This window comes from Anas acuta, unplaced genomic scaffold (genome assembly GCF_963932015.1).
Source record: "Anas acuta unplaced genomic scaffold, bAnaAcu1.1 SCAFFOLD_54, whole genome shotgun sequence".
NCBI lineage: Eukaryota > Metazoa > Chordata > Aves > Anseriformes > Anatidae > Anas > Anas acuta.
The window spans coordinates 8858-147316 of record NW_027076203.1 but is presented as its reverse complement, the minus strand read 5'-3'; the positions used below and the strand labels follow the sequence as shown (position 1 = coordinate 147316).

Here is a 138459-nt window from a genome sequence, read left to right as displayed (position 1 = left end):
CCGATGTCCGCTCCGACGTCCGGTCCGAAGTTCCGGCGGCGCTCCGATGTCCCGCGCCGCTCCGGTGTCTCAGTCTCGGCGCTGTGATGTCCCGGCGCCGCTGGTCCCGACGCCGCTGGTCTCCTGGTCTACCTGCGTTCGGATGTGCCGGCGCCGCTGGTGTCCCGCTGCGCTGCGATGTTTGCCCCGGCGCCGCTGCGATGTCCGTGCTCAGCTGCGATGTCTGCTCCGGTGCTGCGATGTCCTGCTCCGGTGCGATGTCTGTTCAGGTCCTGTTCAGGTCTCCCACTGCGATGTCATGTTCAGGCCCTGTTCAGGTCTCAGCCTGTTCGGGCGCCATTTGTTGCGAAGCACGGACGAAAGCACGACAGACACCAGTAGAGTCAGATCATGCTTCACCATTTTATTGCCCGAATAGCCCAACTTTTATAGTGAATTTTACAGGGGTGGACAGTGTTTCACACAAGATTATTGGTCAAAAGCACCCAGACAAACTGTTAAGAAAATAACACCACCTTTTGATTAGAAGTTAGGAAAACAACCCCCTTTGTGCTTAACGGTCACGTAGGCCTAGTCCTTGAGGCCAGCTGCTGATAACAATATTTTCTGAGTTCCTTAATTGGGTGATGTGGGGGTCATTGCCGTGGGAGCTTCTCACAGTTACTCTGGCAGCTTGGTTTGCTCAGCTACAGCAGGCCCTGAGATTTCTAAGGCCTACCCCTGGTTGCTTAAAGCAAGCTTAGATCGAACAATTATGCCAATTCCCAACACCCCCCTATTTGCATACTGACACTTTTTTTTTTTCTCCTGCCACTGCACTTAACCTGAGCACCAAATCTTTCCAGTACAACCAGGGACTTGAAGCATAAAAGCACGTTTTGAACAGAAGGCAGCACCAGAAGGCTAACACGGGTGAATTGTTTTAATTATTGCTTAACCCTCCAGTTTAGGAGTAATGAAATCAAAGCAAAAGCATTCCTTACTACCTTTCTTGGAAGACAGTGTCACAGTTCTCACCACTGTCCGGACATTTTCCTTTTCTGGAGCAGGAAAAATCATAGAATCAACAGGACAAAGAGAAGATCTTGAAGAACCTTCTGTTCAGAGCAACCGAATCATAAGGAAGTTTACCCAGCATAAAAAACTATCACAAAGAACAAAAAACTTTAAATTATTTGTTACTGTCAAAAATACAGCAAGCAGAGCATGTAAATAAGCGAGGCGACTAATTTGCCTCTGGTTGCCCTTTGAACTCCCATTTAGAATACCAGCTGGCTGAGAATCAGGTTGCTTGATGCCCCCAGCTAAAAATGGAAGTCTGTCCCTCAAGCAGCTCCCCGTCACCATCACCTGCCGTGAACAGGATCAGAAAGTAGGGCATATTAACTCACCACCGTGTCTCTTATTTTTTTCCTTCATCTTCTGCGATTTGATTTCCTCAAGTGTTTTTATTCCAAAATTCAGATTGCCCTCTGAAAACAGGAAACAGTTCATGAGACAGGCTTAGAGGCACTCACGGAGGACCACAGGTCCTCAGGCTTCTTAGCGCTCAGGAACTTTCTGAAGTATTTAGAATAAAGCCTGTCAACACTCCTCACAAGTGAAAGAGCCCTAGAACCAATGGCATTTTGCCACTCCTTTCATCCTTCAGGGTTAAAAATGTAGTTTTAATTTTAATCCATTTACACCATATTAGATCCCTCTATTGTTAGATATGGCTTATCAACAGTGGTTGCAAGGCTGCACGTGCAGCCATTTAAACTCCATGCTGTGGCCCTGGTTTGTTCTCCAAAAGTAAAGAAAAGGAGTTCACCTTTCTGACCCAATGGGCACATGATGGTATTAATGGCAGAAATGAGATCATGGAAATAACGGAGTCCATTCAGCACCCCTACATTTTGTTGTGTTTTTACTCCACACTGCTTTTGACTTCACTGTCAAGTTCTTCTGAGTTATCCTACTAAGGTGCTGGAATACCTTGTTTAGTAGTAGGAGAACTGCCTTTCCGAGTGGAAATCACCCGTAATCCATTTTTGCCTTCCGCAGCTGGTTGCTGGACGGGAGTTTTAGTTTCTTCTCCTTCCTCAGAAAGTTGGTCTGAAGGGGAAGAATCTATTCAGTTATGCATACACCAGATTGTTCATGATTACATAGCTCATGCAGTGACACTTCAGCCCATGGTTCATATAAAAAACTTTGTTGCTGTTTTGTTTTGTTTTTTAAACAGCTACACTGACCTGATGAACTCCTAAGTAGAATACACTAGGACAAAACATCTAGGACTCTAGATTCTCTCTGCAGCTTTAACTACTACACAACACATTGCTCTTCAGACAGAAAAAAGAAATTTCCTTCCTAGTTTCACACAGAACTTTACACAACAGACCAGCTAAAGCCAGGAGTGGTTCTAAGCGTTCCTCCAGCGTTTCAGGTTCTGTCCATTGACTGCCAGACAAAGCCACCAGTGACCTGGCCAGACCGCCTGCCCTATCGCTAGTCAGACCTCAGGTCATCTGTGATTTATACATTCATTTACAGCACAGATTCCTTCAAGAACCAAAGATTTAACACATTCATTTACAGCACAAATTCCTTCCAAGAACCAACACATGCTCACCATCATCATCTTCATCATCATCTGCAGCATTGATTACAACTGGAGGGTGTGTAGGGCTTGGGACATTTTCAGAGTTTTCCACTTTCATCACCCCCTTAGCTGTGGAGAGGGATTTGACTGGACAGAAAGTTTCTTTTGCTGCAGTGACATCTGAGCCACTTTCAAATCATCGTCCGCGGACTCAGGCGGACTTGGCAGTGTAGCTAGAGGAAGAGAAGGATCGTCGGTAATATGGCAGTTTAAAACTTTGACCACAATGCAAAGATATGGTAGGAAAGGCAGATAACCCGCACAGACAACGAAATCAGCATCTCCTTTTGCCCATCCCATCACTGTTTACACCGGGAACAATGACTTCCCTTCGAACAACAACACATCTCCCTACCACCCAGTAAAAGATGAAACAACAGGAAGCAAACTGCAAGGCAAACATCACACAAAGCAAAGAGAAGCTGAGCACGAAAGCAGAAAACAAACACCAGCAGTACACTCGGTTTAACTGACCACCTATGACTGCAGACCTTTTCCTGCACTCACAAATGAACAGTTACCTGATGCCCCCTACAGGATTGGCACCCACTAAGTAATACTCAAAATTAATTCTTCAGCGCTTAAAGAAAAAGGACCTAAACTCACTCTTGCTTGGTGGTAAGAATTGTCCATCGATGTAACGTCCCTTTGCATGATGAAAAGCACAGTTGGCTTTCTGACAGCCTCCCGGCTGGTTCTCCCAGTAGCAAGGAATCTCACTGCGCTTTTTCTGAAGACAGAAAGAAAGAAAAGCTCGTGATAACATGCACCTGAGGCTTGCAAAGAGATGCACAGCTCCAGATCATGACAGCTGTCACAACACAGTGCTGAAACATCATTCCAAAGGTCAGTTTCTCAGTTAAGTGTAGTATTTCTGGGCATATTCACAAAGTTTGCATAAGCTGCAACCACGATGCACATTTAGATTTGTCATCATTCAGTTTGAGAAGACAGGCACTCTCAGACATCAGTTTAGGGTGGGTTAAACTAATACACCTAGGATTATACTAGGATTATTCAGAGGGAAAAAGATCATCCGAAATTGCCTAGGTTAACCCTGTCTAGAACTACTTCTTGGAGACTTAGTTCTTCTGCACCTTTAACTTTCCCCACTTCCTACCCCAGGCAGCTAGAACAGCGTTATCTGAAGGACTGTGGCTCAGAAGAGACCCGATAGTTCATTATCAAGCCTGCTCCCATGAGGATAGAACAGCCTGTTTATTACCCCCCTGCTCCAGCAGGTTTTAGCAGTCTATTTAACAGCTATTCTGCATCTGTTGAGAAAACTGTCAGCATCTAATTAAAATATATATATATATATATATATATATATCTTGCTAAGACATACCTAAGGCATTGATTTTATTTCCCTCTGCTTCCTCCCACCCCCTCTCTTGGTAACAGAAACCAGTATGATTTGGAAGCAAACAAATCTATCCTGCAAAAGCACAATCAGTACACCTACGGCACTGAAAAAGGCTTTTGTTGATTTATTTTGAGAACACATCGTTAGGCACTCACGTCAATTTCCATGTGTCTGAATCGGCAGACATTCCTGAAACAACGACCCTCCTGCCACAGCTTGCAGACCGTCTCATTGCCCAGAGCAGCTTCGCAGTGGCGGTAGGCACATTTGTCTCCCTGGAACCAAAAGGAAACCAACAAGGAAAATATAGTACAGCCTCAAAATTGGCCATGCTGCTGCCTAATGTTGCTACAACTGAATTCAGAATCTATCTGGTTCTCAAGTTAACCAAAGACCAGTGTGCTTCCTCCTCCTAATCTACTCCTCCCTGAAAAAAACGGGGAAAAAAAGCAAAGCAAAGGAAAGCCAGCCATACCTTGGTACAGGTAGAATAGAAATAGAAGTAGCAATCGTCTCCTTGTTTAGACATGCCGACGAGTTCTGCTAACAAGCTCGGGTTCTCTCCACAGGGACTTCCTCTGCTCTTGGAGAGAGCTGTCTTCACCCTTGCTTGGGCTGAAAGTCTTCTACTGGCTTGTGATCAGTGAAATCTTCTTTTTAAAAGTAACCCTAAAGAAAGTAACAAGTGAAAAATAATGAGGAACGAACAGTTTTCCAGCTTTCTTCAGTTAATCAAATCAAGTTATCAGTCTCTCAAAGAGAGCAAAGCCTTTTTCCCAAATTCTGGAAATACACACCAACAAGTGGCATAACCTTTGCTGAAGGAAGATAAATAACACAAAGAAAATCTGTCTAGTTTGTTTTACAGGCTTGTCTTTCTCAGTATGGAACAAACTGACCTCCCTGGTCTAACTTTGCAGTTACCTATTCTGCCTTTGTCCTGGAGAGAAGAGCAAGAAAGGAACAAATCTATTTTTGCACTCCAAAAACGCGTTAGAGGAGGATTATCACACCCACCTAAGGGTACTTCCTTGTTTGTTTATAAAGCACCACGTATTTCTCTTAGACAGTCTCTGTTACGGGCTTGTTTTGTGCCTTCCATTTATAATAAAGATATTAAGATGCTTACCCCTTGTTGTTTTTTTTTTTTTGTTTTTTTTGTTTGTTTGTTTGTTTCTTTTTTTTTTAAAGAACAGTGGAAGTGGAGAGTCAGATGACAAGCAAGAACAAACACCAGAAACTCCTTGTTCGCCCCTGCTTTTTAATCACCCAGCATCACCCCGGCTGCAAAACAGCCTCTGCTGATTTACCTGCTTGTTAAAGCACCCCACAGGCTGCAAGTGCGGTGTGCTAGGTGTCAAGTTCTATTTAACGGTGCACAGGTAACCATTCGTCTTCCCACAGTCGAAGCACAGAACAGCCTCTTGCTAACAGAACTCATCCCTGCTGCTGCAAGAAACCTCATGGCCTGCAGGAAAACCTCAAGCTAAGAGTTCCAAAGCAAAAGCAGAAAACGCATGATTTGTACTCTTTATATTGGAGTGAATTCTAGCTGCTAAACGCTGCCTACATCTGAGGGCACGTTCTGAGGCTGGGGGGAAGGACACTCAACACCCACTGACAGCAGGAGTGCAAAGATGCCAGCCAAGAAGGCAAAGGTTAGAGCTGAACGCTGCCTCAGCTTCCTCCAGCAGCCAGCTGTGAGTCACCTTTCACCACGCTCTCTGAGACTCTGAGCCCTGAATTGGCAACATGACTATTTTTTTCCACTATTAAGCTTTTCATTAGTGCTTTTGGTTTGTTTGTGGGTATTTTTGTTTGCTTTTTTTGTCTTAGCTTCTAATTTTTATGGAGCAGTGACTTTAGCTGGAAAGAAGGGAGAAGCCAAGTATTTCTCAGTGCAGACGGTAACAATTCTGTCTCTGTATTTGTAGAAAGAGACTGTTTGGCAGGTACAGGAGACTTCACTGAGACTGTATTCTAGATAAACAGAAAACCTGACTGAAGAAATCTGTGTCCTTCCAGATTCCTGGGCATTTCAAGTGGTGACTCCTGAACGTTCTTGGGAAGAAGACCAGCAACAGATAAGTGATGAGAACACTGTACAAGTCCCTACGGAGACAGACTACATAGTTATTGTGGATCGCTATGAGCTCAAAGTATGTCTAATTTCAGCTTTTTTTTAATGCTCAAATAGGGCATATTCCTGCGTCATGTAAAATTGCAAATTAAGCCCATTGTTAACCAATGCCAATTAAAACAATTAATTGGAAGGACATACAGATAGTGAAATAATTCAGCCTGTAATGCACTGTGACTGTTTAGTTTCCACACCTCATGGAGATTTCTGTAGGCTACCATTTGCTTCTGGTCATCTGTAGTTTAGGAGACAGATTCTTTGCCTAATTTTTAAGACAAAAGGCCTTGCTGAATTTTAAAATACCACACTGACAACCTGCTAGTACTATTATGGATATCATTTTAATGATTCATAATTCTTATGATGGGTTTGAGGGCTTTTATTTGGGGATTTTTTTTCATGCTTTGATGTATTAAGAACCTGAAAAGGATCCTTATTTCTTGCAGTGATGATTTTAAACCTGAAGTTAGCAGGTCGACGTAAACTAGCTAGCCATGGAGAAGTGACTACTTTTCTGAAATTCCTTGAAAGTGCAGTATTAGAATTTCTTATATTGTGTGTGTGTATATATATATATATCTATACATGAGGGAGGCAGAGTTTGCTGATAAGATGGTAAGCAGCATTATTTCCAGGGGGCAGTAGTATTTCCATTTGGTATGGCTGCTCCCTAAAGCTACATGCTTGCAGGCTCACACAGGTAATGGACAGCTGTGGCAGTGGAAGAAGGTGCTGCCACTCGCTTGTCACTGTTGCTGTGCCAGAGATTATCATCTCTGCATCTTTGGTAATAGAAATGACTGTGTGAGAGAGAGGTGATTGCTACAAGCAGTCGCTTTGCTATTTACCCACCCCTGAATTTAAAGGTAGGATTGAGCAAACTAATCCACCTTTGCTCTGGGCGTTTGAGCAATCTGTTCTGCCAGCAGAGTTGTAGGCATGGCACACGTGGGTAAAGGTAATCACCTAAGGGTGCTTCCTTTTCCAGCTGGCACAAGATCTGCAGCCTTTTTACAGTGCCCCGCACTGCTGCAATGCTTCTCTAATGAAATGCAACAGTGGCTTTGCTGTGGCAGCAGCTGTCCTACAAAGAGGATCGTGTCATTCCCTGCTGCTTTGGGAGCAGTCGACTTGCAATTACAACCATTGATGTGATAGATTGGTTAGTAGTAAAAGATTGTCCGAAATTTCAGCCTTTCCTTTCTCTGAAATATGAAAAATTAACTCATTTTCCCTGCTGAAATCTCATGGGATATTTAATCTGTTCTCTGAAGTGTCACATTTTATTTAATAGCGTAAGAAAAAGTAGGCTCTCACTTGTATTGTTACTGTTCAACCTCCGAAAACATATAGAGTGTATTCAAAGGATCCTGTACTATTCTAAAGTTGTTGTTTTGCTCCATTGTTGTCTTCAGAAACTGTTATGCTTTGTCACTGAGATAACGAAGGGATTTGACATTTATCACCTGGAAAAAGTATATGGCGTCATTAATCAGTGTATTTACAACCATAGAGAAGACTACGACAAAACCGATTTGGTGGAGGTAATTTTTGTTTTGAATTCTAGCACTTTCTGTCACTGTTACGCAGTATTTGTGTGTTCTGGGATATCGTGGTTGTTTAGCATTGCTCTTCACTGCTTAGCTGTCTGTGCACAGACAACAACAGTACGACTTCTCCCTTTCAGTCTGGAAGACGTGTATCCATCTTGCAAAACCATTGTTATATTTGGCATAACTGTTGGCAGTTTCTGCAGGAAAAAGCTTGAACTTGAAGACAATGGGTCCACCCACACAGCCCTTTCAAAGCAGTTAACCTTAGTCTGTCAGTAGTTTTCCTTGGGAACCATTTTGGGAGCGGGAGGACTACGAAGGCAAGGTGCTTTTCTAAGTCTTTCACTCGCTCTCTCCCTCTACAGCCAGTCATGCACGGTGATAGCAGTTGTTCCATCCTTGGAGAGAAATTTAAGTATATAACAAGAGTTTGAGACTTCTCTCTAGTCACACTCTAATCTCTTTTTAACTAATGCGCTTGAGCATCTGTAATTGGGGAGATTTCTGCCTGTGCCAGTTTTACACTGAGTCAAATTCTCTGGTCTCTTCCTGTAAAAGATGATTTCGGAGTTGTCCGAACTCCTCAGAAATCTGTGTGAGGCATCCATGGTCCAAGTCAGGTGTTCCTAGTATACGCTTGGATATTCACTCTTCACATTGAAGATCCTTGAACCCATTTATCTTAGAGTTGCTTGTGCTTGAGAACAGATAAAATTTGTTGTGCCGATCAGTCTGCCTTGGAAAGAGAGTGCCTCTTTTTTTTAGGCACTGGTCATCTCGATCTCTTCTTCCACATCTGATAAAGAGTTAGAACGGACACTCTGTTCTGCCTGTGAGAGGATTATTTAGATTCAGGGAGGCCGCTCCTGAAAAAAAAAATGAGATCTTTTAGCTCGAGAAGGGATTTATTTATGTTATCTCATGGCCTGTGAACTTTTGTAACTTAACATTTAATTTAAGTGTTAAAAGTTAAGTAGCTTTCTTGGTTTTCTATTTCTTCCTTTAGCTTAGGCAAACAAATCTCTCCTATTCAGAGTGCACTGTACAAGTTAGTCAGGAGCGTGCTCTACTGTATGGAGAGAGAGAGAACTTAAGGAGTAATTATTCAAAGTCCAGAAATTAACTTGAGCTTGTTGTGGCTTCTCAGCAACTGTTTCTTCCTTCTAATTGTTGTGAAACCACTGCTGAGAGAGATCCATATAGTTGATATTCTCCTCTCTATTTTGGATGTATAAGGATGCCTCTGAAGCTAGAAGGGGTAATAGGCCGTTGTGATGGTGGTAGCACACTGTTTGCTAAATATTACTAACCATGTATTACAAATTATTTATTTTTATAGTAATAGAAAGTGTTCTTAAGCTTTCATTTGTGCTTACTGCTATTTTAGTAATAGGTAGTAATGGTAATAGAAGGATGGTTGGACTAGATGATCCTGTGGGTCCTTTCCAACCTTGTGTTTCTATGATTCTTTCATGAGGAAGCTGTAGACCGCGATGAGGTCTCCCCTCAGCCTGCTTCTTTCCAGGCCGAACGGGCCCAGTGCCCTCAGCCGCTCCTCATATGTCTTCCCCTCAAGGCCCTTCACCATCTTCGTAGCTCTTCTCTGGACACTCTCCAACAGTTTAATGTTCTTTTTGTACTGTGGTGCCCAGAACTGCACACAGTGCTCGAGGTGAGGCCGCACAGCGCGGAGCAGTGCAGGACAATCACCTCCCTCAACCGATTAGCAGTGCTGTGCTTGATGCACCCCAGGGTATGGTTGGCCCTCCTGGCTGCCAGGGCACACTGCTGGCTCATACTCAACTTGCTGTCAACCACAGCCCCCCTAGATCCGTCTCTGCAGAGCTGCTCTCCAGCATCTCATCGCCCAGTCTGTACATATAACCAGGGTTGCCCCGTCCCCGGTGCAGGACCCGGCACTTGCTCTTGTAAAACTTCATGCGGTTGGTGATCGCCCAGCTCTCCAATCTGTCCAGATCTCTCTGCAAGGCCTTTCCACCCTCAACAGTCAACAACTTCAAGTTTAGTGTCATCAGCAAATTTGCTCAAAACACCTTCTAGTCCTACATCCAAATTGTTTATAAAAGCATTGAAAAGAACTGGCCCTAAAACGGAGCCCTGGGGGACCCCACTGGTGACCAGCCACCAGCCTGATGTAGCCCCATTTACCATAACCCTCTGAGCCCTACCCGTCAGACATTGTTCACCCATCGTATGATGTTTTTTATCTATGCTTGACATTTTTAACGGGATTATGTATATGGTTTGCTTTTCTTGTTCTCTAAAATGACTTTTTGAGAAATCCTTTATATAATGAACATGAAGTTGAGGAATCACAGACAAGACAGGTGACAAGAACTTCTGAGGTGCTCAAAAGAGTACACACCATAAAAATATCCATTTCTGCTTCCTAGCTTTTTTCCTAATCTGTTATAAGTGCATTGTCATCTTTCTCCCGTGACTGCATTCTACAGGGCTGAGTTTTTGGGATGCTAGCTAGCACTCCTGAGCGCATTACTTCAGGTTTCTAGGCCAGTCTAATAAGCGTCTTCCACCACTGAGGCACCAGTATGAATATGAACCAGTCCTTTTTGTTAGAATTGTAGGGGTTGGAAGGGACCTCCAGAGATCATCGGGTCCAACTCCCCTGCCAAAGCAGGTTCCTTAGAGCAGGTTGCCCAGGTAGGCATCCAGATGGGCCTTGAGTATCTCCAGAGAAGGAGACTCCACAACCTCCCTGGGCTGCCTGTCCCAGTGCTCTGTCACCCTCACCGTGAAGAAATTCTTTCACATGTTGGTGCGGAGCTTCCTGGGCTCCATTTTGTGGCCATTGCCCCTTGTCCTGTCCCCACAAACCACTGAAAAGAGGTTGGCCAAATCCCTCTGTCCACCACATCTCAGATATTTATACACATTGAGGAGATCCCCTCTCAGTCTTTTCTCCAGGCTGAACAGCCGCGGGTCTCTCAGCCTTTCCTCACAGGGGAGATGCTCCAGGCCCCATTATCGTCTTTGTTGCCCTCCGCTGGACTCTTTCCAGGAGACCCCTGTCTTTTTTGTACTGGGGAGCCCAGAACTGCTGGACACAGTGCTCCAAGTCTAACTTTTCTCAATTGTTTCAGGATCTATCTATGCTATATAAACCATGGAGCTTTCTAGGCAAACACTGGCAAATCGTGAGCCAGGTGCAACTCAATGCCGACGTTTCCGTCAGTGTGTTAGGGGTGGCAGCTTTTTCCAAGACTGACCTACACCTGGCACCTAATCTGCGTTTCAGTAGATGTACAGAAGGGAACAAAGAGCTGTGTTGTTAGCACTGTATTTAAAAAGCTACCGTGAAGAAGATGCCTGTGTTGAGCGGACAACAGGAAGCTTTCATTGCATCTCCAGGCAAAGGAGAGGAAAAAAACATATCACTGAGGCAAAAATGTGTTTCTTCTTATCCACTTCAAGACGATGTTGAAAACCTGGTATCCTAAATGCATCTTTACCTATGGAACCACAGTCAGCTCATTGCATTGCAACTGGAAAATTTCATACTTAAAAGGGAATGACAGGCAACGAGGAAGCAGGAGCGTTCCTGGCATCAAAACTTTTGCTCTTCAAAGTTTTGGGCAAACTTCTCCCCGTTATTGGTCTGGAGAGAAGAAGACCTTCACAGTTAAATATATATAAAGGTGTAAATCTCGGTTGTACATGAACAGCTGTCACAGCTAAGGGTTCCCAGAAGCCCCATTCTGGTTTTTCTGACTTGGGGAAAAGATCAACTTTTAGCGTCTGAGGTAAAAACATTGCTAAAAGCAGCGGTATTGAAGAGAAGTACGTAGTGGGAGTTAAAGCGAAGCGTAGACTAAGATATCTGGACACGTATTGAAGGAAGAGCTCCTCTTTATTCAACTTGGAGGTGGAAAAAAGGGGGGTTGGGGGTGGGTTTTTTGTTTGTTCGCTGTTTGTTTTTTCTCCAAAGGTTTTGGGGGTGTCCCAGCCAGCCCCGGAGGACATTCCTCCCTCAGCACCGGGCACCTGAGGGGAACTCGGGGCTGGAGAAGAAGCCGAGGTCGGGGAGCCGGGCGCCCTCAGCGCCTTTATGCCCTGAGCCGAGGCGAGCCGAGCCGGGCCGGGCCGGCCACCGCCTGCCGGGCGGAGCTCCGCCCCGCTCCCTGCCGGGGGAGGCTGAGGCACCGCTGCCCGCCGCTGCCCGGCCCTGCCCGGCTCTCAAACCCTCCCGGGGACGGGGGGGGGAGGCTGCGAGGCGCCGGGAGGATGCGAGTGGGCGCCGCGGGCTGCGAGGCGAGGGCCCGGGCGGCCGGCGGAGCTGGGACTCGGCGACGGCTCAGCGCCCGCCCCGCCGGCAGCGGACGACTCCCGGAGACGCAAAACGGCGGCGGCGGAGGAGGAGGCAGGCGGCGGGGCTGAGAGGAGAGGGGGGCGAGGCGGCTGCGGGAGGCGACCCCAAGCGGCCACGGGAGACCCCTGGGGAGAAGGCGAGGCGCTCCCCCGGCCGGCCCTGAGGAGAGGGGCGGCTGCGAGCACCCCTTCCCCGGCTCTGTGAGGGGGGAACGGGGCGCGGTTGGGCTGTGACAGAGCCGGGGGTATGGGGGGCACACGGGCAGGGCGAGCAACTTCGCTTTCCGTGCCTTGAAACGGGACGGAGCCAGCCGAGACCGGGCTCCCCCCCCCCTCTATATATACACACACGCGCTCGGTGTGGCGGTGGGAGGGGAGCGGGGCCATGTCCCCAGCCCTGCCGGGGGTTTTTGCGGTGCCGGGGGCCGCCCTGACGCCCGGCTGTCCCCCAGGTGCTGCGCGGCGCTGGAGATCGGCAGCCGGCGGGGCGAGGCGCCTAATGGAGACGGCGGCGGCGGGGCGCTGAGGGAGCGGAGAGGCTGCGGCTGTCAGCGCTGCCCGGTAGGTGCTGGGGCTCCCCGTCAGGCTTGACGGAGGAGTTTGGCTTCGTTGAAGGGTGAGTCAAGGCTGAGGTGGCGGTCCCAGCCGGGACAGGCGCCCCAGAGAGCGCCTTGGCGCTGTGAAAGTGCACGGCGATCCGTGCAAAGGGGGCTTTGTTGTGGAAGTCCTGAGGTGAACACGAGCAGCCCGCTGGAGGGGGAAAGGAGAGGGGAGTTTGGAAAGCTGCGCTGCTGGTGTTAAGCAGCAGCCTGTGCTGCGTTGGTGTTTGCTCAGAGGGGTTTCACGCACGAGGAGCTGGTGGGTGCTCTGAGGAACCTGGTCCAGCTGTGGAGAACAACCTGTATGAGGCAAACCCCAGGACCCAAATGCCATAGGCTGTAAGTCCAAACCTCCCCGAACAAGCAGACATTAAGTAGAAAACCCATTTGTTACCGTCTTGAAACATTGCCAGCAAGGCAGCCTCTTCCAGTTATGCTGTTAATTGGGTTCCCCGGAGCTAGTTAGAAGGAGGTGCCATTTTTTCTAAACGAGGTGACTGCTAACTTCAGGCTGGCAGTCCTACTAGCTTTCCTCAGCCAAAAAGCCCTTTGCATTTCCGTAAAGCACCTGTGCACTGTACTTGTTTAACAAAGACAAGTTTGAGACATAACACTTGGAGGTAGGGCACGCATTCTCTTTGTGAGGCTTTCCTACTCCTTGAATGCTTCTTGTGGCTCTCCTGGGCTCTCTCTTCTCTTGCCAAGCCCTCGATGACCTGTGCCTGCTTCAGCTGCATCCAGCGCTCCGTTTGCTAGCTGTAATTGTCGTCATTTATCTCTGCTGGTTATTACTGGGAAAACCGATGTTTATCGCTGCGTGTTCATGCGTCCCTGGAGCCTGTTAGAGCTGGCTTTTGAACGGTTCTGCCTTTTGTAAATTTCTCTACGCTGAAGAATTTCTGTCAAGTGATGGACTTTGTGCTGTTGTTAGGATTCCTTTTGTTCCTAATGTACCAAAAAGGCTGTTTCCTTGGGTCTTTTGCTTCCCTTAGCAGTTTGTGGTGTTTCACTTAGGCTTATTACTATCCTTGCGCTGTTTTTCCCCCAGTCACTTACAAAGCCTGAGGGACAGGATTAATTTTTTTTTAATCTAGTTACCATTAATACAAATGATCTTTTTGTTTGGATGTGACTTCTGAATTCATAACAGTCTTACTTCAAAGATCTACGACTGGTTTTGCAGTCTGATGCTTTCTTCAAGTTTGAGTTGAGAATTTCTTCCATCTTTATGGAACTAACTTCTAAAGCAGCAAGTCAGTGTAAACTGTTTTTCCAGTTCTGTTTGCACGTAATAAATATAACGGAGGCATACTCGCTTGTGGCTGAGCTCTGGCCAATCTCTATTTCTATGGTCAGTTTCGCTTTGTGTCTCAAGGCTGAAGTCTAGCTGAGAATTCCCCTGTGCCAGATGCAGTATTTTTGTATATTATGAAATTAGCCTCTCAAAATTAGAGAAATCCTGAGCTTGTTGCAAAATTGACAGAACGAGCTCTTTGGGGTCTGTTTAATAGAAGTCCTACGTGATAAGTTTTGGGGTGATGAGGGGAGGGGACATTCTGACCACATTTGGCGGAGTGCAGGAGGGCCTGGACGCGCTGTTCCCTTCTGTGAACTCACGGTCGGTATTCCCTCTCCGTCCTGTGCCAGAGACGTGAGGTTACTGATCCATAAATGCCCGAGATGGTTTGCCTCGGAGTTGCCGGTGACTTGTAAACAAGTGATGCAATTTTCAGGATAGCACGGTTTCCCCTCCTCCCTTTGTTTCCTCGCTATTTCCCAGTCAGGTACCAGTATCAGTGTTCAAGTCCGGCTGTCGGTTGTATCACCTTTGCCAAGTGTGTGCTCACAGGAATCCAGTTTTGTGGTGTTATTAATTAACTTTCTGACATTGTCACGTCAGGCACTAAAGGTGCTTCCTCCTGCAGTCTACACAAGGGATGTGATGACTCAAGTTTTCAACATCTTTATTGTCATTGGTAGTATTAATTGTGATTTTCATCTTTTATTGCAGTCCATCATGTTAGTTTGGTTTGTTTTCAGTTTGGTTTGTGGTTTCGTTGTTGGTTTTTGGGGTAGCTCAGGGCCTCCTGAAATACTCCAACCACTCTGCTGCATAAATAGTTGTTTCTTTTTCTGTGGAGATGGGAGCCACCAAAAATGCCTCCTTTCCTTATCCTGTAGCAGCCAGATGGCATTTCGTAACGCTGCGCCGTGCCTCCCTTTGGCTGATGGTTCATTTCCAGTTCTCTTGCCTTTCTGAGAGCTGGAAGGAACCACACCAGGACCACTCACCTCTTTTCGTGTACCCTTCAGAGTGCAGTGAGCTGCAAGGTGTTGCATAAAGCAGCATCTCTGCTTCCAGGGGATCCTTTCTACCCAGCTCTGGAAGTCAGCCCAAAGGGAGCACACGGCTGCTGACGTGGGAGAACGTGAAGGGAAAAACAGGCAAGAACTCTGACCGCGTTGCTACTAGCTCTTAGAAGACCTTGGAGATAGATCATGGAGAGCTTAATGATGCAAACATGCTTTGAAAGTTTGACTTCTGCTTGCACCTAACAGGTCCAGAAGAGCTCACTTCCAAAAAAACCAACAGGCTTCCAGTTGTGTTTGGAGCCGTTCCAGAAAGCCACTTGGTGTTGCAGGTTCTCGTTGGGTGTCTTGGCCTTCTTGACCCACAGCTTGAAGCCGCTGCTGGAGCCAGCCTTGGAGCCAGCAGGGAGCTCCTAACTTTGTCATGGTTATGGCAAAGGCTGCAGGTGTTCAGCGCCCTGAATCTGGAGAGCATCTCTCAAGCCACATATAGTTTGTGAGACCAGAAAGAGCTGCCGGCTTATAATGAGTGCTGTGACTTAGGCGCACGGTTTGTAGAGGTTTTAAGGCGTAGTGCATGAGTGCCAGGCTCCTGTTTGGTCACTGGGACAAAACGAGATCTGGGAATGTTGGATGTCCTAAAAAGAGTACAGGGGAGACAACCGGGGAGGAGATGTGGCTCTTCTTGGCCTTGTTTAGCCCCCAGCCCCTCTACACCCCACAAACCTTAGATACAACTGTGGGCTTCTGCAGAACGTCACAATGCCTAGTAAATCTTCAGGATATACTTTAAAAGCAGGAAAATACTGTGTTGGTTTCTTTTTTTTTTGTATACATAGGGCAGCTGCCAGCAGCAGCACCTGCTGGAGTCGAGGGTGCTGAGCAAGGCAGGGTCGTGTCCCGAGCAGCAGTCAAAAGGGGAGCTGAGCGGAGCCCGCCTGAAAACTCGGGGGGTTTCTGCTTCTTAGCAAGCCGAAACACAGCTCCCCGTCCCCAGTACTCCTCGCTGTGAGGATGAGGACTGAGGAAGGCTCACCCTGCCTGCAGCTTCTTCAGTTCTTCGTGCGGGGAACTCTTGGAGGAGCTGGTGCCTCTGGAAAGAAAGCACCTGTTGGTACTGTGGGCATCCGAGCATGATGCTAACCCACGCAACGCTGCCCCTTGCATCTGACAAATGTTTTACAACTTCGACTTCTTTGCAGGTTTTACTTAAATTTGGTGGAGGAGGCTGTGGCTGAGCAGAGAACTAATTTGTTATTTCACTAACTGGAATAATTTACAATGGAAAGAAGCTTTTTTTAGTTAAAAGTTGTGTTTCTGATTACAGCTTCCGGTATTTTACCTCGCAGTCCACAAACACTCTTTTTAAACTTGATTCCTGACAAGTCGCTTTTCTCAATTCTCGCATTCTTGGACTCCACCAGGGGAAAAGGAAGGCCCTGCTAATATTGCTTGGCTGTTTCCTTCTGGAGGAAGGAGGGGAGAGTTGAAAAAAGAGGAATGAAGTAAAATGAATTTACTCTTTGCACACGTGCTGAAAGAATAGGCAGGTGTTCTTGGGAATATCTCATTTAAATCTCTGTGTATGTGTTTCGAGAGGATGCGTCCTCACTTAGAGGAGCCAACATCCCATTGCTGGACCTAATCCTGATGGGGCTGGCATCTGAGGGTTACGCGGGCTGCTCCCGGCAGGGCTCTTCCCACGCAGGGAGGCCGAGGGAGCCGGTCGAGCACTGCTCCGCTGCCTGGAAAGATTCAGTCATTTCCACCCAAAGCGAGGAAATAAAAAGCTCGGTCAGCCATTTCATCTGGAGATACCCCGCCCTCCTCCAACAAATACGAAACAGGGAGAATGTAGGCTTGGGCCCTCACATATCCCAGCAGTTTGCACCCATTCGGGCGATGCGATTGGGGTCGGGGCAGGCAAAATAGAAGTTACCTTTATTTTTTTTTTTAATTTCGGCAGAGGAAGTTATAAGGTTGATGTTGCCCCTTTGATATTTGATTTAACCCACTGACTGCCCAGGAAGGAAGGAGTCTGTTTAGTTTACCTTTGTCCTAGATTCAGTTTTAATATCTCATGTTTAAATGGGGGGGGGGATCTTTATTCTTAATGATTCATGCCGCCTCAAAGCACAGTGGTTTCTACTTGTGTGCTGCCTTTCCCACTGGGGGATGCAAACACAAGAACAATCATTTCAGACTCCTCCTCCAGTTTCCAAGAGAACCTTAGCTGCTCAGGGATAGCTCTGAATTTTAAAAGCATTTTTTTCTTCCAAATTATGTATTGATTGCACATAAAATAGCAGCACCGTAATATGCAATTTCAAACAAATGCACGGGGGTGCTTGGTTGCTTTTAATGCTCCTCCTTTATTTTTATTTTATTTTTTTTCCTCCAGCAGAAAACAAAAAGTGGATTCTGTTCCCATAAGCCGCTCTTGCAAAATCCGCACAAACATTTATTAGTCTAGACACAAAATATTCTCAGCCTGACGATGGCAAAAAGAAATAAAAATAATAATAAAAAAAAAAAAGAAAAGGCAAGCTAATATTGTACTTGGCTGTGAAAAGGGAAGGGGGCCCAGGCTAGTGAAGCTGTAACATTTTGCTGGGGCTGCCTACAACAACAGATGCATCTCGTTCCCCTGGGCTTCCAGTCCTGCCTATTCTCTTCTGCTGAACTTGGCCGCTCGCAAACATTCCCTGTGAGTACCACACCCCGGGCTTCTCTGGGACGCTTTTGATTTGATTTAATGATGGCTCCAGGCATGCTCCTCTTCACCAAGCCTGCTCTTCTGCCCCAGTAATCATGTAGCGAATTCATTGATTGGAAAACGTGCAAAATAGGTGGGATCTGGGGTGACTGGTAGAAATCAAAAGGGTTTGAAATAGGCGATGTGACCGCAGCTTAAACCTGCAGGAAGGGAGCATCGACCCGAATGGTTTATCTGAATCTTCAGCTGCAACTTCTGTAAATACCAGCTCCTTCTCCTCATTTGCTACCATGGCAGTTTGCAGACTTTTGCTGAGTTAAAAGGACAAATCATAGTTGTGCGCGTTTGTTTGATCAGGCCTTTACCTCAGTGCTCACGTTCTCAGACTGCTGGGGTTTTATATTTTTGTCATTTTCTTAGAAAATGGCAAATGATGCGTATCCCGGCTTCCAGATGATTAGTTCCTGTTGCTCCCAATTTGTGTCAGGCTGCGTTTGGTTGGAAATGAAAATGTAATTGTAAATTCCCCTAAACAGCACAACATGTCTGTGATATTAATTAAAGCACTGTAAATACGTAGAATATCTGAGAATGCATTCCTTCAAGCATGGCCATGTTTTTTTAAATCTACAGAGGAGGCAAAATACGGTATTTAGGCTTAGTAGATGAAATGTATTGCTTCTGTGGTGGCAGATCCGTGTCTTGAGATTTTAAACCTGGTGGATCTCGTGCTCGAACCTTCAAAGGAGATGTTACATAGACAATAAAACGTCCTGCTTTTCGGGGAGGACTCTCCTTAGGTCACTCAGAAAACGCCTTCAGTCTTCACTCACTGCAGCATTCACAAAGTGAATGCCTTCCTGTAAGGTTAGTCACCGATGGCCACTCATTCCATGCTTTCACTAAGAAAAACCTTCGCAGCTTTGAATCTGAATTTCCTGTCCCGCGTTTAGGTGAGCCCGGAGCGGCGTCAGGCATTGCTGGGCTCCTCGTCTGGCGGCGCTGGTGAAGTGAAAGATGCCAAATGTGAATTTGACAGTGAACTCGGGGGCTTGTGCTGGCCCGGTGGCTCTCTAAGCCCCCGTGTCTGAGCAGCGGGAGCATCCGAGCAGCACAGGACGGAGCTCAGCAAGAGGCTGGGGTCAGGGCACTGCTGCAAATACAAATGCTTTGCTGGCTGCAGAAGTTAACCAGGTACACAGCGCTGTTTTACTACATGGTGGAGACATACGGAGAGTGTTTCTGCCCTCCTTTTTAGCTGAAACATCCCCAAATTCTAAGGGGAAAAGGAATAGAAGGGACTTGAGGAGTAATGTTCTAGTGAAACCCAGCCTTCCTAAAGAAGCCTGCCTGAATAATTCCTGTGAATAACAGACTCTGTTCAGCTATTTCCTAACATAGAAAGGGTGCTGACTGCTTCTTCAGAGTAACATAAGTTAGTGATGCTACTGAAATAGTTGTGGTTCAGACGTAGATCTGATTTCTCCTAAGCACGCTGAATTCACAGCTGTTGATCCTCCAGAGGAGGCTTTGCAATTGAACACCTGGAGAATAGGTAAATTTCCCGCTGTTGTTCTCCTCTCCTCTCCTCTTGTTTTGTTTACTATTGTTTTGTTTTTCCTAGTAGCATAGGCTTAAGACTCTGAAGAAACAGGCTGCTTTTTTTCATTTCCAACACTGGCTGTTCCTCCTGAGCCCCGCCTTCTATTTTTGCAGTCACAGGATATGTGAATGTAAATTTGTGGGAGAGAGGTAGAAAACTCTGTTTCAACTGGTGTTTTTTCAGCTATGTGGGGAGACCAAATAGAGTGGTTTTGAATCTTCTGGCTCTTATTCAGAGCGGCATGTGGAGGGAGACAGATGCGTTTGCTTTTTTAGTGCAACGGCTTCAGAAGCAAGAGGGGAAAAAGCACTTTCTCTGGGAGCTGGAGAAGGTGTCCTAATCGCAGGAGAGGTTTCTAAATGGCATATCTTTGCGAGTGTTCCTGTAGTCCGGAGGTTTTTGTTTGTTTGTTTGCCTTTGGAAGGTTTTACTCTTAATCTTCACGTCCTTCAGCAGAAGTGAGAAATGTGATTTTATTTTGTGCAGTGTCGCGGACCCTCCGAAATCTACTGGGAAGGATGAATACCTCACACAGTACCAATGTGATGACAGTGGAGACAAGGAGAAACCAAGAAGATCAAAAGAAAACGTTTTGTCCGGCAAAGAGTCTTCTGAGCCTGGTGAGAAATTGCGGCAAACTTCCTCTCTCAAGTGTGACACTGAATGTAGCTCTAAAAACCTTTCCTCCTCAGCTGTTACAGAGAGATGCCAAGATACACAGGACGAGACTAAAAAAAAAAAGCAGGTCCTTCCAGCAAGAGAAGGATCAACTTGAATACAAAAAATACAAATTTGAGCTCCTGATTGGCTTCATGCTGAACTCTGTGCTGTTCTTGTCCTACTCTTGGTCTCTCCATAGATACTATGGTTTAAATCCAAATACAATCATGCGATGAGGAAGATCTCACTGCAACAAATTCAACATCTAACATCAAAGTTTACATTTTCCGTGATTTTCTTCCTGAGCAGAAATGTGCAGTACTCCTTTTCTATTAATGTAGAGATTATTTAAAACAGTCTTGAAGTGCTTGATGACTTACCAGTCTGCAGATTTATTATCAAATCCAAAAACCCCGACTTGGTAGACTATTTTTTTCCCAGTTTTGAATGAGCACTAGGAAAGAAGGCCTGAAATAAAGAGGTGAAAGGCAAATAGTTTTCATTTGGTGTGATGATTAAGTGTCAAACAAGAGGAAGAGTTGCAAGATCCCTTCTTAAATTCAGTCCAGCCAAGTAGGAAAAGTAAATGTGGACAGCTGTATCTTGGCAAAGAAGATAGTAGGGAACAAGGAGGTTTAGCAGTCAAGATGGAAGGTGATGCCATGAGGCTTACAGGCTAGGAATGTTTTAATGAAACCCAGCCTTCCTAAAGAAGCCTGCCTGAATAATTCCTGTGAATAACAGACTCTGTTCAGCTATTTCCTAACATAGAAAGGGTGCTGACTGCTTCTTCAGAGTAACATAAGTTAGTGATGCTACTGAAATAGTTGTGGTTCAGACGTAGATCTGATTTCTCCTAAGCACGCTGAATTCACAGCTGTTGATCCTCCAGAGGAGGCTTTGCAATTGAACACCTGGAGAATAGGTAAATTTCCCACAGCTGTTCTCCTCTCCTCTCCTCTTGTTTTGTTTACTATTGTTTTGTTTTCCTAGTAGCATAGGCTTAAGACTCTGAAGAAACAGGCTGCTTTTTTTCATTTCCAACACTGGCTGTTCCTCCTGAGCCCCGCCTTCTATTTTTGCAGTCATAGGATATGTGAATGTAAATTCTAGGGAGAGAGGTAGAAAACTCTGTTTCAACTGGTGTTTTTTCGGCTATGTGGGGAGAACAAATAGGGTGGTTTTGAATCTTCTGGCTCTTATTCAGAGCGGCACGTGGAGGGAGACAGATGCGTTTGCTTTTTTAGTGCAATGGCTTCAGAAGCAAGAGGGGAAAAAGCACTTTCTCTGGGAGCTGGAGAAGGTGTCCTAATCGCAGGAGAGGTTTCTAAATGGCATATCTTTGCGAGTGTTCCTGTAGTCCGGAGGTTTTTGTTTGTTTGTTTGCCTTTGGAAGGTTTTGCTCTTAATCTTCACGTCCTTCAGCAGAAGTAAGAAATGTGATTTTATTCTGTGCAGTGTCACGGACCCTCCGAAATCTACTGGGAAGGATGAATACCTCGCACAGTACCAATGTGATGATGGTGGAGACAAGGAGAAACCAAGAAGATCAAAAGAACGTGACCTCATTTCAAAAGAAAACGTTTTGTCCGGCAACGAGTCTTCTGAGCCTGGTGAGAAATTGCGGCAAACTTCCTCTCTCAAGTGTGACACTGAATGTAGCTCTAAAAACCTTTCCTCCTCAGCTATTGCAGAGAGATGCCAAGGTACAAAGGACGAAACGAAAAACACTGAGAAAGAGCATTACCAAAGCAAGAGGGAACATGCTCCTAGTGAAGAGAAGGAGAGTCAAAAAGCAGGTTTATTATTATTATTATTATTATTATTATTATTATTATTATTATTATTATTATGCCATTAGTCCTGTGAACCCAGCCGCTTTCCTTACTAACAGAGTTTCTATCCTCCTTTTGGTGACATCACAGAGGCTCTTCCTGTCTCACAGCCTCGTTGGGGAGTGAGGAGAGGGCGTGTGTATGGGGGAGCAGTTCCCTAACATGCAGCCCCCTTCTTGCTGCAGGGCCCAATGAGGTGGCTGGGCCGCAGGGGCTGTGTTAAGGAGTGGCCCTGCACCCCTCTGACTTGAGCACGGGTCACAGAGGGACACCTCCGTATCACAATGGCAGCTCCCCTTATGCCACAGCGTGCCAGGCCCTTTCTGTCATCGCCTTAGTGAGCTCGGGCGTTGAAGGAGGCTCTTGCATCCAGTTTTCTCTGGAGGACACGAGAAGTCTCTCCTGTAGCTCAGAGTCTCAGAGGACAAAGGGAGGCGTAGGACGGTGCAGGAGCTATTTGGTGAAGCACAGAGGGCATCAAAAAGGGAGGAAACATCACAGATCTTTCACTCTCTAGCCTGACGTGCTGACCCAAAGCAGGATCATGACAAACTTGGAAGCGCCAATCACCAACACTGAGCGCTGCAGTGAGGTTGAGGGCTGCACCAAGGTCACGTTTCCCACACTCAAGAAGCTTTCTGTCAATGGTAAGGCATTTGGGACCTCTTATGAGTGTAGCTATAGACTGATACGAACTCTACAAATTGTGGAAAGCGAGGTTCTTGTCTGCGGGGGAGGCCCCAAGGGTGCTGTGTGTGTGGTGTCGTGCCCTGCCCGTGGTGGCAGTCCTGTGGCCGGGTTCCGCTTGCTGATGGGTCACACGTGGAGATCTGTCTCTGAAGGGAAAGATGCGTGCACGGTTGGAAGAAGGCTGAGGTTCCTGCAGTTCCTGATGGGCTCCCAAGAAACTGCCAGAAATACACGTGTCAGGAGGAGATCTGCTGACTTGTCAGCATTTCAGCAAGGCCTCTCATGAAGGGGCTGAGCCCCTCCCTGCCTGTGGCTTCTTCCTGCTGCAGCCTCCTGTGCCTCATGGCTCTCAGAAAAGGCTTAGGGCTAAGAGAGGCCCTCCCATTTCAGATGCCTACAGGCTGCATTCCCTTGTCCAAAACGCTTTTAAGAGCTCCTGCAGCTGCAGACCTTTCCTGGGACGTGGCAGAGCTGTTAGACTGGTATCAGTCAAAAATTCATCCAGAGTCACAGATGGATTCATCCTGGGAGCTGTGTTAGATCACACCTGCATCTGCAAATGCCTTGTAAAGAAATGTGCTGATGGGCCATGGACTTGCTGACTTTGAGCTTGACATGTCCTTCCCTTGCTTTCCAGACGTCATCACAATTTGGGGTGGTGTGTCCAAGCAGGTTCGGCAATTGCTCATGATGACGAAGGTGGGACTGCACCCTACCCCTCCCCTCACCCCACGGCTTCAGGAAGTCCTGGCAGCCCTGTGCCAGCAAGTGCCATTGCTCTTCCCAGAGCCGCACTGGCACATACAGATGTGCCCCAAGCGTGCTAAAGACCAGCTTCTCTGTAAATTGAAATAATTGTAATAATTGAAACCAACCCAACAGAAAATCAAGTATTTATATTTATATCAAAGATACAAAACGGTAGGAAAATGTGTTCAGAACTTGCTGGGGCTTCGCTGTTCTTCGCTCTCAGAGTGGAGAGAGCAAACAGACAGCTGGGGATGCTTCCAGGGTTAACCCCAATTGCTGGAAGGGACCTAGCTGAAGGATGGGCTAGACCTCCTCCACCTGCTTTACTTCACCGCGCATTTTCTTGAGGGGCAAAGGAAGGAGAGAAAATGCCCCGAGTATGTGGGTCTTCTCATGAGCTTTCCCAGCTCCCCCAGCTTACCCCATGCCGCGTTGGGAGTGGGCAGGGCACAGGGCACCCCGTTGCAAGATGTCACAAGTCCTCACTCTGTTTTCCAACTTAAACATGCTTCCCCTTCTTTTCTTTACCAGCCTCGGGCCGTCACTGTAACAGGACTGGGGACATTCCATATTAAAAAATGGCTATCTTTTGAAAATGGCCAGGTGTTCACATTTCGGAGACCTGTGTTTTCACTGTCCAAGACTCTTGGACAGATTCGTAACCTGAAACACCGTTGTGTACGTGTTCCTGGTAAGAATACCAATTAAAGTCTTGTTTTCCCATGTGTACATATATTAAGGGGTTATGCCGATTGCTGTTTAGAAGTGCTGATAGGCAACTCAGATGCCGTCAGAAGGCCCTGAGAGAGAGAAGAGATGGCTGGCATAGAAACCCATCAATGGCCAGATTTGCTGTAATTTCTGTCAACTGCTGCCATTGCTTTGGCTACTGTGTGCCATGGATGAGACCTGCGCAGCACTAAGAGCTTGGTGCTTCATTTGGGGTGGGTCTTCTCTTTCCAATGACTCCCAGCTTCTCCTGGATAATAGGAACTTCTGTCAGGCAGCCCTGGGGTAAAGGGCATTGGTACCAAAAGCAGAGACATTTGTTCCTGAGTTTTGAAGGCCACAGGGACTATCCAGAACTCTCTGGAAGAGTTCTTGTGCTTGCCTGTCTCAGTGCGAGGCAGGTCTCCCCAGACCAGGCGTGCACTGAGCCTGGGCTCTTTGCATGGGAACCAGCCGCATTCCTTTTGCCTCCTCCTCCTGTGTTCCGCAGACGGCTGAGGTCACTGGGTCCTGTCTCTGGGCTGAGGAGTCACAGCTGTGCACTTGGTACATTGATGGAGTGATTTCAGTTTCTCTTGAGGGGGGGCATACATCAGCTGCTTTAAGGAGTCGTACAAGGCTTAGACTACAGCAGTTACAGCAGCATGTTTTAGCTGGAAGCTCCTGGCACTTTGTTTGAATCTGTTCAACTGCAGTGCAAGTTGCATTGTTCCTCATTTTTTCCAGATGATATGAAGATAGTGGTGCTGAGCTATGAGAATATGCGCCTGAACGTCCCGTACAGCAAGGAAATAGTGCAGAGCTGTTTGGAGGAGACCTTGCAATACTTCTACCGCATCCTCACAAATAGGGAGGACACGGACTTCACCTTAAAGGATTTTGGCACTCTTGCTATCCGAGGGCAAAGAGTGAAAATGACGTTTTCTGAAGGGTTTTTACACAGTCTCAACAAGTCCACATACGTGGTAGAGAAGCTGATTGCTGTAAGTTTATTGTTTCTGCAGTCCTACTTAGAGAGGGTTTGAAGCCCCATCAAAGGGTGGGGGCACTGAGCCCTGCTGGCAGCTGTGAGCTGCCAGGACGCTGGAGCTAGGCACAGTCCATCGCAGTGAGAGCTTTCTGTTTTCTTTCTTTTATTTGCTGTATGACTGCTGGCAATGCGTGCAGTCGTATCGTTGCTGGGCAAAGGATAGCACTGGAAGGGCCTCGCCATAAATAGGAAAGAAGCCAAAGCAACGGCTAGGCTGATGATGTTCCCCCCGTTGCGGGCGTGAGGCTGAGGCACAAGGACACCAGGCCCTTTTGGATGCAGGCAGGCTGTTGGTGTAGTTCTCCTGTCCCAGCAGAAAAGCTCTGGTCTCCGTGTTCCTCCACACTGCCAACGCAATCCTCTGACTCCTGTGGAAAAACTCTGGGGATAACACCAGCTCTGACCCATTTGCGCTGCATTCAGGAATAGCTAAAGCAAGCGACCCCACTGAAAGCAGCAGCTGGAAGCCGAGGCTCATGACGGGCCTTCCCTTGTGTTTGCTCCATTGACTTGTTCACAGGCTGAGGCTGTTAACTACGGTCCTTGTGAAAAGGTTGGCAGCGTTCCTCACCCTAGCAGATCATGTGCTGTGCAGTGTGTTTTAACTGGCTGAGGCACTTGTCCAGAAGTTTGCTGAGAGGCAGTGAATTCCTGGAGCTACAGAAAGGCCTCTGTGAATGTTGAGCTCTTTTCCTTGGACTCATGTCAGATGTTTCTGTCCCTGCTGCAGAAAAAGTTGGTCAGACTGGACGAAGAAACTGCCCTCTTCCCAAGCCATTTTGGCCGTGCCCACCTGTTCCCTCAGTAAGTATATTTGTTCCTGCAGCCCTGCTCTGCGCGCACTCACACGTGCTCAGCTCATGATTGGTAGTGCTCTTTCAAACTACTGTTTTGCAGTTAATTTTGTCCTTGCTTTTGCTTAGCTTGGGCTTACGCATCACCCTCAGTTACTGACCGTGTTCTGCATTTTACCATTACTCCAGTCAGGGGCAACTGGTTTGCTCTGCAGACGCATTGAAGCAACTCACCTAATGTTTCATCTGCTTCTTCTCTTTTATGTGGTTAAAACTGCCAAAATATCTAAAAGAAGTAAGATCCTAATGTTTCTGTTGTTTTGAATGCAACATGGACAGGATCTCTTAGCAGGTGGAACACGGACCAGATCTATGCTTGTCCCCTGCCTGTGATGTTTCCATGTCTTTGGTGAAACTCGTGTCAATCAAAGGAACTCTGAAATGCTTTCTTGTGTCAGGACGACACAGGAGCACTGAGGCAAAGTAAAAACCCAAACCTCTGTCTAGCGAGGGGCTGCTGAGCTGTTCTGAGGCCAGCACTGCTCAGTTTGAATGCTTTAGGGCATGTGTTGGACTCTCCACGGATACCTTGACATTAATCTGGCAAAGGAGCCCTTTTCACAGAACGGTGCCTTCTTCCTACTTCCAGGTTTGAGATTAAGGCGGTACCTCGGCTTGCTAGGGAGCGTCTTGCAGAGGAAGAGATACTTACTGCACAAGGTAACGTTAATGACTGATTGCTGGTGGAGGTTTGTGCCTTTCCCTGTTGTCCTCGCTGGGGGGTGCTTGGGACTCAGGTTACAGGGAGATGCCTGGGATAGCAGAGGCACGCTGTATGCCTCTGTTTACCCTCCTGGTAAGTCTCAAGGGACACATTTTGAACAAGATAGTGCTGAAGTATGTTTTTCCCCTGCATTACGTGCCAAAGGGTGCCTCTCTTCCATTTTATGGGTTTGTTTGTGCAGGAGGGAGTCAGTGTTCGGCAAGTCCGCTAGCACTGTGAATAACAAACTCCGTCTTGAGTTGTGGGAGACTGAGGGGCTGGGCATACCGCTTTGAATCACCATGTTGTCATTTGATGAGAAAAATTGTGTCGAGAAGAATGCACAAAGGTTGCCAAGCTGTGCCAAAACTTTGGTTCTCCTCTAAAGCTGGGAACTCCTCATTCTTAATTCCTCATGAATATCACAGATATAACGTGCTTGAGTTGAATGCACCAGGATAGAAAGCCTGTGTAGAAAAACCATTTATGCCGCTCCAAGAAATCGTTGCCCCAAAAGAGATTGTTAGGCACCAAAATGTGTGTCCCCGCAAAACCCCCGCTGTTCAGAGGGGATGGACTTGCTGCTGCAGCAGAAAGATCACAGCAAAAGGAGTAATGCAGCACTGTGGGTATCAAAGGTCAGATGGGATCTGGAGTCAGGAAGGGCTTGCAGTCTTCTAGAAAACAGGTCTCAGAAGGAATCACAGGGATACCTCAGCTAGCTTATAACATTGCAGAGCAGATCTGTGCCTGATGTGCTGAGAGGTTTTCTCCTTTTGTGTTTACAGCGTCTCTTCTTCATACATTAAAACTTGCGCAAAGGAGACTTTCTCCAAGCACATTGGCCACAGCTGAAGCGAAGGAAGAAGCAGAGGAGGAAACAAAGGCAAAAGAGTCTCCTGGCAGGTGAGATGTAAAGGATTTGTTAGAGTGGCCTTATGCTCTTGTGCTTGTGTGGCATGCTTTATAGGATCCTACCTCTCAGAAGGTCTCAGTCCGGTGGGCTGCTGCAAGTGCGATCAGCTCTGAAGTCAGAGCTGGTTGCTCAGATTGCTCTGAAGTCAGGTGCTGGTTGCACCTAACTTGATGTCGTCTGCACACTTATTGAGGGTGCACTCAATCCCCTCATCCAGATCATCGATAAAGATATCGAAGAGAACCGGCCCTGGTACTGAATGACAGAATCATTGAGGTTGGAAGAGACCCCCAAGATCACCGAGTCCATCCTTTGACCTAACACTAACAAGTCTGCCACTAAACTATATCACTAAGCTCTACATCTAAACATCTTTTGAAGACCTCCAGGGATGGTGACTCAACCACTTCCCTGGGCAGCCCACCCCAGTGCCTAACAACCCTTTCAGTAGAGATGTTTGTCCTAATATCCAATAAAACCACCCCTGGCGTAACTTTAGCCCATTCCCCCTCGTCCCATCACTGGGCACGTGGGAGTACCCACTCTGTACCCCTGCCTTGCACTGCAGGGATGGAGGAAAACACCACCTGTACTCCCGCTCCATCTACTAACCGCCCCGGTCCCCTGAAAACCCTTTTGATAGCCTCCAGGCTTCTCTCAGCAATTTCATCACTGCCAGCCTGGACTATCAATAGAGGACAGTAATCAGAGGGGCGAGCCAGGTTGGGAAGGTTTCTGGCAGCATCCCTGGCCTGGGCCCCAGGGAGGCAGCAGACTTCCCTATGGGCAGGGTCTGGCCGACATATAGGGGCCCTCTGATCCCATGAGAAGGGAGTTGTCTACAATGATTACCCTTCTTTCTGTCTTGGTGGAGGCAGTCTTAAGGTGTGGAGTCAACTTCCTCGCCCTAGGCAACCTCCTGGGTGGACTTTCAGACACATCCTCTCCCACCAGTCTCTCAAGCTCCAAGGCCTCAAACCTCTTGTGTAAGTGCGCCTGTGTGCACCTTCCAGTGTTGAGATCTTCTTGGTGATTAAATGCTGATCATTATCCCAGCAGCTGCGAGTCATGTGCATGGTTCTTTAGATTTCCACGACCCTGGTCTCTCCGTTTGGAGAGAGGGTGGAGAAGAGAAACCCTTCCTGCACTCAGATCCACTTCCTGACTCCTGCTGGTGTGTATTTTCAGACTGTTCCCTGTATGTCCAGACACAGAAGGAAGGCAGCACAAAGAAACTCCCCGCAAGAGGCTTAAATTGCCATTGCTTACTTCTGAAGATCATAGACACACAGGACAGGTATGTAATATGGTCCGAGATAATTTTTGTGTCTCAAGAAATATATTAATGTAATTCTAGACTGTGTTTTTTGGAAGTGTTTTTCTCCGGCTAGTCCACGAAGTACTCTGGGATATTTTTTCTATCTTCATGGTCTCTCTTTAGGAGGTAAAATATCCTGAGTATTTCGACCTTCGAGCCTATGTGTCGCAGTCAATTGGAGAACCACTCCTGTACACCTTATATGCGGTGCTGGTGCATCATGGTATCAACTGTCGCTCAGGATACTACGTATGCTACATAAAGGTAGAAGTCAACGGCATTTCTAACAGGGTAAAGGTTGTGCTGGCAAACCAATTAAAGCATTACTAGTAGCTACTGTTTCTAGGGAAAAAGATTTCCTGAAATAATCCAAAACTTGAATCCGGCAGCCCCGTGTGACAGGACCTGTGGCCCCAGGGAGCTGCCCACCGCCTCGTCAGCCAGCCTGGCAGCAATCCTGCCAGCACAGAATAGCTCAGTGGCTTTCCGTGCGTTTCAGGGTAAAGTGACGATTAATTTCTATTTCCTGGCCTGGGTGCTGCTTTCTTCTTTAAGGAAGCTTCAAGGTTAAAGGTTAAACTCAGTTATGTCAGGGTTCAACTCCGTTTCGTGAAGGGGCTCTTGTACGAAAGCTTAAGCTGGGATTGACTCTCTGCTAAGCGGAGGCCAAACGTGTACCTACTGAGAAGCAGGTCCTAAGTGATAACGTTTTCTAAAGAGACTGCTAAACACATCTGAACAGTGCTGCTGCAGAACTCTGAATGGGGGGATAGCAACTGTCTTACTGGTCTGGAATCTTGAGTTTACTTTTCAGTGGACAAGAGGTGTGTCTCTCAAGGCAAACAAAGAGAGGAGTAACACAGTAACACCCGATACTCATGTCAACATAAATTTATGCTCAGAGTGTAGGTGTAGGAACAGCATCGGTATGTATATGGAACATCGGGAGAGGAAGCTCTGTTGGTATTTACAGTTTTTCTACTACCTTGTCAGAGAGACGTTATCTCCACATTAGAAATGGATGTATTTTGAAAAAGTGGTGGTGGATCGGATTTCTTCTTTCTAGCGTTAATATTTGCTCTTGAATCGTACTTAATACCTGGTAACGCCTCAATCAGTTGTCAAAAATAAACTTAAAAATGTGTAAGGCTTATCTCATTGGTCAGTATAAAGATCAAGGTCCTTTCTCTTTTTTTTTTTTTTTTTTTTTTTTTTTCCCCAGTACTGTTTTTCTGTTCTCCTTCTCACTGCAGTCTTGATTTTGTTTCTTGTCCCTTAAGTATGTTTTCAATGTGTTGCTGAAACATTTTCCCTTTCAATCCGAAAAAAGGAGCTGTCACTGGTGAAGATGGGAGCATATCTGAAAATCCCTGAGCCCAGGAGCTGTCACCTTAGTCTTCCAATCGGACAAGGACATCTTCATTTCTCATGTAAATGCATTTTTCAGGTTTGCGTATTGTTTTTTCAGGAATGGAAAGTGTGTATAGAATGGATTTAAAATCAATCTTAAATGTAAAATGTCGAGGGAAAAAAGTTCTAATTACAACCTCTGCACACAATTTGCCAGCTGTGGGACTAGGAGTTTTCTTATTTACTGTGTTTTGTTTAACGTGTCTGAAGTCTAATGGATAGCAATCAAGGCGTGCTAGAAATCTGAAAGCACTTTATGTTCTCTCAGGCATTTTGGTATAACAAACTAGCTTATGTTTTAAACCCTCCATTAGGTTAGTGGTTTCCCTAAAGGTAACAAGTCCCCGTGTGCTACAGTAAGACAGTAACAAAACATGAAGTATAGAAGTTCATCCTGTCATTATTCAGCTTCTGCCTATGGACACACAATTACGCTTATTTAAAGCGGTATCACCTTGAAACCTAATCAGCATTTTAAAAAGGACTTTGTAGCAGTTATTGGCTTTTGTCCTGGAGGGCTGAGGTTTGTTTTGTTTTGTTTTACATTCAGCATTTCCGTTTCTAGCTTACATTCCCCTGTTGTTTTGCATGAGGAAAACATGCAACTTTACAAAGTAGAACGGAAAGAGCTGCTTTTTAGTCTAACTTTTCAGTTTTTCGTAGGAGTTTTAAATGTGGTAGGTGCAAAACACCAGACAGGTACAGAACTGTCAAGAGCATGTCCAGGTCTGTTAGGGTTTAGCAGTTCAGGTGTTTTCTGATGTTCTGTTCCAAGCCAAATTAGCTTCTTGACGCCCAGATGGCTGAGAAGTTTGGCACATTGAAAGCTGAGAGCTCAGCAGAGGACAGCAAAAGACCAGTAAATTTTTCAGTGCTTGGTAAACTCATGTAAAGCTTAAAGCTCAACAGGTCGCCTCTGTGCCTTTTCTGAAAAAGCATTTAAAACAACAGCAAAGCTCATCCCCCCCCTACTCCGGGCCAAGCCTTGTTTTTTTATTGATCACACTGTCGCTTCCTGTTTTGGCTGCCAGACAAAAGTTCCCATCAGTGACAAGGAACTGGAGGATGTGGTCATCTTCTTGACTTCTTCAAAGCGGAGGAATTATATAAGCAGTGAAGATCTGATTGAATGTCAAAAGCAGTGGCAGGAAATGAGGAAAGGACAGCCCAAAGAGACCAGCGAAGGTGAGAGGAGAACCCTGGGCTGGGAATCTCTATCCTTGCAGATGCCCTAAAAGTACACAGGTGGCATTAGGGAATGCCAAAGTAGATCCAGAATATGGCTCCTTGCGACTATTGTCCTGCAACGCGGTTGCTGAAAAGAGACCTCTGGGGAGAAGCTAAAGAATCCAGGGGAAGTGCAATACTCAGCCCATCTGTGGGAGACAGCTTATCCGATCTTTTAGGTTTGACTCAGAATCTGAACCCCGAGGTTTAAGCTCCTGTACTGGATTTTATTGGTTAGCGTTGATCATCTGGCTGATCAGAAGCAGACCCTTTCTCCAGCTGTTGAGGGCAGCTGGACAATGCAGATTCAAAGGTGCTACTCTTTAAAACCTAGCCCAAACCTGAAGGCTTGCCATGGAACCTGTCTCATTTTTATCTGAAGGTAATGGCAACATTCTTCTCACATCTTGGAGAGAAGAGGCATTTTGCTGCTCTGTTGTTGTACTAATTGTTTTGTAGCCTGAACATGTATTGAGAGCATGAAACAGAATGGGGCAAAGCGGAGATGGGAGTCGTCTGTAATATGTGTGTCTGGATTGAAAGCGAAAGGATGCTTCCATTCAAAGATCGTCGTCTGTTGGGTGCTCCAGACTGCACAAAATGCCAAAGCTTTTTGCCTTATAAACACTGATCAGCCTTGTTTTTTTTTTATTTCTGCTGCTGTCTAACAGGGTTTCTCTGAGCTTTTCATGTGTTTGCTTTCTAAACTGCCGTAGATGCACAGCCTCGGGTCCGGAGAAACGCTTGCAAAGCTGCCACTTCTCCACCTTCTGCTGGGGACAAAGCTGTGGGGATGAAGCCTTGCTCTCCCACGGAGCCCAAAGAAAAGCTAATACTCTTGGAAGTGCCCCCAGTCAACACTGAGCCAGGCCGGCGACATTTAGACTGGGATGAAATGGAAGAGATTGGAAAGCGCTCAAGAGAGAGCAGACGGCTGGAGAAGGTAGTGTGGCGGGAAAAAAGGCGCCCCTCTACGTGCTCGCGAATGTGGGGTGGGCAGCAAAGGAGAAGGTTGGAGATTGTTCTGGATATTACCTTCTCAGTAGTCCCTTGACCACATCGTGCCTCACAGCTGAGATGCTACAAGCTGTCTCAAACAACTGGTTTGGCTTCTGAACACTCTGGTGATGTAAACACTCTTTTCTGGGTAACTGAAGTGTCAAGAAATGGAAGTTGAAGCAACGTTCAGGTGTGGGGATGGAGTCATCTGAGCTCTAGTGAACCTGACACAATCAGAAAAGAGATGGTGGCTGGGAGACTTTTTTCAGCTGGGGCACCTATGTCCAGTATGCTGCTCTTGTGCTTGGTGCTCTAGGGAGCATCTGCCTGTGGGCCTGGCACTGGAAGGGAATGGCACTCCCAGATAAGCGCTTGGTCCCATCGCAGGGTGCTGAGTCCTATCTACACGCACTTCTGAGATGGATCCCTGCCTGTAGTTTCTCCAAAGGGAATGCAGCAACTCCAGGGCCTCACTGAAAGCTAACTGGGACCATTGCTTTACTTGCAGATCAAAGACAGCCCGATAGAATGGAAAGAAAAGTGTCGGCTGGTGAGATCTGGGGATGCACCCGTCGATGAACACTGCCTGCCATCAACTATAGAGGGTGACATGGGAGCACTGGTTGACCGCTATCGCAGAAATGCCGTTGTGAACTATCTGAATTGCTCCAAGCAGTGCAAGGAGCGTAACATCTGTCTCACCGACAAAGCGCTGCAAAGAGGTAAAGCAAAGAGCAAGGAATGTACTAATGTGAACGTACTAAGCCCGACATGCTCCTGCCTCTTCCCAAGACCCAGAAGCACGATGCACGTTCAGGGTGGGGCACTGCTGATGGAGAATGTTTGCAGCCCTTGGAGGGCCACGGCAGATGCTGCTGGTTAGGATCAGCAATACCATCAGCAGGGCCAGAGCAGGGCTGAGATAGCAAAGAGTGCTACAGAGCAGCCAGGGCCACGTCCCCCTGGACTGGTAGCCAGGATCAGACACGAGTGCAGTTAATGAGGCAAGTTCATGGTGATGGGGCAGGTGCAAGGTCAGGCAAAGGTCATGGTCAGACCATGGTCAGGTTCAGCAGGTCCATGGCCAGGCACAGCTGAGTCAGAGCTGTGTCAGCTGGACACTGCTACAGCTGCAACGTGAGCGAAGGGCTGAGCTGAAATGGGGCTCCTGAGCCCAGGGCAGGGCGTGTGGGAAGAGGCCCCATGTGAAGTTGGCCAGGGCCATCATGTCCTCTCAGCACTTGCTGGGCCATCACGTCTTCCTCCTTTCCAGAGCGGGGCCATCTTTTCTGTCCCCTCCCGGTCAGTATCACTGACCAAACCCAGAGGTGACCTGGATCGGCAGGGGGACAGGCTTGGGGCAACAGGAGAACAGAGTTTTCTTGGCTATTCAGCATTGGCTGTCCATACACCATTGCTTTTCTCTGTGCGCTTTGTCAACAGGCCTGCTGCACCCAGGAGACGAGATCATCAAAGAAGGAGAAGACGTGAGGAAGATCAGGCAGCCTGGAGGATTAGGTTAGTGGTTTCCCTAAAGGTAGCAAGTCCCTGTGTGCTACAGTAAGACAGTAACAAAACATGAAGTATAGAAGTTCGTCCTGTCGTTATTCAGCTTCTGCCTATGGACACACAATTACGCTTATTTAAAGCGGTATCACCTTGAAACCTAATCAGCATTTTAAAAAGGACTTTGTAGCAGTTATTGGCTTTTGTCCTGGAGGGCTGAGGTTTGTTTTGTTTTGTTTTACATTCAGCATTTCCGTTTCTAGCTTACATTCCCCTGTTGTTTTGCATGAGGAAAACATGCAACTTTACAAAGTAGAACGGAAAGAGCTGCTTTTTAGTCTAACTTTTCAGTTTTTCGTAGGAGTTTTAAATGTGGTAGGTGCAAAACACCAGAAGTACTGCTGCCAAAGTTATATTCAAACTCATCAAACTCATATTTCTTGGAGAAACAGAGAAGCCCAGGGAGAAATAAATTTGCAAACATGCTCTTCATGCTCTCCTTCCAAGATTTCTCTGAGATATAGCCCATCGTCTGTGGGTTTTGAGGTATGTGGTTCCCAGGAGTGAAAAGGAGGGCAAACGTCTCTCCTCTTGATCTCAACATGCCAGGGCTTTAGTGTACTGCCACTTATGGCCCTGCTTTTTCACCTGGAAAAAGCAACCACATGATGTAGACTGAGGAGCCCTGCTATTCTTGCACTTGTTTTTTGTTCCGTTTTGTTTTGTTTTGTTTTTCCCTACTAGTATAGGCTAAGAAGATAGAGAAATGTGCTGATGAAACAATTTTTAGTAAAAAAAGACAGCTTGGTACATCTCCTTACAAAAAATAAATAAATAAATAAATACAACTTGAACTCGAAAATCACGTGTCAAGTCAGATAAGTGAAGAAACATTACCCCTTTAAAGAGCACAAAAAAGTCAAAAGAAATTGGAAAGTAACAGGCTGGCAACTGAAAGCCATGTATTGTCTGTGAAGCATCGGATAGGTTGTGAACCTGGATTACCCAGACAATGGGGAAACAGGAGGCTCCCGGTCGTCGGGAAATAAAGGATATAAACTGTACGATGTGACTAGTAGGTGCGCTCCTGCTTGTGGGACGCCCGCCATTGCAACCGCGAATAAAAATGCTACTTCACTGACGGAGATCCTCGCCTGAGCCTATGTTACTGCCTACAGAGTGTTTCTCGCAGTGTGACACTGGAGTTCTGAAAACCTGTCACCGATTTTACAGAAAAGCGATTTTCCGGGGGGGAGGGGAGGCGGAAGCCCTGCCCGCCTCGATCCCCGGCTCCGCTGCACAACGCGCCTCCCCCGAGCCGATCGCCTCGGCGAGTGGCCGCGAAATGGCGGCGGCGCCCGACGTAAACGGCCCGCCGCTGCCGCTGCCGGCTCCCCCCACAGCTCGGCAGCCTCCCTCGCGAGGGCTGCCGGCGCCTGCCGGCTCCCTCGGCTGCCTCGGGTGGCCTCGGGTGGCTCGGTGCCGGGAAACAAGCCCTGCCCGCCTCGATCCCCGGCTCAGCTGCACAACGCGCCTCCCCCGAGCCGATCGCCTCGGCGAGTGGCCGCGAAATGGCGGCGACGCCCGACGTAAACGGCCCGCCGCTGCCGCTGCCGGCTCCCCCCACAGCTCGGCAGCCTCCCTCGCGAGGGCTGCCGGCGCCTGCGGCTGCCTCGGGTGGCCTCGGTGCCCTGCCCGCCTCGATCCCCCGCTCCGCTGCACAACGTGTCCGCCCCAGAGCCGACCGTCTCGGCGAGTCACTCCGGTCATGCTTAGCTATTACACATAAATGCCAAGGTACAAAGTGTTGTAAGTTGCCCCCTTAATAAATTTTCAGAGAGCATTGCATTAATAATAGAAAGGAGTTTATTGAGTAAGCAACAGCAAGCAAAACAGCGCTGGGCGGCCGGGAGTCTCGGCTCCGCCAACGGCGCGCACCTCACCCCCGCCAGGGTCCCTTTTTATATTTTGGTAATTCCGGGATTACGCAGCACATCCTGGTATATTCTGCGACTGCGCGCACTGTTGCTAGGGGGTCGTCTCTGTCCCTCTGGTGGTCGTGAAGATGAAGGCCGTGGTCTTCCTCGGCGTTGTGGTTCAACTTTTTTTTTTATTATTTGGTCATGTTGGCCCAGCGTGAGACAGGAAGGCAAGATGTTGATACACCACTTTAGCAACTTATCAGGAGGTGGTTACATGAGCTTTGCAGCAGTGTCTTTGAACAAAAGAGGCAACTGAGATGCAGAAGGAGAGAAGGGGAGGGGGGTTCTTTTTTTTGTTACATTAAGCAAAAGAACTTTCAGTGTCTAGCCAAGTATTATACAGCTCCTTACTTCAGCAGGGAGCTCTCACAAGTCCTGCTCCTCAAACAGAACTCCTTGTTTTTATAAATACAAAAGACAATGAACAAACATTTATTGTGTATTACACAAAGGACATAGCTGAAAACTACCTACCTGTTAATGACTTAATGACTCGTCTATTTCAAAGCTGGATAAAGTTGTGGAAAAGCCAGTCCTCTAAACAAATGAAGAACTTGGTGATAGAAAACTGGGAAGAGGACACCATGCACATGAAAAACAAACAAACAAACAAAAAAACATTATAAAGAAAGATACATGACACTAAAAAACCTGACAAAGAGCATTACCGAAGAAAGAGAGGACATTGTGATGCAGAAGAGAAGAAGACTCAAAACAGGAGCAAAAGATGGTCCTTCCAGCAAGAGGAGGTGTTCTCAGAGAAGTTGTTGAGCAAAGCTCACAAGCAGGAGCACTGGGAGCGAAGCAGGTACAGATCTTTCCCTGGTGAAAGAAACAGCCCTGAGAATGGCAGAAGAGCAGTCAAATATTCCAAGTACAGATCTGGCAGCGGAGGAAGATCAGAACAGGTAGCAATAGATGTTACCGATCCAAAGGGGAAAGAAGTTGGAGCAGAGAAAGATACTATCGAGATGAAGCACGGAGATGGGAAAGATGTAGCTATTACAATGATTACTATTCACCTCATGCGACAGGAGACAGTAGAGAGAGAAAATTCTCTCACGGCGATGCAGCCTTTGACAAATGGACTGCAACTTACTACGGCAGGTCACATAAGCATTATCATTACAAAGTGGATGGCCTCACGGTTCCCTCTTGAGAGATGAAGATGGACGTCGCTTTAACACACCCGAGCAGACTTGCATCGTTGCTCGGTACCTCAGCAACATTCCAGAAGACATTCTCGTGAAAGACATGCGCTTCCACCTGTGTCAGCTCATTTGGAGAACTGTCGCCAGAAAAATGAAACAGAAGAAACAGAAAAAGACAATATACCCGTGCAGAAGGTAGTGAAAGTGAAATAGAAAGGAAAGACAGAAAGATAGAAAAGGAGCTTTTAGGTGGTGAAAAAAAGGCAAAAATATCACAAGTTCTAGAAGAAAAAGAAGTCCAAGGATAAACATGGAGAGAAGGATTCCAAGTAAGCAAGGATTCCAGCATACTCCGCATTTTTTATCCTAATTCTTTTCTGGGTGCTTCTCATGTCTTCTTTTTTTTTTTTTTTTTTTTTTTTTTTTCTGGTAGTTTCTAAGTTATTTAGATAGCATCAGCTGGCTGGGGATCATGTTGTTAGGTTGATCAGTGAAGATAGGAAAGCTATTGCTGAATTGTGTCAGAGCACTAGCTTTGGACTACATAGTTCGAATCACATCCGTACACCATTCTGGATTAGGTTAAAAGTTTTTTTCTGCTTGCACGTATTCCAGAGCTAGCCATTGTTAATGATCTGTGTACAAACCAGGACCTATGGTCCTTCAATCTGAGGGCTTAAGTTTGCTGCATTTAAAGTTGCGTGTGCACAAAGCACCACAAAATAGCTGACATGCTGCAAATCATCACCTGTGGTAAAATAAATAAAGTTTCATATAGGCAACAAGTGCCACATCTTTTTTTTTCTTTTAAACTTGCATGTTTCTTTCAGACTTCAGGATTTGTGTTTCTGTGCGCTCCACTTTGACAATGCCAATCGCAAGCGTAAGCAAAGGAAGAAAAAGGAGAAGAAAAAGAAGAAAAAGGAGAAACACCAGGAAAGTGAAAGGCTCCTTGGAACACTTAGATCTTTGTTTCCAGAAGATAACGCGGGAGAAGAAGGAAGAATCCCATCCTCCAGATGGCTCTTCATGTGAGCAATGCAGAAGCAAGGGCAGTAAACAACCTTACAAGGAAAGAAAGCCTTACAGTGCAGGCGGAAGCAAGAAATACAGCTCCATCGCATCCAACGACTATACTAAAGGTAAGTGGCAGCAGCGTGTTTGAGGAATTCCTTTTCTATTAATGTAGAGACTATTTCAAACAGTATTGAAGTGCTTGGTGACTTACCAGTGTGCAGATTTATTATCAAATCCAAAAACCCCGACTTGGTAGACTATTTTTTTCCCAATTTTGAATGAGCACTAGGAAAGAAGGGCTGAAATAAAGGGTGAAAGGCAAATAGTTTTCATTTGGTGTGATGATTAAGTGTCAAACAAGAGGAAGAGTTGCAAGATCCCTTCTTAAATTCAGTCCAGCCAAGTAGGAAAAGTAAATGTGGACAGCTGTATCTTGGCAAAGAAGATAGTAGGGAACAAGGAGGTTTAGCAGTCAAGATGAAAGGTGATGCCATGAGGCTTACAGGCTAGGAATGTTCTAGTGAAACCCAGCCTTCCTAAAGAAGCCTGCCTGAATAATTCCTGTGAATAACAGACTCTGTTCAGCTATTTCCTAACATAGAAAGGGTGCTGACTGCTTCTTCAGAGTAACATAAGTTAGTGATGCTACTGAAATAGTTGTGGTTCAGACGTAGATCTGATTTCTCCTAAGCACGCTGAATTCACAGCTGTTGATCCTCCAGAGGAGGCTTTGCAATTGAACACCTGGAGAATAGGTAAATTTCCCGCTGTTGTTCTCCTCTCCTCTTGGTTTTTTGTTTTTTTTTTTTTTGTTTTGTTTTGTTTTTTCCTAGTAGCATAGGCTTAAGACTCTGAAGAAACGGGCTGCTTTTTTTCATTTACAACACTGTCTGTTCCTCCTGAGCCCCGCCTTCTATTTTTGCAGTCACAGGATATGTGAATGTAAATTTGTGGGAGAGAGGTAGAAAACTCTGTTTCAACTGGTGTTTTTTCGGCTATGTGGGGAGACCAAATAGGGTGGTTTTGAATCTTCTGGCTCTTATTCAGAGCAGCAGCATGTGGAGGGAGACAGATGCGTTTGCTTTTTTAGTGCAATGGCTTCAGAAGCAAGAGGGGAGAAAGCACTTTCTCTGGGAGCTGGAGAAGGTGTCCTAATCGCAGGAGAGGTTTCTAAATGGCATATCTTTGCGAGTGTTCCTGTAGTCCGGAGGTTTTTGTTTGTTTGTTTGCCTTTGGAAGGTTTTACTCTTAATCTTCACGTCCTTCAGCAGAAGTAAGAAATGTGATTTTATTCTGTGCAGTGTCGCGGATCCTCCGAAATCTACTGGGAAGGATGAATACCTCGCACAGTACCAATGTGATGATGGTGGAGACAAGGAGAAACCAAGAAGATCAAAAGAACGTGACCTCATTTCAAAAGAAAACGTTTTGTCCGGCAAAGAGTCTTCTGAGCCTGGTGAGAAATTGCGGCAAACTTCCTCTCTCAAGTGTGACACTGAATGTAGCTCTAAAAACCTTTCCTCCTCAGCTATTGCAGAGAGATGCCAAGGTACAAAGGACGAAACGAAAAACACTGAGAAAGAGCATTACCAAAGCAAGAGGGAACATGCTCCTAGTGAAGAGAAGGAGAGTCAAAAAGCAGGTTTATTATTATTATTATTATTATTATTATTATTATTATTATTATTATTATTATTATTATTATTATTATGCCATTAGTCCTGTGAACCCAGCCGCTTTCCTTACTAACAGAGTTTCTGTCCTCCTTTTGGTGACATCGCAGAGGCTCTTCCTGTCTCACAGCCTCGTTGGGGAGTGAGGAGAGGGCGTGTGTATGGGGGAGCAGTTCCCTAACATGCAGCCCCCTTCTTGCTGCAGGGCCCAATGAGGTGGCTGGGCCGCAGGGGCTGTGTTAAGGAGTGGCCCTGCACCCCTCTGACTTGAGCACGGGTCACAGAGGGACACCTCCGCATCACAATGGCAGCTCCCCTTATGCCACAGCGTGCCAGGCCCTTTCTGTCATCGCCTTAGTGAGCTCGGGCGTTGAAGGAGGCTCTTGCATCCAGTTTTCTCTGGAGGACACGAGAAGTCTCTCCTGTAGCTCAGAGTCTCAGAGGACAAAGGGAGGCGTAGGACGGTGCAGGAGCTATTTGGTGAAGCACAGAGGGCATCAAAAAGGGAGGAAACATCACAGATCTTTCACTCTCTAGCCTGACGTGCTGACCCAAAGCAGGATCATGACAAACTTGGAAGCGCTAATCACCAACATTGAGCGCTGCAGTGAGGTTGAGGGCTGCACCAAGGTCACGTTTCCCACACTCAAGAAGCTTTCTGTCAACGGTAAGGCATTTGGGACCTCTTATGAGTGTAGCTATAGACTGATACGAACTCTACAAATTGTGGAAAGCGAGGTTCTTGTCTGCGGGGGAGGCCCCAAGGGTGCTGTGTGTGTGGCGTCGTGCCCTGCCCGTGGTGGCAGTCCTGTGGCCGGGTTCCGCTTGCTGATGGGTCACACGTGGAGATCTGTCTCTGAAGGGAAAGATGCGTGCACGGTTGGAAGAAGGCTGAGGTTCCTGCAGTTCCTGATGGGCTCCCAAGAAACTGCCAGAAATACACGTGTCAGGAGGAGATCTGCTGACTTGTCAGCATTTCAGCAAGGCCTCTCATGAAGGGGCTGAGCCCCTCCCTGCCTGTGGCTTCTTCCTGCTGCAGCCTCCTGTGCCTCATGGCTCTCAGAAAAGGCTTAGGGCTAAGAGAGGCCCTCCCATTTCAGATGCCTACAGGCTGCATTCCCTTGTCCAAAACGCTTTTAAGAGCTCCTGCAGCTGCAGACCTTTCCTGGGACGTGGCAGAGCTGTTAGACTGGTATCAGTCAAAAATTCATCCAGAGTCACAGATGGATTCATCCTGGGAGCTGTGTTAGATCACACCTGCATCTGCAAATGCCTTGTAAAGAAATGTGCTGATGGGCCATGGACTTGCTGACTTTGAGCTTGACATGTCCTTCCCTTGCTTTCCAGATGTCATCACAATTTGGGGTGGTGTGTCCAAGCAGGTTCGGCAATTGCTCATGATGACGAAGGTGGGACTGCACCCTACCCCTCCCCTCACCCCACGGCTTCAGGAAGTCCTGGCAGCCCTGTGCCAGCAAGTGCCATTGCTCTTCCCAGAGCCGCACTGGCACATACAGATGTGCCCCAAGCGTGCTAAAGACCAGCTTCTCTGTAAATTGAAATAATTGTAATAATTGAAACCAACCCAACAGAAAATCAAGTATTTATATTTATATCAAAGATACAAAACGGTAGGAAAATGTGTTCAGAACTTGCTGGGGCTTCGCTGTTCTTCGCTCTCAGAGTGGAGAGAGCAAACAGACAGCTGGGGATGCTTCCAGGGTTAACCCCAATTGCTGGAAGGGACCTAGCTGAAGGATGGGCTAGACCTCCTCCACCTGCTTTACTTCACCGCGCATTTTCTTGAGGGGCAAAGGAAGGAGAGAAAATGCCCCGAGTATGTGGGTCTTCTCATGAGCTTTCCCAGCTCCCCCAGCTTACCCCATGCCGCGTTGGGAGTGGGCAGGGCACAGGGCACCCCGTTGCAAGATGTCACAAGTCCTCACTCTGTTTTCCAACTTAAACATGCTTCCCCTTCTTTTCTTTACCAGCCTCGGGCCGTCACTGTAACAGGACTGGGGACATTCCATATTAAAAAATGGCTATCTTTTGAAAATGGCCAGGTGTTCACATTTCGGAGACCTGTGTTTTCACTGTCCAAGACTCTTGGACAGATTCGTAACCTGAAACACCGTTGTGTACGTGTTCCTGGTAAGAATACCAATTAAAGTCTTGTTTTCCCATGTGTACATATATTAAGGGGTTATGCCGATTGCTGTTTAGAAGTGCTGATAGGCAACTCAGATGCCGTCAGAAGGCCCTGAGAGAGAGAAGAGATGGCTGGCATAGAAACCCATCAATGGCCAGATTTGCTGTAATTTCTGTCAACTGCTGCCATTGCTTTGGCTACTGTGTGCCATGGATGAGACCTGCGCAGCACTAAGAGCTTGGTGCTTCATTTGGGGTGGGTCTTCTCTTTCCAATGACTCCCAGCTTCTCCTGGATAATAGGAACTTCTGTCAGGCAGCCCTGGGGTAAAGGGCATTGGTACCAAAAGCAGAGACATTTGTTCCTGAGTTTTGAAGGCCACAGGGACTATCCAGAACTGTCTGGAAGAGTTCTTGTGCTTGCCTGTCTCAGTGCGAGGCAGGTCTCCCCAGACCAGGCGTGCACTGAGCCTGGGCTCTTTGCATGGGAACCAGCCGCATTCCTTTTGCCTCCTCCTCCTGTGTTCCGCAGACGGCTGAGGTCACTGGGTCCTGTCTCTGGGCTGAGGAGTCACAGCTGTGCACTTGGTACATTGATGGAGTGATTTCAGTTTCTCTTGAGGGGGGGCATACATCAGCTGCTTTAAGGAGTCGTACAAGGCTTAGACTACAGCAGTTACAGCAGCATGTTTTAGCTGGAAGCTCCTGGCACTTTGTTTGAATCTGTTCAACTGCAGTGCAAGTTGCATTGTTCCTCATTTTTTCCAGATGATATGAAGATAGTGGTGCTGAGCTATGAGAATATGCGCCTGAACGTCCCGTACAGCAAGGAAATAGTGCAGAGCTGTTTGGAGGAGACCTTGCAATACTTCTACCGCATCCTCACAAATAGGGAGGACACGGACTTCACCTTAAAGGATTTTGGCACTCTTGCTATCCGAGGGCAAAGAGTGAAAATGACGTTTTCTGAAGGGTTTTTACACAGTCTCAACAAGTCCACATACGTGGTAGAGAAGCTGATTGCTGTAAGTTTATTGTTTCTGCAGTCCTACTTAGAGAGGGTTTGAAGCCCCATCAAAGGGTGGGGGCACTGAGCCCTGCTGGCAGCTGTGAGCTGCCAGGACGCTGGAGCTAGGCACAGTCCATCGCAGTGAGAGCTTTCTGTTTTCTTTCTTTTATTTGCTGTATGACTGCTGGCAATGCGTGCAGTCGTATCGTTGCTGGGCAAAGGATAGCACTGGAAGGGCCTCGCCATAAATAGGAAAGAAGCCAAAGCAACGGCTAGGCTGATGATGTTCCCCCCGTTGCGGGCGTGAGGCTGAGGCACAAGGACACCAGGCCCTTTTGGATGCAGGCAGGCTGTTGGTGTAGTTCTCCTGTCCCAGCAGAAAAGCTCTGGTCTCCGTGTTCCTCCACACTGCCAACGCAATCCTCTGACTCCTGTGGAAAAACTCTGGGGATAACACCAGCTCTGACCCATTTGCGCTGCATTCAGGAATAGCTAAAGCAAGCGACCCCACTGAAAGCAGCAGCTGGAAGCCGAGGCTCATGACGGGCCTTCCCTTGTGTTTGCTCCATTGACTTGTTCACAGGCTGAGGCTGTTAACTACGGTCCTTGTGAAAAGGTTGGCAGCGTTCCTCACCCTAGCAGATCATGTGCTGTGCAGTGTGTTTTAACTGGCTGAGGCACTTGTCCAGAAGTTTGCTGAGAGGCAGTGAATTCCTGGAGCTACAGAAAGGCCTCTGTGAATGTTGAGCTCTTTTCCTTGGACTCATGTCAGATGTTTCTGTCCCTGCTGCAGAAAAAGTTGGTCAGACTGGACGAAGAAACTGCCCTCTTCCCAAGCCATTTTGGCCGTGCCCACCTGTTCCCTCAGTAAGTATATTTGTTCCTGCAGCCCTGCTCTGCGCGCACTCACACGTGCTCAGCTCATGATTGGTAGTGCTCTTTCAAACTACTGTTTTGCAGTTAATTTTGTCCTTGCTTTTGCTTAGCTTGGGCTTACGCATCACCCTCAGTTACTGACCGTGTTCTGCATTTTACCATTACTCCAGTCAGGGGCAACTGGTTTGCTCTGCAGACGCATTGAAGCAACTCACCTAATGTTTCATCTGCTTCTTCTCTTTTATGTGGTTAAAACTGCCAAAATATCTAAAAGAAGTAAGATCCTAATGTTTCTGTTGTTTTGAATGCAACATGGACAGGATCTCTTAGCAGGTGGAACACGGACCAGATCTATGCTTGTCCCCTGCCTGTGATGTTTCCATGTCTTTGGTGAAACTCGTGTCAATCAAAGGAACTCTGAAATGCTTTCTTGTGTCAGGACGACACAGGAGCACTGAGGCAAAGTAAAAACCCAAACCTCTGTCTAGCGAGGGGCTGCTGAGCTGTTCTGAGGCCAGCACTGCTCAGTTTGAATGCTTTAGGGCATGTGTTGGACTCTCCACGGATACCTTGACATTAATCTGGCAAAGGAGCCCTTTTCACAGAACGGTGCCTTCTTCCTACTTCCAGGTTTGAGATTAAGGCGGTACCTCGGCTTGCTAGGGAGCGTCTTGCAGAGGAAGAGATACTTACTGCACAAGGTAACGTTAATGACTGATTGCTGGTGGAGGTTTGTGCCTTTCCCTGTTGTCCTCGCTGGGGGGTGCTTGGGACTCAGGTTACAGGGAGATGCCTGGGATAGCAGAGGCACGCTGTATGCCTCTGTTTACCCTCCTGGTAAGTCTCAAGGGACACATTTTGAACAAGATAGTGCTGAAGTATGTTTTTCCCCTGCATTACGTGCCAAAGGGTGCCTCTCTTCCATTTTATGGGTTTGTTTGTGCAGGAGGGAGTCAGTGTTCGGCAAGTCCGCTAGCACTGTGAATAACAAACTCCGTCTTGAGTTGTGGGAGACTGAGGGGCTGGGCATACCGCTTTGAATCACCATGTTGTCATTTGATGAGAAAAATTGTGTCGAGAAGAATGCACAAAGGTTGCCAAGCTGTGCCAAAACTTTGGTTCTCCTCTAAGGCTGGGAACTCCTCATTCTTAATTCCTCATGAATATCACAGATATAACGTGCTTGAGTTGAATGCACCAGGATAGAAAGCCTGTGTAGAAAAACCATTTATGCCGCTCCAAGAAATCGTTGCCCCAAAAGAGATTGTTAGGCACCAAAATGTGTGTCCCCGCAAAACCCCCGCTGTTCAGAGGGGATGGACTTGCTGCTGCAGCAGAAAGATCACAGCAAAAGGAGTAATGCAGCACTGTGGGTATCAAAGGTCAGATGGGATCTGGAGTCAGAAAGGGCTTGCAGTCTTCTAGAAAACAGGTCTCAGAAGGAATCACAGGGATACCTCAGCTAGCTTATAACATTGCAGAGCAGATCTGTGCCTGATGTGCTGAGAGGTTTTCTCCTTTTGTGTTTACAGCGTCTCTTCTTCATACATTAAAACTTGCGCAAAGGAGACTTTCTCCAAGCACATTGGCCACAGCTGAAGCGAAGGAAGAAGCAGAGGAGGAAACAAAGGCAAAAGAGTCTCCTGGCAGGTGAGATGTAAAGGATTTGTTAGAGTGGCCTTATGCTCTTGTGCTTGTGTGGCATGCTTTATAGGATCCTACCTCTCAGAAGGTCTCAGTCCGGTGGGCTGCTGCAAGTGCGATCAGCTCTGAAGTCAGAGCTGGTTGCTCAGATTGCTCTGAAGTCAGGTGCTGGTTGCACCTAACTTGATGTCGTCTGCACACTTATTGAGGGTGCACTCAATCCCCTCATCCAGATCATCGATAAAGATATCGAAGAGAACCGGCCCTGGTACTGAATGACAGAATCATTGAGGTTGGAAGAGACCCCCAAGATCACCGAGTCCATCCTTTGACCTAACACTAACAAGTCTGCCACTAAACTATATCACTAAGCTCTACATCTAAACATCTTTTGAAGACCTCCAGGGATGGTGACTCAACCACTTCCCTGGGCAGCCCACCCCAGTGCCTAACAACCCTTTCAGTAGAGATGTTTGTCCTAATATCCAATAAAACCACCCCTGGCGTAACTTTAGCCCATTCCCCCTCGTCCCATCACTGGGCACGTGGGAGTACCCACTCTGTACCCCTGCCTTGCACTGCAGGGATGGAGGAAAACACCACCTGTACTCCCGCTCCATCTACTAACCGCCCCGGTCCCCTGAAAACCCTTTTGATAGCCTCCAGGCTTCTCTCAGCAATTTCATCACTGCCAGCCTGGACTATCAATAGAGGACAGTAATCAGAGGGGCGAGCCAGGTTGGGAAGGTTTCTGGCAGCATCCCTGGCCTGGGCCCCAGGGAGGCAGCAGACTTCCCTATGGGCAGGGTCTGGCCGACATATAGGGGCCCTCTGATCCCATGAGAAGGGAGTTGTCTACAATGATTACCCTTCTTTCTGTCTTGGTGGAGGCAGTCTTAAGGTGTGGAGTCAACTTCCTCGCCCTAGGCAACCTCCTGGGTGGACTTTCAGACACATCCTCTCCCACCAGTCTCTCAAGCTCCAAGGCCTCAAACCTCTTGTGTAAGTGCGCCTGTGTGCACCTTCCAGTGTTGAGATCTTCTTGGTGATTAAATGCTGATCATTATCCCAGCAGCTGCGAGTCATGTGCATGGTTCTTTAGATTTCCACGACCCTGGTCTCTCCGTTTGGAGAGAGGGTGGAGAAGAGAAACCCTTCCTGCACTCAGATCCACTTCCTGACTCCTGCTGGTGTGTATTTTCAGACTGTTCCCTGTATGTCCAGACACAGAAGGAAGGCAGCACAAAGAAACTCCCCGCAAGAGGCTTAAATTGCCATTGCTTACTTCTGAAGATCATAGACACACAGGACAGGTATGTAATATGGTCCGAGATAATTTTTGTGTCTCAAGAAATATATTAATGTAATTCTAGACTGTGTTTTTTGGAAGTGTTTTTCTCCGGCTAGTCCACGAAGTACTCTGGGATATTTTTTCTATCTTCATGGTCTCTCTTTAGGAGGTAAAATATCCTGAGTATTTCGACCTTCGAGCCTATGTGTCGCAGTCAATTGGAGAACCACTCCTGTACACCTTATATGCGGTGCTGGTGCATCATGGTATCAACTGTCGCTCAGGATACTACGTATGCTACATAAAGGTAGAAGTCAACGGCATTTCTAACAGGGTAAAGGTTGTGCTGGCAAACCAATTAAAGCATTACTAGTAGCTACTGTTTCTAGGGAAAAAGATTTCCTGAAATAATCCAAAACTTGAATCCGGCAGCCCCGTGTGACAGGACCTGTGGCCCCAGGGAGCTGCCCACCGCCTCGTCAGCCAGTCTGGCAGCAATCCTGCCAGCACAGAATAGCTCAGTGGCTTTCCGTGCGTTTCAGGGTAAAGTGACGATTAATTTCTATTTCCTGGCCTGGGTGCTGCTTTCTTCTTTAAGGAAGCTTCAAGGTTAAAGGTTAAACTCAGTTATGTCAGGGTTCAACTCCGTTTCGTGAAGGGGCTCTTGTACGAAAGCTTAAGCTGGGATTGACTCTCTGCTAAGCGGAGGCCAAACGTGTACCTACTGAGAAGCAGGTCCTAAGTGATAACGTTTTCTAAAGAGACTGCTAAACACATCTGAACAGTGCTGCTGCAGAACTCTGAATGGGGGGATAGCAACTGTCTTACTGGTCTGGAATCTTGAGTTTACTTTTCAGTGGACAAGAGGTGTGTCTCTCAAGGCAAACAAAGAGAGGAGTAACACAGTAACACCCGATACTCATGTCAACATAAATTTATGCTCAGAGTGTAGGTGTAGGAACAGCATCGGTATGTATATGGAACATCGGGAGAGGAAGCTCTGTTGGTATTTACAGTTTTTCTACTACCTTGTCAGAGAGACGTTATCTCCACATTAGAAATGGATGTATTTTGAAAAAGTGGTGGTGGATCGGATTTCTTCTTTCTAGCGTTAATATTTGCTCTTGAATCGTACTTAATACCTGGTAACGCCTCAATCAGTTGTCAAAAATAAACTTAAAAATGTGTAAGGCTTATCTCATTGGTCAGTATAAAGATCAAGGTCCTTTCTCTTTTTTTTTTTTTTTTTTTTTTTTTTCCCCAGTACTGTTTTTCTGTTCTCCTTCTCACTGCAGTCTTGATTTTGTTTCTTGTCCCTTAAGTATGTTTTCAATGTGTTGCTGAAACATTTTCCCTTTCAATCCGAAAAAAGGAGCTGTCACTGGTGAAGATGGGAGCATATCTGAAAATCCCTGAGCCCAGGAGCTGTCACCTTAGTCTTCCAATCGGACAAGGACATCTTCATTTCTCATGTAAATGCATTTTTCAGGTTTGCGTATTGTTTTTTCAGGAATGGAAAGTGTGTATAGAATGGATTTAAAATCAATCTTAAATGTAAAATGTCGAGGGAAAAAAGTTCTAATTACAACCTCTGCACACAATTTGCCAGCTGTGGGACTAGGAGTTTTCTTATTTACTGTGTTTTGTTTAACGTGTCTGAAGTCTAATGGATAGCAATCAAGGCGTGCTAGAAATCTGAAAGCACTTTATGTTCTCTCAGGCATTTTGGTATAACAAACTAGCTTATGTTTTAAACCCTCCATTAGGTTAGTGGTTTCCCTAAAGGTAACAAGTCCCCGTGTGCTACAGTAAGACAGTAACAAAACATGAAGTATAGAAGTTCGTCCTGTCGTTATTCAGCTTCTGCCTATGGACACACAATTACGCTTATTTAAAGCGGTATCACCTTGAAACCTAATCAGCATTTTAAAAAGGACTTTGTAGCAGTTATTGGCTTTTGTCCTGGAGGGCTGAGGTTTGTTTTGTTTTGTTTTACATTCAGCATTTCCGTTTCTAGCTTACATTCCCCTGTTGTTTTGCATGAGGAAAACATGCAACTTTACAAAGTAGAACGGAAAGAGCTGCTTTTTAGTCTAACTTTTCAGTTTTTCGTAGGAGTTTTAAATGTGGTAGGTGCAAAACACCAGAAGTACTGCTGCCAAAGTTATATTCAAACTCATATTTCTTGGAGAAACAGAAGAAGCCCAGGGAGAAATAAATTTGCAAACATGCTCTTCATGCTCTCCTTTCCCAAGATTTCTCTGAGATATAGCCCATCGTCTGTGGGTTTTGAGGTATGTGGTTCCCAGGAGTGAAAAGGAGGGCCAAACGTCTCTCCTCTTGGATCTCAACATGCCAGGGCTTTAGTGTACTGCCACTTATGGCCCTGCTTTTTCACCTGGAAAAAGCAACCACATGATGTAGACTGAGGAGCCCTGCTATTCTTGCACTTGTTTTTTGTTCCGTTTTGTTTTGTTTTGTTTTTCCCTACTAGTATAGGCTTAAGAAGATAGAGAAATGTGCTGATGAAACAATTTTTAGTAAAAAAAGACAGCTTGGTACATCTCCTTACAAAAAATAAATAAATAAATAAATACAAACTTGAACTCGAAAATCACGGTGTCAAGTCAGATAAGTGAAGAAACATTACCCCTTTAAAGAGCACAAAAAGTCAAAAGAAATTGGAAAAGTAACAGGCTGGCAACTGAAAGCCATGTATTGTCTGTGAAGCATCGGATAGGTTGTGAACCTGGATTACCCAGACAATGGGGAAACAGGAGGCTCCCGGTCGTCGGGAAATAAAGGATATAAACTGTACGATGTGACTAGTAGGTGCGCTCCTGCTTGTGGGACGCCCGCCATTGCAACCGCGAATAAAAATGCTACTTCACTGACGGAGATCCTCGCCTGAGCCTATGTTACTGCCTACAGAGTGTTTCTCGCAGTGTGACACTGGAGTTCTGAAAACCTGTCACCGATTTTACAGAAAAAGCGATTTTCCGGGGGGGAGGGGAGGCGGAAGCCCTGCCCGCCTCGATCCCCGGCTCCGCTGCACAACGCGCCTCCCCCGAGCCGATCGCCTCGGCGAGTGGCCGCGAAATGGCGGCGGCGCCCGACGTAAACGGCCCGCCGCTGCCGCTGCCGGCTCCCCCCACAGCTCGGCAGCCTCCCTCGCGAGGGCTGCCGGCGCCTGCCGGCTCCCTCGGCTGCCTCGGGTGGCCTCGGGTGGCCTCGGTGCCGGGAAACAAGCCCTGCCCGCCTCGATCCCCGGCTCAGCTGCACAACGCGCCTCCCCCGAGCCGATCGCCTCGGCGAGTGGCCGCGAAATGGCGGCGACGCCCGACGTAAACGGCCCGCCGCTGCCGCTGCCGGCTCCCCCCACAGCTCGGCAGCCTCCCTCGCGAGGGCTGCCGGCGCCTGCCGGCTGCCTCGGGTGGCCTCGGTGCCCTGCCCGCCTCGATCCCCCGCTCCGCTGCACAACGTGTCCGCCCCAGAGCCGACCGTCTCGGCGAGTCACTCCGGTCATGCTTAGCTATTACACATAAATGCCAAGGTACAAAGTGTTGTAAGTTGCCCCCTTAATAAATTTTCAGAGAGCATTGCATTAATAATAGAAAGGAGTTTATTGAGTAAGCAACAGCAAGCAAAACAGCGCTGGGCGGCCGGGGAGTCTCGGCTCCGCCAACGGCGCGCACCTCACCCCCGCCAGGGTCCCTTTTTATATTTTGGTAATTCCGGGATTACGCAGCACATCCTGGTATATTCTGCGACTGCGCGCACTGTTGCTAGGGGGTCGTCTCTGTCCCTCTGGTGGTCGTGAAGATGAAGGCCGTGGTCTTCCTCGGCGTTGTGGTTCAACTTTTTTTTTTTATTATTTGGTCATGTTGGCCCAGCGTGAGACAGGAAGGCAAGATGTTGATACACCACTTTAGCAACTTATCAGGAGGTGGTTACATGAGCTTTGCAGCAGTGTCTTTGAACAAAAGAGGCAACTGAGATGCAGAAGGAGAGAAGGGGAGGGGGTTCTTTTTTTTGTTACATTAAGCAAAAGAACTTTCAGTGTCTAGCCAAGTATTATACAGCTCCTTACTTCAGCAGGGAGCTCTCACAAGTCCTGCTCCTCAAACAGAACTCCTTGTTTTTATAATACAAAAGACAATGAACAAACATTTATTGTGTATTACACAAAGGACATAGCTGAAAACTACCTACCTGTTAATGACTTAATGACTCGTCTATTTCAAAGCTGGATAAAGTTGTGGAAAGCCAGTCCTCTAAACCAAATGAAGAACTTGGTGATAGAAAACTGGGAAGAGGACACCATGCACATGAAAAACAAACAAACAAACAAAAAAACATTATAAAGAAAGATACATGACACTAAAAAACCTGACAAAGAGCATTACCGAAGAAAGAGAGGACATTGTGATGCAGAAGAGAAGAAGACTCAAAACAGGAGCAAAAAGATGGTCCTTCCAGCAAGAGGAGGTGTTCTCAGAGAAGTTGTTGAGCAAAAGCTCACAAGCAGGAGCACTGGGAGCGAAGCAGGTACAGATCTTTCCCTGGTGAAAGAAACAGCCCTGAGAATGGCAGAAGAGCAGTCAAATATTCCAAGTACAGATCTGGCAGCGGAGGAAGATCAGAACAAGGTAGCAATAGATGTTACCGATCCAAAGGGGAAAGAAGTTGGAGCAGAGAAAGATACTATCGAGATGAAGCACGGAGATGGGAAAGATGTAGCTATTACAATGATTACTATTCACCTCATGCGACAGGAGACAGTAGAGAGAGAAAATTCTCTCACGGCGATGCAGCCTTTGACAAATGGACTGCAACTTACTACGGCAGGTCACATAAGCATTATCATTACAAAAGTGGATGGCCTCACGGTTCCCTCTTGAGAGATGAAGATGGACGTCGCTTTAACACACCCCGAGCAGACTTGCATCGTTGCTCGGTACCTCAGCAACATTCCAGAAGACATTCTCGTGAAAGACATGCGCTTCCACCTGTGTCAGCTCATTTGGAGAACTGTCGCCAGAAAAATGAAACAGAAGGAAACAGAAAAAGACAATATACCCGTGCAGAAGGTAGTGAAAGTGAAATAGAAAGGAAAGACAGAAAGATAGAAAAGGAGCTTTTAGGTGGTGAAAAAAAGGCAAAAATATCACAAGTTCTAGAAGAAAAAGAAGTCCAAGGATAAACATGGAGAGAAGGATTCCAAGTAAGCAAGGATTCCAGCATACTCCGCATTTTTTATCCTAATTCTTTTCTGGGTGCTTCTCATGTCTTCCTTTTTTTTTTTTTTTTTTTTTTTTTTTTCTGGTAGTTTCTAAGTTATTTAGATAGCATCAGCTGGCTGGGGATCATGTTGTTAGGTTGATCAGTGAAGATAGGAAAGCTATTGCTGAATTGTGTCAGAGCACTAGCTTTGGACTACATAGTTCGAATCACATCCGTACACCATTCTGGATTAGGTTAAAAGTTTTTTTCTGCTTGCACGTATTCCAGAGCTAGCCATTGTTAATGATCTGTGTACAAACCAGGACCTATGGTCCTTCAATCTGAGGGCTTAAGTTTGCTGCATTTAAAGTTGCGTGTGCACAAAGCACCACAAAATAGCTGACATGCTGCAAATCATCACCTGTGGTAAAATAAATAAAGTTTCATATAGGCAACAAGTGCCACATCTTTTTTTCTCTTTTAAACTTGCATGTTTCTTTCAGACTTCAGGATTTGTGTTTCTGTGCGCTCCACTTTGACAATGCCAATCGCAAGCGTAAGCAAAGGAAGAAAAAGGAGAAGAAAAAGAAGAAAAAGGAGAAACACCAGGAAAGTGAAAGGCTCCTTGGAACACTTAGATCTTTGTTTCCAGAAGATAACGCGGGAGAAGAAGGAAGAATCCCATCCTCCAGATGGCTCTTCATGTGAGCAATGCAGAAGCAAGGGCAGTAAACAACCTTACAAGGAAAGAAAGCCTTACAGTGCAGGCGGAAGCAAGAAATACAGCTCCATCGCATCCAACGACTATACTAAAGGTAAGTGGCAGCAGCGTGTTTGAGGAATTCCTTTTCTATTAATGTAGAGACTATTTCAAACAGTATTGAAGTGCTTGGTGACTTACCAGTGTGCAGATTTATTATCAAATCCAAAAACCCCGACTTGGTAGACTATTTTTTTCCCAATTTTGAATGAGCACTAGGAAAGAAGGGCTGAAATAAAGGGTGAAAGGCAAATAGTTTTCATTTGGTGTGATGATTAAGTGTCAAACAAGAGGAAGAGTTGCAAGATCCCTTCTTAAATTCAGTCCAGCCAAGTAGGAAAAGTAAATGTGGACAGCTGTATCTTGGCAAAGAAGATAGTAGGGAACAAGGAGGTTTAGCAGTCAAGATGAAAGGTGATGCCATGAGGCTTACAGGCTAGGAATGTTCTAGTGAAACCCAGCCTTCCTAAAGAAGCCTGCCTGAATAATTCCTGTGAATAACAGACTCTGTTCAGCTATTTCCTAACATAGAAAGGGTGCTGACTGCTTCTTCAGAGTAACATAAGTTAGTGATGCTACTGAAATAGTTGTGGTTCAGACGTAGATCTGATTTCTCCTAAGCACGCTGAATTCACAGCTGTTGATCCTCCAGAGGAGGCTTTGCAATTGAACACCTGGAGAATAGGTAAATTTCCCGCTGTTGTTCTCCTCTCCTCTTGGTTTTTTGTTTTTTTTTTTTTTGTTTTGTTTTGTTTTTTCCTAGTAGCATAGGCTTAAGACTCTGAAGAAACGGGCTGCTTTTTTTCATTTACAACACTGTCTGTTCCTCCTGAGCCCCGCCTTCTATTTTTGCAGTCACAGGATATGTGAATGTAAATTTGTGGGAGAGAGGTAGAAAACTCTGTTTCAACTGGTGTTTTTTCGGCTATGTGGGGAGACCAAATAGGGTGGTTTTGAATCTTCTGGCTCTTATTCAGAGCAGCAGCATGTGGAGGGAGACAGATGCGTTTGCTTTTTTAGTGCAATGGCTTCAGAAGCAAGAGGGGAGAAAGCACTTTCTCTGGGAGCTGGAGAAGGTGTCCTAATCGCAGGAGAGGTTTCTAAATGGCATATCTTTGCGAGTGTTCCTGTAGTCCGGAGGTTTTTGTTTGTTTGTTTGCCTTTGGAAGGTTTTACTCTTAATCTTCACGTCCTTCAGCAGAAGTAAGAAATGTGATTTTATTCTGTGCAGTGTCGCGGATCCTCCGAAATCTACTGGGAAGGATGAATACCTCGCACAGTACCAATGTGATGATGGTGGAGACAAGGAGAAACCAAGAAGATCAAAAGAACGTGACCTCATTTCAAAAGAAAACGTTTTGTCCGGCAAAGAGTCTTCTGAGCCTGGTGAGAAATTGCGGCAAACTTCCTCTCTCAAGTGTGACACTGAATGTAGCTCTAAAAACCTTTCCTCCTCAGCTATTGCAGAGAGATGCCAAGGTACAAAGGACGAAACGAAAAACACTGAGAAAGAGCATTACCAAAGCAAGAGGGAACATGCTCCTAGTGAAGAGAAGGAGAGTCAAAAAGCAGGTTTATTATTATTATTATTATTATTATTATTATTATTATTATTATTATTATTATTATTATTATTATTATGCCATTAGTCCTGTGAACCCAGCCGCTTTCCTTACTAACAGAGTTTCTGTCCTCCTTTTGGTGACATCGCAGAGGCTCTTCCTGTCTCACAGCCTCGTTGGGGAGTGAGGAGAGGGCGTGTGTATGGGGGAGCAGTTCCCTAACATGCAGCCCCCTTCTTGCTGCAGGGCCCAATGAGGTGGCTGGGCCGCAGGGGCTGTGTTAAGGAGTGGCCCTGCACCCCTCTGACTTGAGCACGGGTCACAGAGGGACACCTCCGCATCACAATGGCAGCTCCCCTTATGCCACAGCGTGCCAGGCCCTTTCTGTCATCGCCTTAGTGAGCTCGGGCGTTGAAGGAGGCTCTTGCATCCAGTTTTCTCTGGAGGACACGAGAAGTCTCTCCTGTAGCTCAGAGTCTCAGAGGACAAAGGGAGGCGTAGGACGGTGCAGGAGCTATTTGGTGAAGCACAGAGGGCATCAAAAAGGGAGGAAACATCACAGATCTTTCACTCTCTAGCCTGACGTGCTGACCCAAAGCAGGATCATGACAAACTTGGAAGCGCTAATCACCAACATTGAGCGCTGCAGTGAGGTTGAGGGCTGCACCAAGGTCACGTTTCCCACACTCAAGAAGCTTTCTGTCAACGGTAAGGCATTTGGGACCTCTTATGAGTGTAGCTATAGACTGATACGAACTCTACAAATTGTGGAAAGCGAGGTTCTTGTCTGCGGGGGAGGCCCCAAGGGTGCTGTGTGTGTGGCGTCGTGCCCTGCCCGTGGTGGCAGTCCTGTGGCCGGGTTCCGCTTGCTGATGGGTCACACGTGGAGATCTGTCTCTGAAGGGAAAGATGCGTGCACGGTTGGAAGAAGGCTGAGGTTCCTGCAGTTCCTGATGGGCTCCCAAGAAACTGCCAGAAATACACGTGTCAGGAGGAGATCTGCTGACTTGTCAGCATTTCAGCAAGGCCTCTCATGAAGGGGCTGAGCCCCTCCCTGCCTGTGGCTTCTTCCTGCTGCAGCCTCCTGTGCCTCATGGCTCTCAGAAAAGGCTTAGGGCTAAGAGAGGCCCTCCCATTTCAGATGCCTACAGGCTGCATTCCCTTGTCCAAAACGCTTTTAAGAGCTCCTGCAGCTGCAGACCTTTCCTGGGACGTGGCAGAGCTGTTAGACTGGTATCAGTCAAAAATTCATCCAGAGTCACAGATGGATTCATCCTGGGAGCTGTGTTAGATCACACCTGCATCTGCAAATGCCTTGTAAAGAAATGTGCTGATGGGCCATGGACTTGCTGACTTTGAGCTTGACATGTCCTTCCCTTGCTTTCCAGATGTCATCACAATTTGGGGTGGTGTGTCCAAGCAGGTTCGGCAATTGCTCATGATGACGAAGGTGGGACTGCACCCTACCCCTCCCCTCACCCCACGGCTTCAGGAAGTCCTGGCAGCCCTGTGCCAGCAAGTGCCATTGCTCTTCCCAGAGCCGCACTGGCACATACAGATGTGCCCCAAGCGTGCTAAAGACCAGCTTCTCTGTAAATTGAAATAATTGTAATAATTGAAACCAACCCAACAGAAAATCAAGTATTTATATTTATATCAAAGATACAAAACGGTAGGAAAATGTGTTCAGAACTTGCTGGGGCTTCGCTGTTCTTCGCTCTCAGAGTGGAGAGAGCAAACAGACAGCTGGGGATGCTTCCAGGGTTAACCCCAATTGCTGGAAGGGACCTAGCTGAAGGATGGGCTAGACCTCCTCCACCTGCTTTACTTCACCGCGCATTTTCTTGAGGGGCAAAGGAAGGAGAGAAAATGCCCCGAGTATGTGGGTCTTCTCATGAGCTTTCCCAGCTCCCCCAGCTTACCCCATGCCGCGTTGGGAGTGGGCAGGGCACAGGGCACCCCGTTGCAAGATGTCACAAGTCCTCACTCTGTTTTCCAACTTAAACATGCTTCCCCTTCTTTTCTTTACCAGCCTCGGGCCGTCACTGTAACAGGACTGGGGACATTCCATATTAAAAAATGGCTATCTTTTGAAAATGGCCAGGTGTTCACATTTCGGAGACCTGTGTTTTCACTGTCCAAGACTCTTGGACAGATTCGTAACCTGAAACACCGTTGTGTACGTGTTCCTGGTAAGAATACCAATTAAAGTCTTGTTTTCCCATGTGTACATATATTAAGGGGTTATGCCGATTGCTGTTTAGAAGTGCTGATAGGCAACTCAGATGCCGTCAGAAGGCCCTGAGAGAGAGAAGAGATGGCTGGCATAGAAACCCATCAATGGCCAGATTTGCTGTAATTTCTGTCAACTGCTGCCATTGCTTTGGCTACTGTGTGCCATGGATGAGACCTGCGCAGCACTAAGAGCTTGGTGCTTCATTTGGGGTGGGTCTTCTCTTTCCAATGACTCCCAGCTTCTCCTGGATAATAGGAACTTCTGTCAGGCAGCCCTGGGGTAAAGGGCATTGGTACCAAAAGCAGAGACATTTGTTCCTGAGTTTTGAAGGCCACAGGGACTATCCAGAACTGTCTGGAAGAGTTCTTGTGCTTGCCTGTCTCAGTGCGAGGCAGGTCTCCCCAGACCAGGCGTGCACTGAGCCTGGGCTCTTTGCATGGGAACCAGCCGCATTCCTTTTGCCTCCTCCTCCTGTGTTCCGCAGACGGCTGAGGTCACTGGGTCCTGTCTCTGGGCTGAGGAGTCACAGCTGTGCACTTGGTACATTGATGGAGTGATTTCAGTTTCTCTTGAGGGGGGGCATACATCAGCTGCTTTAAGGAGTCGTACAAGGCTTAGACTACAGCAGTTACAGCAGCATGTTTTAGCTGGAAGCTCCTGGCACTTTGTTTGAATCTGTTCAACTGCAGTGCAAGTTGCATTGTTCCTCATTTTTTCCAGATGATATGAAGATAGTGGTGCTGAGCTATGAGAATATGCGCCTGAACGTCCCGTACAGCAAGGAAATAGTGCAGAGCTGTTTGGAGGAGACCTTGCAATACTTCTACCGCATCCTCACAAATAGGGAGGACACGGACTTCACCTTAAAGGATTTTGGCACTCTTGCTATCCGAGGGCAAAGAGTGAAAATGACGTTTTCTGAAGGGTTTTTACACAGTCTCAACAAGTCCACATACGTGGTAGAGAAGCTGATTGCTGTAAGTTTATTGTTTCTGCAGTCCTACTTAGAGAGGGTTTGAAGCCCCATCAAAGGGTGGGGGCACTGAGCCCTGCTGGCAGCTGTGAGCTGCCAGGACGCTGGAGCTAGGCACAGTCCATCGCAGTGAGAGCTTTCTGTTTTCTTTCTTTTATTTGCTGTATGACTGCTGGCAATGCGTGCAGTCGTATCGTTGCTGGGCAAAGGATAGCACTGGAAGGGCCTCGCCATAAATAGGAAAGAAGCCAAAGCAACGGCTAGGCTGATGATGTTCCCCCCGTTGCGGGCGTGAGGCTGAGGCACAAGGACACCAGGCCCTTTTGGATGCAGGCAGGCTGTTGGTGTAGTTCTCCTGTCCCAGCAGAAAAGCTCTGGTCTCCGTGTTCCTCCACACTGCCAACGCAATCCTCTGACTCCTGTGGAAAAACTCTGGGGATAACACCAGCTCTGACCCATTTGCGCTGCATTCAGGAATAGCTAAAGCAAGCGACCCCACTGAAAGCAGCAGCTGGAAGCCGAGGCTCATGACGGGCCTTCCCTTGTGTTTGCTCCATTGACTTGTTCACAGGCTGAGGCTGTTAACTACGGTCCTTGTGAAAAGGTTGGCAGCGTTCCTCACCCTAGCAGATCATGTGCTGTGCAGTGTGTTTTAACTGGCTGAGGCACTTGTCCAGAAGTTTGCTGAGAGGCAGTGAATTCCTGGAGCTACAGAAAGGCCTCTGTGAATGTTGAGCTCTTTTCCTTGGACTCATGTCAGATGTTTCTGTCCCTGCTGCAGAAAAAGTTGGTCAGACTGGACGAAGAAACTGCCCTCTTCCCAAGCCATTTTGGCCGTGCCCACCTGTTCCCTCAGTAAGTATATTTGTTCCTGCAGCCCTGCTCTGCGCGCACTCACACGTGCTCAGCTCATGATTGGTAGTGCTCTTTCAAACTACTGTTTTGCAGTTAATTTTGTCCTTGCTTTTGCTTAGCTTGGGCTTACGCATCACCCTCAGTTACTGACCGTGTTCTGCATTTTACCATTACTCCAGTCAGGGGCAACTGGTTTGCTCTGCAGACGCATTGAAGCAACTCACCTAATGTTTCATCTGCTTCTTCTCTTTTATGTGGTTAAAACTGCCAAAATATCTAAAAGAAGTAAGATCCTAATGTTTCTGTTGTTTTGAATGCAACATGGACAGGATCTCTTAGCAGGTGGAACACGGACCAGATCTATGCTTGTCCCCTGCCTGTGATGTTTCCATGTCTTTGGTGAAACTCGTGTCAATCAAAGGAACTCTGAAATGCTTTCTTGTGTCAGGACGACACAGGAGCACTGAGGCAAAGTAAAAACCCAAACCTCTGTCTAGCGAGGGGCTGCTGAGCTGTTCTGAGGCCAGCACTGCTCAGTTTGAATGCTTTAGGGCATGTGTTGGACTCTCCACGGATACCTTGACATTAATCTGGCAAAGGAGCCCTTTTCACAGAACGGTGCCTTCTTCCTACTTCCAGGTTTGAGATTAAGGCGGTACCTCGGCTTGCTAGGGAGCGTCTTGCAGAGGAAGAGATACTTACTGCACAAGGTAACGTTAATGACTGATTGCTGGTGGAGGTTTGTGCCTTTCCCTGTTGTCCTCGCTGGGGGGTGCTTGGGACTCAGGTTACAGGGAGATGCCTGGGATAGCAGAGGCACGCTGTATGCCTCTGTTTACCCTCCTGGTAAGTCTCAAGGGACACATTTTGAACAAGATAGTGCTGAAGTATGTTTTTCCCCTGCATTACGTGCCAAAGGGTGCCTCTCTTCCATTTTATGGGTTTGTTTGTGCAGGAGGGAGTCAGTGTTCGGCAAGTCCGCTAGCACTGTGAATAACAAACTCCGTCTTGAGTTGTGGGAGACTGAGGGGCTGGGCATACCGCTTTGAATCACCATGTTGTCATTTGATGAGAAAAATTGTGTCGAGAAGAATGCACAAAGGTTGCCAAGCTGTGCCAAAACTTTGGTTCTCCTCTAAGGCTGGGAACTCCTCATTCTTAATTCCTCATGAATATCACAGATATAACGTGCTTGAGTTGAATGCACCAGGATAGAAAGCCTGTGTAGAAAAACCATTTATGCCGCTCCAAGAAATCGTTGCCCCAAAAGAGATTGTTAGGCACCAAAATGTGTGTCCCCGCAAAACCCCCGCTGTTCAGAGGGGATGGACTTGCTGCTGCAGCAGAAAGATCACAGCAAAAGGAGTAATGCAGCACTGTGGGTATCAAAGGTCAGATGGGATCTGGAGTCAGGAAGGGCTTGCAGTCTTCTAGAAAACAGGTCTCAGAAGGAATCACAGGGATACCTCAGCTAGCTTATAACATTGCAGAGCAGATCTGTGCCTGATGTGCTGAGAGGTTTTCTCCTTTTGTGTTTACAGCGTCTCTTCTTCATACATTAAAACTTGCGCAAAGGAGACTTTCTCCAAGCACATTGGCCACAGCTGAAGCGAAGGAAGAAGCAGAGGAGGAAACAAAGGCAAAAGAGTCTCCTGGCAGGTGAGATGTAAAGGATTTGTTAGAGTGGCCTTATGCTCTTGTGCTTGTGTGGCATGCTTTATAGGATCCTACCTCTCAGAAGGTCTCAGTCCGGTGGGCTGCTGCAAGTGCGATCAGCTCTGAAGTCAGAGCTGGTTGCTCAGATTGCTCTGAAGTCAGGTGCTGGTTGCACCTAACTTGATGTCGTCTGCACACTTATTGAGGGTGCACTCAATCCCCTCATCCAGATCATCGATAAAGATATCGAAGAGAACCGGCCCTGGTACTGAATGACAGAATCATTGAGGTTGGAAGAGACCCCCAAGATCACCGAGTCCATCCTTTGACCTAACACTAACAAGTCTGCCACTAAACTATATCACTAAGCTCTACATCTAAACATCTTTTGAAGACCTCCAGGGATGGTGACTCAACCACTTCCCTGGGCAGCCCACCCCAGTGCCTAACAACCCTTTCAGTAGAGATGTTTGTCCTAATATCCAATAAAACCACCCCTGGCGTAACTTTAGCCCATTCCCCCTCGTCCCATCACTGGGCACGTGGGAGTACCCACTCTGTACCCCTGCCTTGCACTGCAGGGATGGAGGAAAACACCACCTGTACTCCCGCTCCATCTACTAACCGCCCCGGTCCCCTGAAAACCCTTTTGATAGCCTCCAGGCTTCTCTCAGCAATTTCATCACTGCCAGCCTGGACTATCAATAGAGGACAGTAATCAGAGGGGCGAGCCAGGTTGGGAAGGTTTCTGGCAGCATCCCTGGCCTGGGCCCCAGGGAGGCAGCAGACTTCCCTATGGGCAGGGTCTGGCCGACATATAGGGGCCCTCTGATCCCATGAGAAGGGAGTTGTCTACAATGATTACCCTTCTTTCTGTCTTGGTGGAGGCAGTCTTAAGGTGTGGAGTCAACTTCCTCGCCCTAGGCAACCTCCTGGGTGGACTTTCAGACACATCCTCTCCCACCAGTCTCTCAAGCTCCAAGGCCTCAAACCTCTTGTGTAAGTGCGCCTGTGTGCACCTTCCAGTGTTGAGATCTTCTTGGTGATTAAATGCTGATCATTATCCCAGCAGCTGCGAGTCATGTGCATGGTTCTTTAGATTTCCACGACCCTGGTCTCTCCGTTTGGAGAGAGGGTGGAGAAGAGAAACCCTTCCTGCACTCAGATCCACTTCCTGACTCCTGCTGGTGTGTATTTTCAGACTGTTCCCTGTATGTCCAGACACAGAAGGAAGGCAGCACAAAGAAACTCCCCGCAAGAGGCTTAAATTGCCATTGCTTACTTCTGAAGATCATAGACACACAGGACAGGTATGTAATATGGTCCGAGATAATTTTTGTGTCTCAAGAAATATATTAATGTAATTCTAGACTGTGTTTTTTGGAAGTGTTTTTCTCCGGCTAGTCCACGAAGTACTCTGGGATATTTTTTCTATCTTCATGGTCTCTCTTTAGGAGGTAAAATATCCTGAGTATTTCGACCTTCGAGCCTATGTGTCGCAGTCAATTGGAGAACCACTCCTGTACACCTTATATGCGGTGCTGGTGCATCATGGTATCAACTGTCGCTCAGGATACTACGTATGCTACATAAAGGTAGAAGTCAACGGCATTTCTAACAGGGTAAAGGTTGTGCTGGCAAACCAATTAAAGCATTACTAGTAGCTACTGTTTCTAGGGAAAAAGATTTCCTGAAATAATCCAAAACTTGAATCCGGCAGCCCCGTGTGACAGGACCTGTGGCCCCAGGGAGCTGCCCACCGCCTCGTCAGCCAGCCTGGCAGCAATCCTGCCAGCACAGAATAGCTCAGTGGCTTTCCGTGCGTTTCAGGGTAAAGTGACGATTAATTTCTATTTCCTGGCCTGGGTGCTGCTTTCTTCTTTAAGGAAGCTTCAAGGTTAAAGGTTAAACTCAGTTATGTCAGGGTTCAACTCCGTTTCGTGAAGGGGCTCTTGTACGAAAGCTTAAGCTGGGATTGACTCTCTGCTAAGCGGAGGCCAAACGTGTACCTACTGAGAAGCAGGTCCTAAGTGATAACGTTTTCTAAAGAGACTGCTAAACACATCTGAACAGTGCTGCTGCAGAACTCTGAATGGGGGGATAGCAACTGTCTTACTGGTCTGGAATCTTGAGTTTACTTTTCAGTGGACAAGAGGTGTGTCTCTCAAGGCAAACAAAGAGAGGAGTAACACAGTAACACCCGATACTCATGTCAACATAAATTTATGCTCAGAGTGTAGGTGTAGGAACAGCATCGGTATGTATATGGAACATCGGGAGAGGAAGCTCTGTTGGTATTTACAGTTTTTCTACTACCTTGTCAGAGAGACGTTATCTCCACATTAGAAATGGATGTATTTTGAAAAAGTGGTGGTGGATCGGATTTCTTCTTTCTAGCGTTAATATTTGCTCTTGAATCGTACTTAATACCTGGTAACGCCTCAATCAGTTGTCAAAAATAAACTTAAAAATGTGTAAGGCTTATCTCATTGGTCAGTATAAAGATCAAGGTCCTTTCTCTTTTTTTTTTTTTTTTTTTTTTTTTTTCCCCAGTACTGTTTTTCTGTTCTCCTTCTCACTGCAGTCTTGATTTTGTTTCTTGTCCCTTAAGTATGTTTTCAATGTGTTGCTGAAACATTTTCCCTTTCAATCCGAAAAAAGGAGCTGTCACTGGTGAAGATGGGAGCATATCTGAAAATCCCTGAGCCCAGGAGCTGTCACCTTAGTCTTCCAATCGGACAAGGACATCTTCATTTCTCATGTAAATGCATTTTTCAGGTTTGCGTATTGTTTTTTCAGGAATGGAAAGTGTGTATAGAATGGATTTAAAATCAATCTTAAATGTAAAATGTCGAGGGAAAAAAGTTCTAATTACAACCTCTGCACACAATTTGCCAGCTGTGGGACTAGGAGTTTTCTTATTTACTGTGTTTTGTTTAACGTGTCTGAAGTCTAATGGATAGCAATCAAGGCGTGCTAGAAATCTGAAAGCACTTTATGTTCTCTCAGGCATTTTGGTATAACAAACTAGCTTATGTTTTAAACCCTCCATTAGGTTAGTGGTTTCCCTAAAGGTAACAAGTCCCCGTGTGCTACAGTAAGACAGTAACAAAACATGAAGTATAGAAGTTCGTCCTGTCGTTATTCAGCTTCTGCCTATGGACACACAATTACGCTTATTTAAAGCGGTATCACCTTGAAACCTAATCAGCATTTTAAAAAGGACTTTGTAGCAGTTATTGGCTTTTGTCCTGGAGGGCTGAGGTTTGTTTTGTTTTGTTTTACATTCAGCATTTCCGTTTCTAGCTTACATTCCCCTGTTGTTTTGCATGAGGAAAACATGCAACTTTACAAAGTAGAACGGAAAGAGCTGCTTTTTAGTCTAACTTTTCAGTTTTTCGTAGGAGTTTTAAATGTGGTAGGTGCAAAACACCAGAAGTACTGCTGCCAAAGTTATATTCAAACTCATATTTCTTGGAGAAACAGAAGAAGCCCAGGGAGAAATAAATTTGCAAACATGCTCTTCATGCTCTCCTTTCCCAAGATTTCTCTGAGATATAGCCCATCGTCTGTGGGTTTTGAGGTATGTGGTTCCCAGGAGTGAAAAGGAGGGCCAAACGTCTCTCCTCTTGGATCTCAACATGCCAGGGCTTTAGTGTACTGCCACTTATGGCCCTGCTTTTTCACCTGGAAAAAGCAACCACATGATGTAGACTGAGGAGCCCTGCTATTCTTGCACTTGTTTTTTGTTCCGTTTTGTTTTGTTTTGTTTTTCCCTACTAGTATAGGCTTAAGAAGATAGAGAAATGTGCTGATGAAACAATTTTTAGTAAAAAAAGACAGCTTGGTACATCTCCTTACAAAAAATAAATAAATAAATAAATACAAACTTGAACTCGAAAATCACGGTGTCAAGTCAGATAAGTGAAGAAACATTACCCCTTTAAAGAGCACAAAAAGTCAAAAGAAATTGGAAAAGTAACAGGCTGGCAACTGAAAGCCATGTATTGTCTGTGAAGCATCGGATAGGTTGTGAACCTGGATTACCCAGACAATGGGGAAACAGGAGGCTCCCGGTCGTCGGGAAATAAAGGATATAAACTGTACGATGTGACTAGTAGGTGCGCTCCTGCTTGTGGGACGCCCGCCATTGCAACCGCGAATAAAAATGCTACTTCACTGACGGAGATCCTCGCCTGAGCCTATGTTACTGCCTACAGAGTGTTTCTCGCAGTGTGACACTGGAGTTCTGAAAACCTGTCACCGATTTTACAGAAAAAGCGATTTTCCGGGGGGGAGGGGAGGCGGAAGCCCTGCCCGCCTCGATCCCCGGCTCCGCTGCACAACGCGCCTCCCCCGAGCCGATCGCCTCGGCGAGTGGCCGCGAAATGGCGGCGGCGCCCGACGTAAACGGCCCGCCGCTGCCGCTGCCGGCTCCCCCCACAGCTCGGCAGCCTCCCTCGCGAGGGCTGCCGGCGCCTGCCGGCTCCCTCGGCTGCCTCGGGTGGCCTCGGGTGGCCTCGGTGCCGGGAAACAAGCCCTGCCCGCCTCGATCCCCGGCTCAGCTGCACAACGCGCCTCCCCCGAGCCGATCGCCTCGGCGAGTGGCCGCGAAATGGCGGCGACGCCCGACGTAAACGGCCCGCCGCTGCCGCTGCCGGCTCCCCCCACAGCTCGGCAGCCTCCCTCGCGAGGGCTGCCGGCGCCTGCCGGCTGCCTCGGGTGGCCTCGGTGCCCTGCCCGCCTCGATCCCCCGCTCCGCTGCACAACGTGTCCGCCCCAGAGCCGACCGTCTCGGCGAGTCACTCCGGTCATGCTTAGCTATTACACATAAATGCCAAGGTACAAAGTGTTGTAAGTTGCCCCCTTAATAAATTTTCAGAGAGCATTGCATTAATAATAGAAAGGAGTTTATTGAGTAAGCAACAGCAAGCAAAACAGCGCTGGGCGGCCGGGGAGTCTCGGCTCCGCCAACGGCGCGCACCTCACCCCCGCCAGGGTCCCTTTTTATATTTTGGTAATTCCGGGATTACGCAGCACATCCTGGTATATTCTGCGACTGCGCGCACTGTTGCTAGGGGGTCGTCTCTGTCCCTCTGGTGGTCGTGAAGATGAAGGCCGTGGTCTTCCTCGGCGTTGTGGTTCAACTTTTTTTTTTTATTATTTGGTCATGTTGGCCCAGCGTGAGACAGGAAGGCAAGATGTTGATACACCACTTTAGCAACTTATCAGGAGGTGGTTACATGAGCTTTGCAGCAGTGTCTTTGAACAAAAGAGGCAACTGAGATGCAGAAGGAGAGAAGGGGAGGGGGTTCTTTTTTTTGTTACATTAAGCAAAAGAACTTTCAGTGTCTAGCCAAGTATTATACAGCTCCTTACTTCAGCAGGGAGCTCTCACAAGTCCTGCTCCTCAAACAGAACTCCTTGTTTTTATAATACAAAAGACAATGAACAAACATTTATTGTGTATTACACAAAGGACATAGCTGAAAACTACCTACCTGTTAATGACTTAATGACTCGTCTATTTCAAAGCTGGATAAAGTTGTGGAAAGCCAGTCCTCTAAACCAAATGAAGAACTTGGTGATAGAAAACTGGGAAGAGGACACCATGCACATGAAAAACAAACAAACAAACAAAAAAACATTATAAAGAAAGATACATGACACTAAAAAACCTGACAAAGAGCATTACCGAAGAAAGAGAGGACATTGTGATGCAGAAGAGAAGAAGACTCAAAACAGGAGCAAAAAGATGGTCCTTCCAGCAAGAGGAGGTGTTCTCAGAGAAGTTGTTGAGCAAAAGCTCACAAGCAGGAGCACTGGGAGCGAAGCAGGTACAGATCTTTCCCTGGTGAAAGAAACAGCCCTGAGAATGGCAGAAGAGCAGTCAAATATTCCAAGTACAGATCTGGCAGCGGAGGAAGATCAGAACAAGGTAGCAATAGATGTTACCGATCCAAAGGGGAAAGAAGTTGGAGCAGAGAAAGATACTATCGAGATGAAGCACGGAGATGGGAAAGATGTAGCTATTACAATGATTACTATTCACCTCATGCGACAGGAGACAGTAGAGAGAGAAAATTCTCTCACGGCGATGCAGCCTTTGACAAATGGACTGCAACTTACTACGGCAGGTCACATAAGCATTATCATTACAAAAGTGGATGGCCTCACGGTTCCCTCTTGAGAGATGAAGATGGACGTCGCTTTAACACACCCCGAGCAGACTTGCATCGTTGCTCGGTACCTCAGCAACATTCCAGAAGACATTCTCGTGAAAGACATGCGCTTCCACCTGTGTCAGCTCATTTGGAGAACTGTCGCCAGAAAAATGAAACAGAAGGAAACAGAAAAAGACAATATACCCGTGCAGAAGGTAGTGAAAGTGAAATAGAAAGGAAAGACAGAAAGATAGAAAAGGAGCTTTTAGGTGGTGAAAAAAAGGCAAAAATATCACAAGTTCTAGAAGAAAAAGAAGTCCAAGGATAAACATGGAGAGAAGGATTCCAAGTAAGCAAGGATTCCAGCATACTCCGCATTTTTTATCCTAATTCTTTTCTGGGTGCTTCTCATGTCTTCCTTTTTTTTTTTTTTTTTTTTTTTTTTTTTTTTTCTGGTAGTTTCTAAGTTATTTAGATAGCATCAGCTGGCTGGGGATCATGTTGTTAGGTTGATCAGTGAAGATAGGAAAGCTATTGCTGAATTGTGTCAGAGCACTAGCTTTGGACCACATAGTTCGAATCACATCCGTACACCATTCTGGATTAGGTTAAAAGTTTTTTTCTGCTTGCACGTATTCCAGAGCTAGCCATTGTTAATGATCTGTGTACAAACCAGGACCTATGGTCCTTCAATCTGAGGGCTTAAGTTTGCTGCATTTAAAGTTGCGTGTGCACAAAGCACCACAAAATAGCTGACATGCTGCAAATCATCACCTGTGGTAAAATAAATAAAGTTTCATATAGGCAACAAGTGCCACATCTTTTTTTTTCTTTTAAACTTGCATGTTTCTTTCAGACTTCAGGATTTGTGTTTCTGTGCGCTCCACTTTGACAATGCCAATCGCAAGCGTAAGCAAAGGAAGAAAAAGGAGAAGAAAAAGAAGAAAAAGGAGAAACACCAGGAAAGTGAAAGGCTCCTTGGAACACTTAGATCTTTGTTTCCAGAAGATAACGCGGGAGAAGAAGGAAGAATCCCATCCTCCAGATGGCTCTTCATGTGAGCAATGCAGAAGCAAGGGCAGTAAACAACCTTACAAGGAAAGAAAGCCTTACAGTGCAGGCGGAAGCAAGAAATACAGCTCCATCGCATCCAACGACTATACTAAAGGTAAGTGGCAGCAGCGTGTTTGAGGAATTCCTTTTCTATTAATGTAGAGACTATTTCAAACAGTATTGAAGTGCTTGGTGACTTACCAGTGTGCAGATTTATTATCAAATCCAAAAACCCCGACTTGGTAGACTATTTTTTTCCCAATTTTGAATGAGCACTAGGAAAGAAGGGCTGAAATAAAGGGTGAAAGGCAAATAGTTTTCATTTGGTGTGATGATTAAGTGTCAAACAAGAGGAAGAGTTGCAAGATCCCTTCTTAAATTCAGTCCAGCCAAGTAGGAAAAGTAAATGTGGACAGCTGTATCTTGGCAAAGAAGATAGTAGGGAGCAAGGAGGTTTAGCAGTCAAGATGAAAGGTGATGCCATGAGGCTTACAGGCTAGGAATGTTCTAGTGAAACCCAGCCTTCCTAAAGAAGCCTGCCTGAATAATTCCTGTGAATAACAGACTCTGTTCAGCTATTTCCTAACATAGAAAGGGTGCTGACTGCTTCTTCAGAGTAACATAAGTTAGTGATGCTACTGAAATAGTTGTGGTTCAGACGTAGATCTGATTTCTCCTAAGCACGCTGAATTCACAGCTGTTGATCCTCCAGAGGAGGCTTTGCAATTGAACACCTGGAGAATAGGTAAATTTCCCGCTGTTGTTCTCCTCTCCTCTTGGTTTTTTGTTTTTTTTTTTTTTTTGTTTTGTTTTGTTTTTTCCTAGTAGCATAGGCTTAAGACTCTGAAGAAACGGGCTGCTTTTTTTCATTTCCAACACTGGCTGTTCCTCCTGAGCCCCACCTTTTATTTTGTCAGTCATAGGATATGTGAATGTAAATTTGTAGGAGAGAGGTAGAAAACTCTGTTTCAACTGGTGTTTTTTCGGCTATGTGGGGAGACCAAATAGGGTGGTTTTGAGTCTTCTGGCTCTTATTCAGAGCAGCAGCAAATCATCACCTGTGGTTGTCGTGGGTTTACATGGCAAGGTTTTGGTAGCAGGGGGCCATAGGGGTGGTTTCTGTGAGAAAGATCTAGAAGCTGCCCTATATTTGGGAACGGCCCCATTGTTTTCCAGAGCTGAGCCAATAAGCGATGTTGTTTTGCGCCTCTGTGATAGCCTATTTAAGACAGGGGAAAAAAAACGCTGCGCCACACAGCAGCTGGGAGAGTGAAGGGAGTGAGGAACAGCCTTGCAGGCATCAAGGTCAGTGTAGAAGGAGGGGGAGAGGTGCTCCAGGTGCCAGAGCAGAAGTCCCCTGCGGCCTGTGGTGAGGACCATGGTGAAGCCGGATGTCCCTCTGCAGCCCATGGAGTACCACGGTGGAGCAGGGTTCCACGCTGCAGCCCGTGGAGGAGACCACGGTGGAGCAGGTGGCCCTGCACCGACGGAGGCTGCCGCCTGTGGAAGACCCCTGCCGGAGCAGATTCCGGGCCGGACCTGTAGCCCGTGGAGAGGAGACCACGCAGGAGCAGGTGATCTGGCAGGTGCTGCTGCCTGTGGGGGAGCCAGGTTGGAGCAGTTTGCTCCTGAGGGATGGACCCCATGGTACAGACCCGTATCTGGAGCAGCTCTGGAAGAGCTGCTGCCTGTGGGAAGCCCATGCCGGATCAGTTCGTCAAGGACTGCATCCCGTGGGTGGGACCCCACAGCACAGGGGACGAGAGTGACCGAGAAGGAGCGGCAGAGAAGAAGTGCTGTAGACTGAGCATAACCCCCATTCCCCCATTCCCCTGCGCCGCTCGGGGGGAGGAGGTAGAAGAGGGTGGATGGAGGGGGAAGGTGCTTTTGGTTTCTTTCCTTTGTTTTCACTTCTCTAGCTTGTTAGCAATAAGCAATAAATCTTACTATCTCCCTATGCCAAGTCTGTTTTGCCGGTTACAATAATTACTGTGTGATTTTCTCGTCCTTATCTCAACCTTTGAGCCTTTTTCACATATTTTCTCCCCATTCTTCTTTGAGGAGGGGGAGTGAGAGAGCGGCTGTGGTGGAGCTCGGCTGCCCACTCGAGCGGAACCACGACAGTGTCATCTGCAACCTTACTGAGGGTACGCTCCATCCCCTGCTCTATGTCATCAATAAAGGTATTAAACAAGATAGGCCCCAGTACCGACCCCTGGGAGGCACCACTTGTAATGGGACGCCAGCTGGATTTAATTAACCACAACCCACTGGGCACAGCCCTCCAGCCAGTTCTGTACCCGGAGAGGGAGTGGAGGGGCAGGCACCAATCTGTTCTCTTTAGAGACCAGTGACAGGACCTGAGGGAATGGTGTCAAGCTGAGGCAGGGGAGGTTCAGGCTGGACATCAGGATGAGATCGCAGAATCCTAGAAATTCTGTGATTCTGTGATTCTGTGATATGAGGTTCTTCACCGAGAGGGTGGTTGCACACTGGAACAGGCTCCCCAGGGAAGCAGTCACTGCACCAAGCCTGTTGGAGTTTAAGAAGCGTTTGTACTGTGCTCTTAGTCACGTGGCCTGAATTTTGGGGTAGACCTGTGTAGTGCCAGGAGCTGGACTCGATGATCCTTAGGGGGCCCTTCCAATTTGGGATATTCTATGATTCTGTGGTTCTAAAAACCTGTGACATGAAGAATAATTTAAGGAAAAATGAGGTTGACTCCTTTATTACCTTTTCAATGTAATAATACATTAAAATGTAAATTTTCAATATATATTTTTCTTCCTCCTGTGTTTGCCTTTGACGTATAACCAAGACAACAAGAATGGGGTAAACTGCTCACAAACTTTTTTTTTTAAAGGTTTATACAGTTTTAAGTGTAAGATTAAAAAATGAAAACAACAACAAAACAGGTGGTGGCTCACTTTTTATTATTACATATCCAAACAATACACATGAAAGAAAAAATTCTACACTGATATTGGGACAGATGCTAAAAAGCTACATATGTGTGTTTCAGTTTTCTTAAGAAAAACAGACATAGAGATTGCACAGTTAGGTATTCACCATCACTAGGTGTTGTGTACGAGATGTGACAACACAACAGCAACATATTCTGCTGCATATTTTAGCACAGCTGATACAGAATCTTATTTTCAAAAAAAAATAAACCTTTCCTGCCTTAACTTAAATATCTGTGAAATTCAGAGAAATTTTTCTCTGCTGGTTTGAAGAGGTATCCTTCAAACAGAATATTGCTTTCTGTTTATTTAAATATATTTATCACCAGCAATATATTCATTTTTATTAAAATAAATATATATAATTATCTCCAGGTCAGTAGAAAACAATTTATTCACCTATAAGGCTTTCCTGTAACTAGTTTTTCATATTAAAATGGTATTCTCTGGTATCAGTAACACTGTAATTGTTAGAAGCAAGACTTAGCTTTGCATTAGAAAGTTGCAATGAGCAAATCTTGCTTTGCTTCAGTTTGTGTCGTTTACTTTTAATAGGCAAAAATCTTGTGTTTGTGGAAAGTGTTTCTCCCACATACTTTCTCTAGCGTGTTAATACTGTGAAAGCCCTTTAAGGTGCTATCAGTAAATTATAAAAAAAGATACCTCCTGCACTAAGATAAAGGAGGTTTACAAGTTTTTATAGGACATAAAAATACCTCCTGCACTAAACTGCACTAAGAGGTTTCTGAAGGAGTTGCATCTCATATATAGGTTTGTGAGGAATGTGTTAACAATTCGTGTCAATAAAGAGCAGTCCTGTCTGCCTCCGGGTCCTGCACTGGCAATTTAATTCCTGAACCACAGATGTAGTTTCTCCTAGTGTGTCCCAGTCTCCCCCTCATTCTAGTCAATTTATCAAGTCTTCAGAAAATATTCCTCAAATCTATGAACCTGTTTGCTTTTGTTATTCCAAACTCCTATTTCTAACAGTTACAGCCTTTTTTGTCTTCTTCGTGATTGATTTAGCACTGCTATAGGTGTGACTGTCCCTGTGAATGGCTGATGAGGAATGTTTTAACTACTCGTGAAGTGCCAATAAGAGAGCTATTTGTGTTTGTATGTTTTTTTCTTTGAAGTCTTTGATGTCTGGGGGTTTCAGAACAACTGCTAACAACTAGTGACTGTTATGGCTTCTGAATGGGACACTATGCAAGCCTCTGATATCTGGACAGGTGGCCAGGAGATTAAGGAGAAGAAAAAAAAGAAGCTGAAGACTTGCACGGGACGCTGTGTAAACTTGACATGCTGCCAAGGAGTACAAAGGGGAAGGACAAGAAAAAAAACTTGGAGAGGAAGACTACGAGCCTTCAGCATGAAAGACCCCTAAGACCCCCAGAGGGACCACCGGAGACTGATGCGCATGCTCCAGTTGGAGGGACTGGATCCTGGAAGCTAATTATAATAACCTATTTTTTTTAGAAGTAGTAATGAATATGTATTAGTCTAGGAGCATAAAAATCAGCTACTTGATGTAACTGGTGCGCGTCCTGGTGGAGCAGAGACTCCCGGTGCACCCAGCACTGTTTGCTTACCTCTATTCTTTTAATAAATCCTATTTTTTATTTAATCCTACTTTGGGACTGAGCGAATTTATAACAGGTTTCTTTTAAGACATTTATGTAGTGTCCAGTGGAATAAAGAGCACCACAGGTTACTTCAGAAAAATATATTCTGAATAGCTGACAAAGTACGTTAAAAGTCTATCCAGTTTTCAGTCATTTTCTTTTAAAAAGAGGTATTGGCAGTATCTGAAAGATGTTCATATCTACAGTGTTACATAGGCACTGTCAGCAGTAGCTCCGATAAAAAGAAGATGGAAAATTAAGGTGTTGTGTAATGGAAATGAAAGTCATGTCCTGTGATTTCAGAAGACTGTGTATATTCCATTCCTTCTGCCAAGCCTGCGATTTATCATGCTATATACATACACATATACATGCATATATATATATATATAGGATAATAAATAGAGAGCTACATATATAGAACAAAAATATCAAATAAAAGTACTTAAATATATTTAAGAAAGGTCAAATAAGCAAATTTATTTAAAATATCTTAAAATACCTATATATGAAATTTTATATACCTATTTTTATGAAAAGATACTATTTAATAAATTGTTTACAAATAATAGAACATTACTAAATTGTTTACAAATAACAGAACAGTGTGCAACAAAAGCCTCTGGAGAGTAAAAATTAAGTATGTTGAAGACTCCTTGTAGGACCAGAAGGCTGAGATTTCGTTCTTAATTTCCTAGTAAGAAAAAAAAAGACAAAATAGCAGTAAGCACAAATGAAAGCTTAAGAACACTTTCTATTACTATAAAAATAAATAATTTGTAATACATGGTTAGTAATATTTAGCAAACAGTGTGCTACCACCATCACAACGGCCTATTACCCCTTCTAGCTTCAGAGGCATCCTTATACATCCAAAATAGAGAGGAGGATATCAACTATATGGATCTCTCTCAGCAGTGGTTTCACAACAATTAGAAGGAAGAAACAGTTGCTGAGAAGCCACAACAAGCTCAAGTTAATTTCTGGACTTTGAATAATTACTCCTTAAGTTCTCTCTCTCTCCATACAGTAGAGCACGCTCCTGACTAACTTGTACAGTGCACTCTGAATAGGAGAGATTTGTTTGCCTAAGCTAAAGGAAGAAATAGAAAACCAAGAAAGCTACTTAACTTTTAACACTTAAATTAAATGTTAAGTTACAAAAGTTCACAGGCCATGAGATAACATAAATAAATCCCTTCTCGAGCTAAAAGATCTCATTTTTTTTTTCAGGAGCGGCCTCCCTGAATCTAAATAATCCTCTCACAGGCAGAACAGAGTGTCCGTTCTAACTCTTTATCAGATGTGGAAGAAGAGATCGAGATGACCAGTGCCTAAAAAAAAGAGGCACTCTCTTTTCAAGGCAGACTGATCGGCACAACAAATTTTATCTGTTCTCAAGCACAAGCAACTCTAAGATAAATGGGTTCAAGGATCTTCAATGTGAAGAGTGAATATCCAAGCGTATACTGGGAACACCTGACTTGGACCATGGACGCCTCACACAGATTTCTGAGGAGTTCGGACAACTCTGAAATCATCTTTTACAGGAAGAGACCAGAGAATTTGACTCAGTGTAAAACTGGCACAGGCAGAAATCACCCCAGTTACAGATGCTCAAGCGCATTAGTTAAAAAGAGATTAGAGTGTGACTAGAGAGAAGTCTCAAACTCTTGTTACATACTTAAATTTCTCTCCAAGGATGGAACAACTGCTATCACCGTGCATGACTGGCTGTAGAGGGAGAGAGCGAGTGAAAGACTTAGAAAAGCACCTTGCCTTCGTAGTCCTCCCGCTCCCAAAATGGTTCCCAAGGAAAACTACTGACAGACTAAGGTTAACTGCTTTGAAAGGGCTGTGTGGGTGGACCCATTGTCTTCAAGTTCAAGCTTTTTCCTGCAGAAACTGCCAACAGTTATGCCAAATATAACAATGGTTTTGCAAGATGGATACACGTCTTCCAGACTGAAAGGGAGAAGTCGTACTGTTGTTGTCTGTGCACAGACAGCTAAGCAGTGAAGAGCAATGCTAAACAACCACGATATCCCAGAACACACAAATACTGCGTAACAGTGACAGAAAGTGCTAGAATTCAAAACAAAAATTACCTCCACCAAATCGGTTTTGTCGTAGTCTTCTCTATGGTTGTAAATACACTGATTAATGACGCCATATACTTTTTCCAGGTGATAAATGTCAAATCCCTTCGTTATCTCAGTGACAAAGCATAACAGTTTCTGAAGACAACAATGGAGCAAAACAACAACTTTAGAATAGTACAGGATCCTTTGAATACACTCTATATGTTTTCGGAGGTTGAACAGTAACAATACAAGTGAGAGCCTACTTTTTCTTACGCTATTAAATAAAATGTGACACTTCAGAGAACAGATTAAATATCCCATGAGATTTCAGCAGGGAAAATGAGTTAATTTTTCATATTTCAGAGAAAGGAAAGGCTGAAATTTCGGACAATCTTTTACTACTAACCAATCTATCACATCAATGGTTGTAATTGCAAGTCGACTGCTCCCAAAGCAGCAGGGAATGACACGATCCTCTTTGTAGGACAGCTGCTGCCACAGCAAAGCCACTGTTGCATTTCATTAGAGAAGCATTGCAGCAGTGCGGGGCACTGTAAAAAGGCTGCAGATCTTGTAGATACAGCCGTGCCAGCTGGAAAAGGAAGCACCCTTAGGTGATTACCTTTACCCACGTGTGCCATGCCTACAACTCTGCTGGCAGAACAGATTGCTCAAACGCCCAGAGCAAAGGTGGATTAGTTTGCTCAATCCTACCTTTAAATTCAGGGGTGGGTAAATAGCAAAGCGACTGCTTGTAGCAATCACCTCTCTCTCACACAGTCATTTCTATTACCAAAGATGCAGAGATGATAATCTCTGGCACAGCAACAGTGACAAGCGAGTGGCAGCACCTTCTTCCACTGCCACAGCTGTCCATTACCTGTGTGAGCCTGCAAGCATGTAGCTTTAGGGAGCAGCCATACCAAATGGAAATACTACTGCCCCCTGGAAATAATGCTGCTTACCATCTTATCAGCAAACTCTGCCTCCCTCATGTATAGATATATATATATATACACACACACAATATAAGAAATTCTAATACTGCACTTTCAAGGAATTTCAGAAAAGTAGTCACTTCTCCATGGCTAGCTAGTTTACGTCGACCTGCTAACTTCAGGTTTAAAATCATCACTGCAAGAAATAAGGATCCTTTTCAGGTTCTTAATACATCAAAGCATGAAAAAAAATCCCCAAATAAAAGCCCTCAAACCCATCATAAGAATTATGAATCATTAAAATGATATCCATAATAGTACTAGCAGGTTGTCAGTGTGGTATTTTAAAATTCAGCAAGGCCTTTTGTCTTAAAAATTAGGCAAAGAATCTGTCTCCTAAACTACAGATGACCAGAAGCAAATGGTAGCCTACAGAAATCTCCATGAGGTGTGGAAACTAAACAGTCACAGTGCATTACAGGCTGAATTATTTCACTATCTGTATGTCCTTCCAATTAATTGTTTTAATTGGCATTGGTTAACAATGGGCTTAATTTGCAATTTTACATGACGCAGGAATATGCCCTATTTGAGCATTAAAAAAAAGCTGAAATTAGACATACTTTGAGCTCATAGCGATCCACAATAACTATGTAGTCTGTCTCCGTAGGGACTTGTACAGTGTTCTCATCATTTATCTGTTGCTGGTCTTCTAACCAAGAACGTTCAGGAGTCACCGCTTGAAATGCCCAGGAATCTGGAAGGACACAGATTTCTTCAGTCAGGTTTTCTGTTTATCTAGAATACAGTCTCAGTGAAGTATCCTGTACCTGCCAAACAGTCTCTTTCTACAAATACAGAGACAGAATTGTTACCGTCTGCACTGAGAAATACTTGGCTTCTCCCTTCTTTCCAGCTAAAGTCACTGCTCCATAAAAATTAGAAACTAAGACAAAAAAAAGCAAACAAAAATACCCACAAACAAACCAAAAGCACTAATGAAAAGCTTAATAGTGGAAAAAAATAGTCATGTTGCCAATTCAGGTTAGGGAACACATCTTAGAGTACAACATTAGGGCTTAAGTCTCCTCTTCCACATGTTACTCTGGATCCACATATCTTGAAGTGCAGCTTTTTCACCTAAGCTGCTCGTTATTGGAAAGCACCTCGTACAATAAAAGAATGTCAGTGACTGCTGGCTTTCAGTTAGGTACCATTAGAAAAAAACAGACTTCAGAATCAAAAAACCAGCACCTACAGAAACATGTGGGCTTGGCTTGCACAATTAGAGGAGCAACATCATTACGGAATAAACTGTGTGATGATTTTTGAGAGCTGCAACAGAAAAAATAGAGTGAAATTGAAGGCTAAAGCTAATAAATAGTGCAATCCTCCTCAGCAAGAATAAGGTGCTAAAGGATCTGTTGGACTTCTCCCTTACCATTTGAACTTGGATTTTCATTAGTTATAGTTCCCCATCTTGGTGGGGAATATCCACAAAGCTTAGCACTTTCCTTTTCACTGTTAATTTTTACTTGACATATGCCAGAAACATGTTTGTCCACAAACTCTTCTTCATCACTATCGTTTTGGTCATCTGTTGGTACTCTGTTCTCTGTATCGAATTGAGAACTCCTTCTTCTCTTTGCTGCAGCATGCGCACAGTTGTTCCTTCTGCGCTTTCTTTCTGACGCACCTACAAAGAGACAGCATAAAAAAGTAATCCAAAACATAACCAAAAGAATTCTTTCTTCAAAATCCATTATCTTCATCTTACTTGACTGACAAGGAGAACAAAGGAACTGAGCTACCACTGCCTACATATGCTGAGAAAAGAGTTGAAAGTTAATGGGGTCAGTTTGCTATTAAGATTAAAAATAAGCAAACAAACCACACACAGCTATGGAATTTCATTCACTAAACAGTCACTTTCAGGATTTTACATGCTGAGGATTCTTACTTTGGATGGGCAATATTAATACAACGTGAGGTTATTTGATAAAGTCACTGTCTTACTGCATGAACTAATACAGATGAACATCATAAAAGCCTCTGGAAATAAGCTCTCCTTCGAGTCTGGTATCAAGCTGAAGACTTCAAAAGCTGAATACATGTTTGGAAGAGATTAATTAATGAGACAATTTTAAGGGAATATTCAAAGGAGAAAAAACGTGAAGACTTATACCTCGTATGCTTCCTGATTCGGTAAACCTTTTGTGAAAAAACAAACTTTGTGGTTTTGCCCAACATTCGCAGTATTCATATAGTATTGCAAAAGGATATGGGTGGAGTCCATGGCAAAATTCCCACTCTCACTAGTTAGACTTCCCTCCTTCAACTGGAAATCACAGTATGAGGTAGCTAAGATTTTAGCATTTGGGGAAAGGAGGGGTGGAGTGGGGGTAAAAATACCATTTTGCATAATTAAAAACTAGTTAAGTATTCAGAAACTGCCATCCACAACATTTTTTACTTCAAGAATTAGCAATTTAGGGGCGACTAAATGGCAATTGGGCCGTCAAAGTTGGTTTTTGTTTTGTTTTGTTTTGTTTTTGTTTTTTGCTTTTTTATATTGTAAACCAACTTTCTTTGAACTTTAATTCATAACTATATTGAATGAATGACCTCTGGATTTCTCTCTCACGTTTTGAAGTAAATTTGAAAACAAAATACCTCTGGCATAAAGAGCCAGGCATCAGAGACACCTGTTGCGCCTCAAGAACAGAGAAGGTATGAATGACAAGAGCAGCTGAATAAAATGCAACTTACCATTAGAAATGGGTGTACTGGCATCTACAGGTGCCGCTGTCATCTCCTCATTTTCATTACTCTCTTCATCTGGTTTGTCGTCTTCAGTAGCAGGGTTCTGCTGTGGTGACTTGGAGTTGTCGCATGGAGCACATGCTGGAGAGGTGCGACCTTGCAATAAAGAATAGATACCAAAGATCTTCGTTGTGCATTTTCAGTTACAAATGCAGAGACAAGTCTTAAAATCCTTAGCGTTAAAGCACGTACCTCTTTTCTCACGAGATTCTTTAATTTGCTCACAAAGTCGTCCAAACTCTGTATCCATTTTGTTCCTCACCATTGAATATGCAGTGTCTTGCAAAACATAGGCTCTGTGACAATCTGAAATTTTACAGACTTTAACTGAATGTTGTCTACCAACCAATGAAACTGTTTTGATCACAGAAAAAAATTGCTTTCTTCATAGGTTGGTTCCGAAAGGTTATCTCAGTGAATATTTTCAGCATAACAACATAGAAGTTAATTAAAACAAAAGCACTAGTTCCTTGGGAACATTTATATCACACTTCCATGCCCAAGTAGCAAAATGATAAAATATTTACAATGTGGGAAGAGATGTTCTCTGTGGATGTCCAAAATCATCTAATCCATCCAAAGTCTATTGTCCGCACACAGCATTTATCCATCTATACGTTTGACAGATTTTTTAAACTAGGGCTAAAAAGCACATCCTCACTTGTAGACCTTTGATCTGGGTAGTACTCTAAGGCATTGTTACAGATTAGATCGATGTCCTTCAGATAGTCTCCTGCAGTGAGGTACTGGCGCGAGTCAGTTTGAGTCAGAACTGTTGAAAGATCCATCGGCTCTTTAATCCTTGTGGCATAGTCAGGTATCTGCAGATCAAATACAAGCATTCAGAGGTTTTCTTAACCTTGCACACTGTCTACCAAAATTATTCTGAAAACTTTAAATAAACACCTTCCTAAAAACCCTGAACATTTGCGATGCATCAGAAGATGCTGAAATTAACCAGTTTGCTTCTCAGAAATGGAAGGGCTCTTTCAACTGGCATTAGAGCTGCTAGGAGAGGACAACAAGAAGTAGGGAGGTCAGAAGCACGTGCATGGTACAGAAGAAACACTGAGGGTGGGAGATTCATTTCACTTTGCTTCAGAAAATCACAACAGCGAAAGCTGAGTAAGCCATCCGACATTCTTTTTGCTGTCGACATTGAGGAAAAGGTGCATGAATTGCACCTGTGAAGTACCTATTGCAGGCATCTACTTTAGAATGAGATAACTGGGCCCAGAGATGCTGATTTCTTCCCTCAGACCATAAGAGGAGCCTAATGACTAGTTCAGATGAGGACATACGTATCTGCCTAGATTTTTCACAGCTCAAGAACCTAGGAGAAAAGGGGAAGAAAAGCCAGTGGATGCCCACATGAAGAGGCCTTTGCTGATCTGCAGGTATAGTCAAGTTACATCTGTCTTTGAAATATACGCCCCTAGCTTAGGCTTATCTAATCAATTAAGGAGAAAAAGGGATCTCAGCAGCCAATTGGAGGAAAAAGAAAACACACTGCACTTATGGTTGATTCCTATTGAGGAGTTCCAGATGAAACAGAGAACAGGATCTCAAAACTTATTTTTACAAACTGCTGCTCCTATTCCTGTTGCCACAGGAACTGACAGTCCAATAAAGGGCTTTAGACTTCATTAAAGTAGTCCTGTAAGTACTGTTTGTAATTATAAGGAAAGATCTCTGTGCTTTTCAGTGCTGTGACATGCCTACATATCAAAGCCTTTTCACGAGCAAACTGTGTTGGCATTTGGACTGGCTTTTTAGAATGAAACCACGGCTTTCAGCGAATAATCCGGTAAGAGACATTTGAGAGTCAGCAGAAGTAAAAGCACTGCCTCTGCTTCTTGCAAAATCCTAATAGTGCAGCCCTAAAAACAAAGTTGAACCTTCCCCAAAACGCTGAGAAATACAAACACTGAGAAGTTACAGACACACACAGATCAGCACTAGTTTACCTTCTGTGGGTCAATGGGCTTTGCAAATTCCCTGAAACGTCTGTCAGTGGCAAGTCTGTGAGTAACGTCCCTCAAGAAAATTCTAAGTTCACGCAAGGTATCCTCCTCTTCCTCCTCCAGCATCCCTCCTTCTTCCTCTTGTGGCTTCTGAGGCTCAGCTGGTGGTGCTACAAGCAGGACTTCCAATGTCCGATCAACTTCAATTAATCAGGAAAAATTAGCCAATTTACAGTACTCAAATATAAGCATATGACAAATTACTGACAGAAAATGACCACCAAAGCAAATCCCAAAGAGATACCAGTAACTTCGATAGGAAAGTTTTAGATGTACTTCTTATATCCTCCTCACCTGTTTTCTTTACAGGAGGCTTAGCCACTTGATTTAGAATTAGGTCCTCAAAAAAAGCTGCTCTCTCTGCCCTACCAGGCAACTCAATATTGCACACTTCTCCAAATTCCTTATTAAATATTTTTTGGATCTAAAGCAGAAGGAGGAAAGACATTTCAGATTTAAGGCCACAAAAACTCATCTTCTATTCCAAAAAGATGAGTACCTCTTAAAATTAATAATAACCTGAAGAACACAAACTGAAAAAAGTTATCTTCCTGGCCTTAAACGGCTACATTTTCACAGGCTGGCACAGCAAATTCAAATATCACCTTTAAGAATCACCTGTAGAATTACATCTTGGTGAAGGGATTGTACGCTACACTGATAAAGTAATGGCTTTCACCACATCCAACATCGCTTCCTTTGTATTTACTTGCCTTGCTGCATCCTTTACTTAGAACCTTTATGGCTATAGAGGGAAGAGAAAGGCTTCAGCAGACAAGTGAGAGCTTTTTGCTGAGTTTTTATTTCTGTACCAAAAGGTGTCTGAAGTAGCTAGTACCTCTACGTCTTCCTCCATTTTCAATTTCTAGTATTAAAAGGTAGGTAAGGAATTTCACTACTTATTTTAGAAGGAATTTAGAACCTGTACAAAAACTTCTGTGGGAACTCAAGCACTTTCAAAGCAGTTGATAATAAACACGTCTAGGTAAGACCCGTTCTCTTCCCCCAATAACTGAGACAAAATAATCGGAATGAGAACAGCGTGTTCCTGTTTTGGGCACCTTCCCGTAATGTAAACTCTCAGAAGTCAATGAAGTTCTGCATGTACTTCTACAACAGTTTATTTAGGAATACAACTAGAATTTGATTCCAAAGTTACTTTAGCAGAAATTGGAACTCAGCTTTCCAGCTTGGAAAGCTTTGGCCTATATGAAGAAAGAAACTGATTTTTTTTTTTTTAATCAAAGTGTTTCAATTCTCTACTAAATTGCATTATTAGCAGTTTACTCAACATAGCATGGAATGGCAGACTGTCAGAAGAAATCTCTTCAGTAAAAACATCCTCTTGTCATTTCAAGCACTGCATGTTCTTGACTGAACCACTTTGTAGCCACCGGAATTATTGTATTAATTTACTATTTGCATGCGTGAGAAGGGGGTGAAAGTCACTTGCTTGACTCAGAAAAAACCTTAAGCAGATGCTTTCACAGTATTCTTTTTCTCTAAGCAAATTTTAAGAGATTTGTTAGGGTGCCTGAGTAATAACTGTATGCATTTAAGAAAGCACAGCATTTTGATGCTGAAAGCATTCATAAATTACAAGACACTGAAGAAATAGTAAGAAAAGTATTGACAAATACCTCTTCTGGGAGATCTGAGTGACGTACATCAGATGTAGCAAGCAGCAAAACTGGTGAAAATGCTGGAATGTTACGTAGTAGAGTTAGAAAAGTAAGTTTCAAGGTGGGTCCAACGTTGTCCCACCATAAATGGATATCTGGGACATAAATTATGCTTGGTGCTGTCTTCTGAGCATTTCGGATCAGCTAGTGAAAAGGAAAGCTTGGGTAAGAAAACTAAAACACGTAGAATAACCTGTTAATACATAGCTACATAGCCACCTGACTGCCCCATGAAATGAAACTATGTGAACAGAGTGGCAAGCATCCTTTCACATAAGGAATTTCAATGTGCACCCTTTCAGATTATCAGTATTCGGAGAACTCTAGTCAGAAGATGGGAAGGATATATTCAGGCAGTGGCTAGACACCGTAGCTATATGGCCACAGCCACAATCTTCGCATAACAAAGAAAGGAAATGTCCCTCTTATGGGACACATCAGTATTCAGTCGTGTAACATGTCTGTCCTTACTTGTATGGCTCTCAAATGTTCCACTAAAGGTAAAAATATTTTAAGGTAGTGATGCCAAACAATAAAATGGATTTCCTGCCTAAAAGTAAAAACACCAGATCTGTTTATTTTTTCTAGTTAAAACCACATCAGCGTGCAAATGAAGTGTTTTGTGAATGTTAATGCTTTTATTGCACATACTGCAACGGCACAAGTTGTGTATGTCCGTGTGAAAACAAAATAAACAGAAGCCCCAAACCTTGGTTGCCTTACTAATATAATTTAGAAGAAGGCTACAAAAAGTAGCCGACGTGCAGTCTGATACAGAGCCATCTACTGGGAGCACACAGTCTTAGGAGGCAATGAGAACTACTTTCTGGATCCCAGGGAGATGAGCAGCATTTCTTTCCACAAAGAGATGTTTATTAGCAACACCGCCCAGCTTCCTGAGCTGCTAGCAACATCGTCACTGTAAAATTGGGTATGGAAAATGTGGACATGTACAACATCCAGATTGTTTGTGGTTTTGTCTAAAAGAAAAGGGGATTTTCAGACAGAAGCAAACATCCCAGCACATTGAAACAAGGCCACCTCCATTACCAATGAATTTTGCTCACCTTACTTGCAACTCGATTGATCCTTTACATACAGTCAGTGAATCCCATGAGAATAAAAAGAAAAAAGGTACCTGTCCGCAGATTTCTTCTGGCGGTGCAACGTTTGTAAGCAGAACAGAAAGGTCCAGGGTGTGAACGGGAAACTTCTCCAAAGCGTGCAACACCGCGGGTGCCACGTAAGAAACCTGGCCGTACCCTTCTTTTCCTACTATTAGCAGACGGGGCTGGCATGATGTTGGTTTGCAGAAAGCACTCCTAGAACAAGAGTTAAGAAAACAAGTTTATAAATGAGGTGCTGAATAGACACACACAGATGTTCCAAGTAATTTTCCTATAGACTTTCTTTTCCACCCCCAAATAATCCAAATGGTAGCGGTACATTAAATACATGTAAGATTTCCAGTTAAGTTATTCAGTCATTCCAATTGTTTCATCTTCTTCCTTTGTGTTTCCTATTCTTTACTAAACCAAGACTGCAAATTAATATCCCTGCAATCTTGCTTTACTACTAGGAAATAAATTTGTGAGGAGCATTTGTTTCCCCACTACAATCAGGCTGTACCTTTGCTGGCTTAAATCAAAGATGCTAGAGACTTCGCCTTGCTCTAGAGGACAGAAAATCTTCTGGACAGCACAGCAATAGAAAGTGAGAAAAATAACCGATCCAGCTGTGACAACATGATCTAACTTTCCAACTGTGGGCTTGCATGACTTCCATACTAAAATACCACAAGATTAACACAACTTGGTGGCTTAACAAATAAAGACACCATTCACATTTTTCTCAAGGTGTTTTAACAAGCCATTGCTCAGTTTTCTTTCTGCTACATAATTCACCACTGGTTTAAGAACCCTGGAAAACAGAAGGGCAAAAGGTGGCAACACAAACCCGTCAAGTTGGGGTATTTTTAGCTAAAAGGACAGACAGGACATTTATGTGGTCTTGAGTCTTTCAAAGAATGCCATGGATTAAGTCAATGTGTTCTGGTAGTCTACGGATCACTTTGGCTTAGGAAGAGAAGCCTGGGCTTTTCAGTTTGGTCATTCAGAGCAACTTCATTACAACTTTAGTCCCTTCACCCTTTCTTCTTGTGAATACCAAGCACCCCTTCAACACACAAACTTGATGTTACCCCTACTTCTACCACCCCTTGCACTTTTAACAGCTGGAACTGTTTACAAAGACTCAGCAGTCCTGAGAATTTAAACATAACACGGATCTATCTTTCTTTACCTGCTGAAACAGAGGCGTTTTTTCTCTGGTCTGTCAGGCATTCCATCTTTTAATTCATCTCCAGAAACCAAGGATGCATCGTCATCACTGTCGAACATATCATCTTGTAAAATAGGATTTAAATGGTCTGAAAGACAAAAGAGGTTTGTTAACTTTCCTGAATAGCCTTTGTCTCGTTCTCTTACATTAATACAGCTTTTAAATCAGTGCCAAAACCCTTTCTTCATTTGAGAGCACACACTGAAAGCTATTTCCTAGAGTTCATCCCACCACAGATCTAAGGAGATGGCACAAGGCCCTACAAAGCTGTACTAAGTCCCGCTGATGTGTACGTATAAGGTACGCTACTCTTGGTGATTTTTTTCTCCCCCTTAGAATAAAGGAGATTACAAACAATTTCCGCAGTTGCTAAATAGCTAAAAAAAAAAAAAAAAAAAAGACCATTTCTTTCTGGAGGAGGTTCCCACAATGAAAGCACAGGGATTAAGGATGTGATGGCCACAGAATTCCATTCATCTAGTAAATATCAATGCTAATTGATCTCACATGCACATGTATAGTACGATCCACAAACATTTAAATTAGGAGACTGGTTAAAAATGATGATAGCTAAAACAATATTTAGCTTAGACCAGTTATACTTGTATCCTGGTCCTGACATTCTTCAGAAAGGAATTAGAAACATTGACCTAGAAATGCTTCCCCTCCAAATATCTGAGTTTTGAGTTTTTAAAGAAAAATAGGTGCCTTATACTTCAAACCTCAAGTCAACCTCTACAAATGCTAATTATTTTAGCTGCCGTCAGAAGCAGGATGCTTCAGTAGAGAACGCATCATCCTTTACTGTGTATTGAGTCATTCAGAGCTTCCATTTGGCATTTCAGTTTCGAATCCAGAATAAAACCTATGCGTTATCTTCCAGACATGCCCAAAAGAAAGACATGCACATGCAAATAATAAAATTCTACCATCATTATGTCTGAAAGGTTTAAGTTGATTGCACAAACCACAAGTTTTTGCTTTAGCAGAATTATAAAGAAGTGGATGCTGTGGTTATACCTTGCTGTCGGTCCTCCTTTAGTGCAAGCTGTGCATGCGGGAAGATCTTCTGCACAACTTGTAAGATATTCGCTACTGATCTTTTAAAAAGTGGCTTGAAAATGGGTGATAGTGCTTGTCCGGGTGAAGCCACGATCCTGTTTGATGCCGGAACAACCTTCTTCAGAGCCATGAAAAAGTCCTTTGCTTTTATTTTAATAGAATTAACGTCTAGTAGCAACTTCTCCCTACTTGCATAAATCTGAGGATAGCATCGGCATAGAGAGCACAGCGCAGCTTCAGTACATAAAGATTTGATATCGGCACCACAGTATCCTAACAAACAAAAATCAAACATTACATCAGTCAAGGCCCAGGTTTACAACATGCAACATTTAAAGAATTTGTAATGCCAAAACCAAACAGGTTAACAGGGAATTCAAAGTGCTACCGCTCTGCAGGGAAGTTTCATGTTGCGCACTGTCTGATATCCTGCGCTTATGCAGCTGAAGCAGACTCCTCATCAAAAACTATACTCTTGAGGAAGATGCCCCAGAACCATTTAACGTTCTCAGACAACAAGAGGAACGACAACAAAGAGTAAATAGATGAAAGCATCTAACTCTGATTGCTATGAAGGCGTGCCAGCTGCCTCGTTGACTAGTTGTGCAGCAAGGCACAAGAGCTTGGGTACTGCCTGGTACAAGCTAAGGTTCTTTACAACTTGCTCACAAGCAAGAATCCATTTTGGTTTCAGTCTTACCAATGCATTTCTCAGCTAGTTCATCAAGCAACATGTCCGGTGGCTTAGGGGTCCAGTCACGAGCATGAATCTTGAAAATTTCTTTTCTAGCCTGGAAGCAAAATCATTGCATTTTAGCATGTCACAAGTTTTCCTTAAACATACCAACAAGAAACAAACAAAACAAAAAGAAAACAAACAAACAAACAAAAAACAAAAAAACAGTCCTCCCTCAAAACCCCTCATCTATTAATACGCTTTTCTTACTTGCTCAACCTTCAAGTATTTTACAGTTATTTATTAAATAAATACACTCTGCATTTGCAACCAGGAAATTGAATATTTCTTATTTGTTATACTGAACTTTTTCTAGGAACCTACAATGAAAGAAAAGGCATTTATAGCTTCAATAACAAGTTTCCAAACTATGAGACCTAATGACCCAGAGGAAAATACTGTCATGAAAAATTTATCCAGAAACATTTCTTTGTTGTCCAAAAAACTTCTCTCAAACTTAGCAAGCTTTCATTGTGACAGTCTCATTACTTCATCACATTTGCTTTTCAGGCAGTAAATTCACAGAAAGCACTTCCGGCACAATGCTTCAAATTGCTACAATTACTGTAAAGAAGAAAATAATTATGACTCAAACTACTACCACTGACCCGGGGCACAATCAAATGCAAACATGTCCCCTATTCATTCATAAGTGAAGGATTGAGACCAAAAACACAACTTCATGATGAAAATGCCCAAGTGGACTAAATAATTAAGCAAACAGGTACAACTTTGGGAATGAAAGGTTTGATTATAGAACTAACTACATGGTGGTATCATCCTGACCATATATATCCAGTACCAGATTTGCCCTCCATGGAACAATGCAGTGTCTCCACATATCACTCTTTTGTTCAAGTTGTCAATTATTTTTTTTTCCTATAAAGTTGGACTTTGCCATGGTAGCACTAACATTCAATTTAAGTTCTCACCTCTTTATTTGGCAAGCTGGAGAGGAACACTCTGCCAAAGCGTCCTGGTCTTCGTAAAGCAGGATCTATAGAATCCAGTCTGTTGGTAGCTCCGATTACCACGATCTCCCCTCTGTTATCTATGCCATCCAGAAGCGTCAGAAGAGTTGAAACAATGGAACTAATAGAAAAATATAGTTTTTATTTACTGGTTCAGAAAATTTTGTTATATTCCACATGACTTTCTTGATGCCGGAACAACCTTCTTCCTAGTAGTCATTCAAAAGTGGGAAAAAAATAGTCTACCAAGTCGGGGTTTTTGGATTTGATAATAAATCTGCAGACTGGTAAGTCATCAAGCACTTCAAGACTGTTTTAAATAATCTCTACATTAATAGAAAAGGAGTACTGCACATTTCTGCTCAGGAAGAAAATCACGGAAAATGTAAACTTTGATTTTAGATGTTGAATTTGTTGCAGTGAGATCTTCCTCATCGCATGATTCTATTTGGATTTATACCATAGTATCTATGGAGAGACCAAGAGTAGGACAAGAACAGCACAGAGTTCAGCATGAAGCCCATCAGGAGCTCAAGTTTGTATTCTTTGTATTCAAGTTGATCCTTCTCTTGCTGAAATGACCTGCTTTTTGACTCTCCTTCTCTTCACTAGGAGCATGTTCCCTCTTGCTTTGGTAATGCTCTTTCTCAGTGTTTTTCGTCTTGTCCTTTCTACCTTGGCATCTCTCTGCAATAGCTGAGGAGGAAAGCTTTTTAGAGCTACATTCAGTGTCACACTAGAGAGGAAGTTTGCCACAATTTCTCACCAGGCTCAGAAGACTCTTTGCCGTACATTTCTCAGTTCTGCTGAAGGACGTGAAGATTAAGAGTAAAACCTTCCAAAGGCAAACAAACAAACAAAAACCTCCGGACTACAGGAACACTTGCAAAGATATGCCATTTAGAAACCTCTCCTGCGATTAGGACACCTTCTCCAGCTCCCAGAGAAAGTGTTTTTTCCCCTCTTGCTTCTGAAGCCGTTGCACTAAAAACGCAAACGCTTCTGTCTCCCTCCACATGCTGCTGCTCTGAATAAGAGCCAGAAGATTCAAAACCACTCGATTTGTTCTACCCACATAACCGAAAAAAACACCAGTTGAAACAGAGTTTTCTACCTCTCTCCCACAAATTTACATTCACATATCCTGTGACTGCAAAAATAGAAGGCGGCGCTCAGGAGGAACAGACAGTGTTGGAAATGAAAAAAAGCAGCCCCTTTCCTCAGAGTATTAAGCCTATGCTACTAGGAAAAACAAAACAAAAGGAGAGGAGAGGAGAGGAGAGGAGAGGAGAGGAGAGGAGAGGAGAGGAGAGGAGAGGAGAGGAGAGGAGAGGAGAGGAGAGGAGAGGAGAGGAGAGGAGAGGAGAGGAGAGGAGAGGAGAGGAGAGGAGAGGAGAGGAGAGGAGAGGAGAGGAGAGGAGAGGAGAGGAGAGGAGAGGAGAGGAGAGGAGAGGAGAGGAGAGGAGAGGAGAGGAGAGGAGAGGAGAGGAGAGGAGAGGAGAGGAGAGGAGAGGAGAGGAGAGGAGAGGAGAGGAGAGGAGAGGAGAGGAGAGGAGAGGAGAGGAGAGGAGAGGAGAGGAGAGGAGAGGAGAGGAGAGGAGAGGAGAGGAGAGGAGAGGAGAGGAGAGGAGAGGAGAGGAGAGGAGAACAACAGCGGGAAATTTACCTGTTCTCCAGGTGTTCAATTGCAAAGCCTCCTCTGGAGGATCAACAGCTGTGAATTCAGCGTGCTTAGGAGAAATCAGATCTACGTCTGAACCACAACTATTTCAGTAGCATCACTAACTTATGTTACTCTGAAGAAGCAGTCAGCACCCTTTCTATGTTAGGAAATAGCTGAGCAGAGTCTGTTATTCACAGGAATTATTCAGGCAGGCTTCTTTAGGAAGGCTGGGTTTCACTAGAACATTCCTAGCCTGTAAGCCTCATGGCATCACCTTCCATCTTGACTGCTAAACCTCCTTGCTGCCTACCACCTTCTTTGCCAAGATACAGCTGTCCGCATTTACTTTTCCTACTTGGCTGGACTGAATTTAAGAAGGGATCTTGCATCTAAGAAAGGGAACAAAAGTTGCTGCCCAGCAGTGTCTGGGTCAGGGAGGAGTGAGAAAGCTCTGTGCAGCCCCCAAGGTCCGTGCAGCAGGAGGCCGGAGGTGCTCCAGGCTCACAGCAGCAGTTCCACTGCGGCCTGTGCAGGGAGAGACCCCTGGTGGAGCAGGCTGTCCCCCTGCAGCCCATGGGTCCCCCGTGGAGCAGATCTCCATGCTGCAGCCCCCCTGTGGGTGGAGGAGCAGGCCCAGTGGAGCAGGTGGCTGTGGCCTGGAGGAGGCCGCGGCCTGTGGAGAGCCCCTGCAGGAGCAGGCCCTGGGCTGGACTGGAACAGGCTGTGCTGAGCCTGCTTTGCCGGAGTGATCTCCCTGTTCTTCTGGCAGCCCTTGAGCCCTTTCCAGCCTCTTTTCTCCCCTTGGCGTTGGAGGAGGGGCAGGGAGAGAGCGCTTGTGCTGGAGCTCAGCTGCCCAGCTGAGGAAAACCACCACGGCTCTCTCTTGCCGCTGCTGCAGCACGCTGGTAGCAGCCAGCACCGTCTGTTCTTCGAGCCTCAGCAAGCCCACAGCATCTTCCTTGAAGGGATCCCTTTCCTTCACGCCTGACAGGCGCCGCCTCCAGAGGCTGAGGGCTTGTGCCCCGTTTGCAAGCGCTTTCTCAGTGCCCCCTTCCCCAGAGAAGGATCCCAGCTGCTTGGATTCCCTGCCCTCTGCTGCCAGGCTCCCGCAGCTGCTATCCCAGCAGCGCAGCAGCCAGCTGACAATGTGCTCGCCTGGAGGACAGCTGCAATCTTGTCCCATGGCTCGCAGCTCGCCCAGGGATGGGGATCACCTGCTTCCTGCTGCTTTTCTCTCTGCTCTCCTTTCCAACAGCCTCCTGTTCCCTGGGATGGCCCTACCTTGGGGTAGGCTGCCTCGCCTTCCTCTTGCTCCTTCCCCTTCTTGGGAGGACTTTCTGTCCTTCTGAAACGAGATGACTTCTGCATGCATTCCTTCCCCTTGTGTGTATTGGCGCCTGAGACAGCAACGGGGTAGTCCCCGGAGCCAGCTCTTAGGGCCTGTGCCAGGCTTGGAGGGGCTGCAGGGAACATGCCAGGGGCTCGAGGGGCTGCAGAGCGAGTGACAAGGCTTCGAGGGGCCTCAGGTCCCACCGCAGTGGTGGAAGTCGATGCAGGGAACATCAGAGTTGTTGGAGGGGCTGCAGGGAAAATGCCAGGGCTTGCAGGGGCTGCAGGGTGCGTCACAGCTTAGCATCAGGTCAAGACGCATTTTCCTAGAACCAGACATTTCCTCCTGAAGGGGCTGAAGAGCATGGAAGGGTCTTCAAAATGCACAGAGCAAACCCCAGCAAACGTAGAGCTGCTGCTAGCAAGTGGGTAACTTTATTGTTCCTGTTGTTAATTTTGTTTCACAACAACGGATGCAAATATGTATCTTGAGTTGAGGGCAAAGGTGACCTTGGATCTCAAGCACACAGGCGTTCGCTAATGTACCCCATCCGGAGTGAATCCAGAACGACTCGGAAGGAAAAATAAAGTCCAAACCAGTGCGTTGTGATAAAGAGAGTTTAATAGGGTAGAAAGGGAAGAGAAACAAACAAAATAATAAATAATGATATTTATAATTTATAATATATTAATATATAAAACTCTTTAATACTAATAAATACTAAGACTTATAATTTTATAATAATAAAACAATGCCATACTGTACAACACAGTCAATAAAGTGGATTTAATGAAATAAATAATAAAACCAATAAATTAAATGAAAATTAAAAAATTTAAATTTAATAAAAATAAAACCCATTTTTCCCATTCCAATGAATTCCTGTCCCCATCATCACTTCCCATCCCACTGATCATCTGCTATGCCAAAAACCTCCCAGTTCTTATCCCCTCGGCATCCCAGCGCAAGAAGAGCTGCAGGCAGAGGCCTTGCTGAGTGACCACCTAAGGAGAGGAATTTAATCCAGAAGGCAGGAAAGAAGAGCAACGGGGGCCAAAACAGCAGGGCCGCAGCCCCGGGAGGAGCGGGAGCCGGCTGCTGGACCTGCCATGGTGGCTGGAGAGTGGGGCGGTTGCCTGGGGAACCCGGGCAATGGGGGTTCCGTCCCAACGGCTGACCAGCCCCTCGCCGACATCTTGGGGAGGACTGCAGGCTTTGGACAAAGCAGGCTGCCCAGCGCAAGACTTGGCCATCCCCAAAATAAACACTCGCAAAGAAATGCTGTTTAGAAACCTCTCCTGCGATTAGGACACATTCTCCAGCTCCCAGAGAAAGTGTTTTTTCCCCTCTTGCTTCTGAAGCCGTTGCACTAAAAACGCAAACGCTTCTGTCTCCCTCCACATGCTGCTGCTCTGAATAAGAGCCAGAAGATTCAAAACCACTCGATTTGTTCTACCCACATAACCGAAAAAAACACCAGTTGAAACAGAGTTTTCTACCTCTCTCCCACAAATTTACATTCACATATCCTGTGACTGCAAAAATAGAAGGCGGGGCTCAGGAGGAACAGACAGTGTTGGAAATGAAAAAAAGCAGCCCCTTTCCTCAGAGTCTTAAGCCTATGCTACTAGGAAAAAAAACCAAACCAAAACAAAACAAGAGGAGAGGAGAGGAGAACAACAGCGGGAAATTTACCTGTTCTCCAGGTGTTCAATTGCAAAGCCTCCTCTGGAGGATCAACAGCTGTGAATTCAGCGTGCTTAGGAGAAATCAGATCTACGTCTGAACCACAACTATTTCAGTAGCATCACTAACTTATGTTACTCTGAAGAAGCAGTCAGCACCCTTTCTATGTTAGGAAATAGCTGAACAGAGTCTGTTATTCACAGGAATTATTCAGGCAGGCTTCTTTAGGAAGGCTGGGTTTCACTAGAACATTCCTAGCCTGTAAGCCTCATGGCATCACCTTCCATCTTGACTGCTAAACCTCCTTGCTGCCTACCACCTTCTTTGCCAAGATACAGCTGTCCACATTTACTTTTCCTACTTGGCTGGACTGAATTTAAGAAGGGATCTTGCAACTCTTCCTCTTGTTTGACACTTAATCATCACACCAAATGAAAACTATTTGCCTTTCACCTCTTTATTTCAGGCCTTCTTTCCTAGTGCTCATTTAAAAACGGAAAGAAAAAGTCCATCAACTTTTTTTTTTAATATCCAGCAGACTGTTAAGTCACCAAGCACTTCAAGACTGTTTGAAATAATCTCTACATTAATAGAAAAGGAATTCCTCAAACACACTGCGGCCGCTTACCTTTAATACACTCGTTGGATGAGACGGAGCTGTATTTCTTGCTTCCGCCTGCACTGGCTTCCCTTCCTTGTAAGGTTGTTTACTGCTCTCACTTCTGCATTGCTCACATGAAGAGCCATCTGGAGGATGGATTCTTCCTTCTTCTCCCGCGTTATCTTCTGGAAACGAGGATCTAAGTGTTCCAAGGAGCCTTTCACTTTCCTGGTGTTTCTCTTTTTTCTTCTTTTTCTTCTCCTTTTTCTTCTTTTTTTACGCTTGCGATTGGCATTGTCAAAGTGGAGCGCACAGAAACACAAATTGTGAAGTCTGAAAGAAACATGCAAGTTTAAAAGAGAAAAAAAGATGTGGCACTTGTTGCCTATATGAAACTTTATTTATTTTACCACAGGTGATGATTTGCAGCATGTCAGCTATTTTGTGGTGCTTTGTGCACACGCAACTTTAAATGCAGCAAACTTAAGCCCTCAGATTGAAGGACCATAGGTCCTGGTTTGTACACAGATCATTAACAATGGCTAGCTCTGGAATACGTGCAAGCAGAAAAAAACTTTTAACCTAATCCAGAATGGTGTACGGATGTGATTCGAACTATGTAGTCCAAAGCTAGTGCTCTGACACAATTCAGCAATAGCTTTCCTATCTTCACTGATCAACCTAACAACATGATCCCCAGCCAGCTGATGCTATCTAAATAACTTAGAAACTACCAGAAAAAAAAAAAAAAGGAAGACATGAGAAGCACCCAGAAAAGAATTAGGATAAAAAATGCGGAGTATGCTGGAATCCTTGCTTACTTGGAATCCTTCTCTCCATGTTTATCCTTGGACTTCTTTTTCTTCTAGAATTTGTGATATTTTTGCCTTTTTTTCACCACCTAAAAGCTCCTTTTCTATCTTTCTGTCTTTCCTTTCTATTTCACTTTCACTACCTTCTGCACGGGTGTATTTTCTTTTTCTGTTTCCTTCTGTTTCATTTTTCTGGCGACAGTTCTCCAAATGAGCTGACACAGGTGGAAGCGCATGTCTTTCACGAGAATGTCTTCCAGACTGTTGCTGAGATACCGAGCAACGATGCAAGTCTGCTCGGGGTGTGCTAAAGCGACGTCCATCTTCATCTCTCAAGAGGGAACCGTGAGGCCATCCACTTTTGTAATGATAATGCTTATGTGACCTGCCGTAGTAAGTTGCAGTCCATTTGTCAAGGGCTGCATTGCCGTGAGAGAACTTTCTCTCTCTACTGTCTCCTGTCGCATGAGGTGAATAGTAATCATTGTAATAGCTACATCTTTCCCATCTCCGTGCTTCATCTCGATAGTATCTTTCTCTGCTCCAACTTCTTTCCCCTTTGGATCGGTAATATCTATTGCTACCTTGTTCTGATCTTCCTCCGCTGCCAGGTCTGTACTTGAAATATTTGTCTGCTCTTCTGCCATTCTCAGGGCTGTTTCTTTCACCAGGGAAAGATCTGTACCTGCTTCCCTCCCAGTGCTCCTGCTTGTGACGCTTTTGCTCCACAACTTCCACGCTCTGAGAACACCTCCTCTTGCTAGAAGGACCTGCTTTTTGACTCTCCTTCTCTTCACTAGGAGCATGTTCCCTCTTGCTTTGGTAATGCTCTTTCTCAGTGTTTTTCATCTCGTCCTTTGTATCTTGGCATCTCTCTGCAATAGCTGAGGAGGAAAGCTTTTTAGAGCTACATTCAGTGTCACACTTGAGAGAGGAAGTTTGCCGCAATTTCTCACCAGGCTCAGAAGTCTCTTTGCCAGACAAAATGTTTTCTTTTGAAATGAGGTCACGTTCTTTTGATCTTCTTGGTTTCTCCTTGTCTCCACCGTCATCACATTGGTACTGTGCGAGGTATTCATCCTTCCCAGTAGATTTCGGAGGGTCTGCGACACTGCACAAAATAAAATCACATTTCTCACTTCTGCTGAAGGACGTGAAGATTAAGAGTAAAACCTTCCAAAGGCAAACAAACAAACAAAAACCTCCGGACTACAGGAATACTTGCAAAGATATGCCATTTAGAAACCTCTCCTGTGATTAGGACACCTTCTTCAGCTCCCAGAGAAAGTGCTTTTTCCCCTCTTGCTTCTGAAGCCATTGCACTAAAAAAGCAAACGCATCCGTCTCCTTCCACCTTCTGCTCTGAGAAATAAGGCATAGGGGCGAGCGGGGAACAGCCAATGTTTCTCCAGACAGTGGAGAAAAATGGAAAAACATTCTATGAAGGAACACGAGTTCTCCTTGAGGCACCAACCTTCATCAGAGTGATATGCTCAGTGCTGATCATTAGTTCTGTTCGTAACGCTGGACATACAGTATGGAATTGTACTAATTTAAATTCTTCCATTAAATACTATTAGTAGACAGATAAAACCGTAACCAACTTCCATAAGGTCTTGTCTTAATCAGACTGTGCTCATTTTACCTCGTTTCCTCTGACAAGCTGTTCAGCTGGCTGGCTGTGAGGGACTCCGTTACGACTTCTCGATTGACTGAAGGCATAGCTCCAGGCATCTGCAATCAAAACGCACAAGTCAGCAGACAAAAAAATACTATTTGCAGTAGTACTGAGGACTAGTCTTGTCAGAATTTCTCCATTAAATGGTAAGCAAGACCGTTTTGAGTTGTATGCATTATCTACACTTCAAAGATAACCCCAACTCACCTCCCAAAATCTACTTTATGAAACTTAGGAATTTTTATCTCAGCTGAGCTTAAGTTGACAAGTTCTAATGTAAGCTCAGGTCTGCAAATTCTAATGGGATAATACCACAAAGTCTTACAATCACATTTGTGCTGTGTTTTCTCAGTATTTCACCTGAATTAGGAACACAATAAACACTCCCGAATACATCATAGGTGAGAAATTCTCGATGAAGCAAATCTATGTTTCAAGCAATCCATTTGTTTTAGAAAAGAACATCTCAGAAGGTTTAACAGGTTCAACTCGGCAAGTGGAATCATCAAGTTTCAGTCCGTTTTCTTTCGATTCATTAACTAACCTAACAGCACCATTTAGTGAATCGGTTTTTGGCAGCTCATGCTGGGATCTTCCTTCGTCAGCATTCTGACAGGAAGAACTGGAATGCTGCAATGTACGGACTACCTTTCCAACCAAAATTCCATTAGAGGACATTGCATTGCAATTCCTTTTAAATAAGCCCTTTGACTCCTCCTCAGATTTTCCTGAAGATTCTGCACTGTAAGGGACTGTGTTATCAGAGCTGAGTTTAGGATTTTCATTCACTGTTGGCTCCACAAAAATCTCATCAGAAACTTTTTTGCTTGTTTGCATTTGCTTCATTTGCATTACCGAATTTGTAATTGTGGATGAAGGAACAGCCTGGTAGAGATCTTCATCCTCCGCAGCACTGCTAAGACAGTCAGGCTGTGACACAGTCCGACGAGCAGGCAATTTATTGTGAATACTGGTGGTGATCTTCTGTTTTCTTGACAGATCAGTAATTGAAGGCCTGGTAATTGTCTGGTTTTGAACACAGGCCATTGGTGGTGCTGAAGATGGCCTTTTTAGGGTGATACCAGTGGTCTTTGCGTCCTCTTTTATGGATCCATTTCCATTTAAACGGCTTGAATTCTGTATTTAAAAAGAAGAAATGGCAAGATGGATTAACGCAAACACTGCATTTAACATTTTGAAACACAAAACTCTCCTACTGAGTATTTCTACAAATGGTCTTAACACCTACAAAGAAAAACACACTGCCCTTTAAAGATAAATGCAAGTCCAATAAGTGTATTCAATTCCTGCTTTTGGTTTACAGCCGATTGGAATCAAATTAACATCATCTTTGAAAACCAGCCAAACAACTTAACATTACCTGCTGCTATTCCCAAATATATTTATTTTCCCCTTTAAACATACCCTGAAAAGCCTGAAGTAATTGTTCTGGTGCTCAGGAATAAGACAATTAGTTTTCCCTGTCTTAGCTAAAGTGACGACGATAGGAAAAACAAGTCCTCTTTTAAATGATTCAAGGATTAGTACACTCTGCTTAAATTGTCAAAGAGCGTAGCTCTCTGTGCTTTAGAAAGCTGTCTTGGAGGTATAAAGTAATGGAGTCGCATGGCTGCACAATTTAGCAGTAACCACTGTTTGAATGACTCTGGCTGTAGCATGAGGGCTGTGAAGAAAGCTGCAGCGTGGGAAGGAAAACAAAACTAAGATGCCGAAAACCAAACAAAAAACCCCACAACAAACCCCAAACCCACTAGCAGTTTGGTGCCGTTACCTGCCCTCCCACTTCCCTGAATTACCTTAATCATATGAGGAAGAAGTCGTGGTCCCATAAATCCAACCTGCTCGCTATTAGCCCCCTGCTGACCAGGAGGGAATGAACAGGGATAAGATGGTGCTGGCAAGTAAAACGCACGTTCTCCAAGTGTCAAATCATAGCGCCTTCAGAAAACAGCAGTGATCGTAGTTTAGTTTTTCTTTCAGCCTACTCTTGGATTAAATCCCATCCTACAATTTTAGAGGAACAGTTCATACGATATGGAAGCCTTCTCTACAGAAGGCTTCGCCAAGACTACAAACTGAAAAGGAGAGAACAGTCTTCCTACTAAGACTATCACTTTCAGAGCATAATTCATTCTTACACCACAGATGACCTTCATTTCTCTCCTTCTCTAAATTAGCCAGCTACAGATAACACATAGATAGCAATTTACACAAGTGCTGCAGTTTAAGGCCAAGCAACAAAAGATAATAAATGACACAGAGAATTTCAGGTTAGACAGAACTGAATTAGACAAATAATAATCTTTCCCTGGGATAGCAAGAAAAACACTTGCAAAACAGAAAAATATCAATAACAGGAAAGTAAATCTCTTCTGAACACATTTTAAGATTTGTTATTACCTGATATAAAAAAGTATGTAAGCTTGCTGACCAAGAACTCTCTTAATGTCAGTACGGACTACTTTAGCATCATTCATCTGATACCAAAGTCCATTACCAGCCTGCAAATAAAGACAACCATTTCTTTAGGTGAATTGCACGTGTTCCAAATGAAATCACGGATAGGAACAAAATACACACGTGTCAAATAAAAATATAATGAAATCTTTTTCCCTAGAAACAGTAGCTGCTAGTCACGCTTTAATTGGTTTGCCAGCACAACCTTTACCCTGTTAGAAATGCTGTTGACTTCTACCTTTACATAGCATATATAGTGTCCTGAGTGACAGCTGACACCGTGATGTACCAGCACCGCGTATAAGGCATAGAGCACTGGTTCTCCCATTGACTGTGACATGTAGGCTCTCAGGTCCAAATACTCCGGATATTTCACCTCCTAAAGAGAGACCAAGAAGATAGAAAAATTATCCCAGAGTACTTCGTGGACTAGCCAGAGAAAAACACTTCCAAAAAACACAGACTAGAATTTATTTCTAGAATATCTTTCTAGAAGATATTTCTTGATTCACTACAAATAAGTCTTCCCATAAACAATGTTTAAGACTAGAAGTTGCAGAGAACTGTTTCCTGATGAATCAGCCTTCTCAGAGGAAAGCATATGCTTCTTGTCAAGCGGGAACTTTATTGGTATTAAGAGAAAGAATAAGCCATAGTCGTTAGTCTACAATTATTGTCTGAAAATATTAACAACTTTCAGCTCTGGGGGATGTCCCATTACACGATGATATAGTTGCATTACAGTGGTAAATATACCTTGTTGATCTTTCCACCTGTGAAATCTGCAAATCTTTTCAGTGATATTGTGAGAACCTTGGAAGAACGGTGTATGGTAAATCTCTTGGATGCAGGAACCATCTTTTTACACCTTAAAAACAAGCAGAGATAAGTGTTTGAAGGCATCTTCTTTTTTCGCCCCCAAAACAAACTCGTTTTAATGTCTCACGCATGCCCATGCTATTTGAATGACATTTGCTTGCATAATAGGTTGTTTTTTTTTCTTTTCATAAACCCATGCACTGCGTGTCAGGTTTGTTAATACAGTGAAGAAGGTAAATTCTCCCAAAACCCTGGGCATAGCGGGAACAGGAATCTCTCGCGAAAGGGTATTACCAGGTTGGATGGCAAGGTACCATTTCTTGGTCTACAAAAGTGGCTATTTGAACTCCAATCCTGGATACATTCTTTCAGCTTTCAAGGGAAATACAGATAATGAAAGTGGAACGAGAGAGCCTTGGTCCCCAGGACTAGAAATTGCAAATAATCTCCAACATAGGTCGTCTATCAACATCAAAAATACAACAGAAGCACATGGTCATTCTACAGGAGGGAGACATTTAACAGTAGGAAGTCTTCATGTACTGAGCTTGTCTGGAAAGACACTGAAACTGTCTGCCATCCTTTGAAACACAATAGTTCAGTTTGATACATTGCCCGCTCCAAGGTAGGACCTACAGTGTAAGCAGTGAAAATTAGCCACTAGCCCAGAGAACAACGGAAACTGGGCAGTTTACATCAAGAAAAGTACTGTCGAGAGCTAATAAATAGAAAAAACAAAAGTATCTCTTTTTGAATTCTGATGGCAAAATACGAGCCAGACAATTGCAAACCCATAGGGAATGCCTCTGAACAAGACCTCCCCCCTCCAAAGAAACAAAAATCCAAGTGTTTTATAAACTTCCACAAAACTCGTAAGTAGATCCAAAGTTTAGAGGTAGTCCAACAGAGTCATGCGACATATAAAACTGACATCTAGGATTAAGACCTAATTCGTCAAAATCTTACTCGCTACATTTATAGCAATTCTCTCCATCCAGCTCTTCAGGTTTCACAAAGAGTTCCAGAGCTCTGGTAACAGATGAAACCGCCTAGAGCAGCGAGAAAGAAGAGCGTAAAGTCACCGTAAATTCAAAATTCCAGAGACGTACTAGTAGTTTATAAGAGAATCTTACTAACATACTCCAGCGATCTACTATGAGCACTGTGAAGAAGGAGGCAGAAAGAGCATGCTCAGCATTGACCTCACCTGGAAGTCATTTGACTTCGGAACAAATACTTTTCCAGTAGCCTAGACAGCATCTATAGTGTGCTTTGTCATCAATACTGGGGACAAATTCATCAGTCTAACGATTAGATGTATATTGGGGTAGAACAACAAAGAAGTATGACAGCATTATAATTTTTGCAGAAAGAGAATTCTTTCCCCTTAAACCCAATGCAAATGTGGAGACTATTTACGTGGGTTCCACAGAAGGACAAAGTCCAATCCACTTCCTTAGCACCACCAAGCTCTTACGTTTTAACATTATATGTGGTTTGGTTTTTTAAGTTAAACAAGTTTAATTTAGAAAGTTATGCATGTACTTAAACATCATGAATTATATTTAGAAAACATCTTACCTTTATATCCAAAGTGATATCAAGAAATGCCTCATACGTATCCGAAACTGCTTTGCAATTCAAGCACTTCACTGGAAGCAAAATATAAATGCTTAACCTTATGTGAAGGAGACTAACTGTCCAAATTCAAGTTGTTGACAGATACTACTTTAGACAAACTACAGACTGCTTTACTACCGACAAAAGACACAGATCAGTTCTAAGGACAGGAATATTTTTTAAAGTACCTCTCGATCTTAGAAATCCTCCAAATATTTGATGAATGATGGTGGTAGCTTGAGAAGGTCTGTCCAATCTGGAAATAAATTATAATCAGACCTCAGAAGATTTAAGGCGCAGAGTTAACTCTTCAAAGAGTTTTATGAAAACTAAGGATGATGTAGACTTTCGTTGCTGATAGTAGATTAGGCACTAAAAGGTGCTAGAGATCATTTTTGATAGTAAATAAAGGACTAGAAGGTGCTAGAGAATGTATGAAAGTGAACTTGTTTATGCCTACTCGGTGCTTCCATTCAAGCACGCTTCCTGCATAGCATCAACAGTATAGCGCAAGAACTCGCGTGCGTCTTCTTGACTGCCAAAACGGAAATGTTGTCCTATTCCTAAAGAAGAAGATGATAGTATTCACCTCATTTAAAAATGAAATCATTCTTGTATTTCTAAAATCTCTCTTCTTTCTAGTGTTAAAACCACTTATACACATCAAATAATTATTTGAAGATTACAAGCTATCGAAAAGAAACACATCTGAAGCCACTTACGACTGAGATTACTGATAACATGCGTAGGCTCGATGGCATCAACAGTGCAACGCAGGGCCTGGTTAATGTGAGTCTCCATTGTGCACATCATGCAAAAATCTTGTTCACGACCTGACGAGTGAAAGAAGAAAGCATCCCAGTCCAGCAAAATATCCATAACTGCAAACAAACATCTAAGTAAAATTTACACTATAGATACGATATCCACTCTCCTTGCTACATTCTATTCTCCCAAGATGCCAATGTCCCAACAGTCTTGTAACATTTCATTTCACACAACTTTACAGAATAAAAATATCCACTAAGCCTGTATTCAAATGCATTTTGTGATGAGAAATCTAAAAGACTACTGCAAAGTCACATTTGTAAAGGCTGACAGGAATGTGAACTCCACAGGCTGAAAAATGTATTACTCTCTAAAATTACTACTAAATGCATTACTGTCCAATGCACTTCATTATTCCCATGAAGCAATAAATGATCCTTTAATAAATACATAAATAAATAAATAAATAAATAAATAAATAAATAAATAAAACATAGTGCATTAATTGCACTCCATATGCTATTCGGAGCCCACTGCTAATACAGTGCTCAAAGCCAGCTTCTACAGGTAAAATCAGGCAAATAAGTTTGTCTCAGAATCACTGCTGTTCTTTCACCTTCAGAGCTGTCCAACAGATTCGAAATACTGTTAGAAAGTACTCACATGACTGGCCGTGCTCGAGAGAAAGCATGTAATTGGCAAGTGGGGGTGTGTAGGTCAAACACTGTAGAGTAGCATTAAGAAAACATGTGTTGCCAAGATTGTACAGGCCAACTCCAACACTTTGTGTTTCTCGCCAATCCATACAAATCTTCTCAGGTGGAAAAAGAATGCTCTGTGGCGGAGCAATTCCATCATTAACGACTGCAAGAAAGTTACATTTAAAAAGAGATTTTGTTTGTTTGTTTCTAAGAAAGGTATTAAAAAAAATACTATTCTGCAGGAGCACCTAGAGGAGCTAGCTACAATCCAAACCAGAGAAACTTATTGCAGACAGCTTTAATACCGCCAAATTCAAATTGGCTGGTCAACACAATGTTTTGGGGAAAAAAAAAAAAAAACAGCTTTCATCAACCATTTTATTTTTTGTAAATATATCAAAATAAATATCAAAATTAATTTCTGTAACATCAGTCACTTCAGTTGCCTTAGGGGATTCGCTTTTGAAGTCTTTGTTCACACTAGTCCCCTTCTCTATCAGTGCAACAAGTAAGAACTGCATTTTCTACTTTTGCTTTGAAGAAAATGGAGTCAGGATAAAGCTCACACTTACTTAGAGCTCTTGGGGCAAAAGCCTTAGATTTTTCAGATGATCTACAGTAAATAGCACCTCCACGTCCTTGGGCCACAGAGACTTGGCTTGAATCTTCTGCAGGCGGTATCTGGCCCCAGTTTGCGGTGCGTGACATCAGTATTTTAGTACTTGGTTTCTTGGATTTGCCAGACCGCCTTGAAGAGGGCTTTTTAGACTTTGAAGATTTGGGCTTCTTAACTACGGTCATTGTTGACATCTGCGACAGAGACAGAAGTTCTGGTTGACGTAAGAATATCAAGAAGCATTCCAAGAAGAAAAGAGTAGCAGAAGTCCTGTCACTTAATCTCAAAGAAACAGCCTTAAGAACTAAGTCGCTGGTATGAATGATTTAAAAAGAATCCCCAAACTAAACACACAAAGTGAAAATTTCCATCTAAACTCTATCGATACTACTTTTAGCTTCTGCAGAACTAGTGGCTGATGCCATTTCTTTCACTTCCGTAGGATTTTAATCCATTACAAACTCTGGAGTCTTTTTAATATAAAAATGTAGAAGACATTCTCTGAGGGGAATCAGTTATTTATTGATTTCCAGAGTTGCACAATTATCTGTTAATTATTACCTATGATCTAATAGATAATTGTTGCAATTATCTATTGCTGGCGTTAGTAATGGAACACTATTACTTCACTGCCTGTGTTTTTCTGTTTCGTGTGCACAAAGGTACCCAGAACTCACTGCTCCTTTTCTTCTGTCTTTCCAGGGATCGCCCTCTACCTCCATGTCTACTGCACCAATCATGAGGGGTTTGTTGTTATTCTATAATGAGCCTAGCTTTTAAATACACCTTTTCTGGGCGTCACTTTGTGATAGCAAGTTAATTTGTGAGGGCTCCTCAGTCTACATCATGTGGTCGCTTTTTCCAGGTGAAAAAGCGGAGCCGTAAGTGGCAGTACACTAAAGCCCTGGCATGTTGAGATCCAAGAGGAGAGACGTTTGGCCCTCCTTTTCACTCCTGGGAACCATATACCTCAAAACCCACAGACGATGGGCTGTATCTCAGAGAAATCTTGGGAAAGGAGAGCATGAAGAGCACATTTGCAAATTTATTTCTCCCTGGGCTTCTTCTGCTTCTCCAAGAAATACGAGTTTGAATATAACTTTGGCAGCAGTACTTCTGGTGTTTTGCACCTACCACATTTAAAACTCCTACGAAAAACTGAAAAGTTAGACTAAAAAGCAGCTCTTTCCGTTCTACTTTGTAAAGTTGCATGTTTTCCTCATGCAAAACAACAGGGGAATGTAAGCTAGAAACGGAAATGCTGAATGCAAAACAAAACAAAACAAACCTCAGCCCTCCAGGACAAAAGCCAATAACTGCTACAAAGTCCTTTTTAAAATGCTGATTAGGTTTCAAGGTGATACCGCTTTAAATAAGCGTAATTGTGTGTCCATAGGCAGAAGCTGAATAATGACAGGATGAACTTCTATACTTCATGTTTTGTTACTGTCTTACTGTAGCACACAGGGACTTGTTACCTTTAGGGAAACCACTAACCTAATGGAGGGTTTAAAACATAAGCTAGTTTGTTATACCAAAATGACTGAGAGAACAAAGCATAAAGTGCTTTCAGATTTCTAGCACGCCTTGATTGCTATCCATTAAACTTCAGACACGTTAAACAAAACACAGTAAATAAGAAAACTCCTAGTCCCACAGCTGGCAAATTGTGTGCAGAGGTTGTAACTAGAACTTTTTTCCCTTGACATTTTACATTTAAGATTGATTTTAAATCCATTCTATACACACTTTCCATTCCTGAAAAAACAATACACAAACCTGAAAAATGCATTTACATGAGAAATGAAGATGTCCTTGTCCGATTGGAAGACTAAGGTGACAGCTCCTGGGCTCAGGGATTTTCAGATATGCTCCCATCTTCACCAGTGACAGCTCCTTTTTTCAGGTTGAAAGGGAAAATGTTTCAGCAACACATTGAAAACATACTTAAGGGACAAGAAACAAAATCAAGACTGCAGTGAGAAGGAGAACAGAAAAACAGTACTGGGGAGAAAGGGAAGGGAAGGGAAGGGAAGGGAAGGGAAGGGAAGGGAAGGGAAGGGAAGGGAAGGGAAGGGAAGGGAAGGGAAGGGAAGGGAAGGGAAGGGAAGGGAAGGGAAGGGAAGGGAAGGGAAGGGAAGGGAAGGGAAGGGAAGGGAAGGGAAGGGAAGGGAAGGGAAGGGAAGGGAAGGGAAGGGAAGGGAAGGGAAGGGAAGGGAAGGGAAGGGAAGGGAAGGGAAGGGAAGGGAAGGGAAGGGAAGGGAAGGGAAGGGAAGGGAAGGGAAGGGAAGGGAAGGGAAGGGAAGGGAAGGGAAGGGAAGGGAAGGGAAGGGAAGGGAAGGGAAGGGAAGGGAAGGGAAGGGAAGGGAAGGGAAGGGAAGGGAAGGGAAGGGAAGGGAAGGGAAGGGAAGGGAAGGGAAGGGAAGGGAAGGGAAGGGAAGGGAAGGGAAGGGAAGGGAAGGAAAGGAAAGGAAAGGAAAGGAAAGGAAAGGAAAGGAAAGGAAAGGAAAGGAAAGGAAAGGAAAGGAAAGGAAAGGAAAGGAAAGGAAAGGAAAGGAAAGGAAAGGAAAGGAAAGGAAAGGAAAGGAAAGGAAAGGAAAGGAAAGGAAAGGAAAAAAAGAGAAAAGGCCTTGATCTTTATACCGACCAATGAGATAAGCCTTACACATTTTTAAGTTTATTTTTGACAACTGATTGAGGCGTTACCAGGTATTAAGTATGATTCAAGAGCAAATATTAACACTAGAAAGAAGAAATCCGATCCACCACCACTTTTTCAAAATACATCCATTTCTAATGTGGAGATAACGTCTCTCTGACAAGGTAGTAGAAAAACTGTAAATACCAACAGAGCTTCCTCTCCCGATGTTCCATATACATACCGATGCTGTTCCTACACCTACACTCTGAGCATAAATTTATGTTGACATGAGTATCGGGTGTTACTGTGTTACTCCTCTCTTTGTTTGCCTTGAGAGACACACCTCTTGTCCACTGAAAAGTAAACTCAAGATTCCAGACCAGTAAGACAGTTGCTATCCCCCCATTCAGAGTTCTGCAGCAGCACTGTTCAGATGTGTTTAGCAGTCTCTTTAGAAAACGTTATCACTTAGGACCTGCTTCTCAGTAGGTACACGTTTGGCCTCCGCTTAGCAGAGAGTCAATCCCAGCTTAAGCTTTCGTACAAGAGCCCCTTCACGAAACAGAGTTGAACCCTGACATAACTGAGTTTAACCTTTAACCTTGAAGCTTCCTTAAAGAAGAAAGCAGCACCCAGGCCAGGAAATAGAAATTAATCGTCACTTTACCCTGAAACGCACGGAAAGCCACTGAGCTATTCTGTGCTGGCAGGATTGCTGCCAGGCTGGCCGACGAGGCGGTGGGCAGCTCCCTGGGGCCACAGGTCCTGTCACACGGGGCTGCCGGATTCAAGTTTTGGATTATTTCAGGAAATCTTTTTTGTTGGGAATTGGCATACAGGACGTGGACATAAGCAACCAGGGGTAGGCCTTGGAAATCTCAGGGCCTGCTGTAGCTGAGCAAACCAAGCTGCCAGAGTAACTGTGAGAAGCTCCCACGGCAATGACTCCCACATCACCCAATTAAGGAACTCAGAAAGTATTGTTATCAGCAGCTGGCCTCAAGGACTAGGCCTACGTGACCGTTAAGCACAAAGGGGGTTGTTTTCCTAACTTCTAATCAAAAGGTGGTGTTATTTTCTTAACGGTTTGTCTAGGTGCTTTTGACCAATAATCTTGTGTGAAACACTGTCCACCCCTGTAAAATTCACTATAAAAGTTGGGCTATTCGGGCAATAAAATGGTGAAGCATGATCTGACTCTGCTGGTGTCTGTCGTGCTTTCGGCCGTGCTTCGCAACACTTTTTCCCTAGAAACAGTAGCTACTAGTAATGCTTTAATTGGTTTGCCAGCACAACCTTTACCCTGTTAGAAATGCCGTTGACTTCTACCTTTATGTAGCATACGTAGTATCCTGAGCGACAGTTGATACCATGATGCACCAGCACCGGCATATAAGGTGTACAGGAGTGGTTCTCCAATTGACTGCGACACATAGGCTCGAAGGTCCAAATACTCAGGATATTTTACCTCCTAAAGAGAGACCCATGAAGATAGAAAAATTATCCCAGAGTACTTCGTGGACTAGCCAGAGAAAAACACTTCCAAAAAACACAGTCTAGAATTACATGAATATATTTCTTGATTCACTAAAAATAAGTCTTCCCATAAACAACGTTTAATACTAGAAGTTGCAGAGAGCTGTTTCGTGATGAATTAGCCTTCTCAGAGGAAAGCATATACTTCTTGTATATGAACTGTGAGGCCATCCACTTTTGTAATGATCATCTCGATCATCATTCAGTTCATCTCAATAGTATCTTTCTCTGCTCCAACTTCTTTCCCCTTTGGATCGGTAATATCTATTGCTACCTTGTTCTGATCCTCCTCCGCTGCCAGATCTGTACTTTGAATATTTGACTGCTCTTCTGCCATTCTCAGGGCTGTTTCTTTCACCAGGGAAAGATCTGTACCTGCTTCCCTCCCAGTGCTTCTGCTTGTGAGCTTTTGCTCAACAACTTCCACGCTCTGAGAGCACCTCCGTCTTGCTAGAAGGACCTGCTTTTTGACTCTCCTTCTCTTCAGTATGAGCATGTTCCCTCAGGTCTCTGAGGCCTTAAAGAGGCCTGTGGGACCACAGTCAGAAACGTGTGGTTTACCGGACAGTGAGGGAACTGCGGGCTCGTTTACTGATCCTTCTGCTACACCATCGGCCCTCCCACCGCTACTGCCATCGCAGGCCTTTGCTGTTGCACCCCCTGCTGATCTGGACGTGCTTTTTGACCCAGGCTGTATTGGCCTTGAAAAGGAGACGGATATGTTTCCCTTCGATCCAGGAAGAGTGGGATGCATGAGGCCCGAAAGCCTAGTTGCTTGACAACTGAACATGTTGTTCCCACCACTAGCCTTGGAATTCTCTGGTGTTTGTAATCAAGAAAAGGAATGGAAAATTGAGACTGTTATTAGTCATGGAAGATATGGGGAGCACTTCAACCAGGCCAACTATGCTCCCCCAGTCATGGACATTGATATTAATAGACTTAAAGGATTGTTTGTTACCTTTTCTGATTGTACATATGTATAGGCGTACTCGGGTGTCGTGGTTTAACCCGGCCGGCAGTTAAACACCACGCAGCCGTTCGCTCACCCTCCCCCCTCCCTCTCTGGGATGGGGGAGAGAAATGGAAAGTGAAGCCCATGAGTTGAGATAAAGACAGTTTAATAAGACAGGAAAATAATAATAACAAAATAATAATAACAATAATAACAATAATAATACAATGGTAATAATAGGGAAATAATAATAATACGTACAAACAAGTGATGCACAATGCAATTGCTCACCACTCGCTGACCGATGCCCAGCCTAACCCCGAGCAGTCGGGCCCCCTCCCCCCGGCTAGCCACCCCTATATATTGTTTAGCATGACGTCAGATGGTATGGAATACCCCTTTGGCTAGTTTGGGTCACCTGTCCTGGGTCTGTCCCCTCCCAGCTCTTACTGCACCCCCAGCCTGCCCGTTGGCAGGACAGAGCAAAAGGCTGAGATGTCCTTGGCTTAGTATAAGCACTGCTCTGCAACAATTAAAGCATCGGGGTGTTATCAGCACTCTTCTCATCCTAAGCCAAAACACAGCATTCCACCAGCTACTAGGAAGAAAATTAATTCTGTTCTAACTGAAACCAGGACATCGGGTTAAGTATGTAAAAGAAATGTTCTGTATATTTAGAATCACAGAATCACAGAATTTCTAGGTTGGAAGAGACCTCAAGATCATCGAGTCCAACCTCTAACCTAACACGAACAGTCCCCACTAAACCATATCCCTAAGCTCTACATCTAAACGTCTTTTGAAGACTTCCAGGGATGGTGACTCCACCACCTCCCTGGGCAGCCTGTTCCAGTGCCTAACAACCCTTTCAGTAAAGAAGTTCTTCCTAACATCTAACCTAAAACTCCCCTGGCGCAACTTAAGCCCATTCCCCCTCGTCCTGTCACCAGGCACGTGGGAGAACAGGCCAACCCCCACCTCACTACAGCCTCCTTTAAGGTATCTGTAGAGAGCGATAAGGTCGCCCCTGAGCCTCCTCTTCTCCAGGCTGAACAAGACCAGCTCCTTCAGCCGCTCCTCATAGGACTTGTTCTCCAGGCCCCTCACCAGCTTCGTCGCCCTTCTTTGGACCCGCTCAAGCACCTCGATGTCCTTCTTGTAGCGAGGGGCCCAAAACTGAACACAGTACTCGAGGTGCGGCCTCACCAGAGCCGAGTACAGGGGGACGATCACCTCCCTAGCCCTGCTGGTCACAGTGTTTCTGATACAAGCCAGGCTGCCGTTGGCCTTCTTGGCCACCTGAGCACACTGCTGGCTCATATTCAGCCAACTGTCCACCATCACTCCCAGGTCCTTCTCTGCCTGGCAGCTCTCCAACCACTCATCTCCCAGCCTGTAGCTCTGCTTGGGGTTATTGCGCCCCAGGTGCAGGACCCGGCACTTGGCCTTGTTAAACTTCATGCAGTTGACCTCAGCCCATCGGTGCAGCCTATCCAGATCCTCCTGCAGAGCCTTCCTACGCTTGAGCAGATCGACACACGCACCTAACTTGGTGTCATCTGCGAACTTACTGAGGGTGCACTCAATGCCCTCGTCCAGATCATTGATGAAGATATTAAAGAGGACCGGCCCCAGCACCGAGCCCTGGGGGACGCCACTAGTGACTGGCCTCCAACTGGACTTGACTCCATTTACCACAACTCTTTGGGCCCGGCTATCCAGCCAGTTTCTAACCCAAGGTTCGATGTTTTTGTGTGCGTGTTCGTAGAGCATAGACTCCCTGTGCACTCAGTGCTGTTTACTTGCCTTTTATAAATATTACTAAATTCAGATTGAGTTGAGACTTCATTTGTAACATTATTATTATTATTATTAATAATTTTCCTTTTGTTTCTGTCCTAATAAACTGTCTTATCTCAACCCACAGGCTTTCATTTCTTTCTAATTCTCTCCCCCATCCCAGAGAGGGAGAGGGGAGGGTGAGCGAAGCGCTATGTGGTGCTTAGCTGCCAGCTGGGTTAAGCCACAACAGTCTTTTTTAATGCCCAACATGGGGCACAAAGGGTTGAGATAACGACAGACCTGACCAGTGTGTGTTAAAACAAAATTGGTATATTAGATCTGCTTAATAGTTGATAGTCACAATGTTGATTGCTTTGATCTCAGGTCTGCTGTGCCTCTTCTCCAAATTGAGTTATATAGCACATTACTTACTGTATGTGTTCCCTGACGTGATGTTTATCCTTTCCAGGGTCTGGTTTACAATTGTTATTTTACTGTACATGTAGTGGGTTTATGTGGCAAGGCTTTGGTAGCAGGGGGCAATAGGGGTGGCTTCTGTGAGTAGGATCTAGAAGCTGCCCCATGTTTGGTAAGGGCCCCACTGCTGACCAGAGCTGAGCCAGTAAGTGATGTTGTTTTGCCCCTCTGTGAAAGCATATTTAAGACAGGGAAAAAAACGCTGCGCCACACAGCAGCTGGGAGAGTGAGAAGAGTGAGGAACAGCATTGCAGGCACCAAGGTCAGTGAAGAAGGAGGGGTAGAGGTGCTCCAGGTGCCAGAGCAGAAGTCCCCTGCTGCCTGTGGTCAGGACCATGGTGAAACAGGCTGTCCACCTGCAGTCCGTGGAGTACCATGGTGGGGCAGGGTTCCATGCTGCAGCCCGTGGAGAAGACCACAGTGGAGCAGGTGGACCTGCACCAACAGAGGCTGCAGCCTGTGGAAGACCCCCGCCAGAGCAGATCCCAGGCCAGACCTGTAGCCCATGGAGAGGAGCAGGTGACCTGTCAGGAGCTGCTGCCCAGGGGGGTCCCAGGTTGAAGTTTGCTCCTGAGGGATGGATCCTGTGGTACAGACCCATATCTGAACCAGTTCTTGAAGAGCTGCTGCCTGTGGGAAGCCCACGTAAGATCAGTTCAGGAAGGACTGCATCCCGTGGGAGGGACCCCACAGTGCAGGGGATGAGAGTGACCATGAAGGAGCAGCAGAGACCAAGTGCTATAGACCGACCATAACCCCCAAACCCCCGATCCCCTGCGCCACTCAGGGGGAGGAAGTGGAAGAGTGCAGAAGGGGAGAAGGCATTTTTGGTTTCTTTTCGTTTCTCCCTTCTCTAGCTTGTTAGTATTAGGCAATAAATCTTACTATCTCCCTACGCTGAGTCTGTTTTGCCTATCACAGTAATTATTAAGCGATCTCCCTGTCCTTATCTCAGCCATTTTTATCATATTTCTCCCTCTTTCTCTTTGAGGAGGGGGAGTGAGAGACCAGTTGTGGTGGAGCTTGGCCACCCACCCAAGTACAACCACCACACACCTAGTAACCTCTAAGAGCAGTCTAGAGGTCTACCTGGAAAATCCAGCAGTTGCTAGAGTGCACTGGGAGTGTTGTGAGCTCTCCAGGGGTCACACGAGCACACCACTGGGCACAGGGATGCAACTCAAGTATGCTAAACAACACGGGTGCGTATGGGGGAGTGAACGAATGGCCGTATGGTGTTGAGATACCTCCTGCGTTAACCACAAGATCCAGTCATGTCAGCAAGCAAGCCAGAGTTCAGGAAGCTTTTGGACAACACTGTCAGATATATGGTTTAATTTTTAGGTAGTCCTGTGGGAAGCCAGCTGTTAGACTTGATGATCAAACCCCTTGCAACTCAGGATAGTTGATGATATTCTCCATGAAGTTGACCCAGATCCCATGAGCTGACCTGATGAGTCACAAAGCTGTGCACACATCTCATGCCGCTAGGAGAAGAACTTCAGGTGAAATGAGTTTTCTCGAATGGAGTGTCTCTAGAGGCCAAGTATCCTGGCTCTGATGAACTACCTGTAGCCAGGGTTTTAGATACCACGGTAGGCAGGCCTGGTTGGGTGAACATAGCTAAACAAGGCGTGTGCCCTGTCAGGCTCCTTATCTGGAAAGTACAGGCGCATCTTGTCCAGGAGATGGCCTGGCCAGAAGTTATTGTCGCTTGACTTTTGATTCTTATTCTTCTCAAGACGCCTAAAGAAAAATAAAGAAAAGAAGAAGAAAAAAAAAAGTCAGAGAGAGTAGCATGTTTTATGGAAATAAAATTCTAGGCAACTTCACTGCTATTACTAGTAATGGCAAATGCGAGCCTGACAAGAACCAGCTACTAGGACTTCTGGAAACCCCTGCCTGTCCTTCTTCTACGTGACTGACATTGGAAATGCCAACTTGTGAAGCTGTCTTGAGAACTGATGTGTTGCCTATCACTGTAGTACATAAACTCTCTGAGATGAACTAGGAAGACTGTGCTCTATTTTGCAAAGTGTTTCTTCTCCTCAAAAGCTTCTCCAGTCTTCCAAAGCTGGATTCTTTAGGACTGCCTTTCTTCCATGAGCTCAGCTGTGAGGCTGAGTCTTTCTATTCAATCGGATTTGGGAATCACTTTGACTAAAGAAGGTGCTGCAAGTGCTATGACCAAGCTGGTAGTGGACATCCCAGTTTCATGGGTCAGGAAAGACCTTTGGACACTCATGAACTCCTTGGACAGTACGAGTCCGAAGACAGCAGGGACAAGGACAGCAAAAGAACTTGGACTCGTTTTGGAAGAAAAGCTTTTGTGGGTGACCTGAGATGCAAGAAAAATTAGGGCAAACTGCCTCTGTTCTCAGGGCTGACATTGTGTCTATGTCTAGAAAACTTGCATCTCCAGATCCTACAGATAAATGTTGAGATGCAAAGAACGTTGCTCAGGAAAACAGATCTGCCACCTGCATCTGACTTTTCTCCTGCAACGGTTAGTAACACTCTGAAGGGTCAGTTTTCTAGAGAAACAGAGGAACTGAGGTGTAATGGGAGGAAAAGAAGCACCGCCCTACTAGGAGCAGCTGGCTGCTGGCTGCACGCTGCTGTAGCAGGCTGCTTCTGCCCCCGACTGGAGAGCTTCTCCAGTCATCCAAAGCTGGATTCTTTGGGATTGCCTTTCTTACGCAAGAAAAAACATTCTCTGAGAGGATTTCCAAGAAGCGTTGGGTTGGCCTGACAAGGACCGTCTTAGGTGAGAAGTTCTGTCATCTCTGCAGTTTGGAGTACAGAGAAGCTGTTCGCCAGCACCACTGCAACCCCGCAAGTCAGCAAAAACACAGCAGTGGCCGTGTAGCTGAGAAGAGATCTCTCTTCCTCTGCTATCGCTTGCTGCTACCTTGCAGCACCCTAACATTCCACTTTGATACCTCTGATGCAGTGGGAGCTGATGCACAGCAGGGCAGCAGGAAGGGACTGATCATAAGCCCTCTTTGAACCAACCTGTTTTCTGCCTCCTTGGCCTGTTTTCCTGATGCACTTTTTGACCTGGACATGCTCAGAGGAGATGTGGCGTCAGCATGTCCTGTGCTGTAGTATCCTCCAGGCTGCCTGATCTTCCTCACGTCTTCTCCTTCTTTGATGATCTTGTCTCCTGGGTGCAGCAGGCCTGTTGACAAAGCGCACAGAGAAAAGCAATGGTGTATGGACAGCCAATGCTGAATAGCCAAGAAAACTCTGTTCTCCTGTTGCCCCAAGCCTGTCCCCCTGCCGATCCAGGTCACCTCTGGGTTTGGTCAGTGATACTGACCGGGAGGGGACAGAAAAGATGGCCCCGCTCTGGAAAGGAGGAAGACGTGATGGCCCAGCAAGTGCTGAGAGGACATGATGGCCCTGGCCAACTTCACATGGGGCCTCTTCCCACACGCCCTGCCCTGGGCTCAGGAGCCCCATTTCAGCTCAGCCCTTCGCTCACGTTGCAGCTGTAGCAGTGTCCAGCTGACACAGCTCTGACTCAGCTGTGCCTGGCCATGGACCTGCTGAACCTGACCATGGTCTGACCATGACCTTTGCCTGACCTTGCACCTGCCCCATCACCATGAACTTGCCTCATTAACTGCACTCGTGTCTGATCCTGGCTACCAGTCCAGGGGGACGTGGCCCTGGCTGCTCTGTAGCACTCTTTGCTATCTCAGCCCTGCTCTGGCCCTGCTGATGGTATTGCTGATCCTAACCAGCAGCATCTGCCGTGGCCCTCCAAGGGCTGCAAACATTCTCCATCAGCAGTGCCCCACCCTGAACATGCATCGTGCTTCTGGGTCTTGGGAAGAGGCAGGAGCATGTCGGGCTTAGTACGTTCACATTAGTACATTCCTTGCTCTTTGCTTTACCTCTTTGCAGCGCTTTGTCGGTGAGACAGATGTTACGCTCCTTGCACTGCTTGGAGCAATTCAGATAGTTCACAACGGCATTTCTGCGATAGCGGTCAACCAGTGCTCCCATGTCACCCTCTATAGTTGATGGCAGGCAGTGTTCATCGACGGGTGCATCCCCAGATCTCACCAGCCGACACTTTTCTTTCCATTCTATCGGGCTGTCTTTGATCTGCAAGTAAAGCAATGGTCCCAGTTAGCTTTCAGTGAGGCCCTGGAGTTGCTGCATTCCCTTTGGAGAAACTACAGGCAGGGATCCATCTCAGAAGTGCGTGTAGATGGGACTCAGCACCCTGCGATGGGACCAAGCGCTTATCTGGGAGTGCCATTCCCTTCCAGTGCCAGGCCCACAGGCAGATGCTCCCTAGAGCACCAAGCACAAGAGCAGCATACTGGACATAGGTGCCCCAGCTGAAAAAAGTCTCCCAGCCACCATCTCTTTTCTGATTGTGTCAGGTTCACTAGAGCTCAGATGACTCCATCCCCACACCTGAACGTTGCTTCAACTTCCATTTCTTGACACTTCAGTTACCCAGAAAAGAGTGTTTACATCACCAGAGTGTTCAGAAGCCAAACCAGTTGTTTGAGACAGCTTGTAGCATCTCAGCTGTGAGGCACGATGTGGTCAAGGGACTACTGAGAAGGTAATATCCAGAACAATCTCCAACCTTCTCCTTTGCTGCCCACCCCACATTCGTGAGCACGTAGAGGGGCGCCTTTTTTCCCGCCACACTACCTTCTCCAGCCGTCTGCTCTCTCTTGAGCGCTTTCCAATCTCTTCCATTTCATCCCAGTCTAAATGTCGCCGGCCTGGCTCAGTGTTGACTGGGGGCACTTCCAAGAGTATTAGCTTTTCTTTGGGCTCCGTGGGAGAGCAAGGCTTCATCCCCACAGCTTTGTCCCCAGCAGAAGGTGGGGAAGTGGCAGCTTTGCAAGCGTTTCTCCGGACCCGAGGCTGTGCATCTACGGCAGTTTAGAAAGCAAACACATGAAAAGCTCAGAGAAACCCTGTTAGACAGCAGCAGAAATAAAAAAAAAAACAAGGCTGATCAGTGTTTATAAGGCAAAAAGCTTTGGCATTTTGTGCAGTCTGGAGCACCCAACAGACGACGATCTTTGAATGGAAGCATCCTTTCGCTTTCAATCCAGACACACATATTACAGACGACTCCCATCTCCGCTTTGCCCCATTCTGTTTCATGCTCTCAATACATGTTCAGGCTACAAAACAATTAGTACAACAACAGAGCAGCAAAATGCCTCTTCTCTCCAAGATGTGAGAAGAATGTTGCCATTACCTTCAGATAAAAATGAGACAGGTTCCATGGCAAGCCTTCAGGTTTGGGCTAGGTTTTAAAGAGTAGCACCTTTGAATCTGCATTGTCCAGCTGCCCTCAACAGCTGGAGAAAGGGTCTGCTTCTGATCAGCCAGATGATCAACGCTAACCAATAAAATCCAGTACAGGAGCTTAAACCTCGGGGTTCAGATTCTGAGTCAAACCTAAAAGATCGGATAAAATACGAGTTTGAATATAACTTTGGCAGCAGTACTTCTGGTGTTTTGCACCTACCACATTTAAAACTCCTACGAAAAACTGAAAAGTTAGACTAAAAAGCAGCTCTTTCCGTTCTACTTTGTAAAGTTGCATGTTTTCCTCATGCAAAACAACAGGGGAATGTAAGCTAGAAACGGAAATGCTGAATGTAAAACAAAACAAAACAAACCTCAGCCCTCCAGGACAAAAGCCAATAACTGCTACAAAGTCCTTTTTAAAATGCTGATTAGGTTTCAAGGTGATACCGCTTTAAATAAGCGTAATTGTGTGTCCATAGGCAGAAGCTGAATAATGACAGGATGAACTTCTATACTTCATGTTTTGTTACTGTCTTACTGTAGCACACAGGGACTTGTTACCTTTAGGGAAACCACTAACCTAATGGAGGGTTTAAAACATAAGCTAGTTTGTTATACCAAAATGACTGAGAGAACAAAGCATAAAGTGCTTTCAGATTTCTAGCACGCCTTGATTGCTATCCATTAAACTTCAGACACGTTAAACAAAACACAGTAAATAAGAAAACTCCTAGTCCCACAGCTGGCAAATTGTGTGCAGAGGTTGTAATTAGAACTTTTTTCCCTTGACATTTTACATTTAAGATTGATTTTAAATCCATTCTATACACACTTTCCATTCCTGAAAAAACAATACGCAAACCTGAAAAATGCATTTACATGAGAAATGAAGTCGTCCTTGTCCGATTGGAAGACTAAGGTGACAGCTCCTGGGCTCAGGGATTTTCAGATAAGCTCCGATCTTCACCAGTGACAGCTCCTTTTTTCAGGTTGAAAGGGAAAATGTTTCAGCAACACATTGAAAACACACTTAAGGGACAAGAAACAAAATCAAGACTGCAGTGAGAAGGAGAACAGAAAAGCAATACTGGGGAAGAAGAAAAGAAAGGAAAAGGAAAAAGGAAAAAGGAAAAAGGAAAAAAGCCTTGATCTTTATACTGACCAATGAGATAAGCCTTACACATTTTTAAGTTTATTTTTGACAACTGATTGAGGCGTTACCAGGTATTAAGTATGATTCAAGAGCAAATATTAACACTAGAAAGAAGAAATCCGATCCACCACCACTTTTTCAAAATACATCCATTTCTAATGTGGAGATAACGTCTCTCTGACAAGGTAGTAGAAAAACTGTAAATACCAACAGAGCTTCCTCTCCCGATGTTCCATATACATACCGATGCTGTTCCTACACCTACACTCTGAGCATAAATTTATGTTGACATGAGTATCGGGTGTTACTGTGTTACTCCTCTCTTTGTTTGCCTTGAGAGACACACCTCTTGTCCACTGAAAAGTAAACTCAAGATTCCAGATCAGTTAAGACAGTTGCTATCCCCCCATTCAGAGTTCTGCAGCAGCACTGTTCAGATGTGTTTAGCAGTCTCTTTAGAAAACGTTATCACTTAGGACCTGCTTCTCAGTAGGTACACGTTTGGCCTCCGCTTAGCAGAGAGTCAATCACAGCTTAAGCTTTCGTACAAGAGCCCCTTCACGAAACGGAGTTGAACCCTGACATAACTGAGTTTAACCTTTAACCTTGAAGCTTCCTTAAAGAAGAAAGCAGCACCCAGGCCAGGAAATAGAAATTAATTGTCACTTTACCCTGAAACGCAGTGAGCTATTCTGTGCTGGCAGGATTGCTGCCAGGCTGGCCGACGAGGCGGCGGGAAGCTCCCCGGGGCCACAGGGCCTGTCACAGGGAGCTGCCGGGGGTCTCCAAGGTCCGGGAACAGCGGCAACAGCGGGGACAGAGGGGACAGCAGCAACAGCAGCAGCCACCTCAGCCAGGGCCGTCTCCACAACCGCCACAACGGCCTCGGAACGCCGCCGAACTCGGAGCTCCAGCGTGACGCCTTTTGAACCTGGCCGTGCTGCTCACGGCTAAAACCAGAGCGTTTCCTTCGGCGTGTGTTTACTGTCGGTGCCGGATCGGCCCTTACCCCAAGCTCTCCCTGCCGGGAGGGCTTTGGGGTTGGGGTTTCCCTCCCGCCGCCACAGCGGGCAGGCCCCGCGCGCAAGGGGTCTGCGCTGGGGAGCAGCATCTCGCCCGCGGCGAGAGCCCGAGGGCGCGACACGAAAAAGCCCCGACACACGGCCGAGGCAGCGGGGAGACGGCTCTGAGGGTGCCGCTGCTTCGCCCCGCCGTCCTCCCCTCCCGGGCCGCCCCGCCGTCCTCCCCTCCTGGGCCGCCCCACAGAGCCCCGTGCGCCTCAGGTGCTGCGCTGAGGGGGTGGCCAGGCACTGGGACAGCTGCCCAGGGCACTGCTCATGGTACCAAGCCTGATGGAGGTTAACAAGTGTTGAACAATGCTCTCAGACATCGGGTCTCAGTTTGGGGTGGTCCTGTGTGGAGCCAGGAGTTGGACTCGGTGATTATTGGGAGTCCTTGCCACCTTGGGATGTTCTCTGATTCTAGGTAAGCAATCCAGAGAAGTGTGGAGTCATTCAAAAGGAAGAGAAAACACTTCTCGTTTGCAAAAGCGGGTATTTGTTAACCAAACCGATGATTCCTTTTCTTCTAGAGCAACTAACAGCAGGGATCCGCTTTACAATAGAGGGAAAAGAGTTGTTGGCATGTAATGTGAAGTAAGCTTCAAATCCCAGAGGATGATTTTGTTGGAACTTTATTCAGCTGAAAACACGGAAGCCTTGCAATTTTCAAATCTTGTCCTACAGTAAATGACCAGCTGAGTGAAGCTTGCATTTAGAGGATGTGCTCCTACGGTAGCTTTTCCTCTTCACCAGTGCAACTGAGTGGTGGACTGGCAGCTACGTGGTTAACTAGTTGTGCCAAAGGGTTTGTGTTGAATGCACAGAAAAATATGCAGGTCCCAACAGTAAAGGGTTGTCTGTAGGCATGACACTGAGTAGAGATGTAGCCCACAGGTTCGTGCCCAGTGCACCGCGCCAATAAGCACCCAGAGTCGGAATGCACACGAAGGTCTTTTAATTACATAATTACTTATAGAACACTGCAGAGTCAGGTACTTGGCCATCTTTTGCAAAGCAAGCACACCTCTGACTCGAATCGCCGTAATTTTTACACAGGAAACTTGTGAAAATTTTCTCTTTGGATCCTTTTAATTGGTTATTACAGCTTACCTAACTTATCTCGACCGAGCTTGTGCATTGCAGAGTCTCCACCGTCATCACATTGGTACTGTGCAAGGTATTCATCCTTCCCAGTAGATTTCGGAGGGTCCGCGACACTGCACAAAATAAAATCACATTTCTCACTTCTGCTGAAGGACGTGAAGATTAAGAGTAAAACCTTCCAAAGGCAAATAAACAAACAAAAACCTCCGGACTACAGGAACACTCGCAAAGATATGCCATTTAGAAACCTCTCCTGCGATTAGGACACCTTCTCCAGCTCCCAGAGAAAGTGCTTTTTCCCCTCTTGCTTCTGAAGCCATTGCACTAAAAAAGCAAATGCATCTGTCTCTTTCCACATGCCGCTCTGAGTAAGAGCCAGAAGATTCAAAACCACTCGACTTGTTCTACCCACATAACCGAAAAAAACACCAGTTGAAACAGTTTTCTACCTCTCTCCCACAAATTTACATTCACATATCCTGTGACTGCAAAAATAGAAGGCGGGGCTCAGGAGGAACAGCCAGTGTTAGAAATGAAAAAAAGCAGCCCCTTTCCTCAGAGTCTTAAGCCTATGCTACTAGGAAAAAAACAAAACAAAACAAAACAAAAGGAGAGGAGAGGAGAACAACAGCGGGAAATTTACCTATTCTCCAGGTGTTCAATTGCAAAGCCTCCTCTGGAGGATCAACAGCTGTGAATTCAGCGTGCTTAGGAGAAATCAGATCTACGTCTGAACCACAACTATTTCAGTAGCATCACTAACTTATGTTACTCTGAAGAAGCAGTCAGCACCCTTTCTATGTTAGGAAATAGCTGAACAGAGTCTGTTATTCACAGGAATTATTCAGGCAGGCTTCTTTAGGAAGGCTGGGTTTCACTAGAACATTCCTAGCCTGTAAGCCTCATGGCATCACCTTCCATCTTGACTGCTAAACCTCCTTGCTCCCTACTATCTTCTTTGCCAAGATACAGCTGTCCACATTTACTTTTCCTACTTGGCTGGACTGAATTTAAGAAGGGATCTTGCAACTCTTCCTCTTGTTTGACACTTAATCATCACACCAAATGAAAACTATTTGCCTTTCACCTCTTTATTTCTGGCCTTCTTTCCTAGTGGTCATTTAAAAACGGAAAGAAAAAGTCCATCAACTTTTTTTTTAAATATCCAGCAGACTGTTAAGTCACCAAGCACTTCAAGACTGTTTGACATAATCTCTACATTAATAGAAAAGGAATTCCTCAAACACACTGCGGCCGCTTACCTTTAACACACTCGTTGGATGAGACAGAGCTGTATTTCTTGCTTTCGCCTGCACTGGAAGGCTTCCCTTCCTTGTAAGGTTGTTTACTGCTCTCACTTCTGCATTGCTCACATGAAGAGCCATCTGGAGGATGGATTCTTCCTTCTTCTCCCGCGTTATCTTCTGGAAACGAGGATCTAAGTGTTCCAAGGAGCCTTTCACTTTCCTGGTATTTCTCTTTCTTCTTCTTTTTCTTCTCCTTTTTCTTCTTTTTTTACGCTTGCGATTGGCATTGTCAAAGTGGAGCGCACAGAAACACAAATTGTGAAGTCTGAAAGAAACATGCAAGTTTAAAAGAGAAAAAAAGATGTGGCACTTGTTGCCTATATGAAACTTTATTTATTTTACCACAGGTGATGATTTGCAGCATGTCAGCTATTTTGTGGTGCTTTGTGCAAAGGCAACTTACTTTAGATGTAGCAAACTTAAGCCCTCAGATTAAAGGACCATACGTCCTGCTTTGTACACAGATCATTAGCAATGGCTAGCTCTGGAATACGTGCAAGCAGAAAAAAACTTTTAACCTAATCCAGAATGGTGTACAGATGTGTTTCCAACTATGTGGTCCAAAGCTAGTGCTAGTGCTCTGACACAATTCAGCAATAGCTTTCCTATCTTCAATGATCAACCTAACAACATGATCCCCAGCCAGCTGATGCTATCTAAGTAACTTAGAAACTACCAGAAAAAAAAAAAAAAAAAAAAAAGAAGAAGAAAAAAACAGGAGGAAAAAAAAAAAAAAAAGGAATACATGAGAAACACCCAGAAAAGAATCAGGATAAAAAATGCGGAGTATGCTGGAATCCTTGCTTACTTGGAATCCTTCTCTCCATGTTTATCCTTAGACTTCTTTTTCTTCTAGAACTTGTGATATTTTTGCCTTTTTTTCACCACCTAAAAGCTCCTTTTCTATCTTTCTGTCTTTCCTTTCTATTTCACTTTCACTACCTTCTGCACGGGTGTATTTTCTTTTTCTGTTTCCTTCTGTTTCATTTTTCTGGCGACAGTTCTCCAAATGAGCTGACACAGGTGGAAGCGCATGTCTTTCACGAGAATGTCTTCCAGAATGTTGCTGAGATACCGAGCAACGATGCAAGTCTGCTCGGGGTGTGCTAAAGCGACGTCCATCTTCATCTCTCAAGAGGGAACCGTGAGGCCATCCACTTTTGTAATGATAATGCTTATGTGACCTGCCGTAGTAAGTTGCAGTCCATTTGTCAAAGGCTGCATCGCCGTGAGAGAATTTTCTCTCTCTACTGTCTCCTGTCGCATGAGGTGAATAGTAATCATTGTAATAGCTACATCTTTCCCATCTCCGTGCTTCATCTCGATAGTATCTTTCTCTGCTCCAACTTCTTTCCCCTTTGGATCGGTAATATCTATTGCTACCTTGTTCTGATCTTCCTCCGCTGCCAGATCTGTACTTGGAATATTTGACTGCTCTTCTGCCATTCTCAGGGCTGTTTCTTTCACCAGGGAAAGATCTGTACCTGCTTCCCTCCCAGTGCTCCTGCTTGTGAGCTTTTGCTCAACAACTTCTCTGAGAACACCTCCTCTTGCTGGAAGGACCATCTTTTTGCTCCTGTTTTGAGTCTTCTTCTCTTCTGCATCACAATGTCCTCTCTTTCTTCGGTAATGCTCTTTGTCAGGTTTTTTAGTGTCATGTATCTTTCTTTATAATGTTTTTTTGTTTGTTTGTTTGTTTTTCATGTGCATGGTGTCCTCTTCCCAGTTTTCTATCACCAAGTTCTTCATTTGGTTTAGAGGACTGGCTTTCCACAACTTTATCCAGCTTTGAAATAGACGAGTCATTAAGTCATTAACAGGTAGGTAGTTTTCAGCTATGTCCTTTGTGTAATACACAATAAATGTTTGTTCATTGTCTTTTGTATTATAAAAACAAGGAGTTCTGTTTGAGGAGCAGGACTTGTGAGAGCTCCCTGCTGAAGTAAGGAGCTGTATAATACTTGGCTAGACCCTTAAAATTATTTTGCTTAATGTAACAAAAAAAAGAACCCCCTCCCCTTCTCTCCTTCTGCATCTCAGTTGCCTCTTTTGTTCAAAGACACTGCTGCAAAGCTCATGTAACCACCTCCTGATAAGTTGCTAAAGTGGTGTATCAACATCTTGCCTTCCTGTCTCACGCTGGGCCAACATGACCAAATAATAAAAAAAAAAAGTTGAACCACAACGCCGAGGAAGACCACGGCCTTCATCTTCACGACCACCAGAGGGACAGAGACGACCCCCTAGCAACAGTGCGCGCAGTCGCAGAATATACCAGGATGTGCTGCGTAATCCCGGAATTACCAAAATATAAAAAGGGACCCTGGCGGGGGTGAGGTGCGCGCCGTTGGCGGAGCCGAGACTCCCCGGCCGCCCAGCGCTGTTTTGCTTGCTGTTGCTTACTCAATAAACTCCTTTCTATTATTAATGCAATGCTCTCTGAAAATTTATTAAGGGGGCAACTTACAACACTTTGTACCTTGGCATTTATGTGTAATAGCTAAGCATGACCGGAGTGACTCGCCGAGACGGTCGGCTCTGGGGCGGACACGTTGTGCAGCGGAGCGGGGGATCGAGGCGGGCAGGGCACCGAGGCCACCCGAGGCCACCCGAGGCAGCCGGCAGGCGCCGGCAGCCCTCGCGAGGGAGGCTGCCGAGCTGTGGGGGGAGCCGGCAGCGGCAGCGGCGGGCCGTTTACGTCGGGCGTCGCCGCCATTTCGCGGCCACTCGCCGAGGCGATCGGCTCGGGGGAGGCGCGTTGTGCAGCGGAGCCGGGGATCGAGGCGGGCAGGGCTTGTTTCCCGGCACCGAGGCCACCCGAGGCCACCCGAGGCAGCCGAGGGAGCCGGCAGGCGCCGGCAGCCCTCGCGAGGGAGGCTGCCGAGCTGTGGGGGGAGCCGGCAGCGGCAGCGGCGGGCCGTTTACGTCGGGCGTCGCCGCCATTTCGCGGCCACTCGCCGAGGCGATCGGCTCGGGGGAGGCGCGTTGTGCAGCGGAGCCGGGGATCGAGGCGGGCAGGGCTTCCGCCTCCCCTCCCCCCCGGAAAATCGCTTTTTCTGTAAAATCGGTGACAGGTTTTCAGAACTCCAGTGTCACACTGCGAGAAACACTCTGTAGGCAGTAACATAGGCTCAGGCGAGGATCTCCGTCAGTGAAGTAGCATTTTTATTCGCGGTTGCAATGGCGGGCGTCCCACAAGCAGGAGCGCACCTACTAGTCACATCGTACAGTTTATATCCTTTATTTCCCGACGACCGGGAGCCTCCTGTTTCCCCATTGTCTGGGTAATCCAGGTTCACAACCTATCCGATGCTTCACAGACAATACATGGCTTTCAGTTGCCAGCCTGTTACTTTTCCAATTTCTTTTGACTTTTTGTGCTCTTTAAAGGGGTAATGTTTCTTCACTTATCTGACTTGACACCGTGATTTTCGAGTTCAAGTTTGTATTTATTTATTTATTTATTTTTTGTAAGGAGATGTACCAAGCTGTCTTTTTTTACTAAAAATTGTTTCATCAGCACATTTCTCTATCTTCTTAAGCCTATACTAGTAGGGAAAAACAAAACAAAACAAAACGGAACAAAAAACAAGTGCAAGAATAGCAGGGCTCCTCAGTCTACATCATGTGGTTGCTTTTTCCAGGTGAAAAAGCAGGGCCATAAGTGGCAGTACACTAAAGCCCTGGCATGTTGAGATCCAAGAGGAGAGACGTTTGGCCCTCCTTTTCACTCCTGGGAACCACATACCTCAAAACCCACAGACGATGGGCTATATCTCAGAGAAATCTTGGGAAAGGAGAGCATGAAGAGCACGTTTGCAAATTTATTTCTCCCTGGGCTTCTTCTGTTTCTCCAAGAAATATGAGTTTGAATATAACTTTGGCAGCAGTACTTCTGGTGTTTTGCACCTACCACATTTAAAACTCCTACGAAAAACTGAAAAGTTAGACTAAAAAGCAGCTCTTTCCGTTCTACTTTGTAAAGTTGCATGTTTTCCTCATGCAAAACAACAGGGGAATGTAAGCTAGAAACGGAAATGCTGAATGTAAAACAAAACAAAACAAACCTCAGCCCTCCAGGACAAAAGCCAATAACTGCTACAACGTCCTTTTTAAAATGCTGATTAGGTTTCAAGGTGATACCGCTTTAAATAAGCGTAATTGTGTGTCCATAGGCAGAAGCTGAATAACGACAGGACGAACTTCTATACTTCATGTTTTGTTACTGTCTTACTGTAGCACACAGGGACTTGCTACCTTTAGGGAAACCACTAACCTAATCCTCCAGGCTGCCTGATCTTCCTCACGTCTTCTCCTTCTTTGATGATCTTGTCTCCTGGGTGCAGCAGGCCTGTTGACAAAGCGCACAGAGAAAAGCAATGGTGTATGGACAGCCAATGCTGAATAGCCAAGAAAACTCTGTTCTCCTGTTGCCCCAAGCCTGTCCCCCTGCCGATCCAGGTCACCTCTGGGTTTGGTCAGTGATACTGACCGGGAGGGGACAGAAAAGATGGCCCCGCTCTGGAAAGGAGGAAGACGTGATGGCCCAGCAAGTGCTGAGAGGACATGATGGCCCTGGCCAACTTCACATGGGGCCTCTTCCCACACGCCCTGCCCTGGGCTCAGGAGCCCCATTTCAGCTCAGCCCTTCGCTCACGTTGCAGCTGTAGCAGTGTCCAGCTGACACAGCTCTGACTCAGCTGTGCCTGGCCATGGACCTGCTGAACCTGACCATGGTCTGACCATGACCTTTGCCTGACCTTGCACCTGCCCCATCACCATGAACTTGCCTCATTAACTGCACTCGTGTCTGATCCTGGCTACCAGTCCAGGGGGACGTGGCCCTGGCTGCTCTGTAGCACTCTTTGCTATCTCAGCCCTGCTCTGGCCCTGCTGATGGTATTGCTGATCCTAACCAGCAGCATCTGCCGTGGCCCTCCAAGGGCTGCAAACATTCTCCATCAGCAGTGCCCCACCCTGAACATGCATCGTGCTTCTGGGTCTTGGGAAGAGGCAGGAGCATGTCGGGCTTAGTACGTTCACATTAGTACATTCCTTGCTCTTTGCTTTACCTCTTTGCAGCGCTTTGTCGGTGAGACAGATGTTACGCTCCTTGCACTGCTTGGAGCAATTCAGATAGTTCACAACGGCATTTCTGCGATAGCGGTCAACCAGTGCTCCCATGTCACCCTCTATAGTTGATGGCAGGCAGTGTTCATCGACGGGTGCATCCCCAGATCTCACCAGCCGACACTTTTCTTTCCATTCTATCGGGCTGTCTTTGATCTGCAAGTAAAGCAATGGTCCCAGTTAGCTTTCAGTGAGGCCCTGGAGTTGCTGCATTCCCTTTGGAGAAACTACAGGCAGGGATCCATCTCAGAAGTGCGTGTAGATGGGACTCAGCACCCTGCGATGGGACCAAGCGCTTATCTGGGAGTGCCATTCCCTTCCAGTGCCAGGCCCACAGGCAGATGCTCCCTAGAGCACCAAGCACAAGAGCAGCATACTGGACATAGGTGCCCCAGCTGAAAAAAGTCTCCCAGCCACCATCTCTTTTCTGATTGTGTCAGGTTCACTAGAGCTCAGATGACTCCATCCCCACACCTGAACGTTGCTTCAACTTCCATTTCTTGACACTTCAGTTACCCAGAAAAGAGTGTTTACATCACCAGAGTGTTCAGAAGCCAAACCAGTTGTTTGAGACAGCTTGTAGCATCTCAGCTGTGAGGCACGATGTGGTCAAGGGACTACTGAGAAGGTAATATCCAGAACAATCTCCAACCTTCTCCTTTGCTGCCCACCCCACATTCGTGAGCACGTAGAGGGGCGCCTTTTTTCCCGCCACACTACCTTCTCCAGCCGTCTGCTCTCTCTTGAGCGCTTTCCAATCTCTTCCATTTCATCCCAGTCTAAATGTCGCCGGCCTGGCTCAGTGTTGACTGGGGGCACTTCCAAGAGTATTAGCTTTTCTTTGGGCTCCGTGGGAGAGCAAGGCTTCATCCCCATAGCTTTGTCCCCAGCAGAAGGTGGGGAAGTGGCAGCTTTGCAAGCGTTTCTCCGGACCCGAGGCTGTGCATCTATGGCAGTTTAGAAAGCAAACACATGAAAAGCTCAGAGAAACCCTGTTAGACAGCAGCAGAAATAAAAAAACAAGGCTGATCAGTGTTTATAAGGCAAAAAGCTTTGGCATTTTGTGCAGTCTGGAGCACCCAACAGACGACGATCTTTGAATGGAAGCATCCTTTCGCTTTCAATCCAGACACACATATTACAGACGACTCCCATCTCCGCTTTGCCCCATTCTGTTTCATGCTCTCAATACATGTTCAGGCTACAAAACAATTAGTACAACAACAGAGCAGCAAAATGCCTCTTCTCTCCAAGATGTGAGAAGAATGTTGCCATTACCTTCAGATAAAAATGAGACAGGTTCCATGGCAAGCCTTCAGGTTTGGGCTAGGTTTTAAAGAGTAGCACCTTTGAATCTGCATTGTCCAGCTGCCCTCAACAGCTGGAGAAAGGGTCTGCTTCTGATCAGCCAGATGATCAACGCTAACCAATAAAATCCAGTACAGGAGCTTAAACCTCGGGGTTCAGATTCTGAGTCAAACCTAAAAGATCGGATAAGCTGTCTCCCACAGATGGGCTGAGTATTGCACTTCCCCTGGATTCTTTAGCTTCTCCCCAGAGGTCTCTTTTCAGCAACCGCGTTGCAGGACAATAGTCGCAAGGAGCCATATTCTGGATCTACTTTGGCATTCCCTAATGCCACCTGTGTACTTTTAGGGCATCTGCAAGGATAGAGATTCCCAGCCCAGGGTTCTCCTCTCACCTTCGCTGGTCTCTTTGGGCTGTCCTTTCCTCATTTCCTGCCACTGCTTTTGACATTCAATCAGATCTTCACTGCTTATATAATTCCTCCGCTTTGAAGAAGTCAAGAAGATGACCACATCCTCCAGTTCCTTGTCACTGATGGGAACTTTTGTCTGGCAGCCAAAACAGGAAGCGACAGTGTGATCAATAAAAAAACAAGGCTTGGCCCGGAGTAGGGGGGGGATGAGCTTTGCTGTTGTTTTAAATGCTTTTTCAGAAAAGGCACAGAGGCAACCTGTTGAGCTTTAAGCTTTACATGAGTTTACCAAGCACTGAAAAATTTACTGGTCTTTTGCTGTCCTCTGCTGAGCTCTCAGCTTTCAATGTGCCAAACTTCTCAGCCATCTGGGCGTCAAGAAGCTAATTTGGCTTGGAACAGAACATCAGAAAACACCTGAACTGCTAAACCCTAACAGACCTGGACATGCTCTTGACAGTTCTGTACCCTTGCAGCCTGTGGAAAGTGAGGCTCAGCATGAGCTCTGCTGTGCCAACAGGTACTAAAAGGCAGTGCAGCAGGCAGACACATGAAACTGGCCAAGGAAAGACCAAGTATCAACACGAGGAAACTTGATGCCAGTTCAGGCCATGTTACTGTGCGCTGACTGTCTTTAGAGACTATGAGGCAATGAGTTTCGCTCCCTCCTGGCACTCAGTCTGGGTGGCAGCTCGCATCTCTGCAGCCTTCCCTTCCCTCCTCCCTTCAACATTTCACAGGCTGTGGGAGCCATCCTCTGAGAGTAACACAAGAGAAGTTGGAGCTTTTCCACTTATCCGGGTTGGCATGCAGCAAAACAAGGCAAAGTTGCAGCAGTTCCTTACTTTTCTCTTCCCTACATACCTCCTTGATGACTTTAATGAAGTCTGCTCTCATGATCTTTCTCTGTTCCATTCCAGCCTTTCTGAAGATGTCTACCATTGTCAACTTCTGTTGGTGTAGGAGGTTATGCAGTGCGATAAGAGCTTGAGGGTATGGTGCACAAATAAGGGGAAGGCTACCCTTCTTCCGGGTCTGGCTCCTTGGTGGTGGTGAACACTGAAAAGGAATTAGAAAATACCCTCAAATCACCGTTATCCAGAATCACTGTGCCAGCAGATGCAGAAGTGGCTGGGATAAAGCAGTGTCGCGCTGCCGACTTACAAGCAGATGCTGAGGCCGTGGCACGGCCACAAGAGATGAAGTACAGTAATCCCAAGAGTGGCACAACACAAGGTACTTACGTCTGGCCTGTCGGTCTCGACTGACTTGCTTCTAGCCCTCTGGTCTACTTTAGCTGCCGTTATTCGTTTCCTGACTCTTTCTTCCAGTTTGGTAAAGGTAGGTTTGTGACTCAGCCATTTTTCAACATCTCCAAAGCTTTTCAGCTGAGACCGGAGTTGCTTCCTCTCCTGAATCCAAGCCTCCAGCTTTTGTAGATCATCTTTTGTATCACAGGTGATCTCTGGGGAGCTGAGGCTATCTTCTTCTTCCTGTCGCTGCTGAAAAACAGACAAATGACAGAAGCTGGTGTCCCGAGCTGGTTTCAAACAGGGAGAGTCTGGTCTTGCCACACAGGGAGCAAAAACGAATGCAACATGTGGAGCGTGGAGCAAACCTACTTGCTTTCCGTTTAAAGACAAGCATTGGATACAGTTTTCTCCCATGGTGTAGTTTGAAACCCTGCTCCAAAACCACTTCTGGCTTGACATTAGTCAAACCATCGGTCATATGCTCGCTGCTTATGTTAGTACTTTAACTGCAGATGAGCTTCTTACAAAATCTAGTGTTGAGATTGCATCGGTGTAATGGTTTTGGAGGGGACTTCCTGCGCTGAGGCTTTTCAGAGCTATAGATGGCAAGGGTGTCTGGGCCTGCCACCAATCCCAGGTGTACAACAGCACTGAGAAATAGCCATCAGGCAGTCGCAGAACAGCATCAAGACACGTGTGTCCTGCCTCTTATCAAGGTGTTGGCGTCTCTTGGCGTCCCTTGGCTTCTGCCAGGAATTCCTTCCTCATGGCAACGTGCCAGTGTTAATAAAATCAACAGCCACGTGCCCTGCTCTCTAGAGGTGGCAATACTGCCGGGACTTGGAGACCTTCACAACTCAGCTTCCCCCCAGCCAGCAAAATGCTACCCTGCGGGATGCTTTACAGGGCTTTCCGTACCTGGCCCATCTACATCTTATCCCTTCGTCTCTCATCTTGCTGTTCCAGCAGTTTTGGAAATGTGACTCTTTTTGCTTCTCTGGTCTCTTCTTTCTCCTTGCTGGCCACAGATGCCTCCAGTTTCCCTCCAACCTGCACCCCCAGTACAGAGCGTGCTTCCTAGAGGAACCCAGAAATGCAATAACAGCAGTTACTCGTCTGTTTTTGTGTGTTTTTGTTGTTGTTGTTGTTGTTGTTGTTTTCTTTTCCATTGCCTTTTCCTTTTTCTGTTTTCTTTTTTCTTTTTTTTTTTAATAGTGTTCTTCTCTCCCTCATCTTCTCTATTTTTCCCTGAAGGTTTGTCAGCAATTTTTTGCTCTCAAGTTCTTACAGATGCAACCAGAAAGCCATTCTGTTATGACCAATGAACTAACTCATGAACGAGCTATTTTTCAAAACGGGCTACTTTACTACCCCCAGTAAAGGGATGTTTTCACAATAAACATTTAAGTATTTAGCGCGTACATCCTTTTCCTAAGATGCCCCCACATGATCATCTACAATCAAAAGAGACACAAAAATTATCTCGGTCCATATTACATACCTGTCCTGTGTGTCTATGATCTTCAGAAGTAAGCAATGGCAATTTAAGCCTCTTGCGGGGAGTTTCTTTGTGCTGCCTTCCTTCTGTGTTTGGACATACAGGGAACAGTCTGAAAATACACACCAGCAGGAGTCAGGAAGTGGATCTGAGTGCAGGAAGGGTTTCTCTTCTCCACCCTCTCTCCAAACGGAGAGACCAGGGTCGTGGAAATCTAAAGAACCATGCACATGACTCGCAGCTGCTGGGATAATGATCAGCATTTAATCACCAAGAAGATCTCAACACTGGAAGGTGCACACAGGCGCACTTACACAAGAGGTTTGAGGCCTTGGAGCTTGAGAGACTGGTGGGAGAGGATGTGTCTGAAAGTCCACCCAGGAGGTTGCCTAGGGCGAGGAAGTTGACTCCACACCTTAAGACTGCCTCCACCAAGACAGAAAGAAGGGTAATCGTTGTAGACAACTCCCTTCTCATGGGATCAGAGGGCCCCTATATGTCGGCCAGACCCTGCCCATAGGGAATTCTGCTGCCTCCCTGGGGCCCAGGCCAGGGATGCTGCCAGAAACCTTCCCAACCTGGCTCGCCCCTCTGATTACTGTCCTCTATTGATAGTCCAGGCTGGCAGTGATGAAATTGCTGAGAGAAGCCTGGAGGCTATCAAAAGGGTTTTCAGGGGACCGGGGCGGTTAGTAGATGGAGCGGGAGTACAGGTGGTGTTTTCCTCCATCCCTGCAGTGCAAGGCAGGGGTACAGAGTGGGTACTCCCACGTGCCCAGTGATGGGACGAGGGGGAATGGGCTAAAGTTACGCCAGGGGTGGTTTTATTGGATATTAGGACAAACATCTCTACTGAAAGGGTTGTTAGGCACTGGGGTGGGCTGCCCAGGGAAGTGGTTGAGTCACCATCCCTGGAGGTCTTCAAAAGATGTTTAGATGTAGAGCTTAGTGATATAGTTTAGTGGCAGACTTGTTAGTGTTAGGTCAAAGGATGGACTCGGTGATCTTGGGGGTCTCTTCCAACCTCAATGATTCTGTCATTCAGTACCAGGGCCGGTTCTCTTCGATATCTTTATCGATGATCTGGATGAGGGGATTGAGTGCACCCTCAATAAGTGTGCAGACGACATCAAGTTAGGTGCAACCAGCACCTGACTTCAGAGCAATCTGAGCAACCAGCTCTGACTTCAGAGCTGATCGCACTTGCAGCAGCCCACCGGACTGAGACCTTCTGAGAGGTAGGAACCTATAAAGCATGCCACACAAGCACAAGAGCATAAGGCCACTCTAACAAATCCTTTACATCTCACCTGCCAGGAGACTCTTTTGCCTTTGTTTCCTCCTCTGCTTCTTCCTTTGCTTCAGCTGTGGCCAATGTGCTTGGAGAAAGCCTCCTTTGCGCAAGTTTTAATGTATGAAGAAGAGACGCTGTAAACACAAAAGGAGAAAACCTCTCAGCACATCAGGCACAGATCTGCTCTGCAATGTTATAAGCTAGCTGAGGTATCCCTGTGATTCCTTCTGAGACCTGTTTTCTAGAAGACTGCAAGCCCTTCCTGACTCCAGATCCCATCTGACCTTTGATACCCACAGTGCTGCATTACTCCTTTTGCTGTGATCTTTCTGCTGCAGCAGCAAGTCCATCCCCTCTGAACAGCGGGGGTTTTGCGGGGACACACATTTTGGTGCCTAACAATCTCTTTTGGGGCAACGATTTCTTGGAGCGGCATAAATGGTTTTTCTACACAGGCTTTCTATCCTGGTGCATTCAACTCAAGCACGTTATATCTGTGATATTCATGAGGAATTAAGAATGAGGAGTTCCCAGCTTTAGAGGAGAACCAAAGTTTTGGCACAGCTTGGCAACCTTTGTGCATTCTTCTCGACACAATTTTTCTCATCAAATGACAACATGGTGATTCAAAGCGGTATGCCCAGCCCCTCAGTCTCCCACAACTCAAGACGGAGTTTGTTATTCACAGTGCTAGCGGACTTGCCGAACACTGACTCCCTCCTGCACAAACAAACCCATAAAATGGAAGAGAGGCACCCTTTGGCACGTAATGCAGGGGAAAAACATACTTCAGCACTATCTTGTTCAAAATGTGTCCCTTGAGACTTACCAGGAGGGTAAACAGAGGCATACAGCATGCCTCTGCTATCCCAGGCATCTCCCTGTAACCTGAGTCCCAAGCACCCCCCAGCGAGGACAACAGGGAAAGGCACAAACCTCCACCAGCAATCAGTCATTAACGTTACCTTGTGCAGTAAGTATCTCTTCCTCTGCAAGACGCTCCCTAGCAAGCCGAGGTACCGCCTTAATCTCAAACCTGGAAGTAGGAAGAAGGCACCGTTCTGTGAAAAGGGCTCCTTTGCCAGATTAATGTCAAGGTATCCGTGGAGAGTCCAACACATGCCCTAAAGCATTCAAACTGAGCAGTGCTGGCCTCAGAACAGCTCAGCAGCCCCTCGCTAGACAGAGGTTTGGGTTTTTACTTTGCCTCAGTGCTCCTGTGTCGTCCTGACACAAGAAGGCATTTCAGAGTTCCTTTGATTGACACGAGTTTCACCAAAGACATGGAAACATCACAGGCAGGGGACAAGCATAGATCTGGTCCGTGTTCCACCTGCTAAGAGATCCTGTCCATGTTGCATTCAAAACAACAGAAACATTAGGATCTTACTTCTTTTAGATATTTTGGCAGTTTTAACCACATAAAAGAGAAGAAGCAGATGAAACATTAGGTGAGTTGCTTCAATGCGTCTGCAGAGCAAACCAGTTGCCTCTGACTGGAGTAATGGTAAAATGCAGAACACGGTCAGTAACTGAGGGTGATGCGTAAGCCCAAGCTAAGCAAAAGCAAGGACAAAATTAACTGCAAAACAGTAGTTTGAAAGAGCACTACCAATCATGAGCTGAGCACGTGTGAGTGCGCGCAGAGCAGGGCTGCAGGAACAAATATACTTACTGAGGGAACAGGTGGGCACGGCCAAAATGGCTTGGGAAGAGGGCAGTTTCTTCGTCCAGTCTGACCAACTTTTTCTGCAGCAGGGACAGAAACATCTGACATGAGTCCAAGGAAAAGAGCTCAACATTCACAGAGGCCTTTCTGTAGCTCCAGGAATTCACTGCCTCTCAGCAAACTTCTGGACAAGTGCCTCAGCCAGTTAAAACACACTGCACAGCACATGATCTGCTAGGGTGAGGAACGCTGCCAACCTTTTCACAAGGACCGTAGTTAACAGCCTCAGCCTGTGAACAAGTCAATGGAGCAAACACAAGGGAAGGCCCGTCATGAGCCTCGGCTTCCAGCTGCTGCTTTCAGTGGGGTCGCTTGCTTTAGCTATTCCTGAATGCAGCGCAAATGGGTCAGAGCTGGTGTTATCCCCAGAGTTTTTCCACAGGAGTCAGAGGATTGCGTTGGCAGTGTGGAGGAACACGGAGACCAGAGCTTTTCTGCTGGGACAGGAGAACTACACCAACAGCCTGCCTGCATCCAAAAGGGCCTGGTGTCCTTGTGCCTCAGCCTCACGCCCGCAACGGGGGGAACATCATCAGCCTAGCCGTTGCTTTGGCTTCTTTCCTATTTATGGCGAGGCCCTTCCAGTGCTATCCTTTGCCCAGCAATGATACGACTGCACGCATTGCCAGCAGTCATACAGCAAATAAAAGAAAGAAAACAGAAAGCTCTCACTGCGATGGACTGTGCCTAGCTCCAGCGTCCTGGCAGCTCACAGCTGCCAGCAGGGCTCAGTGCCCCCACCCTTTGATGGGGCTTCAAACCCTCTCTAAGTAGGACTGCAGAAACAATAAACTTACAGCAATCAGCTTCTCTACCACGTATGTGGACTTGTTGAGACTGTGTAAAAACCCTTCAGAAAACGTCATTTTCACTCTTTGCCCTCGGATAGCAAGAGTGCCAAAATCCTTTAAGGTGAAGTCCGTGTCCTCCCTATTTGTGAGGATGCGGTAGAAGTATTGCAAGGTCTCCTCCAAACAGCTCTGCACTATTTCCTTGCTGTACGGGACGTTCAGGCGCATATTCTCATAGCTCAGCACCACTATCTTCATATCATCTGGAAAAAATGAGGAACAATGCAACTTGCACTGCAGTTGAACAGATTCAAACAAAGTGCCAGGAGCTTCCAGCTAAAACATGCTGCTGTAACTGCTGTAGTCTAAGCCTTGTACGACTCCTTAAAGCAGCTGATGTATGCCCCCCCTCAAGAGAAACTGAAATCACTCCATCAATGTACCAAGTGCACAGCTGTGACTCCTCAGCCCAGAGACAGGACCCAGTGACCTCAGCCGTCTGCGGAACACAGGAGGAGGAGGCAAAAGGAATGCGGCTGGTTCCCATGCAAAGAGCCCAGGCTCAGTGCACGCCTGGTCTGGGGAGACCTGCCTCGCACTGAGACAGGCAAGCACAAGAACTCTTCCAGACAGTTCTGGATAGTCCCTGTGGCCTTCAAAACTCAGGAACAAATGTCTCTGCTTTTGGTACCAATGCCCTTTACCCCAGGGCTGCCTGACAGAAGTTCCTATTATCCAGGAGAAGCTGGGAGTCATTGGAAAGAGAAGACCCACCCCAAATGAAGCACCAAGCTCTTAGTGCTGCGCAGGTCTCATCCATGGCACACAGTAGCCAAAGCAATGGCATCAGTTGACAGAAATTACAGCAAATCTGGCCATTGATGGGTTTCTATGCCAGCCATCTCTTCTCTCTCTCAGGGCCTTCTGACGGCATCTGAGTTGCCTATCAGCACTTCTAAACAGCAATCGGCATAACCCCTTAATATATGTACACATGGGAAAACAAGACTTTAATTGGTATTCTTACCAGGAACACGTACACAACGGTGTTTCAGGTTACGAATCTGTCCAAGAGTCTTGGACAGTGAAAACACAGGTCTCCGAAATGTGAACACCTGGCCATTTTCAAAAGATAGCCATTTTTTAATATGGAATGTCCCCAGTCCTGTTACAGTGACGGCCCGAGGCTGGTAAAGAAAAGAAGGGGAAGCATGTTTAAGTTGGAAAACAGAGTGAGGACTTGTGACATCTTGCAACGGGGTGCCCTGTGCCCTGCCCACTCCCAACGCGGCATGGGGTAAGCTGGGGGAGCTGGGAAAGCTCATGAGAAGACCCACATACTCGGGGCATTTTCTCTCCTTCCTTTGCCCCTCAAGAAAATGCGCGGTGAAGTAAAGCAGGTGGAGGAGGTCTAGCCCATCCTTCAGCTAGGTCCCTTCCAGCAATTGGGGTTAACCCTGGAAGCATCCCCAGCTGTCTGTTTGCTCTCTCCACTCTGAGAGCGAAGAACAGCGAAGCCCCAGCAAGTTCTGAACACATTTTCCTACCGTTTTGTATCTTTGATATAAATATAAATACTTGATTTTCTGTTGGGTTGGTTTCAATTATTACAATTATTTCAATTTACAGAGAAGCTGGTCTTTAGCACGCTTGGGGCACATCTGTATGTGCCAGTGCGGCTCTGGGAAGAGCAATGGCACTTGCTGGCACAGGGCTGCCAGGACTTCCTGAAGCCGTGGGGTGAGGGGAGGGGTAGGGTGCAGTCCCACCTTCGTCATCATGAGCAATTGCCGAACCTGCTTGGACACACCACCCCAAATTGTGATGACATCTGGAAAGCAAGGGAAGGACATGTCAAGCTCAAAGTCAGCAAGTCCATGGCCCATCAGCACATTTCTTTACAAGGCGTTTGCAGATGCAGGTGTGATCTAACACAGCTCCCAGGATGAATCCATCTGTGACTCTGGATGAATTTTTGACTGATACCAGTCTAACAGCTCTGCCACGTCCCAGGAAAGGTCTGCAGCTGCAGGAGCTCTTAAAAGCGTTTTGGACAAGGGAATGCAGCCTGTAGGCATCTGAAATGGGAGGGCCTCTCTTAGCCCTAAGCCTTTTCTGAGAGCCATGAGGCACAGGAGGCTGCAGCAGGAAGAAGCCACAGGCAGGGAGGGGCTCAGCCCCTTCATGAGAGGCCTTGCTGAAATGCTGACAAGTCAGCAGATCTCCTCCTGACACGTGTATTTCTGGCAGTTTCTTGGGAGCCCATCAGGAACTGCAGGAACCTCAGCCTTCTTCCAACCGTGCACGCATCTTTCCCTTCAGAGACAGATCTCCACGTGTGACCCATCAGCAAGCGGAACCCGGCCACAGGACTGCCACCACGGGCAGGGCACGACGCCACACACACAGCACCCTTGGGGCCTCCCCCGCAGACAAGAACCTCGCTTTCCACAATTTGTAGAGTTCGTATCAGTCTATAGCTACACTCATAAGAGGTCCCAAATGCCTTACCGTTGACAGAAAGCTTCTTGAGTGTGGGAAACGTGACCTTGGTGCAGCCCTCAACCTCACTGCAGCGCTCAATGTTGGTGATTAGCGCTTCCAAGTTTGTCATGATCCTGCTTTGGGTCAGCACGTCAGGCTAGAGAGTGAAAGATCTGTGATGTTTCCTCCCTTTTTGATGCCCTCTGTGCTTCACCAAATAGCTCCTGCACCGTCCTACGCCTCCCTTTGTCCTCTGAGACTCTGAGCTACAGGAGAGACTTCTCGTGTCCTCCAGAGAAAACTGGATGCAAGAGCCTCCTTCAACGCCCGAGCTCACTAAGGCGATGACAGAAAGGGCCTGGCACGCTGTGGCATAAGGGGAGCTGCCATTGTGATGCGGAGGTGTCCCTCTGTGACCCGTGCTCAAGTCAGAGGGGTGCAGGGCCACTCCTTAACACAGCCCCTGCGGCCCAGCCACCTCATTGGGCCCTGCAGCAAGAAGGGGGCTGCATGTTAGGGAACTGCTCCCCCATACACACGCCCTCTCCTCACTCCCCAACGAGGCTGTGAGACAGGAAGAGCCTCTGCGATGTCACCAAAAGGAGGACAGAAACTCTGTTAGTAAGGAAAGCGGCTGGGTTCACAGGACTAATGGCATAATAATAATAATAATAATAATAATAATAATAATAATAATAATAATAATAAACCTGCTTTTTGACTCTGTCAGGATCTGTACCTGCTTCCCTCCCAGTGCTCCTGCTTGTGACGCTTTTGCTCCACAACTTCCACACTCTGAGAACACCTCCTTTTGCTGGAAGGACCTGCTTTTTGACTCTCCTTCTCCTCACTAGGAGCATGTTCCCTTTTGCTTTGGTAATGCTCTTTCTCAGTGTTTTTAGTCTTGTCCTTTCTACCTTGGCATCTCTCTGCAATAGCTGAGGAGGAAAGCTTTTTAGAGCTACATTCAGTGTCACACTTGAGAGAGGAAGTTTGCCGCAATTTCTCACCAGGCTCAGAAGTCTCTGCCGTACAAAACGTTTTATTTTGAAATGAGGTCATATTCTTTTCATCTTCTTGGTTTCTCCTTGTCTCCACTATCATCACATTGGTACTGTGCGAGGTATTCATCGTTCCCAGTAGATTTCGGAGGGTCCGCGACACTGCACAAAATAAAATCATATTTCTTACTTCTGCTGAAGGACGTGAAGATTAAGAGTAAAACCTTCCAAAGGCAAACAAACAAACAAAAACCTCCGGACTACAGGAACAATCGCAAAGATATGCCATTTAGAAACCTCTCCTGCGATTAGGACACATTCTCCAGCTCCCAGAGAAAGTGTTTTTTCCCCTCTTGCTTCTGAAGCCGTTGCACTAAAAACGCAAACGCTTCTGTCTCCCTCCACATGCTGCTGCTCTGAATAAGAGCCAGAAGATTCAAAACCACTCGATTTGTTCTACCCACATAACCGAAAAAAACACCAGTTGAAACAGAGTTTTCTACCTCTCTCCCACAAATTTACATTCACATATCCTGTGACTGCAAAAATAGAAGGCGGGGCTCAGGAGGAACAGACAGTGTTGGAAATGAAAAAAAGCAGCCCCTTTCCTCAGAGTCTTAAGCCTATGCTACTAGGAAAAAAAAACAAACCAAAACAAAACAAGAGGAGAGGAGAGGAGAACAACAGCGGGAAATTTACCTGTTCTCCAGGTGTTCAATTGCAAAGCCTCCTCTGGAGGATCAACAGCTGTGAATTCAGCGTGCTTAGGAGAAATCAGATCTACGTCTGAACCACAACTATTTCAGTAGCATCACTAACTTATGTTACTCTGAAGAAGCAGTCAGCACCCTTTCTATGTTAGGAAATAGCTGAACAGAGTCTGTTATTCACAGGAATTATTCAGGCAGGCTTCTTTAGGAAGGCTGGGTTTCACTAGAACATTCCTAGCCTGTAAGCCTCATGGCATCACCTTCCATCTTGACTGCTAAACCTCCTTGCTGCCTACCACCTTCTTTGCCAAGATACAGCTGTCCACATTTACTTTTCCTACTTGGCTGGACTGAATTTAAGAAGGGATCTTGCATCTAAGAAAGGGAACAAAAGTTGCTGCCCAGCAGTGTCTGGGTCAGGGAGGAGTGAGAAAGCTCTGTGCAGCCCCCAAGGTCCGTGCAGCAGGAGGCCGGAGGTGCTCCAGGCTCACAGCAGCAGTTCCACTGCGGCCTGTGCAGGGAGAGACCCCTGGTGGAGCAGGCTGTCCCCCTGCAGCCCATGGGTCCCCCGTGGAGCAGATCTCCATGCTGCAGCCCCCCTGTGGGTGGAGGAGCAGGCCCAGTGGAGCAGGTGGCTGTGGCCTGGAGGAGGCCGCGGCCTGTGGAGAGCCCCTGCAGGAGCAGGCCCTGGGCTGGACTGGAACAGGCTGTGCTGAGCCTGCTTTGCCGGAGTGATCTCCCTGTTCTTCTGGCAGCCCTTGAGCCCTTTCCAGCCTCTTTTCTCCCCTTGGCGTTGGAGGAGGGGCAGGGAGAGAGCGCTTGTGCTGGAGCTCAGCTGCCCAGCTGAGGAAAACCACCACGGCTCTCTCTTGCCGCTGCTGCAGCACGCTGGTAGCAGCCAGCACCGTCTGTTCTTCGAGCCTCAGCAAGCCCACAGCATCTTCCTTGAAGGGATCCCTTTCCTTCACGCCTGACAGGCGCCGCCTCCAGAGGCTGAGGGCTTGTGCCCCGTTTGCAAGCGCTTTCTCAGTGCCCCCTTCCCCAGAGAAGGATCCCAGCTGCTTGGATTCCCTGCCCTCTGCTGCCAGGCTCCCGCAGCTGCTATCCCAGCAGCGCAGCAGCCAGCTGACAATGTGCTCGCCTGGAGGACAGCTGCAATCTTGTCCCATGGCTCGCAGCTCGCCCAGGGATGGGGATCACCTGCTTCCTGCTGCTTTTCTCTCTGCTCTCCTTTCCAACAGCCTCCTGTTCCCTGGGATGGCCCTACCTTGGGGTAGGCTGCCTCGCCTTCCTCTTGCTCCTTCCCCTTCTTGGGAGGACTTTCTGTCCTTCTGAAACGAGATGACTTCTGCATGCATTCCTTCCCCTTGTGTGTATTGGCGCCTGAGACAGCAACGGGGTAGTCCCCGGAGCCAGCTCTTAGGGCCTGTGCCAGGCTTGGAGGGGCTGCAGGGAACATGCCAGGGGCTCGAGGGGCTGCAGAGCGAGTGACAAGGCTTCGAGGGGCCTCAGGTCCCACCGCAGTGGTGGAAGTCGATGCAGGGAACATCAGAGTTGTTGGAGGGGCTGCAGGGAAAATGCCAGGGCTTGCAGGGGCTGCAGGGTGCGTCACAGCTTAGCATCAGGTCAAGACGCATTTTCCTAGAACCAGACATTTCCTCCTGAAGGGGCTGAAGAGCATGGAAGGGTCTTCAAAATGCACAGAGCAAACCCCAGCAAACGTAGAGCTGCTGCTAGCAAGTGGGTAACTTTATTGTTCCTGTTGTTAATTTTGTTTCACAACAACGGATGCAAATATGTATCTTGAGTTGAGGGCAAAGGTGACCTTGGATCTCAAGCACACAGGCGTTCGCTAATGTACCCCATCCGGAGTGAATCCAGAACGACTCGGAAGGAAAAATAAAGTCCAAACCAGTGCGTTGTGATAAAGAGAGTTTAATAGGGTAGAAAGGGAAGAGAAACAAACAAAATAATAAATAATGATATTTATAATTTATAATATATTAATATATAAAACTCTTTAATACTAATAAATACTAAGACTTATAATTTTATAATAATAAAACAATGCCATACTGTACAACACAGTCAATAAAGTGGATTTAATGAAATAAATAATAAAACCAATAAATTAAATGAAAATTAAAAAATTTAAATTTAATAAAAATAAAACCCATTTTTCCCATTCCAATGAATTCCTGTCCCCATCATCACTTCCCATCCCACTGATCATCTGCTATGCCAAAAACCTCCCAGTTCTTATCCCCTCGGCATCCCAGCGCAAGAAGAGCTGCAGGCAGAGGCCTTGCTGAGTGACCACCTAAGGAGAGGAATT

The 138459-nt window shown here is 45.7% G+C and overlaps 9 protein-coding genes, 4 long non-coding RNA genes and 1 pseudogene across 13 annotated transcripts; 7 read left to right on the top strand and 7 right to left on the bottom strand.

Annotated features, from left to right (window-relative positions):
• The window catches only part of LOC137849074 (zinc finger CCCH domain-containing protein 11A-like), a 12690-nt pseudogene extending 7927 nt beyond the window's left edge, over positions 1 to 4763 (bottom strand).
• Positions 4764 to 6037: 1274 nt separating this feature from the next.
• Positions 6038 to 7745, top strand: LOC137849076 (uncharacterized). Its single transcript, XR_011091657.1, has 2 exons — positions 6038 to 6172; positions 7569 to 7745. It is a non-coding gene; the product is annotated as an uncharacterized lncRNA (long non-coding RNA).
• A 4113-nt stretch (positions 7746 to 11858) lies between these two features.
• On the top strand, positions 11859 to 21739 carry LOC137849083 (uncharacterized). The gene is made up of 4 exons (XR_011091660.1): positions 11859 to 12105; positions 12506 to 12614; positions 21400 to 21554; positions 21636 to 21739. It is a non-coding gene; the product is annotated as an uncharacterized lncRNA (long non-coding RNA).
• Positions 21740 to 22320: 581 nt separating this feature from the next.
• On the top strand, positions 22321 to 30264 carry LOC137849072 (coiled-coil domain-containing protein 81-like). The gene is made up of 10 exons (XM_068668553.1): positions 22321 to 22423; positions 23104 to 23165; positions 23748 to 23907; positions 24672 to 24928; positions 25706 to 25779; positions 26419 to 26489; positions 27321 to 27438; positions 28637 to 28745; positions 28890 to 29057; positions 30235 to 30264. The coding sequence occupies exons 1-10, from the start codon at positions 22321 to 22323 to the stop codon at positions 30262 to 30264; spliced, it is 1152 nt and encodes a 383-aa protein (XP_068524654.1).
• Positions 30265 to 31160: 896 nt separating this feature from the next.
• Positions 31161 to 33950, top strand: LOC137849081 (EF-hand calcium-binding domain-containing protein 12-like). Its single transcript, XM_068668558.1, has 4 exons — positions 31161 to 31361; positions 32120 to 32346; positions 32911 to 33124; positions 33846 to 33950. Exons 1-4 carry the CDS (start codon positions 31328 to 31330, stop codon positions 33923 to 33925), a joined length of 555 nt encoding a protein of 184 aa, XP_068524659.1. The 5' UTR covers positions 31161 to 31327; the 3' UTR covers positions 33926 to 33950.
• A 6345-nt stretch (positions 33951 to 40295) lies between these two features.
• Positions 40296 to 49609, top strand: LOC137849068 (coiled-coil domain-containing protein 81-like). Its single transcript, XM_068668549.1, has 10 exons — positions 40296 to 40398; positions 41079 to 41140; positions 41723 to 41882; positions 42647 to 42903; positions 43681 to 43754; positions 44394 to 44464; positions 45296 to 45413; positions 46612 to 46720; positions 46865 to 47032; positions 49439 to 49609. Exons 1-10 carry the CDS (start codon positions 40296 to 40298, stop codon positions 49607 to 49609), a joined length of 1293 nt encoding a protein of 430 aa, XP_068524650.1.
• A 5239-nt stretch (positions 49610 to 54848) lies between these two features.
• Positions 54849 to 64163, top strand: LOC137849084 (coiled-coil domain-containing protein 81-like). The gene is made up of 10 exons (XM_068668559.1): positions 54849 to 54951; positions 55632 to 55693; positions 56276 to 56435; positions 57200 to 57456; positions 58234 to 58307; positions 58947 to 59017; positions 59849 to 59966; positions 61165 to 61273; positions 61418 to 61585; positions 63993 to 64163. The coding sequence occupies exons 1-10, from the start codon at positions 54849 to 54851 to the stop codon at positions 64161 to 64163; spliced, it is 1293 nt and encodes a 430-aa protein (XP_068524660.1).
• A 6385-nt stretch (positions 64164 to 70548) lies between these two features.
• Positions 70549 to 72765, top strand: LOC137849080 (uncharacterized). Its single transcript, XR_011091659.1, has 3 exons — positions 70549 to 71894; positions 71937 to 72408; positions 72627 to 72765. It is a non-coding gene; the product is annotated as an uncharacterized lncRNA (long non-coding RNA).
• A 1063-nt stretch (positions 72766 to 73828) lies between these two features.
• On the bottom strand, positions 73829 to 75494 carry LOC137849079 (uncharacterized). Its single transcript, XR_011091658.1, has 2 exons — positions 75414 to 75494; positions 73829 to 74005 (listed from the first exon to the last, which is right to left on the bottom strand). It is a non-coding gene; the product is annotated as an uncharacterized lncRNA (long non-coding RNA).
• A 135-nt stretch (positions 75495 to 75629) lies between these two features.
• Positions 75630 to 85476, bottom strand: LOC137849078 (ATPase family AAA domain-containing protein 2-like). The gene is made up of 11 exons (XM_068668557.1): positions 84680 to 85476; positions 83621 to 83747; positions 82458 to 82641; positions 81278 to 81463; positions 79932 to 80061; positions 79581 to 79777; positions 78275 to 78434; positions 77806 to 77940; positions 77560 to 77709; positions 76232 to 76486; positions 75630 to 76125 (listed from the first exon to the last, which is right to left on the bottom strand). The coding sequence occupies exons 1-11, from the start codon at positions 85014 to 85016 to the stop codon at positions 76076 to 76078; spliced, it is 1911 nt and encodes a 636-aa protein (XP_068524658.1). The 5' UTR covers positions 85017 to 85476; the 3' UTR covers positions 75630 to 76075.
• Positions 85477 to 91737: 6261 nt separating this feature from the next.
• Positions 91738 to 114870, bottom strand: LOC137849071 (ubiquitin carboxyl-terminal hydrolase 42-like). Its single transcript, XM_068668552.1, is given in 17 exon segments — positions 91738 to 92041; positions 92530 to 92600; positions 92602 to 93631; positions 94166 to 94254; positions 95054 to 95335; positions 96016 to 96157; positions 96620 to 96720; positions 96915 to 97055; positions 97433 to 97544; positions 98462 to 98544; positions 99077 to 99147; positions 99304 to 99371; positions 99576 to 99678; positions 99838 to 99948; positions 100547 to 100747; positions 101157 to 101394; positions 114769 to 114870. Coding segments are annotated over 16 exon segments (3147 nt in total). The 5' UTR covers positions 114769 to 114870.
• LOC137849070 (uncharacterized) lies at positions 109568 to 119642 on the bottom strand. Its single transcript, XM_068668551.1, has 7 exons — positions 119536 to 119642; positions 118566 to 118779; positions 117214 to 117382; positions 113272 to 113498; positions 112494 to 112707; positions 111607 to 111772; positions 109568 to 110337 (listed from the first exon to the last, which is right to left on the bottom strand). The coding sequence occupies exons 1-7, from the start codon at positions 119640 to 119642 to the stop codon at positions 110175 to 110177; spliced, it is 1260 nt and encodes a 419-aa protein (XP_068524652.1). The 3' UTR covers positions 109568 to 110174.
• Positions 119643 to 122733: 3091 nt separating this feature from the next.
• LOC137849077 (EF-hand calcium-binding domain-containing protein 12-like) lies at positions 122734 to 127263 on the bottom strand. Its single transcript, XM_068668556.1, has 7 exons — positions 126987 to 127263; positions 126609 to 126866; positions 126229 to 126423; positions 125347 to 125500; positions 124365 to 124591; positions 123587 to 123800; positions 122734 to 122865 (listed from the first exon to the last, which is right to left on the bottom strand). Exons 1-7 carry the CDS (start codon positions 127074 to 127076, stop codon positions 122786 to 122788), a joined length of 1218 nt encoding a protein of 405 aa, XP_068524657.1. The 5' UTR covers positions 127077 to 127263; the 3' UTR covers positions 122734 to 122785.
• A 281-nt stretch (positions 127264 to 127544) lies between these two features.
• Positions 127545 to 135434, bottom strand: LOC137849069 (coiled-coil domain-containing protein 81-like). Its single transcript, XM_068668550.1, has 9 exons — positions 135153 to 135434; positions 133699 to 133760; positions 132957 to 133116; positions 131936 to 132192; positions 131085 to 131158; positions 130375 to 130445; positions 129426 to 129543; positions 128119 to 128227; positions 127545 to 127694 (listed from the first exon to the last, which is right to left on the bottom strand). Exons 1-9 carry the CDS (start codon positions 135271 to 135273, stop codon positions 127545 to 127547), a joined length of 1122 nt encoding a protein of 373 aa, XP_068524651.1. The 5' UTR covers positions 135274 to 135434.
• Between the last annotated feature and the right edge of the window lie 3025 nt (positions 135435 to 138459).

Bases quoted from the DNA above. Each gene is read 5' to 3' on its own strand.
- LOC137849078 (XM_068668557.1), bottom strand. From the start codon at position 85,016: ATGTTTGATTTTTGTTTGTTAGGATACTGTGGTGCCGATATCAAATCT. The intron at 79,778-79,931 runs GTGAGGAGGATA...GATTAATTGAAG, and splicing joins GCCTCCTGTAAAGAAAACAG to TTGATCGGACATTGGAAGTC. The intron at 76,487-77,559 runs GTAAGTTGCATT...GTCTCTTTGTAG, and splicing joins CAGTACACCCATTTCTAATG to GTGCGTCAGAAAGAAAGCGC.
- LOC137849068 (XM_068668549.1), top strand. From the start codon at position 40,296: ATGACAAACTTGGAAGCGCTAATCACCAACATTGAGCGCTGCAGTGAG. The intron at 41,883-42,646 runs GTAAGAATACCA...CATTTTTTCCAG, and splicing joins CCGTTGTGTACGTGTTCCTG to ATGATATGAAGATAGTGGTG. The intron at 42,904-43,680 runs GTAAGTTTATTG...TCCCTGCTGCAG, and splicing joins TGGTAGAGAAGCTGATTGCT to AAAAAGTTGGTCAGACTGGA.
- LOC137849084 (XM_068668559.1), top strand. From the start codon at position 54,849: ATGACAAACTTGGAAGCGCTAATCACCAACATTGAGCGCTGCAGTGAG. The intron at 59,967-61,164 runs GTGAGATGTAAA...GTGTATTTTCAG, and splicing joins GCAAAAGAGTCTCCTGGCAG to ACTGTTCCCTGTATGTCCAG. The intron at 61,274-61,417 runs GTATGTAATATG...GTCTCTCTTTAG, and splicing joins ATCATAGACACACAGGACAG to GAGGTAAAATATCCTGAGTA.
- LOC137849070 (XM_068668551.1), bottom strand. From the start codon at position 119,642: ATGAAGATGGACGTCGCTTTAGCACACCCCGAGCAGACTTGCATCGTT. The intron at 118,780-119,535 runs GTGTCAGCTCAT...TGTTTCTTTCAG, and splicing joins AAAGACATGCGCTTCCACCT to ACTTCACAATTTGTGTTTCT. The intron at 113,499-117,213 runs GTAAGCTGTAAT...AAACTGCCGTAG, and splicing joins GCTCGGTCGAGATAAGTTAG to ATGCACAGCCTCGGGTCCGG.
- LOC137849069 (XM_068668550.1), bottom strand. From the start codon at position 135,273: ATGCTCCTAGTGAGGAGAAGGAGAGTCAAAAAGCAGGTCCTTCCAGCA. The intron at 131,159-131,935 runs GTAAGTTTATTG...TCCCTGCTGCAG, and splicing joins TGGTAGAGAAGCTGATTGCT to AAAAAGTTGGTCAGACTGGA. The intron at 130,446-131,084 runs GTAAGTATATTT...TCCTACTTCCAG, and splicing joins CGTGCCCACCTGTTCCCTCA to GTTTGAGATTAAGGCGGTAC.
- LOC137849072 (XM_068668553.1), top strand. From the start codon at position 22,321: ATGACAAACTTGGAAGCGCCAATCACCAACACTGAGCGCTGCAGTGAG. The intron at 22,424-23,103 runs GTAAGGCATTTG...CTTGCTTTCCAG, and splicing joins CAAGAAGCTTTCTGTCAATG to ACGTCATCACAATTTGGGGT. The intron at 24,929-25,705 runs GTAAGTTTATTG...TCCCTGCTGCAG, and splicing joins TGGTAGAGAAGCTGATTGCT to AAAAAGTTGGTCAGACTGGA.
- LOC137849077 (XM_068668556.1), bottom strand. From the start codon at position 127,076: ATGTCAAGCCAGAAGTGGTTTTGGAGCAGGGTTTCAAACTACACCATG. The intron at 125,501-126,228 runs GTATGTAGGGAA...TTTGGCTGCCAG, and splicing joins TCATTAAAGTCATCAAGGAG to ACAAAAGTTCCCATCAGTGA. The intron at 124,592-125,346 runs GTGAGAGGAGAA...AAACTGCCATAG, and splicing joins GCCCAAAGAGACCAGCGAAG to ATGCACAGCCTCGGGTCCGG.
- LOC137849081 (XM_068668558.1), top strand. From the start codon at position 31,328: ATGAGGAAAGGACAGCCCAAAGAGACCAGCGAAG. The intron at 32,347-32,910 runs GTAGTGTGGCGG...CTTTACTTGCAG, and splicing joins AGAGCAGACGGCTGGAGAAG to ATCAAAGACAGCCCGATAGA. The intron at 33,125-33,845 runs GTAAAGCAAAGA...CTTTGTCAACAG, and splicing joins CGACAAAGCGCTGCAAAGAG to GCCTGCTGCACCCAGGAGAC.